This window comes from Pituophis catenifer, unplaced genomic scaffold, assembly GCF_029215685.1.
Source record: "Pituophis catenifer annectens isolate HBS135680 unplaced genomic scaffold, rPitCat1.0.hap2 SCAF_6, whole genome shotgun sequence".
Taxonomy (NCBI): domain Eukaryota; kingdom Metazoa; phylum Chordata; class Lepidosauria; order Squamata; family Colubridae; genus Pituophis; species Pituophis catenifer.
The window spans coordinates 30,750,191-30,872,086 of NW_027256886.1; the positions used below are offsets into that span (position 1 = coordinate 30,750,191).

Sequence of the window (121,896 nt, forward strand, 5' to 3'; positions counted from 1 at the left end):
GTTAATGTTGAAAATCATGTATATGTGGCATTCTATTTACAAACCTTTGCTTAGCTACCAACACTGACACCAAACTGTGTTCAAAAACACAGTTTTAAAATAGTAATATGCTTTCAGAAATAAAGCCTACTGGAGCCAAAATGAAGAATTTCAGAGAGCAAAAAGATAGTTTCCATGAGTTTAATCATATGAATATGCAATCCTCTGTAGCTTTGACTTCAGTGGTAGCAAGACCAAATATATTATGAGTAGAAGAGCATTGACTCACATTTTAATCAAACATCTTGACAAGCAAACCAGGCTCTAGGCTCTAGGCCCGTGATGGCGAACCTATGGCACATGTGCTACAGGTGGCATGCGTAGCCATATCGGTGGGCACGTGTTGGCCAGCTGATTTTCTGGCCTTCTGGGCCCACTAGAAGTAGGGAAACAGGCTTCCTGCCTCCGAAGGTCCTGGGAGGGTGGGCAAGGCCTGTTTTTTGCTCTTCCCAGCCTCCAGAGCCTTTCTAGGAGTTTGGGGAGGGCAAAAACAGCCTTCCCCACCCACGGAGGCCTTCTGGAGACCAAAAATGGCCCATTTGCCAACTTCTGGTGGGACCGGAAGTCCCATTTTTTGCTGTCCCCAGCATCCAGAGCCTTTCTAGGAGTCTGAGAAGGGCAAAAAGGGCCTTCCCCATTCCCTGGAGGCTCTCTAGAGGCCAAAAATGGCCCATTTGCCAACTTTCGGTCCTATGGGGGCATCACATGCGCATGTGCAGGAGCAGGGCACATAGAATTAGGGGTGTGAGCACACACGTGCGCAACAAACTCCCCCCTCACTCCTGGCACACGATGGCAAAAAGGTTAGCCATCACTGTTCTAGGCTGATGCTTTAATTTTATTATCTGGAGACACAAGAAGGCAAGCTTTAGGCTAAAGGCTGGCCTAGGATGCCAAAACCTAGAGGATCAGTGGTGACCCTCCTTCCAAGTCATTCTAAAAATGCAAATCCTTGTATTGGTAGGAAGTTATGTCATAGTTAATATGGCCTTGGGAAGCCATATGGCCTTGGGGTGGCACTGGGAAAGCCCCTTGTTCATTGATCTGTATAGACAGGTCAATGTTAACCTTTATGAGGATTTTTCTCCTGCCATGATGAACATCCTTTCATCTTCTGTCATTGTCATTATCACAATAGTTTGATTATGTTGAATGTTCTGCTTGCTAGGAAGTTTTCATACAGATTCAGTTTTAACTAGATGTTATGTTTTCCAAATTAAAGTACCAAGGGATAATTATAGTTTCTCCATTCCATTTCATAGCCCAATCGATTGTCTTCTCAATTTGAAAATAGAATGGATCATATTCCTAGGCTCCAAGAGAAGGAAGGAAATGGGAAGGAATAACAGATAATAATAACTCTATGTGAAAAGTACTGTGGAGTAGAAACAATGTTATATAGAAGTATATTGAATCTTATGATTAAAATACTCACAAATACATTAGTACACAAAATTAAGCTAGCATTTTTCAAATAGTGTTTTAGTGATTACCAATAATTAGATCCAAAAGCAGTTACAAACTCTAGTTTGTTACAAGTCATAAATTTCAAAATTCAGCAGCAGATATAACAATATACTTTATTGCCCTAGTAATTTCCTGGTTATATTAACCACACCTACTTAAAGAAGCTAAAAGTGATCAATTGGGCAAGTGCAAAATATGCTTGCTCATTACTGAAGACAAGTAGACTGATGGTTTTTTTTAATGGTGTTTTCACAAATCCAGCAGAATTCAGGAATGAGTAACATCCTCTGGACAATTCAATTTTGATAAAAGAGTCTCATTTTCAAAAGAGCACCAAGAGCACTTGTGTATCTTGTTTTGCGGATACCAGGGTTAATGTTTTAATGTTTTTAATTTTAACATGATTAAACTATCTAGCTGACACATCGTTTTGTGTCAGACTTACTGTAATATTGCAAGATTCTTTGCAAAAACAGTAACTTGAACATTTGTGAGAACTGAGTACTTACTGTATTATTGGAGATGGTCTCAGTCTGTTGTTGCTACTGCTGTTGACTACAAGGAAAAAATAAATCAAAATTACTCATCCAAAATATTTTAAACAGATCTATAACTTTGCTATGCGTCCAACCAATGAAATAATGATTCAGTTTCTTTTTTTCTTTACTTCTGAACCAAGAACACTAGCCCACTAGAACAGGGGTCCCCAAGCCCCAGTCTGTGGACCGACACTGGTCCACGGCATGGCAGAAACCGGGCCACGCAAACAAGCAAAGCCCCATCCAAGGAATGCAGGCAGCACACAAAACCACACCCCTTCCAGTCCATGGAAAAACCTCTTTCCATGGAACTGGTCCCTGGGGCCCAAAAGGTTGGAGGCTGCTGCTCTAGAATATCCTTCCCCAAATTGGTAGTTATGAAGGGAAGTACATAAGTTTGCAGATAGATGGGGAGATTGATTTTGTAATAATCAGAATCTATGGAGAACACTTGCGTGTCTTCATGATTTCCCTAATGTTCTCCTTGCAAGCAGTCAGTCTTCCATAGCCTGTATTTAAACAGTACAGAATTGTTGTCAGAGGAATATGCTTGAGCTATAAAACAACCAACTGTCAATAATAAAATAGAGTCAGGATAAAGAAGTAAAAAGGGACCCACAAAAGATACATTCATTTAGGGATGTGTAACATTTGATGATTGGAAACTAAATGTTCTTGAGAACTCCAGAATATTTCTTTTCCCTCTGGACCATGAGGGAATAGCCTCCCAGACACTACCATTCCAAGAGCAATCCTGTGGTTTCCAAAAGTAAATCCTCTGAACTGAAAACATTTTGAGAGGGTCTGGAAAAAATAAACCTATTTCAGACAAGGATCATGAAGCACTTCTATTCAACCTTTATTACAATTGACATTATTTGTCATACATTTAATAACTTTCACTTATATTGCATTAAATTTTTATTCCAGTGAGAAGTTCAGGAAGATTCTTGGAAACACCGCCAAAATTTGGGAACTGTACATTACCTGAGACACAAGTTCAGCCCCTTAATTTAAAGAATCACAAATCTGTTTCTTTCCCATATGGGTGCTGAGGCCACCTCTGACAACTTCTGGGACTCCCAGTTTGGTCTAGTGATTAAGGCACCAGACTAGAAAGCAGAATACTATGAGTTCAAATTCCGCCTTATGAAAGCCAGCTCAACAGAGATTGCTAACCAATTGCAATTCTCTTTTTATTGCACACTCATACAAATTCATATTCTAAGCTTCTCTCTCTCTCTCTCTCTCTCTCTCTCTCTCTCTCTCTCTCTCTCTCTCTCTCTCTCTCTCTCTCTCTCTCTCACACACACACACACACACACACACACACACCTTGCCAAACTGCTTTGGCTCTCTCCATTCACTGCAGATTAACCAATCTTAAAGATACAGTGCTTTTGAAGGACATAGAATTTAATACACAGATTAAATTTCCCCATTTAATTGGCAAGATGCTCCAAAAGTCACATCTGGGTCTGATAATATCTGTAACATTTTTTTCATTCTCAGATTATGAATACCTTGCTTGATCTTCCCATTTCCTCCACCTAGCCTTATCCATCTAGCCTTATCTGATCCTGCCCATTTTCTCCCTTGGTTGATCTCCCCTATGATCAATCAATGGGGCATTTCCTTCACTGGTGAGAGCAATAATCTCTCTCTTTCTCTCTCTCTATTGTTGGCTGGTTGAAACCTTGCCAACGATGTCTCTCAAAGCTGTCCATCCTCTTTGCTTACTGCAGAGAAGAAACCTAAGCTAAACAGTATCTTTGCAACCAAATGTTAAAATTACCACTTATATTTGGCAAACTCTTCTCAGTTTCCATCTCTTTTATTCTTAGCTATGTTGCCCTTCTCCTTCTCTCTCTGCCTCTGCCCTGATTTACAGCCCACTGGACTTTATTCCATTAATTATATCTTTTAAATATAGTGGAATGAAAAGGTAAATATTCTTAAGGTCCATGAATCAAAAGATAATTACTTCTACAGGTGGTATAACCTGAAGTTTGACTACTAGATACTTGTCTAATTAGGAAAAGCAGAATTAAATTCTATAACACTCTCATTTCTAGCAAGAAGCTGCTTTAAACAGTATTACAAAAATTAGAGGAAAAAATCATGAATCATGATAGGTATACCATGATCATAACAGTAATTACAGTATTCACAAATATAAAAAAGATAATATAAATATTCAAGTTTATCAAAAATATCAAGTATTTTGAACTATAACTTTCAAAAATCTTTATTCTATTCTATATTCTATTTATTTATATTATATCTGCTATAAAGCAAGTATGATTGGGTAAAATCCAAAAGCATGTATATGGTTAATATTGCAGCAGAGCAATAGGGATGAGCTGGCCAAGTAAATCTGCACCATTTGTCTGCCAGATCAGATATGGGATAGTGATAGGTCACTAACATTTATGAGATAGCTAAGTAATTCATTTTCTCTCTTTTATCATTTTAAAAGCTTTTAATGTTTCCAGCAGTTTTTGAAGAATACAAGCTTTTCCCCCTGGTGTTTCCTAAAAATAGACCTAGAATCATCCATAATGTTACCAAAAAATAGGACTGCTAATGCAAATGTACCCGTGTAATCTGTATCTCCCAGGGTGTGGCTTGGATGCTAGAATAAGACAAATTAGCCTGGCCCCTAGCTTTCGATCATTTTAGAAATACACTGCCATTTTTAATTGATGTTTTCTCAGTCTTTCTGAATGTTTGCCAAACTATAAGTAATATGACATTTGAATTCAAACTCCACCTTTAGAAAAGAAAAACAGCTCACACAAAGGAAAAGTGATTTAGTGATTTAATATTTAGCCCTGCTAGCAAACCACAGCCAAATGGACACGGTGTGTATCTTCTTAGACGTGATTCAGATTAAAACCTCAATGCCCAGGAGAAGAATGTCCAAAAAAATCTACAAGTGTCATCCCTGTTTCCGGTGTAGGTTGCCATAGTGATGAAAGCAGCAGCAAGAGTCTCCTACCAACAGAACTGGTTTGAACTGGCATGGTGAATGCAAAGGAGGCTTAGCAGTAGGGAAGATTCAGCTCCATCCCTTACCTTTTTTTGTCTCTTACTAATCTTGTCTTTCTTCAGGGTAGGATTCTAAAAAGGGGGAGAGACAGATCAACATTTCTTAATAGATAGGAGCATATTTTGTAGTGTAACAGTGCTTTTAGATTGTAGCTTCAGTCATAATGTTTTTCTATACAGTCAATATTATTGTAGTTGCCATAAATGACAGTAAAACCTTTTATAATTTGGTATCAGCAGCAGAGATTGACAGCTAGAGGCAGTATGAAATAATTTTGTCAATTTTGTAGATTACTACTAAGTGTTCTTTTTTCTTCTTCCTCTCATATTATTTAATCTTACACAAGCACATATAATATCTTTAAAAGGTAAAGGTTCCCCTCGTACATATGTGCTAGTCATTCCTGACTCTAGGGGGTGGTGCTCATCTCTGTTTCAAAGTCAAAGAGCCAGCGCTGTCTGAAGACGGCTCCATGGTCATGTAGCCAGCATGACTAAATGCCAAAGGCACATGGAACACTGTTACCTTCCTACCAAAGGTGGTCTCTATTTTTCTACTTGCATTTTTTTTACTTTCGAACTGCTAGGTTGGCAGAAGCTGGGACAAGTAATGGGACCACACCCCATTACGCAGCACTAGGGATTCGAACCGCTGAACTGCCGACCTTTCGATCGACAAGCTCAGCATCTTAGCCACTGAGCCACCTAATATCTTTAGGACTGCCATATTCTGTTAACATTGTGGTATTTATACTAGCTTTATTTACAATCACATTTGAATCTTTCAAGTTCATCAGTTACCATGAGAAGGGTTATCTCAGGATATCAAGCAAAACTCTTACTTCATTTCTAAATTAAATATATTTAATTTCACATACTGAAAGCAGGAATATGGGATATTATTTTCCTGATGTTTTTTTTCCTACCTTGCAGCAAAATTGCTATGAACGTTGGTGAAATTCTTGCTGCAGTTTAAAACATTTTCAAAACAACTGAAAATATGTGTGAAACAAATTTCATGTTACCAAAATATAGCATTTCTCCTATCTCTATTGTTTATTTCATGAGAATTTCACTACACACATGCAGTATAGTATGTGACATAGGAAGATGCTAGAGGCAAATAATAACTTTAGTGACGATAGCAAAGGTATCAATTCATACTGTCTGGAGGAAGACAATGGTAAATCACTTCTGTAATTTTTTTTATCAAGAAAACCTCATGGATAGGAAATATGAAATGATTGATGATATAGTGCCAGATGGTGATGTCACCCTCAGATTGGGTGGCACATAACGTTACTGAGAAATTGCTGAAAATCTTTTTTTAATACTACATAATTTGATATTCATATTATTATGATTTGACTAGATTAAAGCCTTTGGGCTATCTAGTTGAAGATGCTGTTATACAGGAAATGAAAAGCTACAGGAAATGATAGAATACTTACTGATAAATGGCAAGCAACAGAAGAAGAATTCATCAAGGTTTTACCAGAGCTATGCCAGCAAATCTGGAGAATAACACAGTGGCCAAATGTGGAAGAGGTCAATCTACATTCCAAATGGAGACTTAAGAGAGTGTATAAACTATTGTATACTATCCTTAAATTCATATACTAGCAAAATCATGCTTAGGGTTCTCCAATGTGGATTAAAGCCCTGCATGGGAAAATAAATGCCAGATGTTTGAGATGGCTTTAGAAAAGGCCAAGGAACATAGACATTATTGTTGATGCATGCTGGGTAGTTGAAAAGGCCAAAGAATACCCAAAAGAAGCACTATGTACTTCATCAATTATAGAAAGGTCTTCAATTGTGTCAATCGTGTCAAGCTGTGGTGAATGCTCAGAAAAATGAGAATCCCAGAACAGCTCATTATCCTCATGAGAAACTTACATACAGGTCAGGAAGCCAACTACAGACAGAACCTGATGAAATTGACCAGCTACAGATTGGCAAAGGACTGTGACAAGGCAGTGTACTCTCCCTTTATTTATTCAACCTATATGCAAAACATATATCAAGAGAAGAAGATGACTATGGTTAGAGATAGATTGTCATGGAGGAAATCTGGACATTAGGAGGCCAAAATGACTTGATGGCACATCATCATTCAATGTGTTCTTTTATTCCAGAAACTAAAATCTATTTCTAAAAAAATAGATTAGATTAGCTAGTAATGAGTTTATACAAACCTATATTTAACATATTTATTACCTGGTACTTAATTTAGTGTCTATAGATGCGTATTTCGAGAGCAGCCGCTTTTGTGTATTTTTTTTCATTATTGGTCTATTGTTATTTAAGAAACATATGTTGTTATGTCTTCAGCAAAGAAACTGGAGAAACATATTTATTGTGGGATTCTTGGTGATCACTGAGCTTATTATTTGTTGCAGACATTTCATTACTAAACTAGGTGACATTATTACTGTACATTACAGTGTGGGTTTGCTCCCTATTTATATACAAAAGCTTGCCTTGCCAGTGTTGATGGGGATGCAATTTTCTCCTTTGTATTTCCTTGATTAGAACTTGAGCAGAAAATAATATTCTAATTGTTTTCATAACATGCAAAAAATATAAAAAACTTTACATTAATACTAGTTTAAGAATAGCAGTGTGCTGTGTACATTTTGAAAGCAGGCTTTATAAACTATGCAGAATTGCATGTTTTTGTTCAGAAATTAATATTTCTCAACTAGCTCCACTTTCTTTCCCTTGCAATTGGAAAACAATTTGTTTGCATATTTTAATTTTAATCATTCTAACTGGTTATGTTTATATGAAATTTTACAAAAATTGTTTCAGTAGAGCTATATTTCATTGTACTTGTCTATATATAGTCTATATTAGTAAACATCTCTTTGTAACTTGAAAGTAACATCAGGTATTGAGTCCACTGAGTAATTGAGGCCATAAATTTACATTTCCAATATTGAAAAATTAGTCTTTTAGCAATAAAGGAAGGCAGAGAGTCTCTTTTGTTATCCAGTCATCCCTTTCCATATAATATGTATACCGTTCAAAAGAACATGGACATCTGAAAATATAAAATCTTGGTTTCAAAATCAATATATGTAATTACTTCTTACTAGAAAAAAAGACATTGAAAAACAGTTTTAATACAGTATTGTTCTCTTTGCATTTCCAACAATATGCTGAGTGACTCATTCCTTTTCCATACAAATGCAATGGTGTCCAGTAGATCCAAAATACTTTTTCTTGAGTAAGCCATAATCTAATATCAGTTGAAATTTTGGATATTGACATTTAGACGAAGAGGGGATATCTACTTTCAATTCCGTTTTTAAAATTTACATATCAGATTGATGCATGGATAAATATTTTATAAATAAAGATTAATTGTAAAGTTTTTACCTCACAAATTTTACTGGTGATTTCTAGCATGTGGGTTTGGAAGCTGAAAATGCACCAGTCCAAATGGCAGTAAAAGTTGTTGTTTTAAATACCACCAGTGGGTGGCAATGGACAAATGGTATTTAACATAAAATATGATAAAAACTCTTCATTGTCATCTAGCAGTTAATCTAAAGTAAAAATCCTAATATTGTTGAAATCTTCAATATAAGATGTTTTCTAATCAGATTTTAAATTCTGGATTATCCCATAGCAGCCATTTTTTTATTTTAAAATTCATGTGATAGTACAGGTTGCATATCTATTTGATTACATGTTGAACACAGAACAGGTAAGTTAACTAAAGGTGCTACATTTGAATATTTCAAAAAAAAAAAAAAACAAGAAGGAAAACTTTTACTAAGTGAAGCTATCCAAAATACCATAAATAATTATGAATTATGCCATAATAACATAATTCAAGATTTGGCAATGGGGAAGGGGGAAAGTTATTGGAAATTATCTATGTTTCCTGTGTTTTATGTTTTGGAGTGTATTTTCCTATATGCAGTGGCTAATAAATGCAAATAAATTATTGCAAATAAATGCAGTGCAATTAAAACATAATGATATTATCAGCCTAGTGATCCCTGCTCATTTGATCTATAGATTTCCCACTTTATTCAAAGTTGTAGTGCTATACATTGAAGAATCAAACTAAAGGACCCTAACCCAAATACATCTTCCAAAGGAAAGGAAAGCATTAACTCAGCTAAATGAGGTCAAATTACTGTAGGCAACTACCCCCCCCCCATCACAAATACATTTCCCAGGCGCACTAAACTGTCAGCTCAGTCATAAAACATTAGAACACCAAAGAAAGCTTATAAGCTAGGAAAAGATCCTAGGAGGCAGCAGAGTTCTGGGAAAGCAAAAGAAAGTTGCACCCTTGAAAGAAATTATATTCATGAAATACTGTCCCTCTATTCTTTCAAAATCTAATTGCCTTTGTAGTCCTGACTCATTGTTTCATAGTTACACTCTAATGGCCTCAGTTATCTCATTAGGTACACACAGTGATGGGCTGCAAATTTTTTAACAACTGGTTCTCTGCCCTAATGACTGGGTGGGTGGGCGTGGGTGGGTGGGCAGTCATGTGACTGGGTGGGTGTGGCCATCACTCATAGCAAGGTAGGGCGGTGCAGGCTGGCTGATGCTGCAGAGACAGGAAGATTTCCTATGTACCATTCCGAGCCCCTTTCCCCTCCACATCTTGGGTTGACAAAATAAAATCCCATCTAAAGATCACAACTGCCTGCCTAGCCTGCTGGCACATGCTGGCAAAAGAAGGCTAGGAGGGGGGAAAGAGAAGGGCCCATGGAAACGCCTGGTTTTCCGCCTCCATTCGGCTGACTGCCCCACACTGGATTGCGATGGGGAGGTGGGGGGTGAAAGCAAAAAACCCACTCGGTCCATACGTACTCACCAGCATGACAGAGAATCTCTCTTCCAGCTCACCGGTTTGGGTATTGGGAGCTTGAGGAGTAGATTGTGTGCCAGGACTTGCTGCTGCTCCAATGGCGAGAGCCAGGCCCGAAATACAGCCAAGCCTTGCTGTGTCCACCCTGAGACAGTCCTTTGGCCAAGCACCTTACCTTTGCGGGCAGCCACAGTAAGCAGAACGGGCAAGGCATGGATATCAGCTGGGCTGCGTGGCCAGCATGGTAGGCCGCAGCAAAGGTAGGCAAGTGGGGGAGGTGCGCAGATCATCTGGGCCACATGGTCTGGGCAAGTGAGGGAAGGAGCCAGAGAGTAGCTGGGCATGGGTGTGACTCTAGCCAGCGGCCAAAAGGGACATGGTGAGATAGGGTGGAGCAGGCGGGGCCAGACAGTGGTGGCATTTGTTGGTTTGGCGAACTGTGCATAAACTTAACTACCAGTTCATCTGAACCAGTGTGAACTGGCAGCAGCCCACCTTTGGGTACACAATGTGCTACATCTAATCAAATATTTCCTGTTACCTATAACCATGTAATTACCTTGCTGTTGTAGCTACGCGTGTGTATACTGTATATCCATAGAAGAGAATATTTGTGGCTCAGGGCTGAACTGAGGGGTGCTTGGTGCTCTCTGACCTTGGTTGTTTTCTTGCAAATGTTTCTTTAGCCAATTAGGTAACACCTTCAATGCTAAAAAGGAGTGAGGTAAATTCCTGTCTTCTTTAGTTCTGTCTTAGACTTTAGTGCTGCAAATAAGCCAATTTGTGCTTCAGTGTAATTCTGTGCTGGTCTCTGGTCTGAGAAAGTTCTCCTAAGGTAGCATGGGAACACAATGTTTAAAGGCCTGCGTCATATCCATATTTATGGGTCATACTTCCAAAATATAGGAGCAAGTAAGATAAAGAGGTAGGGAAGGATAAGTCAAAGCAAAGTTCATTTAATTAATTTTAACATACTCAATATTTTACATGCAGTTACATAAATGAATAGTAATGTAACTATTCCCTATGTAATAAACTTCCCATTCTTTGGCTTAGAAACTCTGCAATTTGTTGGTATTGTTTATGGACTTTGAGGACGGGGGTTGGGTTTGGGTAAGAATTGCATGTTGCTTTATGCTTGTTCAAACTATTGATGAGTGCCAAAAATGATATAAAATCTTGAAGTTGCTATATAGGATTATACAGAAGAGAAATTATATTAGAAACAAGACAGCAGAGCAAAGCCTTTCAAACAGAAGATTCAGTGATGGCTCTTCCCAGAAAACCGTATAGGAGACTTGGCAGCAGCTTTCATTTTAATCCAAATATAGTTAAGAAAGTGACATTTCAGCAAAAGCAACCTCAGTATTTTAGGCAACATTGGCAGAAGCTCTATCTCTAGGGAATCTTAGTATTTTACATCTATATAGTGGAAGGATGTACTAGAAATATTATTCACTGTGGAAGCTTTTGCAGACTACAACCCATTTTGTCAGACTGAAAGGTTATCCCATTACAAGTGTGCTAGTTTTTACAGATGTCCTTACAATTATTTTTTAAGAAAGTTGATGAAGCTGCCAGATATACCAAGTATAACATTTGATTTATCACTTTAAAAAGAATAACTCTTTTTAAACTTTTTTTTTTAATCAACTTCTTCAGGTCAAAAATTGTTGACTTGAACCAAGTAATAAGTAAAGCTCATAAAACTGCATCTTTTTGCATCCTGATGGTTAACATAAAACCATTAGCTGTTTAACATCTTTTTTTATTTTTTAATCAAATGGATATGATACACAAGCTAAATAAATTTAGAGAGTACAGGATTGTTGTGGTCCGCCAGCAGCCTGCGGACCTGGCAGTGGAGTCGGACAGTGAGGAGGCTGGGGAGGACAATTGGCCAGTCCTGGAGTCAGGGGAAGGCCCAGATGAGGGCTCTGCGTTGGAGGCAGAGATGGGGCCAGGGCCATCTGGGAGCAATGTGTGGACTCCAGAGCCTCCAGTGGCAGACAGCAGAGAGGCAGAGGAACAGGAGAAGCCTGTTCCTAGTGCATGCATGCGAAGAGCTGCCAGAAGGCAAGAGCAACTGAGGCAAAAAGGATGACTCAGGAGTAAGGCCAGAAGATGATTGGCCATTCCCATAAGGCTTAAAAGAGCAGCAACGAGCCATTGGGTTCTTTGTAGAAAAGCAACGTTGATTCCAGTGCTTCTTGTCAGTTCTTGAACTTTGTGGGTTTTTTCTCAAGAAAAGCCTTTGGCAGGTTGCCAAAGACATCAAAGGTTGGTGATAAGGCTGTAGGACTGGTTATGAAGAATTTGTTTTGGACTAATCTGAAAATGAATTAATTTTCAGCTGTTTTAATAAAATAAGTTTGTTCAGGACTGAATTGTGTTTGGTAATCATTCGATCACAACAAGGATAACATTCAGCCAGAGTAACTTATATGGGACATTGGAAGCTATGTAACTAGGCTTCTTTAAGCAAGATTTTTTTTAAAAAAATAGTGGAGGGCAACTTTACTCAGTTGGCATCAAATCCACCAATATTAGACGGATACATGCAGGGTGAGATTGTTCAAGAGGACTGTATTAGCACAAGCTTTTGGAACATTGGGATCCAAAATTGCTTCCCAATTTTTTAGTTTTGGTGGGTTAATTCTACTTCAACTGTCAATATTATAGAGATCTTTGGCGAGTAGGCTGAAAAATTGCAGGATAAGTAGGATTATGTTCTATGCTCACTTAAATTCTGTTGCAAAGAGAAAGAGATTTAAGACTATATGCCTACAACTTCTTGGTTGAAAATAATTAAATGCTATCGGTTCACAAAATGCTGAATAGGTGCCCCACAAAGCATTGCAATTGTTGAGTGTCAGTCTTTCAAGTAAGACCAGGTAAACAAAAAGGCACACCAAGAACTCCTTAATGAATCACTCTTTCCTTCCATATTCTCAAGATTAGCCCTTCATTCCTTCACACAGAACCACTGAGTTTTCTGTGACCAGGAGCAGACTTATCAATCATTTATTTCTAATTTGTTCTCCTTTTCTGAGGTTTATGAATCTGGACTACAAAGCCCAGGTGATCAATAGAGCACAGGCAAGAGCTTTGTTTTTTTGTTTTTTCTCCTACAACAGCTATTTGGTCAAGGTCATTTCGTATGGAAAAAAAGTATCTTGTGCATCCTCAGAATCAGACTGAGACAATAGCTCAAGGCTATATAGTTCCAATGCCCTTAATCAGGATAACATATAGTGAGGGATTCTGGGAATCAGAATTCAACAAATAACCCTTAGTTTATTACTCCTTGGTTTAAAGCAGCCTGATTTAATTTAGGATTTAAGATTCAGTTTAGGTCAGTCTGGGTCTTTAAAGCAAGGGAGGCAATCAAGGCAAATATTCAGGAGGATGTGATAAAAAAACTGGATTATTTATTTATTTGTTTGTTTGTTTATTTATTTATTTGAAGCTGCTTCTTCCATGCCCCACATGGAAGTATTCCTGTTACGAGCGATGGCTAACTTGCATCTCCCATTGATATAATCTCCTACCAATGGTATTTTCACAAAATATTATACTTGTAATTAGTAGAAGGTTTTGGCCTGAATGAGAAAGATTCACGAGCAAATCATCTGTTTTTCTTTTGCCAATTACTTGCAACTTCTACACAGTAAAGGTATTTTCATATCCTAAGGTAAAGATTTCAATATTTTGACACTGAAAAATTATATGAATTGTTTAATTTCTTCCTCCATTGAAATTCATATTTTTTCCAGCTGAAGGATGATAGAAAACAGAGCCAGGAAAGAAAACATACTCAAGCAGAATGGCAGCCTAACCCTTTTAAATGTTAAAAATGTATATTAAATGCAGATATTCAAACAGACACACATACATATGTATATGTTGCTCAAAGTGTCTATGTCTGTGCTGTTTTTGATTGAGCTAAGAGTGCTGTTCCTTATGAGAGGGAAAACTAAGGCCCTCCAAAATATGGCTAAATAACAGCTCCTGACAACTCCTATCATGGCCAGACTTTCTGGAGCTGTTGCAGAACTGATTAGATTGGGTTTAGTCACCTTAAATTCCCCAAGAAAATTACAGTGATTCCTTCATGATGCCATTCTTTTGTACAAACTGTTTAGTCTGAATGCCTTTAGAAGACTGAAGCTGTTTAATTCATTTTGAAGCATGTTTCTGTTTATGTGCCTATTGATTTTAGCTAAACCAGTTACATTACAAGCTGTTAAGCAATGTAAACTTGTAGCAGTCTTCTGGAAAATGAGCCAGAACAAGTTGACCTTTGCGTGGTATTTTCCCTTTTCTCCCTTCTTCTACACAAATAGTTTTTCTGATAATTATCATGAGTAGATTCTGGAAATTAGGCGTCATTATTTATACAGTAGCAATCCAGCATAGATTCACTTGGTTAAAACTTCCACTGAACTCAGTGGGATTTATTTTTAGTATATATTTAGCATATATTTATCTTTTTAAATAATCATTGATACAATAGTTGAATAACTTTTCTAGGCAGTGATATTTGCACAATGGAAAAGGGTTCTGCTAAGGTTCTACAGAGCAAAATCTGTAGGCTGGTTATTATACTCTACATGAAAATGGTGCTAACAGAAGTGTACTTCAGAACACTCTAGTACTGCACTCCATTTAATCTCCAAAATGGATACTGTTGTGAAATCTTCATTCTCATTTCCACTCATGCTAATTACAGGAAATTACAGAAAAAATGGATCATAGTAAAAAAATTAAAGTCTCCACCAAGATGAACTCAGTATCTAGGAAATACATCTATATATTTTTTCTGGAAACAATATGACAGTGATTCACTATTGTTTTTCTCCACAATATGTTCATATCCTATCTAGCCTAGAGACACAGAACCAGGCTTACTTATCTCTAAAATGAGAGAAGGTCGACTAGATGCCACTGCCTGGTGAGAAATGGCAGAAGAACCAAAGTTTGCTGAATAGTTGAGAAAGTGTCAACTTTACTGTAAATACTACAACTAACCTATATTAAAAAGAACCGAGAAAAGGAGGACAACCTGCATTGTGAAGCTTTGGGAAAATAGGTATTTCCCTCTAAATGCATGTTTAATTTTGTGTTTAAGGTTTAATTATTATTTTTTTCTACTCTTGATTTATTGTTATGTTTCTTATCATTTGCATTCTTTTGCAATATTGTTGTAAAGACTAGATGTATCGGCTAGTTAAGTTGCTCAGATTTTGTTATCCTTATCTGCAGTTTGCACATTTATAATTGTTTTAGACCATTTTCAGTTAATTGCTTTTGGACTTGCTGTAATGTGTATATTCTAAATTATTTTTAAAGAAAGCATGACCCACAAAAGTCAGTGCCTAGTTGCTACCTAGCTGTGATATCCATATGCTCCCAAACTAATTCTCTGAAGGCTTCTGGGAAGTTAGCCTTTGAGATACTGATCTTTTTTAGAAGCTTATGTTTAGAACTTGCTCTCATGCAACTATGAGTACATAAGAATACATAACTTTGCCGGATAGGGCAAAGGCCCACTTTTACATCACTTTTTATTTCTCACAGGGTTTAACCAAATGCTTCTGTGCTACTTGTAATCAGGACATAAAGAAATATTTTTCCTATATCACTGTGCCCCTCATTTCTGCCCAGCGCAAATAATCTATCATAGGTTGTTGTTATGGGAACAGAATTTGTGATATTCATAAATGCTAGTCTGACTTTCCCAAGAAAAAGATAAAAATAAAATATATAAGATTTGCATTTGATCTTGCATTTGTGTTTGTCCACATATTATATGCATACTCGACTTAGGCAGAAAAATATTTTTGAAAATATGGATCATCAAAGTAAATTAGTTGAGTCAATGAACAAGCCACGAAAAGAACTAGAAAGAGAAATTTAAGAAGCTATAAAAATTAAGATGTTAATTAATTTTTTAAAATCCTGTTTTTCTAATAATAACATTGAATTAAGACAGCATATAATGATAATTATATGTCAGTTTAAAAATTATTATTAAAGTCAAGTAAAAATGTGAATAAAAAGAATCAAATTAATAGAAATCATCAGTACAAATAATAACTGATCAGAATTTATGCCAGACAGAATTTGATGTTTTAAGATTTATGGTAAGAGAAACCCAAACTTCAGATAGGGCAGATGTCTGTATAATATATCAATGGCTCCCAAATTAAAGATAGTTTAAATTTATTTTTAAAAGATATTTTTGATATCAGTGCTTTCTCTGTCAGCTTGATCTACCACTCTGTTGATGTAGGAATTGAGTATAATTTCCAATGAGAATCACAACATATCCTAACATCTGTTGTCATGTGTATAAGTGTATTTTGTATAAATAGAAATGTGTTAAAATAAATAAAATCAATATATAAAAGAATTTGGGGTCTACTAAACCTTTTAAATGGGATGTGCATTAATTATATACAGTTGGAGGTCCTTATAGTAATGGCTGGAGAAAAGGAATCCAAACAATAAGATATTTTGCTGTTTTATTTTCAAAGCAAAATATTCTAGAAGGATGTTTTTGTTCAGTCTTTATTTTTCATATTATATTCCTTCCCAAGTGCAGACTGTGTGCTGAAAAGATCATTAGCCCTGCTGAAAAGATCATTAGCTCTACTGCACCATCTTGTGGAAATAAATCAAATGGTTGAAGTACTTCCAGAATCATGCAACAGTTCTAAGCTAACAGAGTTACAAGTATATATTTTCATAACAAAATAATTTGCGGTATCATATCTTAGGAAAATGAAGAAAAAGCATCTCTTTATGCAATCCAAAATTCAAAGCTTACATCTTTCCTTTAGCCACTATGGAATGAGCAGTCTATTCTTGTCAACTATAGCATTCATTAGTTTGAAGACTGCTAGAATTTGTAGTTTAATAATATCAGAGGAAGCTGTGATGGGTTCATCTTCATATCAAAGAAAAATTTTGAATACTGTATTGCCAATATTTGATAGCGAAAGATTTGGTCTATTCATCCAAAAGGGAAACGCCCCCTGCATCCCCATACCACTCCATTTCACCAATGGATTTCTGTGAAAAATGTGTTTTAGTGCATAGATAGGCAATCAAATTCAATGGTTTTAATTCAGATTATCCGTACCTCTTTGGATTCTTCATTTCAGTTATTTCTTCTCATACAATATATGCCTTTACTTCATCTATGTTTTCCCTCCCCAGTGAGACAGAGAGAATTCAGAAGTCAGAAGCTGGTGGATTAATCCAAGTATAAAACAAATCATCTACATATTTGCTCGTGGCTTATTTAGCAGTACAATTTCCCACATTTTGAATACCATGATTCTGAAGAAAGATGTACTTCAGTTCCCTAGTATTTTGCTATGGTTAGATATCGTACCTCATATAAAATAAACATGATTAATTTCTTACTTTGCTAATTTTATATTGCAATTATTATCAATTGAATTTAGTTAAGATATAATCATAACTTTTGCATATTTATTTACAATTTACTTTAAAATCATATTAAATATACTACATGGTACCAAAAGGTTTGCGGGTAGTTATTAGTAGGCACCTGTGCATTAAAACATTTATGGGAAAGACCTGAAAATTAGTCAAAGCAAGGCTATTATTCCTCTATCAATTACTGTTTACATATAGTATACATTCTTTTCTCAAATGCTTTTCCTCTCACCAGCTGCCAAGAACTGGATGAAAAGTCTTTGGGCTGGAGAAAAGTCTCTAGAGAAAGAGGAGGTCAAAGACAGAATGAAACCCCTCATCCCATTTATAATTTACCAACATTGCCCAGGTATTTGTTGGTGACTTGAGCTTACAGTGTTCATGTAAATGAAATATACTAACAAAATGGCTACGATCTTTGCTTTTTATAGAGTGGGAAGAAATGGATTCCAGTCAGGTTACGTGGGCTCTATTTTTTTCTTCTCGTGGTTGGTAAACTCCTAGAAACAAAATAGCACAACCCTTCATAGTTTTAACATTAGCTGTTCTTTCTAAGCTAACTCCTCTACCCTGTTTCTTAAAAAGAAAGTGTGTAGGATTCAAAAATCATTTTCCTCCTCAAAAGAAGCCAGACTGGTTTATTTTCCAGAAAGAAGCATGTACGCATGCAAGGATCCACAGATGGAGTAGATTTTTGTAATCGTGACCCATATTGTGTATTTGTGTTAATTAATCATTCCCTAAGCTGCATTTCACATTTGGTCTTAAGAGCTTCTTTAAAAAAAATGTTCCCAACTGCTGCCAGTATCTCTCCAGTGACGTACAAACCACATGCAGGAGCTCACGTGAAATAGTCCAAGAGTAAGCAAGCAGAAGGAATTTACATCAGATGAAAATCTATCTACTATATTTCCAGTTCGTCTTTAGTGATTCCTGACATTATCCTGTAGATGCAATTGTGCCTTTTTAATAGGAATAAAACAGGCCTGTTTATTCAAGATGCAACTTGACATTCTTTTCTAAAACACAGAAAGGCCATGTTTTGTTTCCAGAATACTTTTATGTATTTGTTTAATGAGAGTCTTGATGACAATCTAAGTTCTAAATGATCTTTCACAAATAATTAATATTCTTGATAAAGTACATGGAAATAATGTACTTTATAATTAAATTATAATAATGTACATTATAATGTAATGTAATAAATTTTCCAGACAAAGCAAAGAAGACAGTAAGTTTTCAATGTATTTAGCCTTTCAATATCCATTAATTATTATATACATGGGTGTGATATCTTGTCAAATGCTGCGACACAAAATACATTCAGCTACAAATAAATATTGACCTATAGAATGAAGCTATTGTGTTTAAAACTATTTTGTGCACAACCAATCCAAGATCTTTTCTGACTTTGCTTCCAACTCACTTCATTGATTGTCAATTAATTGCATACCGAATGAAAAAAGATGATAGCCACTGTTATTAAGTGAAAAGAAACAGCGTATATTGCAGGGTTCTAGGTTCTTTGGCAGAAGCAATGCCTGAGTTTTAAAAACAGAATAGTTATTACATGTGTCTTTGGTGACAAAACATTTCCCCAAGAATCTGCAGATCTGAGATTGAGATTCTGCAGATTTGAGATTTGAACCTTTCCCATATGAATCCTAAATGTATGTAACCCAGAGATCCAATATAATTAGAATCTCGCCATTCCTTACCATATAGACCAAATTTGGTGATCTATTTGGCATGATTCCCATATTAGCCCAAATATCTATATATTAACTGAATGTTTTTTTAAAAAAACACATCACATGTTGTGTTTCTTCTTTCCCAGCCTGAAAAATTCTGATTTAATTAGTTTATAGTTCTTGAGGCTTGAGTAGGCGTGGGGTTCAGGCATGAGAGAAATCCTGGGGGGAACTTATTGTGAGAAACTGGCATGAGGAAGATAAAATCAGTTATTTCAGTTACCAAGAAATCTTTTTCATATTGGATAGCAGTAACAACTATTGAGAAAGGAAAAAGGCTACTTTCAATCTACTTTTGCATAATTTTGTAGATCTGTTGCCGTAATATTATTATGGCTATTAAATTCATGTAGAGAGGGAAAAATGTATCTCTAGTAGATTTAATACTGTTATAAAAATTATAATGGGAAAGTGTATGATTTGGTTCATTTAATTAAAAATTATTGCAACCTAAACATTATCCATAAAAATATTGTTTGCTTAATGTGGGAGAAAAATTAAGATTTACCCATCCAGGCAGAAACTTTGGCAGCTTAACTCTTATAAGTCTTGGCTTGAATTTCTGGTTATCTTACCAATTTTATAGCAGTGAAATTGGCTTTTTACTTCATTCCACTCATTATCTGTAATAACTACAAGACAGTCAGATGTAACAGACTTTCTCCATACTAAGACTAACAAAAGCTTTAGAGTTTTTGCTGCTACAGTTGGTAAGAGAAATGCTACTAACAGATTTATCAATCCTTCTTATAGAGAATTAAAAGGAAGATGGTTCTCTAAGCAGATGCACATTTTTTCTTCCTTTAACATAGTTTCTAAGAATAATTTACCAACCTGTTTGGGTCTATTTTATCATGAAACTGAATATACCCATTTCTGAGCTTCCTTATTTATGCTGAAGACTCAAATTCATAACTACTCAAGTTGGATTATCTGTTGGTACACACCACTAGCCATTTATTGACAGACTTTGTAATGGTTTCTTGCTATGCACAGTTTTGAATTACTATGCATTTGCCATGTGGTAATAAGTACAGTTTATGTTGTAACCACAAATATAGCATGCTTCGGCTAAAGTTCTAAACTATTGTCTGAAATAATGATTTATAAAAATTATTTTCAATTATCAGAGCCAGTTGATTATCTTTCTTTGTCAACAAGTGCATTTAGGAGACTTTGGAGCAGGCCAGTTAGACCAGTGGTGAAATCTGAACCAGTTTGCTACCGGTTTGCTGCCCACACATGCGTGCTGCGTAAAAAGTAAAAAAAAAAAAAAAGTCCAGATGATCGCGCGTCACTCATCTGATCATCGGGACTTTTTTTTTACATTTTTTTTACTATCGGTTCAGTGAACCAGTAGCATTTTTTACTACCAGTTTGGGCGGTTTGCCCGAACTGGTAGCATTTCACCTCGACTTAGACCAAAATGTTATATTGAGGGAAGATCCTCTGAAATCAGTGGGACAAGTGAGTTATTACTATATTAAGCTCAATTAATAGAACATTATATTTTATTGCATTTCAAAACTAAGACAAATGTGAGGTCCCTGTGGATTTCTACATACTTTTGTAAATCATTCTAGGATTAATTCTGTCTAAGAAACTATTCTGTCTGAATAGTATAGCATCTGACGGGTGTACAATTTGTGAAAATTCAAATGTGTGCAGCAGCATGGAATTCCACAAATTCCAGTAAAATACAGTGGTTTTTTCCAACTGAGTATCTCCCAGATGTGTGGGGACAGCAATTCCCAATTGATGTTCCAGTACATACAATATGGAGGCAACAGATTGGAGAAGAAAGAGTGCATAGGACATGGTTTAGAGGAGGAGCTTGTTTATAACTTTTCCAATATGTTCTGAAAATAAAAAGGGGCAGTTTGTTCATTCTACCAGTGGTGGGTTGCTACCAGTTCTCCCCGGATTGGGTGAACTGGTAGTAGCAGTGGCGGGAGGCTTCGCCCACCCACCCAGATGTCTCTGCACAGAAGTGTCACGCATGCGAGCGTATGAGCGCCCACAAGCGAACTGGTAGCGGCCGAAATTGAAACCCACTACTCCATTCTACCCATTACAACCAATGCAAAATAAGAGCAGACTGATTTACGTTTCTTCAGGTTCATTCCTATTCAAAAGACAGCCATCTTGGTGTAATAGTTAAAACATCAGGATAGAAACTGACAGACCATGAGCTCCAGTTCTGCATATGAAGCCCAGTCACTGTCTCTCAGCCCTAGGAAGTAGACAATAACAATCATTACTAAAAACATTGCCAAGAAAACTGCAAGTTGTCCCATTGGTTTCCAGGAATCAACTCTGACTTAAACACACAAATGAAATCCCTTTTCAAAAATGTGTATATTTTCCCACAATGACCAAGAAAATATTATAGGGACAAGAGTAAATGTTCCTTTTCTCTGATTTCATTTTGGGTGGAAAACCACAATTATTTATAACCTTTAAAATAAATATAATTGTACGGTATATTGTGCATTTAAATTAGTTTAATGTTAAAATGTAGAAGTAGTGGTAGAAGTAGTAGCAATATGTTTACAATGATCCATGTGTTTTGGGCATTTCCAATGGTTACATTATCTGCTGTCCAAGTTTTCTGATTTCATAGTTACAATGAAGGGGAACTTGACTGATTAACTTGACTGATGTATTTGTTTGCAGATCTGTAGTGTATTATTGACCAAGAAGCCACAGCCAATCAGAACTGACACAGAAATTATAGTGGCAGGCTCCAAGCTGCTTATATTCTTATATTCAGGTCAGTCTTTATGTCTAACCATTTGGGGAAGCCAAGAACTTAGAAGTAAGCTTAACCAAAAGTCTTCCTACCTCATGGTTACATGGAAGACTCAACACAATCACAACACAACACAATTGGTGCTATTTCTGCACCAATATTTCTTGCTTACCAAAATAATTCCTAATTTGATGGAAACATCAGAACTACAAGAGGAGCCTGAATCTAGTATACTAACAGGCCCCTAGCAATAATATCATATCATTGCTGGGGAAATCAATTCAACACATAATTGTCTCTGAACCACTTTGGATTGTATCATGTCAGACTGTGGATGGGTGCGGCTATTTCTCATGATTTGAGGTTCTTCTTGGCAATAGTATTCTAGCCTGATTTTCTTCCTTATTTAATTTTCAGTACATAGCTTCCTTTTTCTTTTTTTTTCAAATAGAGAAACACTTTATTGTATACATTCTATTTATCAGAAGCTTGCAGATTTGAAAGAGACATTGGCTACTATGGGAAAAGAACTCTGGATTTGAATGCAAGTATTTCATCAGATCCAAACATCTTTTCCATGTTATTATATATAGTCTGATGTGGCAGCACTCCAAAACTTAAATTTACCTCACTATTGAGAACAGATGAAAGCTCAGTCTAAGTCTGTTATTACTCTCACAATTCCTATTATATTTGAAGAAATTACTTTAGCATCCAGGAAATAGCTTTGCTTCTCATCATTGCCAATTAAATATTCAACCGTGTGTTTTGTTTTTATTTTTATTCTGGACAGATGCAAACATTTATGCCAATCTATTCTGCCATTTCCTCCTCCTCTTCCTGTTTCCAGTCAAATAAGATATATGTTATAGAAGCACGTTTTCATTCTGTTCTTTTTTCGTCTTGAAAAATATTGTGGATTTATCAGTATAATATATAAATTTTGGCTAATATCCTTTATTAAATTTCTTTTCAGGAATTGCTGAACGACATTAACTGAATTGCACCATTAGTTTCTTATTATTTTCATTGTTGCAGTATGTGGTTAATTTTCTAATCCCCAAACATCAAAGTTAAGAGAAAACTTCTTCAACAGAAAAAGTGATCGGTTTAATACTACCTTTAAATTCTTTTTACCATTGTTGTTCAAACAGATGACACAGAAATGGCTTTTACATGTTTTGTTTTCTTTCCTCTGGGAGGAAAAATACCATTGCAATTTTTGGGTAATCTATCAAATTCTTACACTTAAATACAGTACAAGGTGATTACCAGCTTTTTTTCATTTGCACCTAACCACTACACAAACATGCTCTGCCAACTTCTTTTCTTCTGTATTCCTATGAGGTTGTCTTCATCTTCATCAACCTATACCTGAGACAGGATCCAAACTGAGTCAGTCACTGGGACCAGAGTTTTAGTCTTCCAAGCTTTTGGATTCATGCTGGAGCACATCAGGGAACTTCTTTCTCTCCAGAAAAATTGAGACAGTTTAAGGCTATCTTTAACTATTCTGGGTGTTATAGTGCTAAAGTCCCCCTTAAGCAACCAGTTTTACTAGGTCTGCATTCTAATATATTTCAATGTCATTTTCCATGCTGCTTTTGGGTAAGAATGAGGTACTGTGGCTTTGAGTGAGCATGTCCTTCTCTCCTGGGCTTTTTATTTTAAGCAGTAGGATAGTGTGTTTATTTCAAAAACACAAGTTTAGCAGGCTTCATGAATAACATTATATCTGTGTTCTTTAACAACCCAACAACACTAGACGGGCATAACAGGAGCACTAAAGCATAATGAACAGACATGAGATGGGAAAGAAAAAGAGAGAGATGATTTATATAGGTTCTATCAGCTGTTTGGGCTGATTTGGGGCTGTGGACCAGACAATGAAGCAGAGATCTAGTGAGGAGAGACCAGTGGTGGAATTCAATTTTTTTTATTACCAGTTCTGCGGGCGTGGCTTGGTGGGTGTGGTGTGGTGTGGCTTGGTGGGCATGGCAAGGGAAGGATACTGTAAAACCTCCATTCCCACCCCACTCCAGATGAGGATACTGCAAAATCCCCATTGCCTCCCCACTCCTGGGGGAAGGATATTGCAAAGTTTCTATTCCCACCCCACTCTGGAGCCAGCCAAAGGAAGTATTTACCGGTTCTCCAAACTACTCAAAATTTCCACTACCGGTTCTCCAGAACCTGCTGAATAGTACCCCTGGGAGAGACTCTCGCACTCTCTCTACTTTTTTCCTCAAGCCAGGATTGGAGAGGTAGGAGGTGAAAGTTAAAGGCAAGTTGTTACAGATGACTAAACTTTTAGGTTTGACTCTCTGACAGGGCTGTCAAACTCCCAGCCCATGGACCAGATGCATCATGCACTGGCCACGCCCATGCCCAGTTTAGCAAAGGGGGGGAAAGTCCTGATACATCACGTGATGCCACCATGACAATGTGATGTTGCTCTATATGAGAATAATCCCAAAGTTACTATAAATTCTGTGGATAGCAGAACTTCACTGGCTAATGATTTTGAGAGGTGGAGAGAAGACATTCATTCTGACATGAATAAGAAGAATATTGGCATCTGACTGCAAGCCAGAACAAAGACAGTTGTGTTGGTAATGGAAATAGCAAATTGTATGCAAGAAAAAAATTGCCCACTTTTGCTTTAAAGCAGGAAGCAGGCAATATATGAGGAGTAAGGCCACAGCTCAGCCTCTTAAATTTATGGAGGATCTCAGGAGGCTGCGCTGAGGTCTTGTGGCATCACAATAAGAACACTTCTATATTTTTAGTATGTTTTAAGGTATAGATTAAGATGTTGCCCCAACCGAAAATATCCTAGATGTTGTTTTACACTCATAAAAACCAGAAACAGGCTGACGTTTTGTCAATAAAATTTGTTTATTTTGTGGATGAATAGTGGTGACAAGCCTGGAAATTTATGCAGCCCACACATGTCTGTTGCCTATTTCTGCCTTAGGGTAGTTCTGCACTCAAAGAAAATGCTACTTCTTACTTTAAAATATCACAGTTGAAGCATCTGGGTGACCAGCCTAAGACTTTCTTGGAGTGGGGGCTTCTTCTAGGGCAGGGGTGGGCAAATGTGGCCCTTTTACAACCTGTGGACTTCCAACTCCCAGAATTCCTGAGACAGCTGTCTCAGGAATTCTGGGAGTTGAAGTCCACAGGTTGTAAAAGGGCCACATTTGCCAACCCTGTTCTAGGGTCATTTAAGCAACTATCAGCCCCATAGCAAATGACATTTTTCCATACCTATCTAAAGAGCAAAAGCAGAATTGTCATATAATTTTAATTAAATGTAAGTAGGCTTGCCAGGTCTGCTTCCCAAAAATAGCAGACGAGCGGGGGGGGTGGTTAAGTAGTAAAAAAATAAAAAAAAATTACAATTAAATTATATATTTTCTTACAAACATTTTAACACGTATTAAAATAATCACTTCAAAACTTTACTTAAAATTCAAAACATCAAATATATTATAATAATATGTAAAATATTAAATTACGTTTTAATTTCATCATAAAGCTTTTGAATAAAAAAAATGCCCACTATTTTGTGAAAAAAAATAGTGAACATGTGAAAAAAGCGGACTGTCGGCTCAAATAGGGGACACCTGGCAACATTAAACGTAAGGTGAACCTTATACCATTAACTTATATTAGTTTATGTAAATTTGGAGTCTTTTAAGTCTGTTCTGTCATTTATAAATTAGTGAAGCATGACAGAAAACTCTGAGAATCTGTGCTATTAAACTACTACATGGTTAACTGTATTCTCCTTCCCCTTTCTCTTGAGGTATAACCTATGGCATTTTATTTATTTCGAGTGCATCTGCAACAACAGGCATTCATGAATAGCTTGAAAAATGCTGTTGATGTGTCTTGCAGGAAGAGAGGTCTGAGACTATGAACACTGCTGCCTATGTTTCCTATAGCAACCATGGAGCATTATTTTAAACAAAGTTAAATATGCAAATTGGCTTCCTGGGAAAATGAACGAAGGCATCTCTTTGCTACCAAACAGTGGATTTTAACTTACAGTGGCTGCTCATCTTGTTATGATTGTTTTGTAAGAGATGTCTTCTCCATTAGTTTTTATGTTCGCATATTCTCTGTGTGATTTTGTATGCATAAAATATACCTACAATTAAAAACTAAAATAATTTTAGATTATCATTTCATCTAAAGTATAAGCTCATTATAAACAAAATTTTAAGATGTAGCAAGCAAAGGACCAAACACTGGTGTAACCAGAGGAGCCTAATTAACGATCTTTGTTGGTATAATCATATTTTCTTCATCAGCTACTCATAGTTGGATAAAGCAATGTGTGCTTTGTATTAAATGCAATTATCCTAAGAAACTAATATGAGTCCAAGAATGCTGAAGTCTCATAACTATTTTTCTATCCCTTAATTATGTTAAAATTATTCACTCTATGGACTGTCCATTCCTATTCATGAAGAACAGAAACTGTCAGAAATCACTGCTCTTTAGGCAACATAGTGGCACGTCACATTTTTTCCTGCTGATTCCCCTCATCCCACTTTCTGCCTCTCCTTGTCCAGGTTTACAGTGTCAGCATTATCGCCACCTTCCCCCACTGCTGGAAGATTTCCAAATTGGGGGTTAACTAGTCATGTCTTTCTTCTCATCCTGAAAAGTCTGCAGATGCCTGGCTGCCAACTGCCTGCTTGTCATCTTTGAGCAAAAGACTTTTAATAAGCACACCAGACTCACCGGCTGTTATAGTTTGCTCTGAGAAAGGGCTGGCCTTGTCAGGCTGCAGTCTCACACCAGCTTGGCCTTTCAAGGTTATCTGAGCCATTCTTGCCTCCATTTCAAAAGTAAGAGCATTACCTCACCATTATTGCATCCTGTCTGCGGGGCTTCAAAAGTGGTTTGAAGACGATTCCTGAGTGTTTTCTCTTCTGCTAACCTCATAGCACTGAGAACAAAGAGCAAAAATCGCTGTCGAGACCTTAGCTGCTACAAGACAGTAATCTTCTCACTGACCTCTCCCTGTGAAAAAGTGGCTGGGGTAAATGCCTTTTGTCTTACCCATATCCATTTACTTGTTTCATACAATGTGCATTGTCTGGCCATTTGCGGAAAAAGATCCCAGGGATTTCTATGAGAGGAAACTGCAAACGGGTCAAACTAACTTTCCCCTGAGAGGCCTGAAAACCAGAAGAAGGAGGGAGGGAGGGAGGGAGGATTGCAAGTGAGAGACACATTCCCCATGAATTCCCCAGAGATAGTATTTCAGAGACAGACAGAGGACTTTATTGCAGTTTCAAATTTATGGCCGCCAGTTGGCTTGGTTTTTGAAAGCTGCTGGCACTAAGGGATCACAGAGGTTCAAAACTACTTTCAAACTGGTAGAGTCTTTCCGTGGAAGTTTTCTAAGGTCCTGCCCTCTAGGTAGAGGTGGAGAAGGAGAACTTTCTATCCAAATTGTACTATTGCCTTCTAACTGCAGGCTTTCCCATCAAGTCTTTGCCACAACCAAAAAACTGAATCAAAGGTATTTTAACAAGTGCACTGACTCAGTCTTTACCAAAAGTCACATGTTTTCTATTTAAGTTTTTTTCTGCCTAAAGCATCTTACCCCAGTCTAGCCCTTCAAATATGTGCACTGGATGTATCCATCCTACATAGATTTAAGCAGAGTTATAATCCAAAACATAGAGAGAGCTCCAGGCAGGGAAACCTGATTTACATACTATATCATGCCCTCTACAAGTGAGCAATGAGTTGATTCTTGTTTCTCCCTTGAGGGTGGAGACAGCAGCCAGACGTGGGTTGTGCTCATTGGTCAGAGGTTGGACTGAGCCTGCAAAATCTTCTTAAATCCTTCCCCTGTTGCTAAGGCACCCAGTTTTTTTGCTCAGTCATCAGACTGGACAGTTGTGTGGAAAGGGTTCTTTTTCTCCTTATCGAGTTAGGGTATATTTCTATCTGACTGATTCTCTGTGTTTTTGACTTTGGCTTCCCTTCTGACTATTCTCTAGACTGTTGAATTTTTTTCAGTGATCCTGAATTCCAGCAGCCTCTTGTGAGCTTCTGATTTATTTCTTTCTCTCAGCTGAGATCAACATCCACTAAGAGGGTTAGTAAAAATTCTGGTGGAGCTTTCAGCTTCCCCTTTTGGGGTGTAGGGGCATCTGCTTGCCCTATTATCATTAATTAACCACATTTATCTAGCCTTTATTGCCTGTGGAGCCTCGCGCCCCCTCCTTCCCATTGGCTTTGACAGTCCTTGGACTGCTTAATTATTGTGGAGAATTTTTCTCGCTGCCCCAATTTAGCCGCTTGTCGGCTCTCACTATCCCTCCTCTCTGTCTGATTTTCGAAGCCCCTGCATACCACGGGGTCTTCTGAGGGCTCTAATCTAGTGGTCGGAGTTGCGGCGGCGGTCTAATTAGCTCAGCTGTTTGGCACTGCTATTTGGAGCGGAGCGGCGTGCTCCCTGCCTTAGCCGCTTGTCGGCTTTAGTTAAAAGGGGCTGTTTTCCTACCTCCTTAGCTTCCCCTCTGCCGTTTTGGCTTGTCCTCGCAGGCGCCTCTTCTAGCAGCTTGGAGCAGGGCAAATTGCCCCGCTGAAGAGCCTCGCGCTCTAACAGTCGTTCTCCGGGCGCCATTTTGTGGCAGGAGAACTTGAGCTCTTACTGTCTTTTTTGCTGGGCCGCCATTTTGAGAGGAGGGTGGAGTTTACAGGCCTACTCAGCCTCTCCCTAGGCAATAGCACCTTCTGGGCTTGGGGCCTTCTTTTGGACATAATAAAGTGGTTCCCTTTGGGCTAGATCTGTGGACATTACTGCCCTCTCTGGTCCTTATTGCTAACCTGGTAATTTGCCTGTGCACAGTGGGATCTTAATTCCCCTAATTGACCTATCTGGTTGTTGGTTAGTTCTTTCTTTAGTCATGCCTAAGGCTCAATCTAAGTCCAGACATGGCCGTAGGGCCACAGTCCGCGAACAATCGGAGGCCTCCTTACGTGAAAGCCAGATTCAGGCACCAGACAACGGGGCGCGAGCCCCGGCTTCCACTAGGCGACCCTCGCTGCCTTCCAAGGGCTTTAAGGCCCATGGAAAACCTCCCATTGAGGTGTCAAAAAAGCAAAGTATTAATGAAGCCCCAATATGTGGGTCAGCCAGAGGGCCTTCTGAGGACTTGAGACGAGAAATCTCGTTGACTCCGGATCAAAGATCCTTGCAGGACTTTCCAATGTCCGTAGATTCAGCAGAAGTTTGGGGATCAGCCCCCTTGGTGGGGGCCCGTTCTGAGGTGGGGTCTAGCGCCCCCTTTTCCCCAATGATCCACCCTCCTGTTACTTCTGCTCCAGTCCGAGCCTCTGCGGAGGCCGGCCCGGCTCCAGGTCCACCTCCGGTGAATTGGCAGCCGGAAGACATCCAACGAATGATTTCCGTGGCTGTACACCAGTCTTTGTCTACCCATTTCAATCCGACTCTGGGACCTGCTCCCACTCGTCCGGTCCCTTTAGAACAGGCGGAATCTATGACTGGGTTTGATATGGAGGATGCCATTTCTCTGGCAGGCTCTGACTCTCCATCTGTTTCCGGGGTCAGTGATCACTCTAAAGATGTGAACATGGATCCCCAGGAGCCAGAACTCTCGGAGAATGAGGGACTGCCCCCTGATCAGCCAGCATTCACGGGCCTTTTTCCCCAGTCTCTTTTTAAATCATTGCTGTTTAAGGCGGTAAATACAGCTCAACTGGGTCCCTCTTCCCTTCCAGACCCTCCTCCACCTCCTGGCTCTTTGAATCCACTGTTTGCCGAGCATCCTAAGGCAGTGACAACCATTCCTACGCCCCCGCTTTTCCTGGAGGTCATCCAGAAGCAGTGGTCTGCGCCCTCCTCGGTCCCAGTGCTAACTTCCACTGACAAAAGGAACTTCATTGTTTCTTCGGACTTGGAGTCGCTGCTTCAGGTTCCCTCAGTTGACGCCCCTGTTGCGGCTTTGCTCTCTTCTTCTGCCATTCCTGGTAATCCAGAGGAAGGCCTTCGCCCTGAGGAGCGTAGAGCAGAACAGGTCCTTCAGAGGGCCCACCTAGGTGCGGCTTGGGCCATTAAATCTGCATCCACCGCATCATTTTTTAATCGGACAACTATCCTGTGGCTTAAACAATTACAGGAAAAGATGTCCTCTGAGGACCCCAGATTGAAACAGGACTTGAATAAAATCATTGCTGCGGTACAGTTTTCTGCAGATGCCACCTTGCATGCCACTCGATTCGCAGCAAAGTCTCTGGCCTCTTCTATTGCGGCCCGTCGTTTAGTGTGGCTTCGCCATTGGCAAGCGGATGCGAGGCATAAATGGCGCCTGACTTCAGTGCCTTTTTCAGGATCAAAACTGTTTGGCGAGCACCTGGACAAGTTTCTCGTAGAGACCAAAGATAAAAGAAAAGTCTTGCCAGCTGTTTTCTGTAGGGGGGAACCTCGGGTTTTTCCTTACCCTCCTCGTCCTCAATTCCGTCCGTCGGAAGGGGGTATGGGTCCCCACAGAAACACGGGTAATTTATATCCTGGGTCTTTAAATTTTAGGCAGAGGAATTTTCCGGAGAGACCAGCTAGGGGGAAGAATTTTGGTCCCCGGCGGCCCTTTCGAGGGGGAGGGGGTCGTTCCATCCGTCGCCGGCGTTAGTAGTACAGGGGATCCTCCCATTGGCGGACGATTGGGCCTTTTCGCCAAGGTTTGGGAGGGTACTACTTCAGATTGCTGGGTCCGGGCCTCCATTTCATCTGGACTGGCCATTGAATTTATTTCCATCCCTCCTATGTCTTTTATCCAATGTCCTCTTTCTCACTTGGTCGATCGTCGAGCCCGAATGGACTCGGCTGTCAATCATTTATTGGCCATTAAGGCTATTCAGCGAGTGCCTCGCGACCAGGTGGGACAAGGGTTCTATTCTAGGGTCTTTCTAGTCCCTAAGTCATCGGGGGGGTGGAGACCTATTCTGGACCTAAAACGTTTGAACCGGTTTGTGGTCTATAGAAGGTTCAAAATGCAATCTTTGTCTTCCATTCTGGCCGGCGTACGGAGGAGCGATCTCCTCTGTTCGATAGATCTCACGGAGGCTTACCTCCATATCCCCATTCGCCCTTCTCATAGGCGATTCCTTCGATTTTACTATGCTGGAGCCCACTACCAATACAGGACATTACCCTTCGGTCTTTCCTCCGCACCCCGTAGTTTCACCAAGATTTTGGCGGCCTTAGCGGCCCATCTCAGGCTTCAAGCCGTTCGTCTCCAGTGCTATCTGGATGATATCCTTATTATGTCATCTTCTCATCAGCAGGCCATGTCGGATCTTTGTCTCACGATTCAGACACTGGCATCACACGGCTTCTCTGTTAACTTAGAGAAGAGCCACCTAACGCCCTGTACTAGGATTCTCCATTTAGGGGCTATTATTGACTCGTCATAAGGTAGAGTTTTCCTTTCCCCTGACAGACAGGTGGCCTTGAAATCCATGGTAGCTAAGCTCATGGGGGAGAGGAGGGTTTCCCCTCTGTTTCTTTCCAGACTACTAGGGAAGATGGTCTCGGCCATCTCCATTGTCCCATGGGCCAGATTACATCTTAGAGACCTTCAATGGTTCCTTTTACCTTTTCAGAAAGCGGGCAAGGGATCCTCCTTGATCAAAGTGACAGTTCCGCGGGGAGTGCGGTCATCCCTTCGCTGGTGGACATCTCCTGCGCTCTCCAAGGGCTGTCTGTTCCTAGAACCCCAGCGGGTAATGGTGACCTCCGACGCCAGCAAATCTGGCTGGGGGGCTCACTGCGGGACTCACTTCGCACAAGGGACCTGGTCTCCTGTGGAAGGAGCCCGCAGCATCAATTGGTTAGAGCTGAGGGCAATTTACCTGGCTCTTCGGGCCTTTCAACATCTGCTGTCCGGCGAACACGTGCTGATTTTGACCGACAACACCTCGGCCAAGGCGCACGTCAATCGCCAGGGCGGTACCAGGTCGATCTTGTTGATGCGGGAAGCAAAGAGACTAGGTCTTTGGGCAGAGAGGCATCTGGCCTCCTTGAAAGCGGACCATATATCAGGTGTCTCCAACGTGACAGCGGACTGGCTGAGTCGCCAGCACTTGGACCACGGAGAATGGAGCCTTCATCCGCTCCTATTCCGGAGGATAGCAGCTCTTTTTGGGAGCCCGCAGGTAGACCTCTTTGCTTCACCTCAGAACAACCAGTTGCCTCGTTTCTTCTCCCGCTTCCCTTCCCATCAAGCGGAAGCTGTGGATGCCTTGCGCTCCCCGTGGCCGCAAGGTCTGCTGTACGCCTTCCCTCCAATTCCCCTCATTCCAAGGGTGATTCGGAAGCTAATGCTGGAGGAGGCGGAGATCATTCTGGTGGCCCCACATTGGCCGAGGAGGCCATGGTTTGCAGACCTTATGCATCTGTCAGTGTCTCCTCCTTGGAAGATTCCGTGTTCCCCGGATTGTCTCAGCCAAGGCACGATTGTACATCCGGAGCCTCAGTGGCTTCAGCTGACCGCTTGGCGGTTGAGTGGGCAGCTATGCAGCGGGACCATATCCCCTCTGACGTGATCCATACCATCCAAGCCTCCAGGCGAGCATCGACAGAACGGATTTATTCAGCTACTTGGAGAGCTTTTTCCTCGTGGTGTTCATCCCAGGGTTTTTCTCCACTTCAAGCTTCCGTCTTGCAAGTTCTTCGATTCCTTCAGTCGGGATTGGACAAAGGTCTGTCTCCTAATACCCTTAGGAGACAGGTAGCGGCAATCTCTTCCATCCTAACGTATAATTCCATACATTCATTGTCTCAGCGACCTCTGATTCGGCGTTTCCTCCGAGGTGCAACTAATCTCTGCCCACCGGTTCTACATCAGTATCCCTCTTGGGATCTTCCTCTCGTGCTGGACTCCCTTATGGGGTCACCATACGAGCCTCTTGATTCAGTCAGCTTACGTTTATTGTCTGGCAAGGTGGCCTTTTTGGTTGCTATTACGTCGGCGCGTCGAATTTCAGAACTAGCAGCATTGTCCATTAGAAATGATTTGTGTGTTTTTCATGAAGATCGAGTGGTCCTTAGATTGGACCCGACATTTGTGACTAAGATTAACTCTCCATTTCATCGTTTGCAGGAACTAGTCTTACCAGATTTCTATCCTTCTCCTTCCGATCCGGTGGAGAGCCGTTTACACATGTTGGATGTCCGCCGGGCTCTGACCCTCTACCTCCGGAGGACAGCTGATATCCGGCGGACAGAGTCACTGTTTGTTTCCTTTCTACCATCTTCCTTAGGTCAAAGAGTAACTTCCTCCACGGTGGGGCGGTGGATCCGTTCGACGATTACAACAGCGTACGAACTCCGGTCATTACCTCCTCCTGCTTCTGTCACAGCCCATTCTACCAGAAGTGCTGCGACCACGGCGGCTTGGACCTCGAAGGCTTCCTTGGATGAGATCTGCAGGGCGGCAACTTGGACGTCTCCTTCGCCCTTTATTAGACATTATAAGTTAGATAAGTTTGCCTCGGCGGAGGCGGATTTTGGGAGGCGTGTGTTTCAAGGTGTGGTCACTTGGGAGGGGTGTTCTGCCCAGACTGTTCCCGCCCATGATTTGGGACAGTGATCTTTGGTATGTCCCACGTCTGGCTGCTGTCTCCACCCTCAAGGGAGAAGGGGCGTTGGTCCTACCTGATACGCCCCTTCTCGTTGAGTGGAGACAGCAGCCAGCCCCACCCTGGTCCTTTCAGTCTGGTCATTCATATTATTGTCTTATTGCATGGTTGTTTACTGTTGTTTATGGTTTTTTTCTTTCCACACACCGAGTCTGTTTCCTTCTCCTTCGACAAAAAAACTGGGTGCCTTAGCAACAGGGGAAGGATTTAAGAAGATTTTGCAGGCTCAGTCCAACCTCTGACCAATGAGCACAACCCACGTCTGGCTGCTGTCTCCACTCAACGAGAAGGGGCGTATCAGGTAGGACCAACGCCCCTTCTCCTCCTTCATATGCAAGAATCCTTGTTTATTTTAAGGATTTACCACTTGATCACAAGGCCCAAAATCAGCCTGTTATATTGTGTTTAATAACAGGTTGATTTGCAAGAAAAGCACGGAAAGGTAATTGCAACTCAGATTCTAATTATTAGGAGATAGGGTTACTCCCATAGAACTGATTCTTAATTTTTTTAAAAAAAAAATCCAAATCTATTGTTCTGGAGAATTGCAGAAAAGGCCATTGGGAATTATGGCAATGCTCATGAAAAACTAACAAAATACATTGAAACACTTCACATTTATAGCATAATAGGACTGCAAAAATCTAAATGACCTTGAGATGACAGCAAAGGATTAAAGTCATCTGTATTCTCTGTTGTCACTTAGTGTTTATTTGGCTTTCTGCAACCTAATATGGTAGGCTTACCATTTACTGCTGATCACAATGGCCAAAGCAAACAAATAAACAACAAATGGTTTAGACACACAAACTCTGTTTTGAACAGCATTCTTGTCATAGACTAAGGAACAAAGTAGTCTGAAATGTTCCTGGATGAATTACATGTGTTAGAAGAATCACAGCTGATATTGCCACTTAAAATGAACCTGATCCCATAACTCCAATGAGGAGTATGGGAAACTACCAGGAAATGGTTTGCTGAAGGTAAAAAAGAAGAAAGAAGTAGTTTTGGTTGCAGAAACCTTAGTCACTGAATAATCATTCCATAAAAATAACAAAACGTTATCATATTTTTATTTAAATAAAATGAGGATTAATGAAAAAATATTTAAATACAGTTCAAATATATACAGTGTGGTATCAAAGTATATACACAATTGACTTTTGAGTCAAGCTGAAAAGAATAGAGAATCACCAATACATTTGTTTCATAATCAATGAAGAAAAAGCAATGGAAAAAATATATCAACTCATTTATTATTTTGAATTGTACAATTTCAGAATTCAAGTGATTCCAGGCAAAATGCCAAACATAGTTTGGCATCTAAGAATATTGAAAACAGTCCTTCTTGAAATATAGAAACCCCAAGATTGTTCTTATAAGATGATCAGCAAAGATAATAGCAATACATCTATTGCATTTAATGAGATTTGTAGCCACTCATCAATGAACGAACAAGCAAACAAGGTTCCTATAACATAATGATCTTGTTGATATCAGACAGACAAAATGGCAATATTCTTTGATCAATGAAGTTGGTTAGCGCTGTCTGAAATTAGAATTAGAACGAATGCCTTAAAATAGAAGTGAAAAGTAGGACTTTTACCTCATTTGTGCCTATTCCCTTTCTGTTTTCACAGACTGTATCCCATGGCAATACATATCTTTCTGCATTATTTAACTTGGAAAACTCAGAGTTTTGGCAGTGTTTCTGTTCTCATACTTATAAGCCCAATGTTGATGTCCAATGCAATGCATGATGGAAGTAATGAATCTTGGGATCACTGTTACATGTAAAACTTTTTAAAACCCATATAATGTTTTAATTAATGTGTTTGTAAAATACTGTAACAAAGGATCATTAAAAAATTCTTGAGCTATGGTTGAATACTTCCTAAAATGATTATTTAAACCAGAAATCCAGAACCAGAAACTCACCATGTTTGTGATCAATGTTTTATACTCATTATGGATTAATGAAGAGCTGCAATGATGACAGCTACAGACCAAGACCATCCGAGTGGTCATACAGGGCCTGCTTTTGGTGCAGTTATATCTTAACGGGGCATTATAGCCCCTGATCTTTTTGTGATTCATGGCTCGCTCAGAATGAACAGGATGTTAGCAGAACTAACTTATCAGTTTTGTACAATGCTTACTGATCTAGAAATTTACATTAATGTAGGATTTACTTCCACATCCATTCTATTTGGGATAAACAAGTAACAATAGCGGTAATTGTTGTTTGTTGCTATATACTTGGAGTCACAAGTGTTGTTGTTTCATGCCATTTCATTATCATGCCCCCTTCCCAGTTGCTGCTCAGATATCTGTATAAACTTACTTCTTCTACATGATTATACATATCTGAAAGTTAGGAATTCATTCAAGTGGACTGCCGCTTAGACACCGAATGAGCAAAGATTGGTTTTTGCTCTGTATTATTGCTGTTTAGTCATTTTGAGACTAGGAATGTCTCATTGAGACGTTTAATAAGGTAAAATATTCATGGCATTAGTTATCAAATCACTGGTTATTCATAAAATAGTCACATACATATCACCACTACTTTCACATTTGTACATTCAGAAATAAGCTGAAGGGAAGCCAGGATATTTCCTTCAGAGGAAAAAAAAATCCTTCTCTGTTTTTAGTAACAAAACCATTCTGTTATATATTATATTTGGGCTTATTACTTTTCTTTCCATCTTCCAACAATATAATGACCCATCCTGATGATGGATGAATCAATGCCAGAAGCAAAACTGATTATAATTTTTCAAAAATGTTGAGTCTTCAGAACCTGGTAATGCTAGGAATCTTGATGGATGCTTTCTGAAGAGCCTTCACTACTGTCCTTGAGGAGGGCTGCTTCCGTCGATTCTCCTGGTTCATCAACAGGCATTTCTTCTTCAATAGTGAGGTGAACATCTGGCAAGGAAGATTCACTGTTTCCCTCCATGGAACACAAGGCGCAGGAAAAAGCTGGTACCATGCTGTCTTGCAGCATACTGATCATCATTGGAAACTGGACAGACCTCAGTCCCGAGACTGTTGGCAGAGGCTTTACAACTTGTCCCCATTTCCTCTGCTCATCTTTATAAAGTAGCAGCAAGTTAGATTTCTTTTCTTTCCTCTTGGAGTTCATATAGCCTAGCATGATTCCCATTAAAAAGATTCCATAGAAGGTCATGACAATCAGGATATAAAAGTATTCATTGCCACTACCTCCATTCTTCTCAGACAGGGAAGCAACAGAGCCAGAGTTTTCAACAGCCGGCAGGGACTGTGTTGTGTTAGGATGATCCATTACAAACATCAAAGCTTTTGGAAGAAGACTGGCTCCTGGAGAAAGTAAGAGGTTAAGGCATGAATATCAAGCAATGATGATAGGAAATTAATCCTAATGCATATGTGAATTTATAGTTATTGGTTGGGTAATTGAGATAGACCAATAGTTTAGTCAGGACAAAACAGTTTGATCATCTAAGAACATTTGATAAGAGTTCATGGGAATTAGCTTCATAATAAACTGTTTTGTACATCACTGAAGTTTATTCTTCCTTTATGTAGCCTAGTGTTATCCACTTGGACAACTTTCAAAATCACAAGTCTTTACCACCAGCTGCCTGATCTTCTAAAACTAAAGACAGCAAAAATTGAACCCAGGAATATTTACATGTAAAATATGAGATCAAAGTAGTAATGAGCCCCACTATAACTTATTATAATACAAATAATCAGTTTTTTGAAAATATGTACAGTACAGCAGCTGACAGACCTACAAGTAGATTGGAAAAATGTTGTTTAATTTTGTTCCCAAAACAATAATTTCACTACCCCCTGAATGAGCAGGTAATAGGCTTGAATTTGGTTCTCTTCAGTTCAAGTCCAAAACTTTAACTATACTACACTGATTCTCTTTTTTTTTTCTTGCCATCCTACTCAGTCTTTCCCACGAAATGTATTAAGACAAGTTGATAACATGGTTACACAGCCTAAGTGCTAATGGAAATTATTATGATTTTTGGATCATTTAGTTCAAAACTACAGAATTTTGCAAATTAAAATTTCCATTCAAGCAGTATTTCCAGTTATATCCAAAGATTCCCTTACATCAGAGTTCCTTACAAAGAGAGTACATGGCAATGAATGACTGAAAAAGCACTTCTAAAATTCAAGAAGGAGAGACAGAGTTGGTTTTCAACCAAACCAGTTAGTGTAGTGAAGCTTCGCATAGCTTACCACTCTAGAACAGTGCCCTAGACTAATAAAAAAAAATGTTCAAAAACTTACGTGAGCCTGCAAATAATGCCGTGCTTCCCAAAGCTCTAAAGAAACAGTACATCTGCTGGATTCCAGAAGCTCTGAAACTTTCTCTGGCTGCTGCCAGTATTAATAGACTAGCTTGGATGAAATGTTATGCCACGTGACCCAGAGTATATAATAGTTTCATGCTAGAGCCAGCCCACAAACTGAAATGGCCTCAGACTTTTAACTGGTTAAATTCCTGACACCTCTGTAAAATGAAGAACAGTGGGATGGCTGAGTCATTCTTTCCTAAACAAAGGCCAGTGCTAGAAAGTTGGACACAAAACTTGGGTTAAGCACAGACACTTTATGGATGAATTATGTGACTTGAGCTAAACACAGCTTTGTATGCACAGGGAATAAGTTCTGCAAAAAGCAGTGAATTGTCATCAGCAGAAAACCCCTTTCATGGTGATGTGTAAGCACTGCTTCCTTCCTAGTACTCTTGCAGATGGCCTTTATAATTTACAGAAAAGTTTGACTGCATTTAAATTAAAGCTATCAAATCTTAAATTAAATCCATCCCTTTAAACAAAGGGCTGGGATTAAACAAAAAGGCCCACCAAGACTTGCAGAGTTAAAGTTAGAATGCTTCAGTTTACAATACGACCATGAAACATTTGATGTTATGGGATTTGCTGGTCTAGTAAAAGTAGTTATAATGGGTTTTATAAAGCAGCATAAAATGGTTTGGAGTTGCAACCTGGACTACATTCCACCCAACTGTGGTTGTAAAATGGGATTGCCTAAGGTGGTTGTGAAAATAATCATCAGCTTCTTTTATTAGACAAAATACAGATGATGTTATCATGGGAACCAAATAATCAGCAGATCCTTTCAATAACCAACACACATTTGTACAGAAAAATGTATTGCAAGCACATGAAGCAGTGGACAGGAGAAAATAGATCACGGTTTGTAAATTTCTGAGTTATTGAAAAGATGAACCAAAAATTTTGATTTTTCAGATGTTTAATGCTATAAAGGATGATGTACTTCCCACAATTCCATTTTGTTTCTGAAATGAAGAATTTAGGAAGGAAGGGCTGTTATCTAGCATAGTTTTTACATTTTCTTACACATTCAAGCTAAGCCAAGATTTCAGTCTTTCTCCTCTGCCTGGAAAAGCTGGCTTATCAGGAAATAAGGGAAAGAAAGTCCAGTGTCTGCCTAACAGGGAGCAGACTTGGCATTCACAAACAAAGCTGGAACCCTGACAAGGCTATGTTGCAGAAAGTCAGCTTGTTCAGGAAAAGTGAGGAAAATGCCACGTTTTGGCTTAGATACATAAAATATTAAAATGTAAGGTCCTAATGAATATTTCAACTTCTGATCATTACTTTTGATATGCACAAAGCTGGTTTATTCATAAAACTCCCCAATTTTTATGTATACATATAACTATTTAGTTCAATAGGAGTCTGAGTACAGAACTGGATTACTTTAACACAGTTCTAAGCAGACTTGAGGCCAGTTATTAGGAGTGTAGCTGATACCCTCAAATTAGTAAAAAGCCTTTAACAAGTACGCACAAATTTATTTATTATTTATTTATTTACTTACTGAATAGCATTTCTATAATATACCATTGGCTTCATACAGGCGGTCAGTGGTTAAAACCATATAAAATCCATACAAGTATAAAATCTATTCCTCCAAAATGCAACCCTGGTATCACAGCATGTTCTACATTCTTTAACAATTGATTATCTAACTATGTGCCATATCAGCAATATTAAAGGGTGGGAGTTAAATGAAGAAATAATAGTTTTCAAACCACTTGTACTTTCAGTAGCTACCCTCAAGAAGGATATAAAACTTAAGTCTTTGGTGGTTTTTTGTTTGTTTTTAAATAAAGCAACCAGGAACACATGCTCTAAATTTTATCATCCTGGAATACCATTCAACTCAAAATGAATTGTTAAATGGAAGAATTTTTCTGTCAATCCTACATTCCAAAGCAACTACATTGCTTAAGGATTTCTATGTCAGTTAAACTATTTTATTCAGAGAAATTCAGGAATTTGTGATTTTAAAAAGTAATGAAAAAGTAGAATTTTTCACTTTAAATTTCACAGAGTTGGGCCACTGAAAATTTAGATAATGCCTAACTTATTTCTGTTACTTATTGGTTCATTAATAAATATATATGATTCACTATGCCTTTTATCTTTGTTGAAATATGTGTGGGGTTGTTTTTCATTATAAAGTCCCCATTATTAAATACATTGATTTTTTTTTTATTTTGAAGTCCTAACTTCACAATTTACTGTATGAATCTTGATGGTTAATGGTTGATTAATTTAGATAATATCTCTAAAGGAAAGGTAATATGAAATGGAATTTGGTATTGCTGAATAACCAAGAATCGAATTCTTGGCTAGTAGGAGGGTGGGTAGGGAGGATAAGATAGGGGAAAAAATCCTGGACTGAAGACTGCTTATACAAACTGTAAAATATTTACACCCTATTTGGATGGAATTTAGAATAAAAGGAAGCACAAATTTAAAACCTGTCATACACTCACCCAGTGGTGAAATCCAAATTTTTTTACTACCGGTTCTGTGGGCATGGCTTGGTGGGCGTGGTGTGGTTTGGTGGGCATGGCAGGGGAAGGATACTGCAAAATCTTCATTCCCTCCCAACTCCTGGGGGAAGGATATTCCAAAATCTCCATTCCCATCCCACCCTGGGGCCAGCCAGAGGTGGTATTTGCTGGTTCTCCGAACTACTCAAAATCTCCGCTACCGGTTCTCCAGAACCTGTCAGAACCTGCTGGATTCCCTTGCCCTCACCCCTTGTGGCAAAGTGGGTGATGAAACTTTTGGTTATAGCTTCAGTTTTGGTTGCTGCTCTTGGCAGTAATCCAATTTATATTGCCCTGGAATAATTACCACACAATAGCCATATTTAACAATACTCTCTTATGTGTCTTAAATACTTAAATAAGGTTTTATTCAATTAATCCAAATTTCTGGATATACCTCCTCACACTGAATCCTAAACTAACCTCACTTTCTGGATTTGTACAACACAATTTGCTGTAAGGATGTTTGGTAGATTGTTCAATGGGTTTGTCAATGATTGTGAACTGAGCATGCAGACTTGTGACATGGACACATTTGTCAACTAGTTAGAAGCCCACTTTAAAATCTCAATATTCTAAAAGAAATCATTTTTTTCATCCCTATTTTAAAAAAAGTCTAAAGAAGATCAGCCAGCAGCACTTTGTTCTTCCTCATCAAATAAGGAAGAGGAGGAAGAAAAACTGAAGAAGCAGTTGAAATACTTTGGGAAGGAAGCCAATAGAGCAAGCAGAAAACTCCCTGAAGAGTTTAAAAGGCCCATTCTACTTATAGAATAGTATTTGTACAAAAGTTCACTTTTTATGGGGAAATGAAAATTCACCAAATTTTTCAATTTACATGACATATTGACCACAGTAACTTATTATTAAGACTGCCCCTTCAGAATAGCCTGTATTATCTTCAATTCTCTACTGATGCTACAATATAATAACAGTGAATTTTTAAGAACTGCAGAAAGAAAACTGCTTATTGGGATAAAAATGTAGGAAAAAGGAGACACATCCCATTTTAAACAGAAATATACCAAAAACAAGCCTCCAAAGGAAACTGAATCATGAATCATTTCAAAAGAATGAGGAAGACCAAATAGAAAGTAGTACAATTAAAAAAGACTTTCTGAAGTCAAGGATTTGAATAAGTTAAACATACTATATTTTACAAAAGGAAGGAAGAAGAAAAGATTAGCAATTTTAGAAAATTAATTAAATAGTCTAAGTGTCTAAAATAAATATTAGAATGAAGATTATAAATAAAGATTTAATCAGCAAGAAAAAGTGATATCATATACAAGACCTCTCAAATACCCTTTCCCATGTAAGCACTACATTAATCTGAATTAAGTGCAATAGCCCTATGCTTTGGCAATGTGCACGAACTCAGAAAACTGAGTCAGTCAACAATCATTTCAGAAGAAATATTGCAAAGATAGTTTTGCAATACTTCTGGGATTGAAGGACAGGTGATTTCCCACTGGTAGGATCTGTGATCTCATCCTGGCTTTCAGAATTTCCAATCCTCACAGAGGTCAAGGTGCCATGATGCCTTGCTATCATTACTTGTCTCACCAGTCTCCCTAAGCATCTGTGTTCCATCGTGATTGAGCTGATTGTCACATTGTGGACAATTCACTGCCTTCTGGTGTCTCAGAGTACAATCCTCATGGAAACTAAGGAACTCCCAAATTCCTGCAAATGACTGATATTGAAGAAATATTTTAATACCTATTAGAGAATAAGCAATTTTTTTTCTTCTCAGTCCATCCAGTATACTTGAAAATTATTGTGAAATATAGTTTCCATTAAAAGAAACAGGAAACAGAAAGACTGAAATACTAAGAAATGAATTGTCTTTAGAAATAATTTAGATTATATTACTGTTATTTTAATACATTTTCTCTCTAGACTTTAAACTTCAGGAATTTGTCCAGCCAGTTTTCAAGAATTGGACATGATTGAATGTAAGAAAAAAAAAGTTCTGAAAAGCTTCCATAATATTTTTTCACTGAACAGACTAATTATGTAAATGCATTTTTGTTTATATTATTTTAATTGTCACAAATAATGCCTTAAAAACAGAATGACACTGCATTAGGACTTTAAAATATGAATGATGACATTTCCAGACTAAATGCCTAGTATGGAAGCTACTCAAGAAACTATCTAGATCACTGGTGTAAAATTTATGGCGTCATGTTGCTGTCACGTGACATTTCGTGACTTTTTTCCATTTGCGGAGCTGGGATGGACATGGCCTGCGCGTGACACATCCGGCCTGTGGGCCACCAGTTTGACACCCCTAATCTAGATGAAAATGAAAAGTTCTCTTTTTTGCATAAGAATTTTGATAAGGGTAAATTCTTTTCTGTTTTTCTTTTCACTTGGCTTGCTTTATATGGTTTTCATTATTTGTACTGTTAACTGCCTTAAAGGAATGAATTAGCTGGAGAGGCAAATATCACTCTTTAGTAAAATATGGATGTAGTTTGGCAGCCTTTTTTGTTCATTGTGTTTTCATTCAGCAAATGTAAGAATTCACTCTCTGCCATAATCCTGTCTGTTTTCTGTTATCGAAACTGCACATCGGACAAACCACCCCAATAGTACAAGCAATGATCTAGATTCAATATATGAAAATAGTTGACAATCAACCATATTTTGGATTTATGATATAGATATTGCCTTTGCTGAATCACTTTTTGAGAAAAGTATATGAGAAAACCTTTTAGATTCTTACCAGATGACGATGCCTTAATGATAGCATCATAATTCCCCTAGGATAAGATTTAAAAAATTCTTGACTGTTCTTTAAATGTTAAACAATGGTGTTTTTACAAAAAAATATTTTTTCAGAACTTTTGCACACACTCTTTTTAATGCAAGATGTACACTTGAATAAGTGTTTTTTTTTTTAAAAAAAAATCTCCTCTATCATGCATTCCTGCACAATAATTCAAAAGTTGTTGACATTGGATTCATTCCACTGAAATCTGATGCAGCATTGTTTTGTCTTTACTTTGCTTTTACTCTACATAACCCCACCATTATAATGATGTTGTTAATATTGACAATTTTTATCATAATTGCCTTTTTATACATATGCTTATAATACACATCAAAATATTGCATAAAAGATGAGCAGGAGGTTAATAAACTAAATATTAATACTAAATGTTTGTGTAACCCAGTGCATTTTCTGTCTTTACAGAATTTTATTGGAGTAAGGAAAGTCAAAATTCATCCAACTATGTTGCCTACGTTTGAATAAACAAAGGAAAAACAAATAAACACAGAAGCTTTTCTCCAGGGTGGTAAGGAGATTGCTACAATAGACAATCTAGCAATCCAGCTGTAACAAAAACAAATGCAATTAGCTATAGTGGGAACATTTTAGCAAAATTCATGGGACTACAGTTTTGCCGGAACTACTCCTTGCTTCCTCCTTTGCTCCCCACACTCCCAAATTCATAAATTTTGTGATAAGACAGGCAGAAAACAAACAATTCCATCTAGAATTTCTGGATCTTTCTTTCTTTCTTTCTTTCTTTCTTTCTTTCTTTCTTTCTTTCTTTCTTTCTTTCTTTCTTTCTTTCTCTCTCTCTCTCTCTCTCTCTCTCTCTCTTTCTTTCTTTCTTTCTTTTTCTTTCTTTCTTTTTTTTGTTAGCTTTGCATCCTGTGTTTGTTCCATGGTTTTCCAACATAATACAAAAGATTGATCTATCATTGCATGCTAGCTAAGAAGTGTGGACAATTTCATTCGAACAAAGCTCCTCATCAGACTGTTTTGAGTCAAAGGTATTATTCTAGTAACTGAGAGGAAACGTGGAATATACTCGGAGCAATGGAATGAAAAAAGACATTCAGCAAACTTCATGGCTCATATGTTTGCGTAATTGCTTGCACTTTTTTTTATAAAGGTTCCCATAATATCTGAATGGATATTTCTCAACAATCTTTGCCTCTGTATTTCTACACATGTTTCATCATGCATTCCAACTGTCTGCATTTGACAGAAGAAAAATTGTTTCTGGAGCCATACTATCACCCTTTCATTCCAGTTTCTATATTTTGGAATAAGGGCCAACAGCAAAGTGAACAGGTTTCAAACTAAATTAAACACATTTGTTTAATTCACAGAAAAGTTGCTTTCTGTGGCTGCTCCCAATGCTGCTTCAGGGGCAGAATACCGTTGAATGCCAGTTCCTGAGAAACATGACCAACATCATGCCATTCCACTGACAATCTTTAAGCTCTTGATTGCCTACTGTGGGAATAGAACATTGCAAAGGAAGATTTCATTCTGAGTCAGCATATATTCCCAGGTTTTTCCAAAGATTTTCTTATAATTTATTTGTTGGCAAACTTTCCATGCATTTATTGGTAAACTTTCCATTTACTAAGCTTTGACATCCATAATATGGTGATGCCCATATTATGGTGATATCCTGCTGACTTTATGGACCATTACCATAATGTAATGATATCCTGATGACTTTATGGGCATTTCCAATTAGCACCCCCAGTGGGCTATGACATTTTGTAGTGCAAACTGCTACGGTATGATTTCTGACTTTTAATTTCTTTCGCTAAAAAAAAAAAAAAGAATGATCCTTTCCACAATTCCCTAATGTTACAAAAAAGGCAAACAAGTCTTACAGCATTACTGTATAAACCAATATTTGCAACTCAATATGAGGGTTGAGGGAGATGGGCAGAAACATGAACTATAAATAAATAAACAAATTAAATAAACAAATAGCATAGATTCACATCATCTACTTTGAACGACCACAACAACTATTTTAAAGAAGTTTTATATCTTACGATAATACTGCTGAAAAATTCCCACCCATCCCCCCACCAAATAACTCTTTTAAGTTTCATCGTATTCTACAGCATTTCCGGTAAAAAAATGCTTCCAAAGGATGCATGATTTCTATAGGATCTAAACTACAGCAAACATTTTCGCCAGGAAACTGAACAGTTATCAACCAGTACATTACAAGCCATCAGCATTAACCCCTTGAAAAAGATCACCCTTTTCCGGCTATGTTTATTTGCTGGATTCTGTCTTGTCATGAGTCAAGGAGGATTAATGGAATCAACTCTCAAGATTTAGTAGATTCTAAGAAGTTAGTCCCCATTCATTTCCCACTGGCTTTTCATTTCTGTACTTGCAGCTGACTCAGTGTTAGCCTTTTCTGGGGCCATCTGTTTATGATCAGCGAAAACGGCAGTGGGAATACAAGAGAATAATATATGTCAGGATTTCTCCACTTTTAAAACCAAAGACATACTGAGAGTGAGACAGGCAGACAACTATGAAGAAAGCCCAAAAGCTCTTCATAGGCAAAAGATTCCCATTTCTGTCTTCCAAACAGGAATACAACCCTTCAAATAGCCTTTTCAAAAGAGAGAAGTCCCTGAATAATTTGGGTTTGGGCTGAGGGGCAGCATTTGGCTCAGTTTGGAGCAATTTTAATTTTTACAGGTTTTGTTGTTTGATTTTGTGCTTGATGTTGTGTCTTTGCTCAATTCATAGATTGTATCCAGACAATATTCTAAGAAAGAAGTCAAAGATTAAAACTATAGTAAAGACAAAAGCACACACACCCCCAGACAGTTCAAGCTGAAAGTACACAGAGCAGAACTGTTTAACTGTCTTTACTAGAAGGCCGAGAAGCCACCTCTGCGAGTAAAGAGTTCCATAATGTGGGGGGCCACAACCAAAAAGGCCAGTCTTTTCATTCATGTTCCCTGATTGAGAACAGCTTGGGAATTCAATCTTCACAAAATCAAATCCATTCTAGTACTATGTAATACTGTGTCTTAATGCCCTCTTTTCTTTATCATTTTCTTCAGAATAAATAGGTCAAACTCTGCTGGGTGGGATTTTCACTTAATTAAGAAGCTACAGAAAGGTGCAGATATTCTGTCTCCCTTTACTCAATTGTCTCATCAACGGTAGCAATCTCCCGGGCTGCCCATGCTTTTATACAATCCCACAGGAAGAAACCTTAGGAGAATTATTTCTATGAGCATTTTTCAGACCAGGGAACATGGTTAGCCTGGGAAGCCATAAAGTAATGAAAACAGGCATAATTGGAAAGATGAAGCAAACTATCACAGTATGGTAATAACATGAAGTCTGAAGTTCCAGAAAAATAGATCCTAAGCACTTGGAAAATGATGTCCAAAAACAAAAGTCTCCTTCACAGGGAGGAAAAATTGGAGAAACAGGGAGACAGACAATGGAGTGTGTGTGCGTGGCCGGCGTGAAGAACAGGGCAGTGGCAATGGGACTTCAGGCTTCTTTTTCAGCCTGTCGTTTTTGGTGCAAGAAGCCTTCAGGCCAGGGGTGAAATGCTCCCGGTTCGGACCAGATCACCCGATCCGGTAGCGATGGCAGTGGATGGTTCGGAGAACTGGTAGCAAAAATCTCTGCGCCCCCCACATGCCCAGCTGAGGTGCGCAATCATCAGAGGCTGTTTTTTTTTAACTTTTAAAAGCATTTTTTCTACAACCTCTTCAGCCAAAAAAAATGTTTTTAAAAGTAAAAAAAAAAAAAAGGCTCTGATGATCGTGCGGCTCAGCTGGAATCGTCAGAGGCTTTTCAAAGCATTTTTTCTGCAACCCCTTTGGTCAAAGAGGTTGTAGGAAAAACAATGCCTTTAAAAGCCTCTGGCGATCCCAGCTGATTGCCTGATCATCAGAGGCTTCTAAAAGCCTTTTTTTCTGCAACCTCTTAAGGTTGTAGAAAAAATGCTTTTAAAAGTAAAAAAAAAAGTTGGCCATGCCCATCCAGTCACATTACCCCCCCACCAAGCCACGCCCACAGAACCGGTAGTAACAAATTTTAGATTTCATCCCTGCTTCAGGGGCTCCTCTTTTTCAGCAAGAGAAGACTCTAGCTGCCGCTGTCGGCTTGGTTCTTTGCAGCTGGAACTGAGGTGGGGCAGAGGTAGGCAGAGTGGGTAGAGCGGACAGGCGGGGCGAGTCAAGCAGGTGGGCGGGGGCAGGGCCAGCCAGAGGTGGTATTTGCTGGTTTGCCAAACCAGTTAAAATTTCCATTATCAATTTGTCCGAATTGGTCAGAACCGGATGAATACCACCTTACTATTCATTCATAGTGGGGCCTTGGATTACAAAAGGCCTGACTTGCTTCCACCTTCACAGAACTGTTCCTACTCTGACCAGTATTACCTTTTCCTTCTCACTTCGTTGAGGCCGTTTCATGGTTGGAGCAAGGTTACAAGTGACACTTTAAGTAAAAGGCAGGGCAGGGATCACCAAAGAGAACATTGTGTCCATGGGAAATACATTCAGCACTGGGCTTTAAGCTAAACAGACATAGATAATGCAAAATGTTATGTAAGTAAAAGAAAATATTAAAACTTGTGAATGCTCACAGAAAGTTTCAGTGGAAACATTGCATGTGAAATTTGCAAGTGGCAGGAAAACCACAGCGGGTGGGAATCCATTTGAACTGCTATACGACAAGGCATTTGCGGGGGGGGGGATGTGAAAATAAAACATCTGGTATGTGTTTAAGGTTAGAATGACCTCGTCTGCTCTTCTGAGATAACTATGAAATATGGTGTGGGGTGGACGTTCTTTCCTTACTGGGCTTCAAACATTCTTGGAAAAGGATAAGACTCTACAGTTTCTGTCCTTTTCTGAGGTTGCAGACTTGGCTTGGGGGGCTTACTGGGGAGGGGGAGGGGAGAAATTGGGATCCAAAGTCCCTGCTTTATGTTACACCATATGTTTCATCTGTATCTGTGTGGTTTATAAATGTGGTTTCTGATGCAGCATGAGATGTGAACCCAATCACTGCAGATTATTCAAAAAGACTATGGTTGAAGAAACCATGATTTAGTACAGAAGTGCACACTCAGATGATCCCAGGGCTGCATGCAGACTTTAAAAGCTTTAAATAAGCTCTATAGATCCCTCATAAAGTTTCTATCAAATCAGATGTTCCAAATTGGATGAAAACAGAGAAAATAATTTAAAAAATTTAAATTATGTCAACTGCAATTTATTTATTTACATTCATTTTAATTACACTTGCATTTAAATTAAATTAAATGAAATTACATCTATATTTTAATACTAAGTCACTTTTTGGAATGAGTCCCTGGCATAAAGCCAAAATACAGCCCTGAGGCTGACGCTAAGGCTGAGAAAAGTTCTGTATCCTTAACTCAATGCAGTGTTGAACCTGGCCAATATGTAAAATATTAATTTATAACTAGCGAGAAGAAGGTGGGAGGATCTTTGGATCTTGCTCAAGCTCTAACCTGTTTATTCAATTTCCTTGATCTTTAATCTATTTCAGAAATTTAGTGACTTCAAACAGGCTGACTAAAAGAGAATTCACATAGATTTTTTTTAAAGATTGTAGCAGCTGAAAATGTGGGTCCCATTCACCAAAATAAGCAGCAGAACCCCCAGATCCTGGCTTGTCTGATTTTGGAATAAGTAAACAAATGTACAATGCCATTTTAGAAAGACCTCCCAGTAATGCAAAATACAACCCTTTTGTGGGTTAATTATAGTGGAGGTGTCTATTCTTCTCTAGAAGATGGCCCTGAAAGTAACAGAATAACAGAGTTGGAAGGGATCTTGGAGATCTTCTAGTCCAACCTCTTGCTCAGGTAGGAAACCCTAGTCCATTACAGACAAATGATAGTCAATTTCTTTAAAAACCTCCAGTGTTGAAGCACCCACAACTTGTGGAAGCAAGTCATTCCACTGATTGTTCTAACTGTAAGGAAATTTGTCCTTATTTGTAGGTTGGTTCTTGATTAGTTTCCATCCATTGCTTTTTTACCTGCCTTCAGGTGCCTTGGAGAATAAGGTTCACCCCCTCTTCTTTGTGGCATCCCTTAGATATTGGAACACTGCTGTCATGTGACCCCTAGTTCTTTTCATTAAACTAGACATAATTGCTGTAACCATTCTTCACATTTTAGTCTCCAGTCCCCTAATCAATTTTTTTGCTCTTCTCTATACTCTTTCTAGTCTCAGCATCTTTTTTATATCGTGGTGACCAACACTGGATGCAGTATTCCAAGTGTGGTCTTACCAAGGCATTATGGTAAGTATTAATACCACGTGATCTTGATTCTATCCTTCTATTAATAAAGCCTAGGACAGTGTTGGCTTTTTTGGCAGTTGCAGCACACTGCTGGCTTATATTTAAGTGATTGTCCTCTAGGACTCCAAGGTCCCTCTTGCAGTTACTACTATTGAACCAGGTACCACCTATACTATACCTGACCCCAGCTGTGTATGACTTTATAGAACAAAACCGGTACTTGGAAATATATAAGGAATCAATACTCCACTCGTACCGGTAGTAAAGATGTTAACAATCTTGAAATAGCTGTCATTCATTAGCAAGCAGGCTACATTCTGAAGGTAAAGTGTTAATGTTGCTGTTGCCAGAACCAGTTGCTCAAAGAAATGCAAAAGATGTTTAACAACATTGGGGCAAGAACAGAGGAACAGGAGGGACCAAAAGCTCAATCACTGAATCCTCAGCCTTGGGGATTAACAGCTGGAACCTGCCTTTTAAGAAGGCATGGAACCCCTGCAGAATGGTACTTATACTCCAATCCTTTCAAGCAGTTCTAAAAGATAGCATGATCAATGGTAGACTGCCCTTGAGCGATACAACAAAAGTCACTACAGTGGCCAATGCTATTTCCATTAAGTCAATTCATTTCATCCAAGATTCTCTTTAACTAATGTAATCTTCCCTAAACAGAACAGTTTGTAGGCCAGGAAGAAGTTGTCAAATCCATCTGGATTAATAGAGCAGTTCTTCAGAATGAATGTATCCCATCTTTAAGACAAAAAGAACATCCCTCTTTCCCCCCCTTAAAAAATAATATTTATGATCTCCTGATTCAGTCATGTGCATCCTCCAGGCTGTTTTGTCTTGTTTGATTCTTTGGTCTTGTTCTTTGGTTTTTCAGCTGAATGATTTAGAATTGTATATTTTTTAAAAAGCTTCTTGTTAATCCTATGCAATGTTCATAGTTTTGTTTGTAGTTTTTAAATTGTAGTCAGCTATTTTCCAGGGGCATACAATTAGATGCTCAATATAAACAATGAACAGCTGGAGTACAGAAATGTGTGTGGTCCTTACTGCTGAATATAATTGGTTTTTAAATATAAAATAATCCAGGACAGGGAATATTTAGATATGGGGTAGACCGTATTTGATGGCTGAGAACTACCTCCTTGGAACAAACAGGATATAAATGATGTAACATAGCTGACGCCATGCCATATGTGAGGGATTTTATTGTTTAGTTTGGGGTTTTTTGGTTGTGTATGTTGAGTGCCCTACCCAAAGAAGTATTCTTGGACAGCCATTCACTTTTTTTTTCTTAAGGTGGCCTAATTTCAAAGCCAAATAATGGTTCCTTAATTCAGATGAGCAACAATCCTAAGATGCCATGCCCTCACAAGAGCTGTTCTCAAAGGGAAATTATGGAGTACCCTATTTGAACAATTTTTTTGCCCCTATGTGATGGAATTTCTGAAATCTAATGTTTTGCTATATTTCCAAGGGACTCAGATCCTTCTTATTTAGGATTGTTACTATCAATGTAATTTCATTTCTTTTAATGTGTCTGAATTTTGTTTTGCTACTTGCAAAATGCATCCTATTTTGATTGCCACCAGTTTTATAATTATTGGGTTTTACTGGGTTTTTTTTTTACTTCTATTTGATTTTTTGAGGGGTAATGGGGGAATAGTTAGTCACCTTGATAATGTATGATTACAACACTGGAAGTACTTTGCAGCTGTTTAGGGGGGGTTGCTTATGATTTGCAAAGTGCTGATTCTCTGCCTTACCCTAAAATCTATAATCTACCTCTCATATTGTGCTTCTTTGCAAGGCAGAGTTCATTTAAAAATGTGGTTTTTACAAGTTTGATTTCAATTCTGCAATGAAAATAATCATAGGTAGAGAATGCAATGTCACAACGATTTATAGGCAACCTCATCTCTGTACTTATTATTTTTCATTATATATTCATGAGGTTGCATGTTTTCTGCAAGCAGGTATATTTAGAAGGGTAAAAGACCAATAAAGTGGCAAAAAAATCTTACTCCAGGAAAAACTGACTGAACATGGCTTTGACTAAGAAGAGGATTACCGCAGGATGGCTTCAACATTGTAGCCTTAACTGCAGTGCTTCTGACAGGCTTGACAGACCAATTAAATTTACAGATTCCATCATGCTGACGTTATGCTTATGGCTTGCCTTCAGATAAGGAAGAAAATTTAATCTCTCTCCCCTCCCCTTCTCCCAAAATACTCTTTTTAATACATACTTGCCTGAAATGTCTCAAAAATGAGGATATCACTACATGTAACAGCTGCCTGCAAGGAGACAGAAAAATGGTTTATTTCTCTATAAAATCTTTCACAATATTTTAGTGTTTCTTCATTCGATCACTTCCTGTAAGGAAACACTTCTTTCTGGGAGATCTGATTTTGGTTTAATTATAATTTAAAAAAAATATTTTCTGACTTACTCAACTTCACAAGTTACTGGGAAGAATCTTTCTTATGACAGCTAACTTTTACTTTGGAGAAACAGCTGGCCAGATGCTGAGAACTGAAGAATGTTCTGATTTTATCAGTAACATATTACAGAAAACACTTGGAAATCCTAGTGCCATTGGTAAAACTAGGGGTTTTTCCATATAGTTCAACTGATAAGCATGCAAGTTGGAACTTGTAATTAAGTACAAAAGTTAAAGTACAAACTTTAACTGTATTAAATACATTTTCAGTTTCACTTCTTTAACTGTTAAACAAATGACAGCATTTCAAATATGAGTTTTGATAGAAGAAAATATTTGTAGCTCAGGATTGAACTGTGAAATCCTTAGTGCTCTCTGGTCTTGTTTTTCTTTTAGACATTTCATTACCGAAACTGAGAAAGCACCAAGGATTCCCAAAGGTATAAATTTCCTGCTCCTCCACCATGCTGAATGTAGATTACATTGTGGCGTAGACCCTGTTATAATAATGCATTTAAAAATTGGTGCACTTTATAGTTGACAGAGGTTTTATAATATAAATATGGACAATGTATTAGACATACAGGTAGTCTTCAACTTACGACCACAACTGGGATGAGAAATTCTGTTCCTAAGTAGTTGTTAAGTGAGTCACACCCAATTTTATGACTTTTGGCCACAATTGTTAAGCAAATCACTGCAGTAGTTAAGTGAATGATGTTGGCTGTTAAACCAAACTGGCTTTCCCCGTTGACTCTGCTTTTCAGAAGCTGTCTGGAAGGTTGCAAATGGCAATCACATGACCCTGGGCACTGCAACCATTATTAATTTCTGCTGGTTGCCAAGCACTCCAATTTTGATCATATGAGCGTGGGCATGCTGTGATGGGCATAAGTGTGAGACCACTTACAAGTCACTTTTTTTTTCAGTGCCATTGCAACTTCAAAGGCTGCTAAATGAATGGTTGTAAATTGAGGACTATCTTGTGAAAATGACAACATCCTTTTGCATAACTTTAACATCCTAAACAGAGTTAAATGGAATCAGATAAAAATTGTTATCTATTTTTACAAAGCAAATCAGATACGTTTACAAGTAGGATTTGAACTGAGTCACATAGGAATTAAATGCTGGATTAAACAATCCTCTTATGAAATTATTAAATTAATATTTTTCTTTCCTTAGCTTCCCATGTACCCGTTTCACTGGAAGACCAGGAGAAAAGTCCTCCCAATTTCCCAGTTTCTGTATAATTTGACACAACAAATTATGCTTCTTTTTTATATAAATAGCAATAGCACTTAGACTTACATACCACATCGTAGGGCTTTTACAGCCCTCTCTAAGCGGGTTTACAGAATCAGCATATTGCCCCCAACAATCTGGGTCCTCATTTTACCCACCTCAGAAGGATGGAAGGTTGAGTCAACCTTGAGCCGGTGAGATTTGAATTGCTGAGCTGCAGCCAGCAGTCAGCTGAAGTAGCCTGGAGTACTGCACTCTTAACCACTGCACCACCTCAGCTTCCCAACAAGAAGAGACTTCCAGTCTACGTATCTGATTACATTTCAGTGTGATTTTTATCTTCTATATGGTATGTTATTTTTTTAATTCTCTTAGAACCAAATTTACTGAATCCCATGCTTAAGATTCCTGATACACATGAATGTGAATAATTCTCCATACACATAGGACAGATAGTAATGATCCTATACTTCTAGAAATAAAGTGGTACAGATAACAGAAACACCAGGGTTGGGGTTTGGTTTAGGGTTTGGCTTTTTTTTTTTTTTTCCATTTTCCATTTTGCATTTTGCGCTTAAATATGCTTGCTCATTCACTATTTCAAAAAATATTAATTCTATTTCTGTGGTGGAAATAATTTTTAAAAGAAATATAAAAGAGCCAGTAACAGATGAAAATAATTAAATTGTTAACCTCTTGGCATGCTCTGGGAGTAAGCACATCAGATTATGTCAAGGTTAAGTCAGGAACTTTGCACATAGATGATTATTTAAGGCAAAAGGGCAAGAGGACAAGTTCTCTTAATATTGCTTGCAGGAATGTAGGAAAATGTAGAAAATATTTTGATTCCTACAGTCACTAGAATCAGTTGATATGATCTGAGAATTAGAACAAACTTGAAGTAGAATCCTTCAGAGAAACCAGAATTGCTGTTTAAGACATTCTTAGCAACCATTACATTTAAATGCTGTTACCTGTAATGAAATAAATTTTGTTTTAAAAGCTGCAGCTTCCTGATAAATTTATAGGATGCGGTACTAGCAAGTGTGAATAAGTTTTGTGTGTTGCAAGGTCTCTTACAAAAGACATACTATAGCACTCAATATTAAACTGTGATATGATCTTATTTGTTCATTCTCTGATAAATTGGACCACGGTTGCCAATTACAAGTTTGAGGACAGATTGAGAAGGGCTAAAACTCTTTTTGTGAAAATCAATGTCATTATACAAAAACGCTGCTGCCAATTGCACCATAGAGAATATTTATAGCTCAGGTTTGAACTATGGGGCCCTTGGCTGTTCTGATCCAGCCTTCACAAGCAATGAGAAACTGCTTACTCCAAGTAGCACAAACCCTTTTTTATTTAAGACAGGGCAGGAGCAATCTTTGTTCACGTTGGATAAAAAAACCAAAAGTAATTGGTCACAAATGAAAGTCCCCGAGAGCTGGCTTATTGCTTTCCATTGCTCTCCTCTCCTTTCCTCTCTACACATACACACATCTGTTCCTCCCCCTCACTCAGCTCAGGCCCCTAAGACAGTTGCCTCTCAACCTGGGGGAGAACAGAAGGCCCCGGCTCTGCCTCTGCTTCCTTATCAGAGCCTTTCAAAGGCTCTGAAGCCAGCCCAGGCTCTCCCTCAACCGCCTCCTCATCTGACTCTGCTGCTAGCTCTGCTGACAGCCGACAGGCAACAACATTGGTGCTCTCTTAACTTCTTGTCTTGCAGACATTTCATTTTCCAACTAGGTAACATCTTCAGTGCTAGAAGGGAGTGGGTTTGCTCTCTGCACAATCTCCATCAGCATCAAGATTTACAGAATAAAATAAATAAAGTTCATATAAAATAATGCACATCTTCTCTTTTTCTTGCCAGTTTTTTTGAGAGAAAAAACTAAGGTAAAAAATTTTTTTTATAGACCTGACCATGTAACTTGACACAAAATAAAATACTGTACCATTCGTATACATAACTATAGCTATAGAATTCACATTTTTTTAACCTAGCTTGCTTTCAAGGCAAGTTCATATACTGTATAAGCAATAAAGCAGTTTACTTAATTTTGGCTTAGCATATTGTATGAATCCAGCCATTGTGATTTGTCATTATCATTAAGCTATTAATTAATCCTTAATGCCATAATTATCATTAACCTATTCAAAAAAGAAAGCATTTTTATAGTGTCATGCTGGCAAAAAAAAAAAATCTCTAATTATCTAAGTCACTGATAAGATTTCTACCTGGTCTGCAGTGATACCTCCGTACTCATTGTTAATCGATTCTGGGAGGTGCAATGAGTATTAAAAATAATGAGTATCAAACAATTTTCCCCATAAGGAATAATGTAGTGTGTCATAAGGCAGCCGACACCAAATTCTAGCTTGTGCATCAAGTACCAAGCAAACAATGAGTACCGGGACAAAATTCTTGCATCAAAATGCACTGAGTACCAAATTCAATGATTTTCAAAGCAGTAGAGTACCAAGATACCGCTGCAGTAAGTCCAAAGACTTTTCTCATTTATTGTCTCCATTATACCATACTGTAAAAGACTATCTCTCTGTAGTCCTCACTACACTAAATCTGGTATTGGTTCATAGTAACATTTTTTACAGCAACTTGCTAATTTAAAACAAAATGCTCAACTTACAAAAATTAGATTACTTTTTAAAATATTTTTTTGATCTGACCAATAGGCATTTGTTTGAGCTAAGAAGTATTTCAAGCCACTTTTTTTCTTCTTTAATGCTTGCACCAGCAAGATGGGTCATGGGAAAAGAGAATGTGAACTAATATAATGATTGTGATAAACTGGGCATTAAAACAACAAAATTCATTCTTTGTGCAAGCTGAAGGTATCTGGAAGGCCACATATTGCTCACCCCATTCTGGGATGTTGGGATTAGAATTAATGCCCCTAAAGTGAAAACTCAGACACAAGAAAGAAGTAAACTTGTGAAACTCAATTTTATTTTGTCCAATGAAATGTCCAATGAAAAATAAATAATCATACAATAAAACTCTGTAGTAATAGACACATTTTAGGCAGTTCAGAATAATAACGAAGTCCATGAATTTACATTAAATAACCAGTTGCTAGAACAACTGGTCATCCAGTTCCATTTTAGTTTGATGTAATATGGGTACAGCCTTAAATTTCCCTCTTTTTACCTGGTTAGAAGATATCCGTTGCAAATAATTTTTTACAATATAAAAGAACATTAACAATGAATGTACTTGAAAAATAAAAATAAGTGGAAATGAAAAGCAGAAAAACAAGCTTGTTTATTTTTATGTTATTTTCAAAGGATTTCAATTTTGTTGAGTTATTGCACAAAATCTCAAGCTTTAATGGACGAAACTCATCTGTGTTTCAACTCAGTATGTCCTTCTTAACTTTATTTAAAGCAAATGAGAATATATAACACAGGTATAGGGCTTCATTAAGGTTTTAACTGCACACTGCATTTAGCAATTATGGCAAAATAACTTTCAAATCCAGCAAAATATTTTACTGCTAAAGGACAGTTTCCCCTGAGGTAAACAGAAGTAGCCTATCTTTAAACTGCACCCACTGAAAACTGTTTTCTGACACTAAGGATATAATAACTGCTGCTATAGTTATTTTTAACAGAATTTCCATGGGATTCCATCTAAGTGAAATGAACTAAAATTGGATGGAAGTAGTGCTTTGACTCTTTCATGCAGCACACCGACATCCAGAGAGACTGAAATTCTATTGACGAAGAGACAACCCTTTCAGTTCTTATCTAGTTTTCAAAGGGAAGACAACAAGGCAAAAAACATGCATGTGATTGCCCCCCCCCCCCTTATTGTATTTTTGTCCACATATTCTGGAGATGAAACATGAAGTAAATATACCCTGGCAATAAGTCAATGGGAAGAAGACCATAGTCACTTTTATTGCTGTAATTAGTTTTTGAAAACCAATTCTTTCCAATGAGAAAAAGTCAATGATCCCACACATCTGTAAAATCTAAGGGTTTAACATAAATACAGCAAATCTGCTTATTACCCGAATCAAAAAAAAAAAAGGCATAAAAACATTACATAGTAATAATGAGATATTTCCTATTGTAATTCTATGTGAAGAACTTCAACAGAAGAAATTACATCATGAGCATTTTTAAAGTGTAAACCTATTTGTAAGTGAATAATGGCTCAAAGTTTTGTAGGGGGAGAGAAAGGTGTATATTGCACCCCATTCTATGTAGCCCATACATTGCCTACACCCCCTTTGTTGTAAACCTCAACACAAGGAAGTCTGGGATTGAAAACATGTGGAAGAGCACAGTGTGCAGTTTCTCCCATTATGTGTTTCAGGTCCTCACATAATCCTTCGAATGGAGGAATAAATTTAAACAATTCTAGAAATATCAGTGAGAGATTAACCCTATAGAATCCAAATATTAAAACAGATGATTAGTTTGTATCCAAATGTCACACCCAGTTATTATACAATAGAACTAGAAATATGTGAAACCCAGACAATATCCATTAGTTTTTTTACAACACACACCTAGTTTTCTTTTTTCTTTTACAAAATATACTTAAAGTGAATTTTAACAGAAAAATACACATTGTTGATTTAATTATTGGACATTTAAATTTGTATTTTTCCACTGACCAATTTCATTCCATGTGGTAAGTAGAATAACATTTTCATGAACTGGAACCCAATACAGATCACTCTTAGTACTGATTACTTTTCCAAAAAATAAAGCATTAACCATTATAAATAACCTCCTATTCTAATCTCTGCATATTAGAAGAAAATGTTCCACTGTACACATTTTTTGTCTTTCTAATTAGAATGCAACCAAATTGTATTGTTTCTCAGATAAAAGCTATTGTGGCAAGCATAGAATAGCACAGTCTATGCAAAATTAAAGAGTTGGAAATCCACCATTTCAGACAGAAAAAGAAGAAACAACAAGCACTAAATTGTCAACTGAAGCCAATGGCTTCAAAAGTACTTAATGTTGGCTGGACAGTATTCAAAACGATTTGATAATCATTGCCACATTACTCAGATACAAATTAAAAATCAAAAGGTGCTAGTTTGTTGCATCACAGAAAGGAAATAAAAGCATTTTGCTATTTGCAAATAACATTTGATAACATATGTTTAATGTTCTAAAGTTGCCTATATAATTGGATAAACAAAACTCATATTTAGACCTTATATATGTGGAATTTAAATAATCATGAAATAAAGATACTCATGCAGAAGAGAACAATCACCATTTCTTGAATGACAAGAAAAACACACTTCCATTGTCCACCTGGGTTTTTCCCAGTTTGGGCTCAGGTCTGCTCTGCTCTGCTTTTGCAAAAACTTCTATATGAACAACAGCAGATGGTCAAAAGCCAAATGTTTTACAGTACTATTTCAAAGGGACCATAGTGCATAAAACAATGTTTAGAAATCCAAAGAAAATTGACATGAATTATGTCCACAAGCGTAGTTAACTAGTAAGAATTGTTTACAAACATTCTTTCCAAATAATACAACCAAGATTCCTATAACCAGGTAATTAAAAATGTCACTTTTATCATCATCATGACAGTTAAAACAAAAAGAATATAAAAACAAACAATGGTTCAGTGGAAATAGACTCCAAGTACACAATCCATTATAAACTGATACAAGGGAACTTTCCCACCCCACCATACCCTCTTCCCCATTGAAATGTATGCAAGAATGCTAATCCATTTTAGGTGACTCATGCAGGAAATGGCCATAATGGACTTTAAATTTATTTAATTGAACTGTTGATTTATACACACAAGTAAAAGGAATAGGTCTGAACTGTAAAACAATACAATCAATACAATAAAAGACCCATTGAGTAAAGCACATTACCAATCAAAATGTAATTCAATTAAAACTGAGTTCTCACTAGTTTCGATAATTCAATTTTTTTTTGTTAAATGGTCTAAATGCATTTTGAAAAGTGAATTACCTATGTTAGGCAGGTGATTCACAGATGTAACATTTTCTATGTGACAGCATATTCTGCACGAGTAAAATATTGATATACTTTATTTTGCAAGTGTTCTCATACATACAGCATTTGCCATGACCATTTTCCTTATTTGAGATTAAAAATAAAATATATAAGGAGGAGGAAATTGTCAGGCATATATTTCAGTTGTTCTCTATTAGTCAGAATCTCAGGTGATTTCTCTTTATAATTTGATCCAAAATAATTGCACAGCAACAAATAACCTCCATCTTCAGGCTAACAATGATTTTCAACTATAAATGATTTCATTGTACATAATTCCACATTGATAGCTCTTGAATATTTAAATATGCATGTAAAAAAGGCTTAGAATAATAATTTGTTTTATAGCCAAGTTCTTCCTCTATTTAGCCAAACTTCAAAAAAGTTACAAATAAACAGAACATTATACAGGATCTATAAATCCGGTTTAAAAATTTGAGGCTTCAAAATCATGGTAGTCCAAATGGACTTATAGGAAAATCCGCACATTAACAAGATAGCTCAAGAGACTGAAACAAATGAAGACAGACAAAAAATTGCTGTCTTAGAATTTTACTAATCCTGCCAGTTTAAAGATGGTGATATTATCAGAAGTAACAGCATATGCTGAAAGGAAGGAGAGATGTTTTAAGGTTGGTCCCAAGTGGTAGGACTTAGAGTTCAAGTATTTCCTATTTGATCTGAGCTCACCATAGCAAAGTGATATAAAATGAGGGGGGAAAAAAAGACAAACAGAGAAAAAGAGAGGGATGAGTTATTTTACTTTTGTTCCATACATTTGATTAATATCTTCTTGATAATGTGCAGTAAGCTCTTTACGTTTTAGTTTGAAGGCATCTGTCACCAAACCCGTTTCAGGGGTCCAAGGTTCAGGGGACAACCGAATTTTGAGGGGAATTTCAAATTTCTCCAGATTAGCTGTAACAGAAAGATAAAATTTTAGCTTACAAATTATATATTTAAAAGGTTATTATAATCCTGGAACAAATGCTAATAAACTTGGAATAGATGCAGAAAAAGATAAAAGCTACATTTTAACACTTTGGTTTCTGAGAGGTATATAAAACCTCTGGATTATTTCACCTGGAGTCAGGGACGTGGCAATTACAAATATTAAAAAAATGTATAGTGTGGGAAAGAACATTTTCTCTTTTTTTGAAATATTAAAATTTAGGATCATAAAGAGGGCAGCAAGATTTAAGAAATACAGTATAGTATTTACTATTGAAGTGTCTGGACCCAAGTCTTTAAAAAGCTCTTACACAAACTCGGCAAGAAAAGTCAAATAATAAAAGTTAGAATGCAGTATGGTATTTGCACAATCAAGTCCAGTACCAAGTTCAGTGGATGAATTTAAAATATCCCTATTTAAAGTATTACTGATGGAAGGCTAGCCAGCCTCTCTTTGAACATATCTAGCAAAGTAGTGGGGTAACAGTTTCCATCGTTTTAATTTTAGAAAAAAATATTTTGAACTATTCAATTAGAATCTACCTTTTACAACTTAAAATGCATTATTTGGTAGACCACATCCTAGGACAATGAAGTAGAGCAGGGGTCCCCAACCTCTAGGCATGGTCTGGCACCATTTTGCGGCCTCCCAGGAACTGGGCCACGCAAGTGAGTGATGCCCCATCTGTACACACATAGGATCCAGGCAGCATGAGAAACCATCCCCTCCTAGTTTGTGGAAAAAGTGCCCTCCATGGAATCGGTCCCTGGCGCCCAAAAGGTTGGGGGAGCTGGAGTAGAGGATTTAAGCTTCATCCAGGCAATATCGTTTCTTCGCTTCCCATGATTAAAATCCCCACTACTTTCAATATCTCTTCACAGAACCTGATTTTTAGTCCTCTGATAATTTTCATTCCATTTTTCTGAATTATTTTGAATTTACCTAAATTATTTTTATCTATGGTACCCATATCCAACCATAAAGTCTAGATATAACTTGATCAATTCAAAATAAAATGGACATTTCCATAATTTAAAATTATATTATAAAATATTCTTTTGTTTAGCCACATCTACTGGCATATGTTTAGTCTGTAACAGAATTATTGCCAAGGCTTTTTTGGGATGGGGAGAAGGATACCTTCAAGACATTCTTGACTTCTGGATTAGTCCCTGAAGTTTTCTTGGTGATATTTTTGGAAGTAATTTACCACTGCTTTCTTCTTAAGGATGTGAGAGAGAGACTGACCAAAGTCATCCAGCTGGCTCTCTGTTTAAGGCAGAACTGAAATTCTAAACTATCTCAAAGTATCAGTATGAGATCTGTGGTTCCCTAGATTTTTTTTCCATTTTAAAAACAGAGGCATTGTCTGACTATTTACTATTTTTCCAGGATTTCCTAAAGATAATACGATATAGGTAGTTCTTGACGTATAACCATTCATTTAGTGAACAAAGTTACAATGGCACTGAAAAAAGTGACTTACAACCAGTCCTCACACTTACTATCACTGCAGCATCCTTGGGGTCTCATGATCAAAATTTGGGAGCTTGGCAATGGCATATATTTATAATAGTTACAGTGTTCTGGGGTCATGTGATTAATATTTGCAATTTTCCCAGTAGCTTCTAAACAAGCAAAGTATATGGGAAGATCCAGATTCAAGTAACAACTGCAATGATTTGCTTAATAGGTCTGACAAAAAAAAGGTCACAAAATCAGGCACAACTCACTTTACAATTGCCTTGCTTAACAATGAAAATTCTGGTCCCAACTGTGGTCATAAGTCAAGGACTACCGGTATTTTAAACTTCCTTCAATAACCTGGAATGCATTCATCTGGCCCTGTGATCAGTTCTCATAGTGACTATTTCTTATTTCAAAGAAAATCTGCATCTGAGTAAGTAATAGTAGCAGGAGTATGGCACTGAAAAATATTTTGTATGTGCGCTATCTTGTGCACAGAAATATTTTCATATTGTTTATATATCAATTGAAAAGGCTGTTTTGATGTCTTATTCTAAAAACTTGACTGTTCCAGATTGAAGTATTTTCAGCGTTCTGTTTTAATTTCTCAGATTGGAAGTTATTTAATATTTTTTAAGCACTGGGTGTTATCTTTTGCATTCTTCTGTGTACAGCAAGAAGAAATAATTACATCCTGACTGCTCCTGACATAGGTTGAAGTGGGGGCCGAGGTATCTGGGTAAAATTATGAAGTGAAGCATCAGGCATTTAAATAGCATGTGCTACAAAGCAGTTGTTCTGAACCTGTGTTGATAAAAGACTTATTAGAGAACTAGCCCCAAAGGAAGAAACAACCTCCAGGGTCTATTGGACTAAATGCTGAATAGATACTTCAGCTGGAATAATGAGGACTGGTATTAAGGTTTCTGGTTACCTCTTTGACTTTGAGGCAACCTTCATAGGTACTTTAGATCCCTGTGAGTAGAAATTTATAGGCAAGGCAATTTCTGCACTTCAGGTTTCTTTATGAAGAACTTTTACAATGCATAGACAGCCACAATAAGCTGTGTTTTGTCATTGTTTTTTTCTTCTTCTTAGAAATACCCTTGGGTGAACTCCAGGAGAAATTGGCAGGCCGGACTGTAAAATCATGCAGTGGCTGAACCTTTGGGTTTGAGAAGCATTTTCTAGCTTATGTGACCAAGAGTGAGAGACAAGTCCACACTGGACATTTCCCTGGGTTATGTGTAGGGAGAGATCAAAATTCAGAGTTCAGAATTCATTCCCACTCATTTCTTTCAATATGAAACCTATCTACCCAGGACAAGTGACTGTACTTAAAATGTAAGTAAAATTAGGAATAAGGCTACCAATCTGCATTGAAAAAAATATGGATGACTGACAGCAAAATATAACAGCTTCTACATTGCTTTCTTATTGTCCAGTGGGCACTCAGATTATATAAACATGACTGAGTGATAAATAAATAAATTTGAAGCCAAAGAGCTTACTTCTTAATCTTGCTCTTTCCCCTGATTCACACATAAAAAAGGGTTACAATTTTTGTGTCTGCTGAATCATAGCTGATCCAATATTTGGTAGAACTCCCAAGATTCAATATTCTGAGTTAAAAATAAAATACTTTTTCTATTTTGGGCACATGGATGCTTCTTTCATATTCTGATTATGGGCTTCTTGAAATCATCTGGTTTTGTCATAATCAGAAACAAGGTGTTGAAATACAAGTTTGGACAGTCTTATGGGATTTGTTTGTCCCTATCTTGTTGTAATAATAATAAATATAAATCTTAAGAATATATTTCAGAATATCTCTAGAACCATGATGGCGAACCTATGGCATGCGTACCACAGGTGGCACGCGGAGCCATATCTGTAGGCACACGAGTGTTGCCCTAGCTCAGCTCCAGCATGGATCTGCGAGCCGGTCAGCTGATTTTCGGGCCTTCCAGGCCCACTGGAAGTCAGGAAACGAGCCATTTCCGGCCTCCGAAGGGCCTCTGGGGGGTGGGGAAGGCCGTTTTCACCCTACCCAGGCTCCAAGAAAGCCTCTGGAGCCTGGGGAGGGCAAAAAACGAGCCTATCGGTAACCTTTTTGCCATTGCGTGCCAAAAGCAGGGGAAGTGCATTGAATTATGGGTGTGGTCACACGCACGCACGACCCGCCCGCCCCCCCTGCTTTTGGCATGTGACAGCAAAAAGGTTAGCCATCACTGCTCTAGGGGATACTAGTGAATCCTCATGAATTCTTAATCATTTTGTTTTACATGGTAACTTGAACAATATTGGTAACTTACCTGTTGTAGCAGCCTCAACTAAAAGCTTCTGTACTTCTTTCTCCACTTCAGAATAATTACATATCTCTTCCAAAGTTCCTCTGAATCCTTTCTTTCTTGCTAACTCTTTAAGTTCTTTATGATTTGGCACAATAAATCCAATGGTATAAGAATGGAAACTAATACAAAGAGATATGTACAATTTCATAATTAAGTTGCTCATCTGTTTTATAAAATGTTAATCTTTTTACATATTCATTATATATTTTTCTAAAAACTCCCTCCCCCCCCAAATATAATGAAGAAATATTACTTTAGTCACAAAAGTTTCAATTGTGACAGCATCCCTATTTTTTCACAGTTCTTAATCCATTATTTTTTATGTTCCTCAAAAATGCAGGAAATCATCACACTGGTTATAAATCAGATATACAGTCAGGTCCAGAAATATTGGGACATCAACACAATTCTAACATCTTTGGCTCTATACACCACCACAATGGAGTTGGAATGAAACAAACACAATGTGCGTTAACTGCAGACTGTCAGCTTTAATTTGAGGGTATGTACATCCAACTCAGGTGAACGGTGTAGGACTTACAGCAGTTTGCATATGTGCCTCCCACTTGTTAAGGGACCAAAAGTAATGGGACAGAATAATAATCATAAATCAAACTTTCCCTTCTTAATACTTGGTTGCAAATCCTTTGCAGTCAATCACAGCCTGAAGTCTGGAACGCATAGACATCACCAGACGCTGGGTTTCATCCCTGGTGATGCTCTGCCAGGCCACTACTGCAACTGTCTTCAGTTCCTGCTTGTTCTTGGGGCATTTTCCCTTCAGTTTTGTCTTCAGCAAGTGAAATGCATGCTCAATGGGATTCAGGTCAGGTGACTGACTTGGCCATTGCATAACATTCCACTTCTGTCCCTTCCAAAACTCTTTGGTTGCTTTTGCAGTATGCTTTGGGTCATTGTCCATCTTCACTGTGAAGCGCCGTCCAATGAGTTCTGCAGCATTTGGCTGAATGTGAGCAGATAATATTGCCCGAAACACTTCAGAATTCATCCTGCTGCTTTTGTCAGCAGTCACATCATCAATAAATACAAGAGAACCAGTTCCATTGGCAGCCATACATGCCCACGCCATGACACTACCACCACCATGCTTCACTGATGAGGTGGTATGCTTAGGATCATGAGCAATTCCTTTCCTTCTCCATACTCTTCTCTTCCCATCATTCTGGTACAAGTTGATCTTGGTCTCATCTGTCCATAGGATCTTGTTCCAGAACTGTGAAGGCTTTGTTAGATGTTGTTTGGCACACTCTAATTTTTTGAGGCTCACCAATGGTTTACATCTTTTGGTGAACCCTCTGTATTCACTCTGGTGAAGTCTTCTCTTGATTGTTGACTTCGACACACATACACCTACCTCCTGGAGAGTGTTCTTGATCTGGCCAACTGTTGTGAAGGGTGTTTTCTTCACCAGGGAAAGAATTCTTCGGTCATCCACCACACTTGTTTTCCGTGGTCTCCCAGGTCTTTTGGTGTTGCTGAGCTCACCGGTGCATTCCTTCTTTTTGAGAATGTTTCAAACAGTTGTTTTGGCCATGCCTACTGTTCTTGCTAATCTCTCTAATGGGTTTGTTTTGTTTCTTCAGCCTAATGATGGCTTGCTTCACTGATAGTGACAGCTCTTTGGATCTCATCTTGAGAGTTGACAGCAACAGATTCCAAATGCAAATAGCACACTTGAAATGAACTCTGGGCCTTTTATCTGCACATTGTAATTGGGGTATTGAGGGAATATCACACACCTGGCCATGGAACAACTGAGAAGCCAATTGTCCCATTACTTTTGGTCCCTTAACAAGTGGGAGGCACATATACAAACTGCTGTAAGTCCTACACCGTTCACCTGAGTTGGATGTACATACCCTCAAATGAAAGCTGACAGTCTGCAGTTAATGCACATTGTGTTTGTTTCATTCCAACTCCATTGTGGTGGTGTATAGAACCAAAGACGTTAGAATTGTGTCGATGTCCCAATATTTCTGGACCTGACTGTATTTAGCAACAGAATGGCATTATAGAAGATTCCTTTAACTGCCAAGGTTGGAAGCGACTTTAGAGGCCTTCTCATCCAACATATGCTCAGTACAGAAATCCTCATACCATCCTGGAGAAATATATATGTAATATTTTCTTGAAAACGTTCAGTGATATAGCATTCACAACTTCAGAAAGCAGGCTGAATTGCAGTCAGGATATTATTCCTTATTTTGAATTTGGATTTCTGACTAAAAAGCTTTCACTCATTGGTTCTTGGGTGCTCCAGAGAATAAGTGGTCTGACCTAGGCTTCCTTAGAAATTAAACAGCACAAACGTAGTACCAACAAACCTCTTTAAGTCATACGGCTGTGAATTATTGTCATTCCCAGTCCTAATGGCTTCTCAAACAGTCTTGCAGGGGAGTGTTTACACTCACTCACCTTATCTCCCTTGGAATGCTGTCAGAGAACTAATTGCCACACGCAGGCTAAGGCCAAACTTAGCACAGAATCAAACATATTTTTTCTACAGCTTTTACCAACCAGATGAACTAATTGCTTCCTGCAAAAGCTCATGTCTGCTCACTTCTCTTTTATGTCTTATGGGCCCCTCCCAATCATCTCCAAGCCTTACTCCCAAGTCAACCCTGTTTTCTTAATTGTTCCCGTCTCCTGGCAGCTCTGCGCATGTGCACACTGGGAACAAGCTTGTGCTGTTCTTCTGCCTCGCTGATGTCAGACTCCGGAGACAGCAAAGAACTACCAGATGGCCTTGGCCCCCTATCTGCCTCCAACTCAGAGCCCTCGTCCGGGCCTTCCCCAGACTCCAGGACTGGCCCACATTCCTTCCCAGCCTCCTCACTGTCCGATTCCGCTGTCAAGTCCGCAGGCTGCTGGCAGACCACAACACTATGAGTACTATACCTTTATTTTAAAAACCCAAACTGTACTGGCTTTTCTGGCAGCTGCAGGACATTACTGGCTTACACTTATATGATCCACCAAGTTATCCAGGTCTTTCTTAAAAGTACTATTGCTAAGGCAGGTATCATTTCTCTTGTACTTGTACAACTGATTTTTCGTAAGTGTAGAACCTTGTATTTCGTATCACTGAAAAACATTTTTTTGATAGGCTAAGGTGAAGTCTTTCAAGATTCTTTTGAACCATAAGCCTGTCTTCCACGGCAATTCTTCAAGTTTTGTGGCATCCCCAAATTTTATGAGCATGTAATGCTATCAAACATCCACATCTGCCTATCCTAGGTCCTTAGAAAGGACTCGATAGGTAGACAAAAATGCCATATCCAGCCTGAACATTTGGTATATTTTAAATAATAATTTTATACTGCTACATAATTTCTCTCTAGTCACTTTGCAGTATAAAATTAAGAATATAAAATAAAAAACACAATACAAAATTGAAATAATATAAATAAAAATTAATGTAACTTCAGTATTATCCTAAGCATTATCATAAGTTTTATTATTATTATTATTATCATCATAAGATACCTTATCTACAAGAAACTTAACTGCAAGGTCTCATAAAACCAAAATGACAAAACAGAATTTGGACATCAAAATAATGAAAATATGTTAAATTGGGAGATTAGAGAAGTCTTAGACTATTAATGATAAAATAATAGGAAAGGTAAAAAAAAGTTAGAGATATTTTTTTATCTAATGACTAGTGGATTTTAATTTGTTAAAGCTCTGTAATTATTAAGATAGAGACAAAGGAGATTTGCGAATTTGAGAGTTAAATGCTCTATCAACTAAAAACACAAAATGAAAAATAAACAATAAACTCAGCCAGGCAGAAACATGATCTTTTTCCTCAGGCAAAAATCTATTCTCTACTTCTCTTATTTGGAGCTCTTTATTTTTTCTAAAAGGGCAGAGAAAGGTGATGGGTGAGTCAGGGCTTCAAGACACTCTAGGGAACCTGCCCGGTGAGATAGTTGTGGGAGGGAGAACTTCAGGATTTTAAAAAGTCTCCTTCTAGTATACACAGCTGTAAAAAGTAAACAGGCTCTAAGTTGAGGGATCATTTGAAAATTCTGATTCTGGGGGCATTGGGAGAAAAAACTTATCAACAACTATCTTTCAGAAACAGCTAAATATGGGCATTTCTGGACAGTAATTCAACATTAACCGAAGTAACCTAACAGTGCCTAATGTTGAGTACAGCCAAAAGGAATATATTTTTTCTACAAAATGTGAACAGGTTTAAAAGGCAATTACTGTTTTTTTTTTTCATAAAAGCACACAATACCAAGAAAAACATTTCTAGAAAATATTTGTTGCTCATGCAAAAATGAACACAAAGTTATACTGCTTTACCTGCTTGCATATACACAAATATTATCTACCAGGGGAAGATTCTTCAAAGCTGCTTCAACTTTACCAAGAGAAACATATTCACCTGCTTGAAGCTTTACAAGATCCTTTTTACGATCTATTGAATGGGAAATTAAAATGAATGTTATAATGAATAAACAACATGAAAATTATATGTAAAAGGTTAGATTTATGATGGTCCTACTATTCATTTCTGCTTTTAGCATTTAACAAATCTGGATAGGTTAACTTTTATTAACTTACAGCAATATGCATTTAACAAGTCCAAAATGTCTTAGCTTTTATGCTGAGTTGAGTTTTCTAAATAAATTTACACATAATGGTAAAACACAACTAAAACATAAACTACTCTGTCAAATAAATACTGACTTGGAAATTAACCCAATATATTAAAATAATGAAGTGAATGCAATGTCTTGCCCACTGTGTATCTTCCCAGAACTCCAATCATCTCAGATTTAGTCTAATAACTACATCAAAAACACTATCTGGTAAATAGAGAGGGTTGTCCAAAAAGAAATATCCAAAAAGATATTGTCCAAATATCCAAAATGATACTATATTGTCCAAAAAGGCAAAAAGAAAACAAAGATATAGACTTTTACTCTAAATAAGCATACACAAGATTGTTCTGCAACTGAGTAGTCACCCTGATTGTAAGAATGAATAAATTTAATAAATTGTGTTTTACACTCTTCAGGGAACTTAAATCTATATATTTGGAAGGTGCTTCAGCTAGAAAAAACAATCTAATGTTAAAGGCCTATTCCAGGGACACCCTTCCTCTGTTCAATCCTGTCCTTGGAGACTGCCTGGACAAATCCCTGCATTTTTCTTGGCAAAGTTTTTCAGAAGTGGTTTGCCATCATTTCCTTCCTAGGACTGAGAGAAAGTGACTGGCCCAAGGTCACCAACTGGCTTTATGCCTAAAACAGGTTTAGAACTTTTGGTCTACTAGTTTCTAGCCTGATGTCTTAATCACTATACCAAACTGATTCTCCAACAAATTGAAAGTAAATGCAATTTTAAACAAGAAATGAACTCTCAATAGAACATACATATACTTAGCATTAAATATATTCAAATAAATAATAGAGAACCAAATGAACCATTTGTTCATGGTAACCAAATTACCATAGTGATATGATTTTGCAGCAAAAAGTATTACAATTATGTTAAGTTCTGCACACTACACTCACCAATAATTTTCAGACATCCATCTGATTGGAATTCCCCAATATCTCCAGTATAGAGCCATCTCTCTCCATTCTCATCAACCATAAAATCAGTTTTGGTTCGTTCTTCATTTTTGTAGTATCCCATAGATATGTTTGGACCACCAATAACAATCTCACCTCTAGGGTATGGTTTATCTGTATTAAAGTATCCACCTATAGAACAGATATATTTCAAATTCAACATAAGTGAATTTGTATATACAGACACATTTTTTTAAAAAGATGCACACATATATATGCACTACCATACATAGACAAAGCAATAAGACAGGATCTCCATAAAATTGTTCCTGTTCCAGCCAATGATGTAGCTAGCTACTCCAATTTGCAATGTGCTAGTTTTGGTTTATTATTATATATAAACAGGAATGTTGTGTTGCTATGAAAGAAAACAAGAAAGGAAAAGAAAGCATGGTATATTGTTAAATGTTGACTTCTATGGAAAGAAACAACCAGTTCATACAGGTAAGTAATAAACACATGGGTTCTGCAGCTGTTCCTAGTGGGAAAAAGAACCAAGCAGGTTGCTTATTAATGTTGCATGGAAATGCTAGCATTAAACTACAATACACTAAGGATACACTGAGAATATGGACTGGAAGAGCTCTACAATGAAACACTTTGATGGACTAGAAAGATCCCACAGAGTTGGTCTCCTCTGGGTCCTGTCAGCTAAACAATGCTGGCTGGCGGGCCCGTGAGGGAGGGACTTCTCTGTGGCTGCCCCAGCTCTCTGGAACCAGTTACCTCCTAAGGTCCGGACCATCCCCACCCTATTGGCCTTCCGAAAAGCGGTGAAGACCTGGCTTTTCTGGCAGGCCTGGGGCCGTTAATCTCGCTCTTGCGATCCGGCGAGATCCGGCCATGAATGGTATGAATGAGTTTTAATGTTTTTAATGTTTTTAATTTTTAAATGTTTTTTACAATGATTTTAAATGCATTGTGAACCACCCTGTCTTCGGAGAGGGGCAGCATACAAATTGAATTAATAAATAATAAATAATAAATAAATTCAACACTGGTCATATGCTTGGTTGGCTAAAAACTGAAATGAAGTTCTATCAATCTATAAATTCTGTTCAAGAAAAATAAATCCAAAAAGGGCTGACTTCGTTTGGTATCAAAATGCAATGTTCGGTTTTCTTTCTACCATTCCCAAAACATTCAAGATAAACTCAGGTTTGCTTAGTAAAAACAAAGGTTAACTTTTTCAGTAATGATGTAATTACAAACAAATTATGAAAACCAGGTGAGTGTAATAGGCCCCAAAATAGCACCTATAAATATTCGAATTCAAGGCTTCTTTAGTTAAATCCAGTATAAGCCACTGTTATCACAGTTTTTAGAGTGCCAGCTCCACAGTACTAGCCTTTTATATTTATCTTATTAACAATGACTAAATTTTTCCATTGTGTGATCCAAGTATAAACAGCAAAAATAATTTATTAGAATTTGATAAAGTCATTGCAAATATTGTGGAAATAAGATTTTGAGGCCAGCAAATTCTTCTATGTATTCTTTTCACTTAATATTTATCGATCATGTTTAAAGTATATAATTTTAAAATGCAATATTTAGTGAAAGAACCCTAACTACTTGAAATAGAATAAACATGCAAAAAGTATTGGTAATCTCTCGTCTTGCATTTTTTAAAAAAAAAATTGTTCAAATTTATGTGCAGAATATATATATTACAAAAGCATGTGTCAGCGAAGCTTTCCCGATCTGTTCCCAAGTTGCCAGCATGTATCATGCATGTACTTCACTTCTATATTACATACTAGCTGGATGCCCGTGCTTCGCTACAAAACTATGTGCTCGGGCTTGATAAATTGACACCTACAGCCTGAAACTTAATGTAGAATGTGTAATTCCTCAGCATCAGATTGTATTAATATAATGCAACTGGTAGTTGGAACAGAGGGGGAGGGGGAGTAGAATGTCCCAGCCCGCAGCATCCATCGGTATTCATCTGGCTAGCATCCTGTCAATGTGTGAGAGTTGAGGGGTGTTTGGAAACTCAAACAGTATTTGCTGTGTGAGCAAGAAGAAGACAGGAAGGAGGCTGGGCGTGGCTTAACTCTACTGTTTTGTAGTAAAGCTGCTTGCTGCTGTGAAAGTAAAACTGAAAGTGAAACTCCTCTTCTCTGCTTGTGTTTTGCATTTGGAATTTTGAGGTGGGGAGGGGGAGTAGAACTCCTTAGCATCAGAGCATGGAACTGATTTCTTTTCAGGTGAGGAGGGGGAGTAGAACTCCTTAGTATCAGAGGGCTGTTTGGAAAGTGAAACAGTATTTGCTGTGTGAGCAAGGAGACAGAAAGGAGCCTGGCCATGGCTTTGCTCAAGTGTTCTGTATTAAAGCTGCTTCCTGTTGTGAAAGTAAAACTGAAAGTGAAACTCCTCTCCTCTGCTTGTGTTTTGCATTTGGAACAGATTTCTTTTCAGGTGGGGAGGGGGAGCAGAACTCCTTAGCATCAGAGCGGGTTAATAATAATATAGGAAATATCAATGCTCTGATGGTCATTTCGAAAAATCCTTTCTTAGTGAGCACTTAGAAGCCAAGAGGAACATATGTGGCAAATTTCAAGTTTGTAGACTTTACAGTTCTGGAGATTTAGTGATTAATGTGTGAGTGGTTTTGGCTTTTATATATTTATATATCTGTATACCAGTACTTATGCAAATGTTTATGGTTTCTTGATAATACTTATAAAGTTGTCGACATACACACATTGGTTGCTAATTCTCTGTCTTTCAAAAAGCCCTCAAAACGCCTCTCCTGACAGCAGGAGAACCTGTATAGTAGCTACAACACATATAACATGTGTTGTAAATAATGTGTAAATTGTTGGTTTTATTGTATGCCCCCCAAATTCACTTTGTGTCAGATAGGCAACCATATAAATTTGATAAATAAATTAGAACTAGACAACCCATGACCTGTTTGGTCATCCTACTTTCCATGTATAATACAGGGTGGCACTGTTTTCCCTCCCCTCATGACCCTAAGCAGAGCCCTGGTGAAGCCTCGTCCTCCTCCTTGGCTGACCTGTGAAATTGCCTGCCATTTTGCTGGGAGGAAAGTAGTATAGAAGTATAGATGAAAATTAGAATCATTCGATTGCTGCTAACCACAGACATTATAGCTATCACAACTTTGCAAATAGAACTGATAAGAAATCATTGATATTTTAATTACAAGCAATGGTCCCAGATTTGTATGCATTCTTTATGTTATGGAATTTGATACCTTGACTCAAAAATATACTATGAGGCACCATTTGGGCTAATTTAAGGTTGCAAACAGACAAACTGACAGGACAGTTTTAGTAATATATAAATAAAATATTCTCCTGAGATGACAAGATCAATGTCTGTGCCTGAGGACAGTCACATAATATCAACAACAATATGAATGTTTTTATATTGAAATAAAAAATCCACTTACAATGGAAGGAACTGTATGGGCATGCAACATGTTACTTATTCAACCAACTGACAGTCAGAGGAACTTGTTTACTGCTATTAATACATGAAAACTCAGGACTCCTAAATCTATGTGGCCTGTATCCCATCTATGATATATCATAGGGCATGTTCCCTAGATATAAAACTAATCAGGATTCAAAAAACAAGGATTAGTCTATACGCAATCTTTCTTGGAAAAATGGAGTTCATAGGATTCCCTCTTACCAAGGGGAATTATATTTTCTCTTGGCTTATGACCACTGGTGATCTACGTGCTACATTTAAGCTTTATTTTTATAAGATATATATATATATATACTGCCTTTCATTGGATAGCTACCTCCTCCTCCTTTTTTTCTTTACAGCAACTCTGTGAAGTTGACAGAGCTGGGGGCGTGTGATTGGCTGGCGAAGCAGAGAGCTTCCATACCTGACAGACTAGAACCTCGGTGCCCCTGCTCCTATTCAAACACCTCACTACACCACAAGGGCTCCCATACCTTAGCTGAAAGAAAACATCTATTTTCTCATTTTGTGCCAAATAAATATTTTAAATACCAAATTTCCTAATGGCTTCATGTAATGATCACAATTACCCATACGTAGAACATAAGATAGCATAGAAGATGCATTACTTTTTAAAATAAAAATAGCAAAAGTAAAAAGTGTTTTGAAATCAAGTTGGCCTCTTATACCCACCAATCCATCTGTTATTTTTCTCATTAGATGAAACTGCAACACTAACAGCACCAAGAGGCTACAAATAAAAACCTGTAAGATCAGATGGACCAAACTGCAAGAGGCCAGCAGCAACAAGGGCTGGATGAATAAGTCTTCATAGCTCCTCTAAACAATAGCAGAATGGGGGCTATCCAAATCTTGGGGGAATCTTGTTTCAGAGGGAAGACACTGCTAAAGGGAAGCTGTGCTTCTGAGTCTTTCTAAATGACTTTGTCATAGGTAACAATCAGCACATTCTCAAATGCTGAGAACGGTGATAGGACTCTTTTGTTAAACACCTTATTAACAAAATAAGATTCCTAATTGCTAGTATTTTATAATTGTATACACTACTTTTTATGGTGACTTTTTATGGTATATTCTGATTTTATTGCTTTTATGATTTTATGTGCTGTTTAATTTTTGTTAATTTGGTGGATGGCACATAATCGATAAAACTTTTGTTTATTTATATGTCTAAGAAAGTTTATTGTTCTATTATCTTACTTATCTTATTCTGATAACAACTGTTTTCATTTCTTCTTTTTTATTATCATAAGCCATCTAGAGCAGTGGTCACCAACCGGTGGCCCGGGGACCACTGGTGGTCTGCGAGAAAATTTTGGTGGTCCGCAGAGAACTTTTCGTATTTTTGCAGGTGGTGCAATATGGAAAAATATGGCACAGCCCTCGCCGTCCGGAATGAATGGTGCTGTTGTGGCGGTGGGGGAGGGGGCGGCACAAGCAGGAAGAAGCGGCGTTTGCAATGGCTGGAAGCTGCGGGAGCAAAGCACTACTTTCATTTGCACAGCAACAGCATTCCACCTCGGTATATTTGCGCCAGCCAGTGGCGCAAAGGCAGCCCTCATCTCCTGCTGCTTGGGACTTGGAGTGGTAAATGGCATCTGGTCTGGGAAGCAGCCGGATTTTGCTCTCCATTGCAGACGCCAGATTAGCTCCCTGTAAGCTCTCTTCTCTTGAGGAGCGCTTCCTGAAGCGGCACTGGAAACTTTGGTCGGGCTCCTTGAGAGACGAGAGCTTGCAGGGGGCCTATCTGGTGTCTGCAATGGAGAGCAAAATCCGGCTTCTTCTCTCCGCTGTGAGTGTGGGATCGCAATTCCGCCTTGGTATATTTGCAGTACAAGGCAGCCCTCATCTCCTGCTGCTTGGGACTTGGAGCGGTAAATGGTGACTGGTCCGGGGAGCAGTCGAATTTTGCTCTCCATTGCAGATGCCAGATCGGCCCCCTGCAAGCTCTCGTCTCTCAAGGAGCGCTCACTGAAGTGGTGCAGGAAACTTTGGTTGAGCTCGAGACACGAGAGCTTGCAGGGGCCCGATCTTATATGATTATATGATGTGAAAAATTCAAAATCTCTAATTTCCTATGAAGCAACAGTGAGAACTGGACACGGAACCACTGATTGGTTCAAAATTGGGAAAGGAGTCCGAGAAGGCTGCATACTGTCACCCTGACTATTTAATTTATATGCAGAGCACATCATGAGAAAGGCGGGGCTAGATGAATCAAAAATTGGAATTAAGATTGCTGGGAGAAATATCAACCACCTCAGATATGCAGATGATACCACTCTAATGGCAGAAAGCGAAGAGGAACTAAAGAGCCTCTTGATGCGGGTAAAGAAGGAGAGTGCAAAAGTTGGCTTGAAACTCAATATTAAGAAAACTAAGATCATGGCATCCGGCCCTCTCAATTCCTGGCAAATAGATGGGGAAGAAATAGAGGTAGTAAAAGATTTTATTTTCCTGGGCTCCAAGATCACTGCAGATGGGGACTGCAGCCAAGAAATTAAGAGACACTTGCTCCTGGGGAGGAAAGCTATGGCAAATCTAGACAGCATTCTAAAAAGCAGAGACATCACCCTGGCAACAAAAGTGTGTATAGTCAAGGCTATGGTTTTCCCAGTTGCAATGTATGGCTGTGAAAGTTGGATCATAAGAAAGGCTGAGTGCCAAAGAATTGAGGCCTTTGAACTATGGTGCTGGAGAAGACTCCTGCGAGTCCTTTGGACTGCAAGGCGATCAAACCGGTCAGTCCTAGAGGAGATCAACCCTGACTGCTCTTTAGAAGGCCAGATCCTGAAGATGAAACTGAAATACTTTGACCACCTAATGAGAAGGAATGTTGTCCATGGGGTCGCGATGGGTCGGACATGACTTCACAACTAACAACAATAATTTCCTATGTTGGAGAAAAAGAGATAATTACTGATTTTTCAGTCATTGCAATTTAGTAAGAGATTCAGGATCTCAGCTCCCCCTTTACTTTGATGAGATAGGATTTAAGAGGCATTTCACAACATGCTGGTGGGAACTATACAAACCTAGAACAAGATAGTTTGAGGTGCAAGTCTTAAACTTAGGAGGACTGAAACAGAATCTAAAACAGGGACAGGAACAGGGCTATGGCCTTACAGAATCCTCTGGAGCTGGAACCTAACAGCTCAGAACCATGTCCAATCAAATGTTGATAGCAAAATTATTGAAAATGTGCTTTATTTCCCAACAAAACTTGTATTATATGTTCTTTAAAAAAATTAAAACCTCTCAAAATTACTGAGGAAAAACACATACAAAAAAACATCCCAGGAAGTCATCAACATAATGCCTACATGTCCTCCAAATGTTAGTTATTGATTCCAACCATAAAGGTTCCAACCATTAAGAAATGTTTTATCTGTGCTAAACAAAAGCAAGAACGCTGTGTCTCACTCTGGGACAATGTTGATGATGTGCCACATACAGATGGAAAAGAATATGACATCTAAGTCATATTACCATAAAGATTATCCCCCGCTGCCCCGTTGGTGACTATGGACAGTTTCAGCAAGGTGGATTTGAAGTCAAGGAAGAATCACTGAGGGAAAAGGTGACTACACAAAATGCCACTGCTTTTAAGACACAGACATATGTATGGAAGGTGAAGGGACTGGTAGATCTAATGAGCTTCAGAGAGGCTTTAGCTTAGAACTCAGAGAAACTAAATAGAGAACCTGCCCTCATTTCTGCTACTAACAATCAAGCCTTTCTGATATGTTAATGTATTCAACCTTTTCCAAAAGAACCATCACACAATCATTAAAGTTTCTTCTTACCTTCTTCCCAATTCATCAGCTTGATTTCGCAACAAATTAAGGGTGCTCCCACTCTGCCTGTTGTATAGTCCCAAACTGAAATTTAGGAAAATAAAATATAATCAAAAAATTCAGAAATAGTTTCAGTAGCAATTTATCACGTCTCTGAATAACTAACAATATGCAATGTCAGTGTTTTGAAATAATATCAACCAGTATGCTGATAACACCCAATTATATTGTTACAATCTACTGCCATGTTGATCTACAAATACTACTCACCTTCTGTTATTGTTCCAGCCCCAGAGGATTCTGTCAGGCCATAGCCCTGTCCCACAGGACAACAAAAACAGATGTTCATAAATCTCTGAGTTGCTGCAGAAAGTGGAGCTCCTCCACACAGTAAGACCCGTATCTTCCCACCTAGCAGCATCCGGACTTTCCGGAAAACAAAGCTAAAAGAGAGAGAGGAGTGAGGGTGGGGAGGAAGAAGAATATGAAGAAGTTGTTTCTTTTACTTAACAACATCAGTTTAACTGGCATTGCATATAAAACTACTCAGATTTAACTAACTTTGCAAAATTATGTTTCAGAAAAAATGCAATTACATCCTATACATGGCTACTAAGAAATAAATTATCCTCTTCTCAGTAGAACACACCCTAATAAGAATATAAGTTAAAGCAAAAGACAGATAAACAGATTTATACAATAAGTTATTATTTTCTTTTAAACAGTGTAGCTGGAAGTAACTTTCCAAAATAACATTACTGTTTTATAAGCTTACTTCTACCATTTCCCAAATGGGCTCTTTTTCGGAGCCTAGCAGCCCTTCATAAAAATGTTGCTCTTTAGAGAAAAACAAATCAACCTCTCTTACCAACCTGTCACATATTGGAGTACTGTAGCCTTTTGAAATCTGTTCCATCTTGTAATTATAAGCTAAAGTAAACAAATTGCGCTGAAAACTGGACATTTCATTAACTCGATTCATAACATTTTTGTAGATTCGATCCATGATTTCCTAGTTATAGAAATAAATTACATCAAGCAGAGATAGATTGTAGTGGGTTATACATTTACTCCATTACACTAATCTGGAGGAGTACTATATGGTTTAACATTAGATAAAAACTTAAGATTTCCCCAATAATTTGAATGTTCAAACATATAACAATACAATTTCAGATAAAAGGCAAAGCTTTGAAACTATTACTGCAAAAGAATGTAATAAAAAATTATTACAATGGTCCCAATTTTTTTCCCATTCTCACTTTCCCATTACTTTACTTTAACATAAGGCTATAATGATTATTTATACATTTTGTATGATTGGGAGCCTTTGAAAGCCTGGAAGACAGAGGAAAGATGAATGCATACTATCACAGAGTACAGAAAACTGCTTTTTGCGTCTGTTTTTTTTTTTCAAGCAAGGAATTACATGATTGTCAGGTACAAAAACTATTCTAAAGATTCCGATTTACTTATAAAGCTTTTTTACAATGTTGATTGAATTAAAATTTACATTTCCTCTTTCCCTCACTCATCTCCTCCCTGAGGTATGCTTACCTAGAAAGGAATGGAATAATGTATCGCTATATATACAGGTATCCTAAATGCAACTCAAATGTTTAAAAGACATAAATGCCTAAATAATTTCCATACATCAATATCATTAACAGAACTTCTTTTACTAAAGCTGTAGTTTTTCACCTTTTTAATTAATTACTTCTTTAACCTGTTAATGCATTAATTAATTTGTATGCCTCATACAAATATGAGGCATAAAGTATAATTAGAAAATAAATTGCATTTTTAGTTATTCTGTAGCACCTTAAATTAATCATATTTATTTTCATGGGAAAAGGCGCAAACAGCTGAAATGGGAATGAAAAGCAAAAAATAAAATAAAATTTTATAAACTTCTTTTGATTTATAGTTATCAAATTCTAACTAATATTACATGTTTAAAATGATGTAGTATTCATATGTGGTAGATGTCCATATCATACCGCTATTATGAAGGTTGCATAGATTTCAAGTTTCTTTCTTTCTGGGTGCAATTCTAGGTACTGGTTATCTCCTCTAAAGCCTTACATGGCACAAAGTCAAATTATTTGCAGGATGGTTTTGCCATTGGCAGAAATTGCAAAAGTGACTACTCTGATTAAAGAAAAGAACGTAAATACTTTTGTTTCCACATGGAAACTGCTTCTGAATTTCATGCTTGATGTGGAAAAACATGTAACTTTGGGTTTTATAGATTAGATTGATAGATCTTTATAGAAATGACTTGTTCATATTATTATGGAAAAACAAAAAGCTGTGATTTGATGCTAATACCTTATTTTACTGCAACAGAGAAAGTTGGAAGTCAATGCTTCTTTTTCTTTTCTTTTCCCTACCTTTCCTCACTTCTCTTTTCCCTCTCCCTTCCCTCCTCATTGCTCTTTTATTTACTTTTGTATTTTATAATACTTAATAACTTAATAAAAAATGTTTGGAGGAAAAAAGTATTTGCAGGATGGTATCCCCATCAGTTGGATAAACTGGGCACAATCCAGATTCCTTTCCTTAAATATTGCATCTAGTGGGACATAGGAAATATGCCTTTTTCCGTAGAAGCCCCTATCCTGATGAATACCCTTCATCCTTCCATATTCTGTCGTGGGGAATAAAAACATCAATCTTTTCTGTAAGACCCTTCATGTATTTGAAGGTATTATACATACCCTTATGCTTTCTCTTCTCAAAAATCAACATTCTCAATTCCCTTCAATGTTTCTTCACAAAGCTTAATTTCTAGTCCCCAATTATTCTCACTATCATTCTCTGACCCCATTCTAATTTGTCCAAATTCTTCTTAAAATATATTCCCTAGAACTAGATACAGTAGCCGAGTTAGATTTTGACCAATGCAAAATTTAGTGGAATAGTTAAAACCCTTGATTAGTTAGAGCCCACTCAATTCATGACATTTTTTTGAATATTCAATCCATTATTTCCTAATTGTAGAAATAAATTACATCAAGCAGTGATAAACTGCAATGTATTTATACATTTACTCTATCACAACAACATGTAAGAGTATTGTATGGTAATAATGTACCTAAAATTCCATTTATCTTTTTGGAGGTTCATTCCAAATTGAATGTGTTCAACCATTTTTTCAAATAAGTATTCTAAGCAAGATATGCTCAATCAGATGAATCTCCATTTTACCTGCATTTCCTAGGTTATTTCCTAGGTTATAACTAGGCTATTTCTTGTTCCTATCTCATGATTTTGTCCATTTAGAAGGAAAAGTTGTTAAAGACTATGTTGCCTATTAGCTCTTTTTGTTCATTTGGTCAGTGAACTTGGTCCCTGGAAATTGGCTCCCTTATATTCCAGGTTCTGTTTACTCAGCCTGAAGCAATCAATCACTCTTTTATTCATGCATTTTTAAGAAGGTTCTAAGCATACAATACATAAATATGAATTTTTTTCTTTAAAAACACACTTTCCATAATCACAAAACTCACACACTGCTCACAAATATTTTCCACATATATCAAACAATATTTTAAAGTTGCAGAGATCAACTTACTGGAACAGCTGCCATTAAAGTTGGCTTCAATGTAGACACATCACCTTTACTCCCTTTCTTTATTTTAGATGACTGAAAGAAAAATAGACAAAGTAATGTGTTGCCCTTATCCAATCTGTTTTTATTTGTTCACAATGCAGCCTATACTAAAGAAAAAAAGTTTTACTGTAACTTCAGAAAATAGGCTAAGAATATTTTGTCAGAAATACAAAAGAGCACTGATTTTTAAAAAAAATAAAAGAAACACTTCCATTTTGAATTTAGGAAATACTGTGAAATGTATGATGTTGTATTTGGAGATGTTTATGTGTTGAAAAAGCTTACCTGATCACTTAGAGTTTGAGGTGATGAATAACCAATTCTGCAACCATGGGTCAAACAAACAAGTTCAGCACTTAACTCTAAAACATGAGCAAGAGGCAAGTAGCCGATGTAGGTATCTTTCTCTCTGAAAACAAATTAAGGTATTTGTCAAATTATGCCAACTCATTGCTAAGACGATAATAATATATTCTAAAACACATCTTAGCATACTGTTGCATCCAGAAAACAAACAGAAGAAAGCTTAACAATATGGATAAAAGATGCAGATTCTTTTACATATAAAGAAAAGCACATATGTCCCTAAAGATGAAGCCCAAATGTATTTAACAATATAAACTGTTTACAGTTCTGTTAAGTAGCTTTTCTCCTTGCACTGTTCCTTGTTAACAGTAGTTAAGCACAACTGAAAAGAAACCATTCTTTCCAGTCAGATCTTCTATTATTTAGCTTTCTATTATAACCCTGATTTAATGAAAGCATTATCATTTATTATAGTATTGTAAAGGAATATAAAAGCTATTTAAACCCCTAAAACCAATTTAATACATACCCCAAATTTGGAATCCTTTCAGCCATCCCCGTTATGCTAGAAATAAGATTACAATGAGAGATCATGACACCTTTTGGGACTCCTGTAGAACCACTTGTATACATAATAACTGCAATGTCTGATGATACTGGTTTCAACTTCTGTTTGGAAGATGCTTTACAAAAAGAAAAGGTACAACATAAATATTCATTAGATAAAAATATTTTTAAATTGTCCCCAAACATACACATTCTAATAGATATAACCAATTTCCTTTTCTTGACAAAGCAACAGCCAATACATCCATAGTCTTGTAAGCTTTCAGCAGTCATACTAGAATAAAAAAATGTCTATGGAGATTCTCAATCATCTAGATCATGGTTGTCCCAAAGATGCTTTTTCAAAAGGCAACCGGACTTTCTTGCTTTTTTCTCTTGAAGACCTTTCAGTCAGAACTGAAGAAGCTTCTTAGATGAGAAGTGAATTATCCTCGGGGGGGAGGGTCCAGTTGCCTTTTGAAATAGCGCACTAAAACTAGAATAAAAACTGTTTCCATGATATATTTTTTTTAAAAAAAATTAAATATACTTTATTAAATTTCTGAAAAAATATAAAAAAAAATTTAAAAGAAAAGAATTAAAAAGGAAAAAATAGGGAAGGGGCAGGTGCAAAAGTGGAAAGGAAAAAAGAAAAAAGAAAAATGATTACTTCCAACTTTTTTTATATAGTTAAAATATAAAATACATTTAGATCAATTAACCTTTTGATCTAACAGCTTGGCCTTATTGCCATGCGCTCAAAAGCCTGATTGGGCTTATTATCAGGGGATGTCTTATTTTGGGGGGGAAAGGGTATAATTAGAAAGAATTTTTTATAAGTTGATATTTAATAACTGATAAATTTTCAAATATATATAATGGTGTGTCAAAGACATGCTGGAAATATAAGAACTCTGAAGACACCTTTTATCACCTTTGCAAGAGTAAGTAAGAAGTAAGAAGGCTAAGAATTATTGGGATCATGTATGTAGTTTAATTCAGAGAATTTTTAAAATAAATATACAATAAAAACTGTAGGTATTTTTTTTAGGTGTGATGGATGTGATTGAGGAAAAAACATGAGATTTTATTTTTATATATGATAACTGCAGCAAGACTTTTGTATGCACAAAGATGGAAATATTTATAGATTCCCACAATGAATGGATAGTAAAGTTAATGGAACTGGTTGAGATGGTGAAATCAACTATCTTTATTGAAGAAAAGATTTTGTCTAGTTTTGTTTCTACGTGGATGCTACTTTGATTTTTTTTTTTTTTTTTTGCTAAAACCCAAAATAAATACTATGTTGTTTATTTCTTTCTTGTGCTTTTCTTTTAAGTTTTCCTCTCTGATATCAACAAAAAGAATTACCGTATTTTCCGGCGTATAAGACGACTTTTTAACACATGAAAATCTTCTCAAAAGTCGGGGGTCGTCTTATACGCCGGGTGTCGTTCTCCTGTAACCAGGCAGACCAGCCCGAAAGGCTCTGACGAGCCTTAAATGGCTCTGGCGATCCCAGCTCTGACGATCCCAGCTTTGCCTGCTAATCAGGCAACTCAGCTGGGATCGCCAGAAACCACGTAAAAGGAAAAAAGTTTTTTCCCTTTTACTCTGACGATCCCAGCTCTGACGATCCCAGCTGAGTTCCCTGCAGCTCAGCTGGGATCGCCAGAAACCACGTAAAAGGAAAAAAGTTTTTTCCCTTTTACTCTGACCATCCCAGCTCTGACGATCCCAGCTGAGTTCCCTGCAACTCAGCTGGGATCGCCAGAAACCGCGTAAAAGGAAAAAAGTTTTTTCCCTTTTACTCTGACCATCCCAGCTCTGACGATCCCAGCTGAGTTCCCTGCAACTCAGCTGGGATCGCCAGAAACCACGTAAAAGGAAAAAAGTTTTTTACCTTTTACTCTGAGGATCCCAGCTCTGACGATCCCAGCTGAGTTCCCTGCAACTCAGCTGGGATCGCCAGAAACCACGTAAAAGGAAAAAAGTTTTTTACCTTTTACTCTGAGGATCCCAGCTCTGACGACCCCAGCTGAGTTCCCTGCAGCTCAGCTGGGATCGCCAGAAACCACGTAAAAGGAAAAAAGTTTTTTCCCTTTTACTCTGACCATCCCAGCTCTGACATCCCAGCTGAGTTCCCTGCAACTCAGCTGGGATCGCCAGAAACCGCGTAAAAGGAAAAAAGTTTTTTACCTTTTACTCTGAGGATCCCAGCTCTGACGATCCCAGCTGAGTTCCCTGCAACTCAGCTGGGATCGCCAGAAACCACGTAAAAGGAAAAAAGTTTTTTACCTTTTACTCTGACGATCCCAGCTCTGACGATCCCAGCTGAGTTCCCTGCAGCTCAGCTGGGATCGCCAGAAACCACGTAAAAGGAAAAAAGTTTTTTCCCTTTTACTCTGACCATCCCAGCTCTGACGATCCCAGCTGAGTTCCCTGCAACTCAGCTGGGATCGCCAGAAACCGCGTAAAAGGAAAAAAGTTTTTTCCCTTTTACTCTGACCATCCCAGCTCTGACGATCCCAGCTGAGTTCCCTGCAACTCAGCTGGGATCGCCAGAAACCACGTAAAAGGAAAAAAGTTTTTTACCTTTTACTCTGAGGATCCCAGCTCTGACGATCCCAGCTGAGTTCCCTGCAGCTCAGCTGGGATCGCCAGAAACCACGTAAAAGGAAAAAAGTTTTTTCCCTTTTACTCTGACCATCCCAGCTCTGACGATCCCAGCTGAGTTCCCTGCAACTCAGCTGGGATCGCCAGAAACCACGTAAAAGGAAAAAAGTTTTTTCCCTTTTACTCTGACGATCCCAGCTCTGACGATCCCAGCTGAGTTCCCTGCAACTCAGCTGGGATCGCCAGAAACCACGTAAAAGGAAAAAAGTTTTTTACCTTTTACTCTGAGGATCCCAGCTCTGACGATCCCAGCTGAGTTCCCTGCAACTCAGCTGGGATCGCCAGAAACCACGTAAAAGGAAAAAAGTTTTTTACCTTTTACTCTGAGGATCCCAGCTCTGACGATCCCAGCTGAGTTCCCTGCAACTCAGCTGGGATCGCCAGAAACCACGTAAAAGGAAAAAAGTTTTTTACCTTTTACTCTGAGGATCCCAGCTCTGACGATCCCAGCTGAGTTCCCTGCAACTCAGCTGGGATCGCCAGAACCATGGCTCTGACGGTCCCAGTTCTGACGGTCGATCCCATCCCAGCTGAGTTCCCTGCAACTCAGCTGGGATGGCCAGAGCCATGTAAAAGGGAAAAAGTTTTCCCCCTCCAGCTTGCTTACCTCAGCTGCTAGTCCCAACGCTTGCCTTGCTTTGCTTGCCTGAATCTATTCAGGCAAGCAAGCAACTCCCTGCCTGCAATCAAGCAAGGAGTTAGTTGTGGACTTCAACTCCCAGAATTCCTCAGCCAGCAAAGCAAAGCTGGCTGAGGAATTCTGGGAGTTGAAGTCTACAAATCTTAAAGTTGCCAAGGTTGGAGACCCCTGTTCTATTGGGTAAGTTTTTTTCCCCTTTGGGAGCTTTAAAAAAAATAGTCAATTGAGGTTTTTTTAGTTGTTCTTTTTTAGACCTAGGAAGTTTAGGAAGTTTTAAATTTAGCTTTCATATAAAAGTTGGTTTTTTGGACTTTTTGTGGCTGTGTGAGGTTCCTGCTTGTTGCAGGGGCCATTTTGGGTCTAGCACAGCTGCTTTTACATTGTGGGTGAGCCAGTTGTGTTGTGTTGTGTGTGTTTAGAGTGTGAAAGTTTTTTGGGGGGGCTTTTTGTGGCTGTGTGAGGTTCCTGCTTGTTACAGGGGCCATTTTGGGTCTAGCACAGCTGCTTTTACATTGTAGGTGAGCCAGTTGATGTTTTTTAATTTTTATTTGGTGTGCATTGGAAGAGGGGCAGTCTTATATGGCGAGTATAGCCCAAACCCTATATTTTAACAGGAAAAGTTGGGGGTCGTCTTATACGCCCAGTCGTCTTATACGCCGGAAAATACGGTAAGTACATTTGTTTTAGGTTTACTGCACTTTTGTAGAGGAGCTTGATAAATAAGTGTTAGCCACATGTTCTTAGGAAAAGATGTAGACACTTTAAGGAGCTGCTAACAGAAGCTACATGTATGCCCAAGCATGTTTTGTTAGTGCATTGTTTTCCTTCAGATCAAACTTATCATATATCTTGGCCTCCACTAGTAGGCATCTGTGGACCTATTTCTGAAGGGAGCCTCAAGAAATCTGATATCAACACTCCTATTGCTGAGCTGAATTCATGCTCCCTGTTCAAGGAACTGAATTCAACTGATAGCTTCTTTTAAAGAATCGGCAGGATATAACAATTTTTAAAAATATATAATGATTGTTTGGATACACTCTACAATGAAGCTTTAACCCAAAACATATTCATTTTAATTATTATTCTCTCTTGGTTCCTCCCTCTCCCAAGGAACACACACAGCTGTTTTACATTTTAGTCAGAACATAAGTCCTACTAGTCCAATATTGACAGCATTCAACAGCAATAGTTTTCCAGGATTCAAATAGCTTTATTTGGAAATACACCAAAGACTTTTTGTTCAATCTCTGTTTGTCTTTTCTATTCCATCACCATAAGAAAAAAAAATCAATTGATTGAACAGTACATACTATTTTCTGTTTTTTCTCCAATAGCTTGAACAGATGACATAGTTTGAACAATAATACGTTTTGGAAAATCAGACCATGATGTTGGCTTGCCATCCACAGTAATAATGTGACGTAGTAGAGGAATCTGAGAAACAATATACTATAGAGAAGAAACATATATAGTGCTTAGAATCTTCACAGTGCATAGACTTTTAAAAATCTGCTATATTAAGCTATAATCAGTTTAAGAGTAAGTAAACTATAATCAGCTTAAGATCAAGTAACATACATTAAAATATATAATCACATCTACTTCAGTGCATTCTACTGCTGACACCTTCTTTGATAGACATCTTTAAAAACATTTGGCAGCATATTATCTGTTTTGATATATAGCAGATTATTCAAAGATACATACTGGGTATCAGATTTTTGGCCCATGAAGCTAATATTCAAAAAAGATGTTAACAGTCCTTTTATGGGAAAATCCTCAGATATGACATGATTTTTCCATGCTTTGTTCCACTGGGTACAAACAGATAATAACCCATTTTGTCATTTTTAAAATTTACCAGCCTTTCCCTCCTTTCCATTTTAAGTTGCTTACACTGTAGGAATGATTAATGGACATAACACAGCATTATAAGATAGCTGCTCAAAGTTGCCTGCACTCTTCCTTTGCATGTAAGTTATACAGTATATATTATGAACATCAGGTCTATGCGGCACTTATGACGCAAAGGCAAAAAGATGCTTTGGACTACACAGGGTTGTTCATGTATAATCTCTTTGCCACTCCTTCAAGTAGCTGAATCTTTTCCAGGGATCACACAGCTGCCTTCTATAATTGCAGCACAACCCTGGAAAAATGGAATTAGATTTCAGGAGTTGCAGAGAGGTCCTAACAATAGCAGAGCACCTTTCTGCCTTCAACTCTGAAATGCTGTGCAGCCCTAGTTAATATGAAATGGCTATCAAGAACAATAGATAGGTACAGCATGCTGTGTCATTCATATAAACTGCACTGTACCAAGTAGAAATAACCCTTTTTAAAGAGGTAAATATACTTAAGTCATCTAGGAATGCAAAAGATTATGCTGACACATTTCAGTAGGCCCTTGTTTGCTCTAGGATACATATTTTTTTAAAAAAACACAATGGACTGGATTCATATAAACTGTTAAGCCATAAAATATAGTTTACAGAGTGTTGTTGGGTTTCTATATCATGCTAAATTAAAACAAAATAATTACATTATTCTTTAGCATGATACATAAACACATCTAAATATCAGAATTATTTAAGCATTAATTTAGGGACCACAGAAATTATTAATCAACTTTTCCTGCATATGAGCCATCCATGTTTTTGTATTTGTGTTATTTTATAAGAAAACAAAATCTCTAGAAAGCAGAAAAGAAGAAAGATGTTATATTATTATTTATTTAAGTTTTATGGCTTCCCACTCCAGAAGACTCTGGATGTTTTACAACAAATTTAAAATGTTCAAAAAGTTTAGTAAGAATACATAACAACCTGGAGTACAAAGCAATATAACAATAAAAAACACAAAACAACAGAATCCACAAACACTCTGACCCGACACCTAATAAGCCATAAGTAACATTTTCCTCCACAATATTAAAGGGATAAAAGAATTTGATATACCTGAGGACTATATTTACCTTCAATTTTGTTTCTATCAGTTCCTTGCTTGTAATAATGGTTGTCACCTCAGTTTCATTTAATCCATGCACTATTGCAGGACCTCCCAGAGTAGCATAAAGTGTGACAACTAGTGATAAAGGGGAAAGAAACAATACATTTCCTATTGCCAATATTCAGAATATATTAAACATGTATGACATAGTATAAATACGAACACAGTGTAACAGTGATTTAAATTCAATATTTTCAACTGCAAAAACTTTAGAAATTAGGAATTGAGTCCAAAATTTCCATTACTAAGGACGATAGTTAAGTGAATTCTGCCCCATATTATGACTTTTTTTTGCCACAGTTGTTAAATGAATCACTGCAGATACACTTAGTAAGAAGGTTGTTAAGTGTTTCTGGCTTCTGGCTTCATTACAGACATAAATCAAATACTATCTATAATGATGGAAACTATTATCTTTCTTATTGCACTATCAATTGCTTTGCCAATAGCACTACCAATGCAGGTCATCTCCAGACAACCATTCATTTATTTCCAAGAACATGGGTATAAAGAATGTTAGAAGAACAGTAGTTTTCAAAAGTCACTTGTTCTAGGGTAATGATAAAACTATTTACTTTGGAAACAAGGAGCTGGGGCAAAAAGTATATTCTCCAGCATATCGGGAAAGATCATCCAGGAGTGGGTAGTGCTCAGCTTCTCTTCTTGGAGACCGAGTCAAACTTTCTTGGCCACGCCTACTCCTGCCCGGGCGCTCCCCAGTTCGACTCGGTCTTCCACGAGTTGAGACTGAGAATAGAGACTCACCTATTTTTTGATTATTTTCTCGACGTTTTGGATCCTTTGTTTTTTCCGAGCGAGGCTCTGTGATCGTTCATGAGCGTTCTGGGGGATCTCCAGTCAACTGGATCCCAGCCGAGGTCCCTGCCGTTCCCGGGATTAGTGGAGGGGGCCTTGCCTGCTAACAGGCAGCCCCTGGCATTAGTCTGCTTCTGCAGAGAGGGACTCAGTCCCTACCTAGATTCGTCTAGGCACACTGTTTGAGGCCAGCGCTTTGGGCGCCTCTCGGGCCTTGGCAGGCGTGCTCATGAAGAGCCAGACTGCCCTACCCGCAGTACGCGGCTGGTGCGCTAGGCACCTTTTCGGCCGTGGCAGGAGTGCTCGCTAGGAGCCAGGCTGCATGACTTGCACTGAAACGGCAGACGCTTTTCGCGCCTTCCTAGCCGCGGCAGGAGAGCTCCAAGCCGGGCTTCCTATCATGCAATAATGTGGCCGGCGTGTCAGGTGCCCTCATCGCCGCAGCGGGAACGCTCCATAAGAGCTTGGTTGCCCGCTTCTCGGTTAGCGGCCAGCGCATTCAGGGTTGTCAATGGCCACGGCAGGAGTGCTCATGGCGAGCCGGGCTGCCCGAACTGCGGAGGAAGCGGCTAGCATGTTAGCGCCTTGTAGCCGCGGCAGAAGCGCTCATGAGGAACCAGGCTGCCCTATCTCACGATGGAATGGCAGAGGCACTACGCGCCTTTACAGCCGCAACGAATGTGCTCATGAAGAGCCAGGGGGCACGATCTCCGGATGCTGGCTGGAATGCTAAGCCTCATTACAGCTACAGCATGAGCTCACATACGAGGCGGACAGCCCAAACTCAGTATGGATTGGATGAAGGTAAGCCGCATTTCAGCTGCAACAGGCACGCTCCCGTAGCACAGGCGGCCCAAATAGCGGATTGAGGATTGCCGTTCCAGGCACCATTTCAGCCGGGGCAGGCTCGCCCTTATCGATCCAGGCGGCCCAACCTGTGGAGGAAAGGGCTGGCTTGATTGGCTCCTTTAGGGCTGAGGCAGGAGAGCCTTTAACGAGCCGGGCTGCACGATCCGCATGTAGAGGCTCGCGCGCTAGGCGCCACTTTTGCCGTGGCTTCAACTGTGAGCGGCTGGGGAGATAGGACTCCTCATAGCCATGGCAGGAGAGCCCTTCCGCAACGATGCCTATTGCTGGGGCCACTTAGTACTTTCTCTCAATGTCATCTCCCTTCGGCTTGGAGCAGGGAGCATTGGAGCTCTCACGGCTGTGACAGTAGTGCCCTTGGGGGCAGTCTGTCAGTTTCATTCCAACAGAAAGGGTCGCCTCGGTCTCTCTCCCCCGTCGGAAAGTTAACGGGGCTACGGCCTTAGACGGCGACGGGATTCTCCCTCAGCGCCCAATTGCCTCCAATAAATTGGCGGGAAGTGGAACGTCAGCCACACTAAAAGCCCTAGGCCGGTCTGCTTTATGTGTACCAGTTGCCAGTTACTCCAGCAGGACTTCTGTCAGCTTATCTAGCTCCCGATTGGCCGCAGTGACAGTGTTCGGGCAGTCCCGCCTTCCGACTGCTCCAAATGGCGGATAAATTGCTGCCTCAGACATAGTTTGGTGGCATTGGAGCCGTTTTCCTTTTCCAGTTCCAGGCGAGAGGGGGCAGCATTGCTTCTACATGGCCACTTACGACTGTTGCCTTCAGCATAAGAAGCAAGACTGCTTATCCAAGCAGGTTCAGGCAGTTATCCATCCTCCTCTGGCCCCATATTTATATATACTTTAACGCGATTTCTATTGTTTTGTAACACAGGCTATCCTGCGGTCCCCTGGTATCATTATGCTTGTTTCAGGAGAAGGTACACAAAACCTTCACGTGAGACCTTGGTTTTCTGCTCATGAAGGTTCAGGGCAACGTCATGGTTCCAGTTACCTCTTCAGAGGTCTCTTCTCCTGCTGTTCCAATGGGATTATACAGCACTGGAGTGCAGTGGTTTAGGGCCCTCAGATCCCTGGCTGTCCCATTTTCCCCTCTTAAATTGAGACCTGACTTCGCAGACTTCTATGCCTTCGGCTACGAAGACTATGCCTGGGGGTGGGGATCCTGATCCTGAGGGTCTGAAATTCTCTCCACCTCTAGAGGCATATGTTTACCCGGTTCCCGGGGAACTTTCTTGGAATCACATAAGATTATGCAGACCTCCAGTTTCCCTAGGGACCTCTCTCCTCTTGAGAGGGGCATAATGGTTCACTAGATAAGACATTGACTTCAGATGCTTGCTGACCGGGGGTTGGCATTTCGGGTCCCTAGTGCCCGGGTTACCTGCCGTTAAGTGAGACATTCATTAAATGACATTTTGCCCCATTTTACAACCTTTGTTGCCACGTTTTGTTAAGTGAAATCTGCAGTGGCTGAATATTAACCTGGTTGTTAAGTGATTCTGGCTTCCCTATTGACTTTGCTTGTCGGAAGGTCGCAGAAGGGGGATTCATGTGACTCCCGGGATGTTGCAATTGTCATATTTTGATCACCTGATCATGGGGATGCTGCAGCAGTCGTACGTGTGAAAATTGGTCATAATTGATATTTTTTTCCTTTCTTTTCTTTCAGTGCAGTTGTAAATTGAACGGTCACTAAACAAGGGCATGTGGATGGTTGCAGACAGGAAGTTAGGGACCTCCCTTGGTGGAAAGGTGTCTCCGTTCCATGCATCTTTGGCGTTGGTCGTGCTGGCCACATGGCTGTGGCGATGTCTTCGGTCACCGCTGGTGATTGGACTTGCCAACGGTGCTAACGCTACCACCTAGAGTTTGGGGGTGTTTCACACTTAGGTACGAGGAGGACCTTTACACCGGTTCAGGATCAAGATTCTGTGATCTGCTCTTATGTGGAATCTGTCAACCCAGATTTAAGATGTGGCCTCAAGGCCATTCGCCAGACAACCAGTACCGGGGTTGGTTTCCACGGAGGGTGAAGCTAGCCTCGGCTCTTACTCCACCGCTGGGGCCAAGAGTTCTTCCTCGGCCTGAGTTGGACGTTTTCTAGGTTGTGCCTGTCCTCGGTTTTTCTCTGGTAATACACAGCGCCCGATTGGTTTCTTCTGCAAGTCATAGGCAGCTCAGATATGGATAGTAACACTCTTAGGAATGATCTCAGTGAACACCAAGTGTCCATTTGGCGCTGGTCACACGGACACACCCATTGGTTGCTGCCCATTCACGCCTTGAGTTGGGGGACCATCTTATGGCCAGTGCAGACGGCCTTTTGAATTCTCCTCAGTGCCGGCCTGTTTTTCCTGGATTCTGGGCATGTGTCGGTGCAGTCGTTCGTTGTTCGGGTAAGGTCACGTCTGTCATTGGTCTCCTCCTTCGCCTAGTTGACGGTTCTCCCCTTGGATTGTAGTCGTCTAGGTGTCTTCCTTCCTCAGCCGATCTGGTCACGGCAGGTGGCCTGGACTCTGGCCGACAGCAGCTTCAACATAGGCTTCGGTGGCATGCCTGCCTCGGTGGCTCAGTAGTTGAGACACCTAGCTTGTTCTTAGGACATGTTGGTGGTTTGTCTTCTTCACCCCCCTGGTACAGATTTCCTGCTCTGGCAGGGGATTAGGCTGGATGAAGTCCAGGCGCTTCCCACCTCATTGACGGCCAATCTCTCTCAACATGACGAGGTGGGGATGTTGGTCCATTGCCTTCTGGTCCTTCCTCTCCTCCTCTTTTCCAGGCTGGTGACCTCTCGGGCGCGGCTTTGACCTCCTCGCTGGATAGGGGTACTTGGGAACCTGTCGAGGCCAGTTGTTTCCGTTTCCTGTCGAGAGTGCATTCAGGTGCGGATCTCCAGCATATCTGGGACAAACGCCTTCATCTTTTTATGGGAATAAAGTGGTTCCCTTTGCTTGCCTCACTATGTATGTGGTTACCGTATATTTGACGGTTGGTAGTTGATACCTGATTAGCTCCCGTCGGACTGCCGATTGACACCAGTCTTCGTCTTCGGTTTCTTCTTCACGTTGAGTCTTCCCTCGTTATCTCAGTCAGTCAGTAACCATTCTGGTGCCATGTGAATTGAGTAGACTGCTTTTCTTCGTCGCCATTTTGGTTGTGGCACGAGTTCGGCGGTACGGAATGTCAGTCCTTCCTGGGTACAGGCCTCGTTGGTCTCCTGCCAACATCGCTGTCAGTTCCCTTTGCCCTTGTTGGTCTACGGGTCCACGTTCCAACCTTCTGTGGCTATCCTCTATTCTTTGTCGACAGGGGTCCCTTTGGGCTCCTTCAGGGACCGCGCCTTGGGGTCCATGCGTTACCATCTCCCTGGCAGGGGAACAGCCGCCCATAGTATCCTTTCTGAAAGCGACCGCCAGGTTCATTTGGATCCTCGAGCTGGACACGGGGGCGGTGTTCCTTCTCTGAGTTGGTTCTGTTACCTCTCTGACTGTCCAGGAGGGCTTCTGATTGTTGTTGTTGTCCACCATGTTAGCTAGACTGTTCATCCCGATGGCCTGCCATTGGTATTTATTGTACTCCTTGGACCGGGAAGCGACTACAGCTAGCGTTCAGCCCAATGATCCCTACTGGGGCTCAAGGGCTGGTCACTTACAAATTGGCGGACGGCATATCCTGTGGCCTTTCAGGGATGTATCCATGTTCCTCAGCCTACCGGGAATGGGTCCCGGTTCATCACCTCTCCCGTCTGGAGTATCTTCATCATCCCATACCCTTGGGGGATTTCGGTCATGTTGTGTCCTTGTTCCTTCCAACCCTTTCTCTGGGCCGGCTGGTCTTGCCAGCTGGAACTGTGGCCACAATGGGTTGGGGGTTCTTTCCCCGTGGGGGATGGTGTTCCTCTCATTTCAGGTCTCCTCGGAAGCACCATGGAGAGTCAGTGGCCAGGGATGGTTGGTCCTCGAGGGAAGGGGCCTTGGCTTGTCAACAGAATTCCTGTTTCCTGTGCCCCCGGCCTTCCAGATTTCCTTTGGGACATAAAGTGGCTAGTGGCCCTGCTGTGCCGACTGCTTCTCCGCTGCTGCTGTAGGTCCCGAAGATTGGTACGGCGGTTTGGTCTCACTCCTTCCGACATTCCACTGTTATTGCGGATGTGGGCGGCCTCTCGCTGGCCCAACGTCGGTAGCGAGTAGTAGAGTTCGGACCAGACTGCTTCCCTCCCGTATGACTGACCGGCTTTGGTAAGTCCCACTCCTGGATGATCTTTCCCGATATGCTGGAGAATGGGCGTTGGTCCTACCTGATACGGCACTTCTCAGCATGAGGGGAAGATCATCCAGCCCCACCCTGATTGACCGTCTGGTCCTTAGTCCGGGGGAGGGGCTTCTGTTTTTCTGCAGGTGTGAGTCTCAACCTTGCTACGCCTTCGTCGAACTGAGGAGCGCCCGGGCAGGAGTAGGCGTGGCCAAAAAAGTTTGACTCGGTCTCCAAGAAGAGAAGCTGAGCACTACCCACTCCTGGATGATCTTCCCCTCATGCTGAGAAGTGGCGTATCAGGTAGGACCAACGCCCATTTTGTACAGAATACAATTCCAAATTGTTTCAAAGCACATTCACATTTCTTTAATTTGGTAAGAAAAAGTACAAAAATGTTAGTTTCCATGTGCTGCTTGTGCTTATTCCAGTGACCCCTATTATGAAACATAAGACTTTCCTAGCCAGCTCTCAGCAAGCTATAGCAAAAAAAAAAAAAAAAAAAAAAAAAAAACAACCAATCTCCTAAGTAACTGTATAAACACTGAAAAATGGTGATGAATGGACTAAAAATAATCAGTGGATAACAAAATCAAGTCCATGGCCCAGTGAAGTTATGGAACAAGAGGCAAGATAAGTTATATCAGTTGCAATCCAAATTTTTGAAGAGTCTGGTCTACTGAGTTGCTACTGCCCATAAGCCTTTTTATGCACACGTCACAAATAAAAGTAACAAGGAATTATACCTGTAAAAGCCATTAGGTTAATATTTGTTGCTTTCTAGCAGTGATTCAGGTTAAAAAGAAAACTAATGGAAAAGCTATGCATAGCATCAGAAGAGAGGTATTTAAGATTGCTTCCCAGTTGCGACAGCAAAATTTATTTTGCTCAATGTTGCTCTAAAGTTGTCTGCAGAAATATATAGTCAGGTTGGCCGTCAACAACTAAATGGATATCAATCTTGAAATTATAAGAATAAATGCAATTCTCAACTTTCTAGCACAACAGCGACCAAAAAAAATCATTGTTAAATCTTTTTTACCATGGTCATAAAGAAAGCCACCTATGATTATTAAATAAGATATTACGTGACTGCAACGTCAATGGGGAAGCCGACAGGTAGTAGTTGCAACCTTCTGTCGGCATCCCCGTTAACTTTACTTGTCAGAAGCCAACTTGGAATGTTACAAATAGTAATCATGTCACTGTAGGACATTGCAGCTGCATAAGTGCAAACCAGCTGCCGTATGCCTAGATGATGAGTACATGGGAACGCTGCAACAACTGTAAGAATAAGGGCCAGCTGTCAGTCACTTTTTTCAGTACCATCGTAACTTTGAATGGCCACTAAATGATGGTCACAAGTGAAGGACAACCTGTACATGTTTAAAAAGGAAATGGAGAGTGTGAATGCTATATTTCCATTTATTATAAGGTTTGACAATTTGCCTATCTTCAAAGAATAAAACAAATATTTTGTACAGTAACACAATTCTCAAACAAAATTCAGTACCAGGATCCAATCAGGCTTGAACCCCAGGACCAGAGCTTTTTCAATACCAATGCGTACATAATTCTCTCAAAATATCAAGGTAGGTTTAAAAATATGATACTATTTTTGTGTTATTTTATGCTAAAAATAAGCTAGGATTTAAAAAATTAGCAACTAAAAACATTGTAATAAGTAAATTTATTGTGCAAATTTAAATAAATTTTAATTCATTGTATTTCACTGGTCAACTCTGACTTTAAAAAGATGTCTACGTGAAAAGTGTACGGAAATGCTTCCATCTGCCAGCAAGTAAGTCAGCCAAGTTCATTAATTTGGGATCACCAAATGCTGCGTCATGCTGTGAGCTGAAGCACGTCTCAGGAACTTCAAATGTCCAGTTAAATACTATCTCTTTTGTTATCCTATTCAAATCATAATTGCAAACATTTCTATACCAGATGTTTCATTGTTTCAGTACATTATCACACTGTAAATAACCCTCTTTTTGAAAAGCTACATTTACTGAAGACAGAGAAACTTACCAAATTTTCTCTTAAGAAATATATAACATTATTAAAATACTTTGATTTCTTTCTTAGCTGTCATTTCCTTATTAACTCTCTTGAGGATTTTCTTTATAGCTGACACTGAGTCAACACAGTAACTTCCAATGTAACTCACTATACGGTCTGCAATGTCCCTGAACAAATATACTAGGCTAGTTCAAACACAATATTAATTTCCAAATAAAGGGAATAATTATGTTTCAATTCCTAACTTGTAATGAAATGTGTGGATGACCTTGGGGATAAGATCAAAGTTATGCTGCCTAGGAAACAATTTAATGGTCAGAGAAAGAAATTAAGGAAGGACTTACCCTGACAGTTCAAGCAGTTATAGATGGAGGTGGGAAATTTATACTTTCAGACTTGCAAGATTTTGTTAATGTAGCCTTACAATAAAGTGGAATTAGTTCATCTAGTTGTATTTCTTGTCTGATTTACCCGGGAGGACTGGCATAACTTCAGTTGTCTCTCCTGAGTCAAAATCCTAAGCAAACTAAGTATTTTTTTTATTCACATACTAGCTGGATGCCCATGCTTCGCTACAAAACTATTCTGTCTGGAACAGGTCAGAGTAAACAAGTCTTTTTCTTGTCTGTTTGAGATTACAAATTTACTGTAATCTCTGTCCATACTTCACAACTGACCTATTTAGATGGAGTTCTACTACAAAAATATTACTGTGGGTGAGAATGTTATTCTGTACTAAGATACATTACAATCAAACTACCTTATTCCTCTTTAATTCAACATGTGAAAAGTCCAATTTTTTGCTATTCAAACACAGATTAAATCAGTTTACTTAGTTAAACCACAGTTGCAACTACAAGCTTCTAAATTATAAGAACCTTCATAAACAAATTAAAAATACCATGTCCAGAGCTGAAAATTATGTGTTTATGTGTGTCTTTTACTCAAGCTTGACTCCAGGTGACTAACAGACAAATCCACACAGTTGTGTTGGAAATTCTTTTGGCTGAGAGAAAAACTAGCCCAAAATCACTCAGCTGGCTCCTGGGCTCCTGGGAGATCAGCATGTAGTTCAGTATCTTTCACCATTACACCAAACTATTCTCACAGTCAAATTACTATATTGTATCCTTATTCCAAATTAATCAGGATTTAGTAAATATTATTACCACAGAAGTGGGCAGAAGACTGCAGTCTTAAACCCTGTAGGACCCTGACAAAGAGAACAGCATTCCAGAAATGTATGGGAATAAGGGGGAAGTGGTATCTGTTTCTTCATAAATAAGGGGGAAGTGATATCTGTTTCTTGAGTTTCTTTTCAACTCAAAGACTCCTTTAAAGGCTTACTCTACTTTCCAGAATTCTTGATGCCATATAACCCAGTGCTGCTCCAAGGTTGCCTATCTCTTAATTAGATAATTGGAATGGAATGGAATGGAATGGAACTGGGATATTTCAATGATTATCATTCAACCAACCTCATTTTTCTCCTCATTATTATATTTTTTTTCTGCTTTCTTTATATAGTGCCAGATTCTGGAAGAACAGTAGATTAAAAACAAAAAGCTCTTTATTTTTCTTTTTGCTAAAAAATAATAATAATCAGAATTCAGAAAATAAATTGCAAAAAGGCTAACTAGATTTCCTTTATTTCCCTAAAAACTTATCTTCCTAAATAATAATAACTATGACTATTTGCCAGCAATGTTACAGATGCAGGCCAATCCTTCGATGGTATTCTAGGTAGGTTCAAACTATGACTCCCAGAATTCCCAGATGAGTATTTCTCCAAATTGTAGATTCTCTTTGAATGGCGGGATAATTAAGTTAAACAAGCATACACACAGAGGCACAGAAGAAAAACATCAAAGACTACTATACACATACTTACGTTGGAAGTTGTTCATGAAGCAAGCTTGTGCTACAATCATCCATTCTGCTCTAGTTTCACAGAAGATGGCAATGTTGGTCTTTGGTTTTTGGCCCAGCATTATTAATCCATCACCAAATGCTTTAGCTTTTTTAAAAACGTCATCATATGACAGCCAGTTATATTCTCCAAGTACCACCTGAAAAAAAATATCAACATTTTAAATGTAGAAACTACACACAGAGACACATACAAATATGTTCTGTAATTATGTATCCTGTGCCCCGTGCTCTTCTTCTTGCCTTTTAGTCATCCTCCTTTGTTTTTTCTTCTTTATCAATATTTAAATCTAGGGGGTAAAATTTACCTTTGTTGAAAATGCACCAGAAAGCAACTTATACAATTAAAACTGTTCATATAATTTATATTTATATATTTATATATATATATGAGCTAATCAATTGGACATCTCCTTATTTATCTTTTGAGTAAGATATTTTTGCCTTCCAACTATGAAATATGAAAATGATATATATTATCTATATGGACTGCTTAAAAACAGCAAATATTTAGTAACACTGCCAGTCCATTTCTAAAAGTGTAGCACGCTCTTCACTGACACAATCCAGCATACTATAGCTATATGATCCATAAGTTCTATTTGAGTTACATAATACAATTTTTATATATTTTAAATCTATTACACAGCCAGTTCTCTGTGCAGTTTTCTTCAGAAGATATATTGTACCTAACTGCAGTAAATAAAAGATAGAGAAAATCTCTAATTTTACTATTTGTTCAGATTTTTCTAATCTAGAAACGGTATGACCCTCGCCATTTCAATGTTGCCGTTTCAAAGAAATCAAAAAGGATGCATTATTAATAAAGGTAATTTAGATATAAAATTAAAAAGATTGTTCAATATTTAAGATTTAAACAGGTTATTTCAAATGTAAAAACTGATTACAAATTTGATTTTTAAACCACTTCTCGTTTTGGCATCTGTTTTTCAGCTAAGGAAACTAAGGCTACTGGACCGATTGCACAAGATAATTGCATTGCTGGTTTATATCCAGGCACAGCCCTTGTTATCTACCCTTTAAATTTGTTCTTCTTCTTTTAGTATCACAATACCAACTGAGAGAGAGGCAGCTAAGCATAACAGAGACAATCAGCTTTTAAATGTGGTATTTAGTATGTTGGTCTAATACATGCACGCACATGTATATACATATATAAAACAGCAATCCATTCTATACTCTTAAGGTTTTGAAAAGGATAAAGAGATAAACTGCGCCCTCTAGTGTGTGCTACTTGATATATCATTTAGATTTATAGTAATTGAATTAAATATCATTTAAGCAGTATTATTCATTTGCAAACAATAAACTTATTCACAGTAACATTTAAATTTACTGTCAGATCAATATATTGGCACAAAGTCCAATTTTATTCAGATAGCTTTGTTTTTAATCCATATCAGAAGCACATTGTTTTAAAATTCCTCAACACAATTTTAAAACCATTGAATCATAAAACTGGACATAATATATAAACATACAGTATGTTTATATGGAGCATTCTTCCTAATGAGGCACATCTGAAGCCTACTTTATTATCTTCCTTAAAGCAGAAAAATATGTTTTTATTCCTTCATAGACTTTCTCATGTATTGTTAACTTCTTAATTTTACATCTATTCTAACATATTAATTTTAATTTTAAAATTTATCTTAAAATTAGTTATAAAACATAAGTTAAACATAAAGCAAGCACAAGTTAGCTATAAAACGTTTTTTAATTAGTTACAAATGATAAGTTATAACTAACTTATTTTATAACTAACTTGTAAATAACTATAAAACATAAGTTATTTAACTAACTTGCTCACTAGGCTTTTTAATACTTTAGGCATGAAACCTGGCTTGGTGACTTTGCACCAGTTACTCTGTCTCAGCCCAGGCCACCTCACAGAGTTGTTGTTGTGGGGAAAATAGGCGGAAAGAGTATTAAGCATGTTTTCCACCTTGTTTTGTAAAAAATAAATGTAGTATAATAAATAATTAAACAAAACAAATAAAATGTACCCTTGTTTATATGGCTGTCTTAAATACTACCATTCAAAAGGAGACTCATCCTATTTCCAGAGCTTGTAAGATCTTTCTTGCTAAGGTTATTTCTCAGTTTATTTATGGTGTCCACATTTGCACATTTTAATACCTTAAAAGCTGCTGGCCAGTCCATGTTTATGAGTTATCATTGAAGCTTCAAATTGCATCAAAAAGGTACCTCACAATTTAGCACAGGTCCTGGTTTTATGGCGGCCAGAGCCTCTTTCATGAAATTCTATTTACTCTTTTTTCCTTGTGGGTCTGGTTCCACTAGTTTTCAGACTTCACCTTAAATCAGACTGGTTAATAAGAGCTAATAGCAAACTCACTGGGATGAATACACTATCCCCCACAGTTCCGCAGGGGCATTTTAAAACATATTCAGCAGCAATCCCCAGTGAGGGGATAGCTCTGTGGACTCTCTAAGACACATGCACCTATGCTGCTCTCTATAAAGGGCATCTCAGAAGAAATTCATCTATCCCATTTCCAGTCTTGAGAGTCCACACAAAAGGTAACAAAATATCAAATCCAAATCATACGAACCCAGGAATTCTTCAAGAACACAAAAGTTAAATTGTTGATACATATTTCTTTCTCAAATTGGTCTTAGTGCCAACAAACTGGAGCTAAGAAATGTGACATCAGTTTTTAAAAAAGGATTCACTGGGAATTCAGGGAGTTGCAGGTTGCTCAATTTAAAATCTGTTTCAGAAATTGGTAGAAAGGTAATCAAAGAAAAAAGGAAAATCAGCATTGATTTGGCAAAGGTAAATCCTGCCTCACTAACCTTCTATAGTTGTTTTAGAGTTTCAACAGGCCCATGGATAAAGTTGAACTGCAGAATAATGAGTTCCCAGGTCATAGAGAATAAAACTATAAATATTTCCCCCCTTCTCATAAAAAAAATAGACACTGTGTACCTTTTTAAAAACTTTTCCAGATGGCTGGATTTCATCTTCTTCTTGTAATATTTCCCTTGTCCCCAAGAGATTCTTGTCCTTAAATTTACTTCGAGCATATCTGAAAGCTTTATCAAGGGTATCGCATCCAGGATATAATACAGATGCTAAGCAATGCAAACTATTAACAGATCTATATGCACTTCCAGGTGTGCTGTTCACTGGTTTTGCTTTAATTTGCTTTGATTTGGTTATGATATATTTTGATCCAGAAAATAAATACCATGGAATAAAAGTTAAAAATGTGTATACCAAAACTCCAAAGTTTATAATATGAAGAAGAAGAGGATTAATATCATGCTTTAACTTCATTGTATCCATCTTTGAAGACTGTAACTTATTCAGAAGAACTTGACAAGTCCTATGTATCACATAAAAACCAATGAAGACCTGAAATAGGAACAAAGTATACTGTCACATAATAATAGCCCTAAGGGTTTAATAAAACAAATATATATATTATGAAGTGCAATTAAAAGGAAGACAAGGCAAAGCTGTTGTATTTTGTTCCATATTTACTTAATTAAGCTAACATGTCTGATACCCAATATCTCAACCTTTATTAGATATGAGAATTGACAGTATTTACTAAGCCTCAGGAGTTTCGTACTAGTTGTAAACTAGTTGACAATTCATGAATGAATTGGATAATTGGGATTAGGCAGTATCCTTACCTGCTTCCATCACATTAATATTCCTTCTCACTTGTTACTAGAAACCATTAATTGACAAACTATGATGAGCACAAAGGCTCCAAATAAGACCAATTCTGTTTGGAAGGAAAGATTAAATGATCTTATATTATGATCTGGTTTATTATTTTTGAAATCAACCTATATTGCTACTTTTTTTTTACAGTCCTCTAATGAAGATAAGAATATGTAGACCTTACGCATTATTTATATATAGAGAGAAAGTGAATATATAATTTTTTCTTCATCAATTAAATTTATATAAATTTTCTTAATGTAAATAATGAGAAAAGTTTCTAATCCTCAGATACAAAGCAACTGTATTTTTTACTGAATGGATTTTTTTCCTCAACTCTCCCCCCCCCCTTTGGCATTTTCTTAAGTTTCTTAGTTTTTTCTCCATTCATGTTACCAGAAATACAAGAACTGTATTTCAGATTCAGCAGCTTGGAATACAAAAAGTATTTCAGTGACTTAATTCATATATTGTTTAACCAATAATCATTGTTTTATTGAATGAATCACAGAAGTTGGGCTCATGCAAAATGTGTGAAATCACCTAATGTTATTCATCCAATAGTTAGCAAACCTCAGCTTAGCTTAATGTACAAATTACCGTATTTTTCTGAGTATTAAGACACACCTTTCCCCACCCCTAAAAGGGGGTGAAAATTTAGGTGCCTCTTATACACCGAATGTAGCCCCGCCCACCCACTGGCCCCCAACTTTGGCCTCTGCCTCGCAGCAGTTACCTTCTTACAAGCAAACAGCAAGAAAAAACAGTTCCTTTTAGCTTCAGCACAGTCTAAGTAGCACAAGTTGATTGGATCGGCCTCCCGACTCTCAGCTGATTTTCTCTCAGCTGTTTTGCGCAGGGCTCTGCTGCTTGGTGCAAAGAGGTAAATTGCTGGAGCAGATTTTTTTTCCCTTGTGCTAATCAAGCTATGTTAAAAACGAAAATGAAAGTAAAGCAGGCTGTTTGCTGTTTGCTGTTTGCTGCAAGGAGACAAAATTGCTCAAAGGCAGAGGCAGAGGCAGATTTCTTTTTCTTCTTTTCCTCACCAAAAAAGGTAGGTGCATCTTATACTCCGGTGCATCTTATACTCCGAAAAATACAGTAAATTGTTACATTCACCTGAAATCTTAATAAATTACTGCCTGGATCTATCCTGATTAAATTGTTCAACTTGCTTTTTTCTTTTTATACCTAGTTATGAGTCCATAATATATGCTACACAAAATTCCATGTCTTTTTTAAAAAGTCAAAAGAAACAAATGCTCAAATTTGTGACAGATTCAGTATATTTTCAAACATGACAGTGATCTCTATTTTAGAGAAATTACTAGGCTATATCATTATAAACGTCAGAATATATGTTGTAATTATAATTGTCTTAAAATGTGTTAGGATGTTATAGGCACATATACACAAACATTTTTAACAACTGAACAGATGGCGACCATAAATTTAAGGAAAATTTAAAAATATGAATAAAATAAATATGCCTTCTCAGGACCATGGATCCACATACAACTTCTTGTCTTAAGCCAGGAAAACTTTTCATTTTTGAGAAATTATATTAATCACAAAAAACACCACATCTTACTTGTTCACCATGCTTATTAAGCCATACTGTTATATCATTTATCCTTTAAACCTTGGTTAATTTCATTAGAACTTGCATTAATGTTTACTGTGATATCTGCAAGAGAGTGAAAAAAATAGTGCATTAGTAATTGACAATGAATATATAAAAATACATTCAGCTGATGAAAAGTGAATACTCGCTCTTCATAAATAACTGATAGCATAAAAGTAGGTTAAGAAACAGTCTTAAATCCATTATAAAAATTGTAGTTATTTGGGAATGGGTTTTCTTATTAGTAGCATATTCTCACATAGATACCCAGCCTCCAAGTAGCAGATCGCCATTTTTAGAAAGACATGCTAAGCACTTACTATATTGTCTTTGGAGAGCTAGGCAAAGGGTCTTTTTTTCCCCCGTCTCAGGTTTTTAAATTAAAAGTAATTTAAATTAAGTCTTTCTGGTTTTCCTAAATATTGGCAAGGAGGCAACCATTCTAATGAGGGAAGAGAACTGCTCTGGAGAATGAGCAGTTGAGAAGACTTTTAAATGTGCACAGCTTCCTATTTGGGGAGGGAATCTGGAAGAGAATTCTGGATATTCTCTGCTATAAAGTAAAATGTGATACCATACTGGATTATCTACCTGCATTCTCAAATGTTTCCCACCTTGATTTATTGCCATTTCCATACAGTATTAAACAGCAGAAATGACCTCTAATATGTATTTGTTAACTAAGAAATAGAAAAAATAACAATCCCAATCTTGCTGCCTTTTGCAAAGCTGTGAAGACTAGCTTGTGTGCCCAGGCCTGGGATCTCAAGTGTGTTAAGAGTGCCATTTCCTTGCTGTATCACCATCCATAGTAATAGTTTTGCTTGGTGCCACATATATTTTATTTTGTATTGTTGTAACTGTTTTTATATTTTATTATGTACCATGTAATCACTTGTCGAGATGGACAACTACATAAATCAAATAAATAAATGTGTTCATTTTTTCACTGGATAACCTGATGAAGATAAATTAACCTCAAAGAAAGCACAAAGCGTCAACACAAACCTTAAATGACTTGTCATTGTTACGATTGGTATCAATAGGGAAACAATTTCCAGACACTTCAGCCTCACTTGGTTTGTTCACAAATACTGACTGAGCAAACCTAAAAATAAAAAATGAAAATGAAATAAACAATCAATAAATAACAGAAATAAAAATTTTACCTAAATTGATACAAAATAATATTTACAAAGTTTCCTTAACACTCTAATTACTTTGGATTCCTTTACCTGATTATAACTAACAAGCATAGCAGAGAACTTCATATTAAGATTTTAAAATTAACCTTAATAATTAAGCAAGTTATGAAACTAATTGTAAGTTAATGAATTCTTGGAACAAACACTAAAATCAGGGGATACATTGATTTTCAGTCCACAGATAAAGGGTTGCAATTACCACATGTAAAATGATATTAGTGGATAACCCATATAACTGAAAGAGTTTACAAGGAGGAAAAAATGTCCTATTCACAGTAAAATGGTACATAATAATTGCTTGCAGTTTGGGAGGTGGCAGGTATAAAGTTTTAAGCATTTTAAACCTACATAATGAGAATGAGAATGTTCAGAAACCTAAAGCTGCAAGGTCCCATTTGATGGAAGGAGCAGCTAGAGTTCTAGTAAAATCTTTCCCTCTCCCTCAATCTATAATCTAGTTCTCAGTTTAGCTCAAAATAAAAACTAATACAAATAAAATATAAAATATAAAATATAAAATATAAAATATAAAATATAAAATATAAAAAGAAAAACAAAAGTTCAGAACTTGCAGAAAAAGGAAAACAAAAGAAAAAGAAAATAGTAGAAAAGGCAACAAAACACTAATACAATGACTTCGAACCTTCATCATCCCAACCATAAACTAATATAATCAGTTTTCAACCATTTTAAAGTTATTAAAGGCTCCAGCAACTGCTGAGAGCAAAGATGCTGTCTTGCTTCAGTTCTGGCACTCAAACGTGTGAAAGACTGCTGTTTTATGGTTTCCTCATGAGGAGCTGCCATTAGCGCACTTCTGGGCTATCTCCAATTCTCTCCAGATAAACTAGAGAGATTCAATGGACCAGTCTACTCATTGGTCTTTCATTTTTCACAGTGGTTTCCTCCTCTCATTTTCAGAGATGTCTTCAGTCAGCCATGATTCATATCAGAGCTTTACAAACACCGATTGTAATAATATTACAAGGTATAAAATTTTGGTGCTTCTCATATCTGAAGAAGTTGGCTTTATTATATGCTTTTCTGTGTCCCTTTAACTCTTGTTTCAGCTACCCATATCATTTCAAGTCCAATAAGAATATACAAACTTCTAGATAAGATCTACATTCACATTTAGAAAGGCATGTGAACTCTAATATTCCAAAAAATGAGGAGAAACCCCTCTTGAAAAAATATTTAGTGCTAAAAGGGATTAATAGTTGATTATTCTAACTTTGTGCTCACTTCCATAAGATGATCAAGTGAATGCTTCCTGCTGCAGAAGCTACTGCAGAGACTACAGAAGGAACAAGTGGCAGCAATTTCCTGAATGCAAGCTCACACAATAAATAAATAGGGAGAACTGACAGGAATTTCACTGGGGATTTTTTAAAAAGTTCCTTACAAATGAGTATTGGGAAACAGTACTAAATTGAAGATATCTTTATTTCTTGGAACACTTTTAAAATAATGGATTACTGGCCCAAAGTGGGTTGTTCTCATAAGAATTGATATGACTTAATGAAGCACAGGGACTTTGATCAGGAAGGCTTCAAACTGAATTCTGTGGGAACTGAAATGAAAAGGCTGAACCAAGGACCTAAGATAAAGATTTAGGAAGAAGACTGTTAAAACATTCAGTAAAAATAAACAAACATAATATTTGCTTATTAAGTCCCTGAACTTCATTGTCTAATGTTCCCAGTATGGAAAATAAGAAAGATGAGCTTAACATCTTAGTACAGAAAGGCAAACGTGACCTAAGAGAAATCCACAGTAGGATGACTCACATGACTGTATCTTTTAATTATTGTATTCAAATTTATTAAAAGAGAGAGACTAAAGCAATAGAAAAAGAAGAGTTCCAGTTCATGTTAAAAATAGACATACTTGCACAAAAATGCATTTGAATGAACAATACATCAGGAGCAGATGAAAAATAAAAGCAATACTGTTGGCTATATGGGTGGTACTTTCCAGTCTTCAAGTAGTAACAGTGATTTATGTTTTTGATTATCTCAATATAGGTAGTCCTCAACTTACAACTCACAAATGAGCCCAAAATTTTAGTCATAAGTCTTTGCAGTGATTAAATAAGACACTTGTGTGATCTATTAGCTCAAAGAATGTAATTCCTGTTGGCTTCATAAACCATGCAAGAACCCGCCTGGTTTTTGTGGCTTTGGAGGCAGACATAAGGATCGACACAATGCCAAATGCCTGGATTTTCATCACAATTGTAAGGTTGCTGCAATGATTATACATTCAAGAAGGGTTCCTAACTTTTTTCATTTAGTGCTATCGTAATTCTGAATAGTTGCTAAACAAACATAAATTGAGGATTACCTATATTGATGTGTCACAAATTCTGCCAAGCAAAACAATCAGGAATTGACAAATTTTATTAAAAGAGAAACGCTTCCATGAGCTGTTTCATCGCATTCTCAACTGACAAAAGTGTATACCTTTTAATAAAATTCTTAGTTGGAAAAAATACTATAATATTCTTCTGCTTTTTGCTGCCATAAACCAACAACAGCTGTCTTCCTACAAACTATGCTATCCATAACTTTATAGTAACCATACAATACTTGAATACACTTGAATGAAAACAGGACATCTATAGTTTAATTTGTATACTGGATTTCAGGAAGACATATTTTAATAAATCCAGAGCAAAAGTAATTCTATGGCAGGAGAAGCTTATGGGAAAGGAGTTTGAGATTCAGGGGAGTTCCTTTAAAAAGGGATATTAAAAACACAATAACAAAAAGAGTACCAAAGAATGGAAAAAGGGTAACAAACAATCCAGAATGAAAAAAGATCTAAAAACAACATACATATACAAGGTGAGAAATAAGATAGGTCAGCAAAGAATAGTACTCATAATCCTAAATTATAGAGATGTTAGAACAGCTAGAGTTCAGAAAATGACAAAGGATAAAAAGGGAAACAAAAACTTTTTTCAGATGTCTCCAAAATAAACTGATTAGTGTTTATTGACATTTTCATGGAACAGTTAATAATCTGTTATTTTTCAGATTATTTTGAAGATAATCTGAAAAATAGTAAATCTGTAGTGGTTGAATAACTCTAATTTTCTTTATAGGATCGATTTGTTTTTTAAAAAAGATACAATTCTAACAATTCTGAAAAACTGAAGAAGCAGAACTGAAACTTTAGACTGAAAGAATTACAGCCATGGAATTTCTATTTACTTTGAATTGGTTTAATTTTTTGAAGCCAGAAAATTAAATTATGGAGTATTACAGGAAGTTGCTCATGGTTTGGCCAAATAATTGTTATCTATTATGTTTGAGAAATCCCAGAGAGGAAATGTAGTATCAAATGATTGAAGGAAGGCATATGTTATTCCAGTTTTTTTTTAAAAAAGAAGTCCTGTATTATTATACGTTTGTTGTTAAAAAAAGAATGAGGAGTATCTTAAATTCTAATCTATCAAATTTGCAGATGACATAAACTTCGTGAAATAATATCCTCGTGAAATAATATCAGAAAACAATCTTGATAGATTAGACATGGGGAAACAACAACAGAATGAAATGTAAAAAAGATACTGTAATTATGAAGTCTTTTACTGAGGAAAAAAATAAATTCAGTTATAAGATGGAGAATATCTTCCTTGACAGCAATACTTGTGAAAGAGAGTTTGGAACAGTTATTTATCACTAATTAAATATGAACCAGCATCAGGTTGATTTTACAAGAAAGGAAAAGAAAAAGCAACTGTTTTCAAATCAGAGAAGGTAACTATTTTATCTGATAATGCATCCAACCCATGAGCATTCCGTTTTGGGCAGCAATCCATAGAAAGATTTTTTAAAATGGAATAGGTATAGAAAACAGCAACAATCAATAATCAAATTTAGGAAAGCAATAGTGAAGATACAAAGAATATGCAATTTTGAGAAGAAAGACCAAAGGCGTCATAGAGAAAGCTAAAACCTGTTTTCTATCATCTCAGAGTACAGGACATGAATAATGGATTTAAGTAACAGGGAGCAGATTTGGACTGTTGGAAAAACAGTAAGACCAGTTTTACAAATGGAACCAAATACCAAGAGAGTGGTGGACTTCTTAGCAGGCCCTGGATAAAACATGCCATGGATGCTTTGGGTGATTTTCAACACTAAGCAGATAACTGTATTTGACAGCTTAAATGCCCCCTTTTAACTCTGATTCTATGATCTAGTATGTATAACTGATGTAATTCTTTGATGCTGTATTATTTAAAATAAGGAAACACTTAAGTGGTAGATTATTAGGCAAAATATACTGAACATGTAGTTAACTATATATCCCCAGATGGAAAACCAAAAGAAGATGAAATGGCCTGGGACTGAAAAATAGCTGACAAAAGACAGAAAATAAAATGAGACAGAAAAAATTGCTCAACTAAACACTGGGTTCCAGAAAACAGCAGGAAAAGGCAGAGTCATACTTATATAAATAATGCAAAGACACTGAGGGAGAAATGTGATATACACTGGAGAAAGAAAATACAGGTAGTACTCATTTAGTGACTGCCTCATTTAGTAACTATTCATAATTAGGACAGCGATGAAAAACAGTAACTCTATGACCAATCATTACATTTACACAGGTCTGTAAAGCAAAGCAAAGCTGAAATAAGATAAGCAAAGTGACAGTTTCACTTAGTGACTGCTTTGCTTAACAACCCAATTGTTGATCCCAGCTATGGTCACTAAATGATTATCTATACAAAGAAGAGATAATGCAAATAACAGAATTGTACAAAAAAAAATGCCAAAAATCAATGAGATATGAAAGTTTAATCACTGAATTAGAGCCAACCATCCTTGAAAATTAAGTTAATTGGGTTTCCAAAATATAGCTAACAATAAAGCTGCAGAAGCTGATAAAACTCTGGCAGAACCCTTTAAAATCTTACCAATGACCTAGGTCAGGGCTGTCAAAATCGCAGCCCACGGCCCAGATGCGTCACACACTGGCCATGCCCACACCCGGTTTAGCAAAGGGTTATCGGTGTTGTGATACATCATGTGATGATGTTGTGACAACACGAGTTTGACACCCCTGATCTAGTTAAAAGTGCAATTTGTAAAATAAAGCCCTCAAAAAGGGCTCAGAAAGAACAGTTTACATTCCAATACCAAACAAACTACTGAACAAGTGTATTTTTCTCAGACTTCCAACAATGCATAGTAAAAAGCTACCAATGAACAAGCTGCACTCAAGAGGAGTTTGAATTCTGAAATCACACTAGGAAACAATTACTGGTTACTGGCTGGTTTGTAGTTAGTCTGCCCTCTTTGAAAGGCTTGGAACTGTTAGTCTCTGCTGCTTCTTACTCCATTTATGCCAGTTTCAGAGTCTCATTCTACCAAACCTTTCCATCTTTTCCACACATCCAAGTGTCTTTTCCTTCAGTTTTGACTTGACTACCTTTCCCTCTTCCACTACTCCTTGTACTATCAGATATTTTCTTGTATCACTCTGTAGTACAGGTGTGGTCCTCTAATTCTTTAAAGTCCATGGACTCAAAACCATAAGGAAGAAAAAACCTACATTAGCAGCTGTAAGTTTTTCCTCCCACGTGGATTTGTTTTGCTTTATATACAGTATTTTTTAAAAAATATTTCTATCTTTAGGCAGACTGTATTTTGTTTGTATAATCTTATAAAATGCCATAACCAGAGACTATCACTGAGTATAAATGTAATAAATGAACCAGCTTCTTCACAGGGAGCAGAGACACTGAAGCTAAAGCCTAACTATTTTATAAATGTTAACACAAAGACAACAGTCCTTAAAATATATCTCTACATATTCTCATTCATCCAAGTCATAGTTGTCCCAAAGGTACTTTTCAAAAGATTCATTTCAGTTCTCAAAACTGAAGAATCTTCTTGGGTAAGAAAGGAAATGTTTTCAAGACAAACCAAAAAAGTCCAGTTGACTTTTGAAAAGCACTTTTGGAACAGTCTTTAAATAAAGCAAAATCAAAGATAAAGGGGTTGACTTTATAAGGACTGAAAGAAGCAGTTACTGACAATGTTGACAAAATCATTTTATTGGATTACAAAGAAATGGAAATGGAAACAACCAAATGATTGTTTATGATTATATAGTTTAAACTATATATTCATTTTAAAAATAATGCAACTATTTCAACTATTATGAAATCTTTAACTCTTCGTCTTATTAACTTATTTACCAAATTGACTTGTGCCTGAGCTATGAATTTTAGATCTCAAAATGCAGCTCAAAATTGGATTTAGTTATCCGCAGATGGGTTTATCAGCAAGTATATTTGGTGTACAGGTACTTTAAAAAAAAATTTTAAGTTGTTAACTTTTTTAAACTACCTGTATATGCTCACAAAGAAGCCCATCTATAGAAAATCCAACCCTCAAATTAACCAAACTACCATGAAAAATGTGTCACCCCAGATAATTATGAAAATTATGCAAAAATGTTGAGGGTCAGGATACCAAATTTTTATGCTTTGGTTAAAAGATAACTGCAGATTGCCTTATTCACAAGCATATACAGTAATAGTTTTAGTTCTTACAGCATAATATATTAAGATTTTTTTTTAATGACAGCCACTTCATCAATTCACTTGATTTAGTACCAAGAGTTCACTAACACAATACCGTTAAATCAGTGGATCCCAACATGGGGCCCACGCCCCACAGGGGGGCAATTTGATTAATGGGGGCAATCTGAATCTTGTTTAAACCAGGTTAATAGCTTTTTAGGCTTCGTCCAAGTGAGTAGAATTCACTTTTTGACTAAAGTAAGAATTATATGTGGGGGGGGCATCAGGATTTTAGAGATGCTTAGGTGGGGCATGGCCAAAGAAAGGTTGGGAACCACTGGGTTAAATGAATGGTTAAGGGGGTTTAGAACTGCTCAAATCTGCTTGATTGTAAAATGGCCTTACATGCTCTGTATAAATTAATATATAACATGCATGTCACTAAGATAGCTAATTATGTTACTTATAATAATCTATGTATTAATATATCTATACTAGAAATAGACTTCCACTTTTTGGGCTATTTTGTAAATTTCCAAGGGCATCTTGTAGAACAGTGCTGGAAAACTGCTGGCCTTGCTATCCCAGAACATTATGGTAGAAACATGTTGGATCAGGTTGCACATTTCTGGAAGGTGTTCAAAATGCTAAAACAATTCCCCATCTTCTTAAAAACCATATGTTTAAAATGATATTTTTGAAAAAAAGTTGTAGTTATGGTTTCTAATGATTAAATGCAGACCAAACATTAATGCATGTAAAGATCAAAGGGAAACACATTATGATATACTTTAAGAGTTCTATATATATATTACTAGTCATTATTTAGCATATTATATGGAAGTGCACATTTTCTTATTTGGAATGTGGTTAAAAAAAAAAACCTTGTAATTATATCTTAATTAGTAAATTGAAAAAAAAATCTAGGGTTAGTTTGAGAATAAGATTACATCAAGGTTTTCTGGCTATTTGTATTTAATCTTCCATATAAACAGTATTAAATGCACTTTAAAGGAATCCAATTCAGCTCTATTATGTCAAATATGTCTTACAAAAATGTATTAAATATAGCTTAATGTAGTAATATATTGAGAGCTGACTTGGGTAGTGCTTAAGGTATCAGGCTAGAAACTTAAGAGACTAATTCCAGTCCCATCTTCAGCACAAAGCCAGCTGGATGACTTTGGGCCAACTGCTTGTCTGAGCCCTAAGAAAAAGTAAATAGCAAAGCACTTCTGAAATTTTGTAAGAAAAGTGCAGGGACTAATCCAAGCAATCAGTAGGAGTTAACATTGACTTGAAGGCACAAAATGTTATCTATTGACTACATCTGATCACTATTCAGTGGCAGTATAGAACTTAAAAAATAAAATTACTGTTGCTACAACTTAAATAAGCAAACATGTCTGTTATCCAAAAATTAAACATATCTGATTTAACAGATGTAATATAAAAAAACCAAGTTTAATAACATCCAACTCTACTGTTCATTGTGATACTCCACAATATTAAATCTCATTGCAGTCATGGTAGGCTGCTATCAAGAACAAGCAACTAAAAATGTGAATTTTTGAACCCAAATGGGTTTAAACATAAAAATGGTTAGTCTTCACTGGATAATAAAAGGGAAACATGTCCAGGGACAGCATGCTAGTAAGTTATCAAAAACAAAAAATAAGGGATCAGAGGAGGGATGCTTTTCTGTAAATGTTTTAAAATCTTCCCTATATTTATTCTTTAAATTTCCAGGATTAACACGAGTCAATGGTTAATAGGGAAAGTTTATACTGTGAATTAAAGTACATTCAGAGAAAACAACCGCCCTCTAGTGCTCTTTTTTTAATAGCACAATTCAAACTAGTCAGCTTTCTTGCAATCTATTGTTTATATATATCTATTGTGTTTCCTCGGAGCCAATGTGGTGCAAGCGGGTGAGAAGTGGCTACTATCCAGCACCTTTCAGATTCATATCGGGTTTTTTTTTAACTCCAGCTCTCTGCTTATGGGTAAACTTTACCTGAGAGCCCCCGGTGGGCAGGAGGGAGGCAAGTTTTTCCCGCTTTCCTCCCATCCACCGGGTAGCCCTTCCCACCCTCCGTTTTCTCAGGCAGGCTCCCAGCCATCTATTTCCTCTACCTTGGGGTTAAACGCAGCCTCCGAAGAGGGGTTGCCGTGGAAACGGAAAATCCGCCTTGTGACGCGATTCCATACTAGTAACTTTTCTCCCCGGCCCCCACTTCTGACTCACGCAAAGGCGGCCAAGTAGCAGCCCGTTCCTCGCGCGGCTCCAAGCCAAGACATATCGGCCGGTTGCTCGGCCCAAGCACTAGAAGCGCCCCCGGCGGAAGATTCAGGTACTGATAACAAACCCAGCTTTCAAGCGCGGCTACAGCACTTCTCTATTAAAGATAAGTAAGGCAGCTTTAGTGTTGAAAAGGGATTTGTGCTGGAGTCTTTTTTTGGGCGGAGGGAATATTTCTCCTTTGAAGAATTACAAATTTGGCGAAGTGTTCTGTTTTGTTTTTTGAACAGAAATGCAGTGTTGCAAGTATCAGCAGTTTGGAAAACCTGACCTAGTATATTTAATCAACCTAGTGCCTTTCAGGTTTTTTTGTACTGCAGCTCCCATTCTCCAAACTTTTATTTATGCTGACTAATACGGTACAGACTTTTAATGTTTGTTTTAAAACCTGTTTTTTCATAATTTTCTGAATTAAGCTTTGTAGTGATATTGGAAGGTTTTTAAATCTTTTTATTAGGCAGCTACAAAGAGCTATTATATAGCCTATTAAGAATTTCAATAAACAACTTTCAACTAAACAGATTAAACCCTTAGTTATAACATTAAACATACATTAATTATATGTTCAAGTTGTTATGTTGAAACTTTCTTAAATCATTTTCAAATGTTCTCACTAATCATATTGTGCCATACAAAAAGGTTAAATTGCAATCCTGTGCACTGTCTCATTGAAATCCATTATTCAACTACATAGTAGCTAATAATCAGCAATCTTAAGGCAGTCTGTAAACTTCAGAACTGAAGATGAAAATATGCATTCTACTTTGAAATTGAATAATGGTATTGAATAAATGCTGCCCACATAAACTGGAAGACACGAAATTACCAGTGACACTTTTAATTTTATTACACTATTATAAAATCCACTTCTTCATGGAAAGCTCCTATGGCTTTCAGTTGCGTTTTAACTTTTTTATCAGGTAAAATCTATATAATACAAAAAAATAGCAGTATGTTCCAGCTTTTGCATAATCATTTAATTTCTCAGTAAAATGAATATATAAAATATTACTGTGTATTTGCTTTACTGGCAATCATATTGTCACACTTAAGCAAAATATAAAATTGTGCTGCTGGGGTCAGGATGTTAGCAGAGCACAATATCTGAACTGTGTATCTTCTAGAATTTTTATATGGTGCCTCACTTCTTACATTTTCCTTGGACTGCATTATTGTAATGGGACATAGATGTTCATATTGTCTTTGTATGATTCCTGCACAGAATTATGTACTAAAAATAGGCAGCTGTATAAATTTTCTGAATAAAATCATTTTAAGTTTTTGCAAATGTTAAACATCCATTATTGATTACAAGTAAACTACAAAGTATATTTGCCTATCTTTTCCAAACTGCTGCAGTTCTCCCAAGGATTACAACTCAAAGATTGCAAAGGTTCATTCAGTGCAATTGTTCTTGAAATGTTGTTTCAGACAAGTGGAGTTTTTTTAGCTCAGCATTCTGCCAGCAACCAGCCGGCTAACCAGCTGCAGGCCTTAATATTAGCTCTTTTTAAAACAGAATTGCAGGGAATTGGAAAGATGAAATATCATTGCCATTAAATCTGAATGTCTAGATTAAGCAGCATATATGAGCACTTGGAACACTATCATAAGGATCCAGCATAATTTAGACTATTTTTTTTTATGATGGACTAGTTCTACTATATCTTTATAGTGAGAGAACACAACACTTCAATTTCTCACACAATATCCTACCTCAAAATGAAATAAAGTCATTACTTAAAATCACAGGTGTCAATCTTACGGGGAAGAGGGATATATGCAACCATTGAGGGAATGTAAATACGAATTTCAATTTGTTTACACTAGCCCCATGGCTCAAGACCAGATTAGGAACACATCATGGGACTTGGAATATGGTCCTTAAGAATTTAGATTGCACATTCTGAAAGGGGCAATTCTTAGACTGAATTAGGCTAAAAACTTATTCGAGTAAGCACTGAATTAATGTGATTATCATTCTTCCTATTAACCAAATGAAATGACAGCTTTTGGAGAGGTATCATGAGATGCGAATAAAATGAAAAATAATTCAAGTCTGCAACATTTAACATTTGGAGTACCTATCAATATAAGGTGATAATTCCATCTAAGTAGAAAATACTTCAAACCAATTTTCTTACTGCTAGTGAAGGGAAGCAGCTTGTCTTCAGCTTGTCTATGAATACCAGGCCCAAGTAGTCTAAGTTCCAAATAAACATTCCAACATTTTAATTATTTTTAATGACACATCCAAGTAACACATAAATCTAACTAGAACAAAATCTTATTTTATTTTGTCTCTAAATCTTTCATAGGCTCCTCCAATCCCAAAGCCCAAAAAACATCTGCTGAATAATTCAATCATTTTATCTCAGTATACCAAATTGAGGCTAGTGATTCTTTTGCCTCTAATGGACTTCTTTCTGTTTGGGGAAGGTATGCCTCAAACAGTCATTTGTAATTATTATTTTGGCCACTGACTAGCAAAGTGTGCTTCACATACACTATTTCTGCATGTCTTAAATATAAGTACCTTATTGAGGATCACCAATAGAGTTCTTCAGAGAATCCACTGAGCTACACAGATATTCCTGCATGGACAAATTGATGTTTAGTGTTTTCATAGACATAAAGTTGAAAACATTGTTATAAACAATTAATCCAATTCAGAAAGCATTTGGAAGAAATTCCAATGCACTCATTGAGTTCCTCCAACAGTAAGTATTTCCATGCTAAACCCAACTGAAGGACAAATGCAGTAGAAAAAGGGCACACAGAGGACTACCGTCTGGGGCAAAGAATAATTTCTTAGAGGCATGCATGTTTTCAAAACAGAAAGTCCCTACATGCTTTTACTAGTAGAAATATACCGTGTTTTCCCCAAAATAAGACCGTCTTATATTTTTTTTTGAACCCTGAAATAAGCATTTGGCCTTATTGCCATGCGCTCAAAAGCTTGATTGGGCTTAATATCAGGGGATGTCTTATTTGGGGGGAAACAGGGTATATATAGAGGTGTGTGTGTGTGTGTGTTTGTATACATACATACATACACCAGTATATCAAAGTTATACACCACAGGAGTATCAAATTAGGTTTATATGTACCCCTAATGCATCATGGGCTTTGTTTTATGTTATATGTTACACAAGTCCAACCACTGCTAATTTGTTATATAATGTTTGGGCCCAGTGTTTGCCTCTCTGAAAAAGATAACATTGAAATGCATTTAACTACCATTGCTGACAACTAGCATGTCCACAACTTCTGGCTTGAGTAGAATGGATTTTGTAATTTAAAGCTAGAGGATAAACCTACCATACTGTATATACTTGTAAATAAAACAAGAATTTTAGGTGCCAAAATTAGGTTTGACCTGTTAAATTTATTTCCTTATACATAGATAGGGTTATCCAGGAGTACATACTTTAATACTTTTTAAAACTACCTATATAACTTGTATATACTTGTGAATATGCCCAACTGAGGATAAGCTGACAGTCAAATTTTTAACCAAAATACGTGAAAAATGGAAACCCATGGATTACCCAATAGTGAATACTAAAGGATATAAAAATCTTAAGAACCAGTTTATCCATGGGTGATACGTTTTTTACAATATCATGGTCAAAAATTCAAGGGTTGGTTTATACACTGATGGGCTTATAAACATGTATGTATGGTAGTTTACCTAGTCTATTATTTCTGATATGAATAGAAAAGACCTGTTTGCAATGTGTCTCTCTTTCAACTAGGATAATTATCAATTTTCTCATAATATTGTTTAATTTCTTGCTTTAGAAAATTCAAAATATATAGTGTAGTACTATAATTATACTATTAGGATTAAATGTGTAGTTTGAAAGAGCTGCTATATTTATTACCTACGCTTATATCTTATTTACTTAAATGGGTACCTGTAGAAAAGTCCTAGTGATAACCTGAGTATTTATTAAATATGACCATTCTTATTCTGTATAATTATCCAGGATGGGGCAGAAACCATCAGAGAAATGGTTCTTCAGATAGTCAGGCCTATGCCATGAAAGTCTTTATGGGTGGTAACCAACACTTTGAATTGTACCTGGATGCTAGAAGGCAACTACTACAAGTCATGGAGCAGAGGCATCATATGGGCATAACATGGTATGCCCCATCATGGCCCACACATTCTGGACCAACAAATTTCTAAATCGTCTTCCTCCACAGCCCCATGTAGAACATATTACAGCAGCCCATATGGAAAGTGATAGGGTGATTGTCTGCAAGACCCCCAGTCTAGGAATATGTTCTTTTTGCATATAGAGCAGCTGGATGAGGTAGATTTACATCATTCCTTTTCTGCTTTTTACATCATTCCTTTTCTGCTTTTATTATGGCCATCCAATAAAAGAATCCTTTTGGAAGGTTTTCTTTTTTAAAAAATTTTTTTTGAATCTTGTTGGTTCTCTTAAAAATAAGCATTTTTTAAAAATAAATTCCTTAACATGAATAGCATTTCTAAAAGTGAATAGTTAGATCAGTGGCATTCAATCTTTTAAGCACCAGGGACCGGTTCCGTGGAGAAAGATTTTTCTGCGGATCAGAAGGAGGCATGGTTTTCTGTGCTACCTGTATACCGGGAATGGGGCTTCAGTTGTTTGTGCAACCCTGTTCTTGATATGCCAGTCCACAGACTAGGGGTTGGGGACCCCTGAGTTAGATAATACATCAAGAATAAAAAATCAGAAAGGAAAATCCTAATCAAATGAAGAATTAAGAGAATTAGGCTGTAAAAACCATGCCTTCAAAAGCTCTATGATGAATGGATATTAAAAGACTCATTTGAGATCAGAAACAGCAATCACTTATTTGTATGTAGATTCACCAGAATTATTTCTTGAGCATAAGATACATGCTAATATAAAAGAGATGCAATTAAATTCTAAGCAAATATTGGTGCATACTTTCTGATTCCAGTATCTCAATTATAGCAAAGTGATCCAAGTTTCATTTTGAATTCAGATGACATGAATCTGAAACTCTGAAAATAATGCAGCAATTCAGGAACAGAGCCTCAGGTTTTATATATATCTTAATGCTGAAGATTTCTTCTTCATCAGAATGTTAACATGACCATGAAGAACTCAGATGAAGCTAAACACCATGCTGGAAATGCAACATATCTATAGATTGACACTGATGATACAGATCAAATGTATATGTTGTTGTACAATTCTGAAAAAAGTAAGGCTCTGTTGGCCATATGTTGCATATTCCTGATGTTTACAAGAATCTACAGATCAATGATCCAAAATTGATGGCAAACTTTTTAAAGAAACTTGTCGGACAAGTATCGCAAGATGGTTAGAATCATCTAGCCAAGGGGATATTCAGAAAATTCTTTATACCTTAGAAGCCACTGCTGAAAGTTATAAGTGATTTCCTAATTAAATATTTCCAAAAATAGTTTACTATCAGTATTTTCAGCTACATAATATTGGCTTTGTTATACTGACAGAGAAAATTATTCACTATTATTTTTTTTCCTAGAAGCCTCTGTGTAAAATCAAACAGAGGCACTAAAACACCAATGAAATGACCACAGTTCCCCAGTCATAAGTTAATATTGGTTTTATGAATAGGTTTACAACTAGCCACAGCAAAAAATAATTAATATGACCCTCTACTTTTATTTTTTGGCTGTAAAAATGTATTGGAGTCTCAAAGTGGAATTTGAGAAAATTCCAAAAAAAAAATTCTTATTCTTCTAAAATACTTTATATACCTACTGCAGTGATACCATTTACTATCATATTGTATCTTAAATTGATTTAACTGTTTCTCCTAACTACTCTAAAGCAGTTCTGGATTCTGGCCATGTAATCCCATGTGTGCTCATATCAGTGATGCTAGTTTGCAGTAGTGGTAGTAAGAATAGAACTGGCACAAGTGCATAAAAGCTCATATGCTATTTGGATGAAGAGAGCAAGTCCTACTTTTCTATATTCACAATTGATTATATAAATAGGAACGAACAATCACATATGAATGCAGTGTTAAAAATTACAGAATTCTTTAATTAACTTATGCATAAAAAATTGTGAAATCGTATTAGGTAATTGGCAATCTGACCTTAAGCCTACTTTCTACTACTACCAAGGAAAGTAGCTGATATTAATGGAGCTTACTTTGAATCAATATGCACAGGATGACACTTCAAGGATCAACTCAAGAAAGCATCATCTGAGTGAATAATGCTTAAAATTTGCACATGTGGCAAGAAAGTACCATTTATCATATGGAACTATGAACATTCTTGAGGCAGGTTAGGACAAGGTAAGAAGTGGATACACAAGACAGCCAGAAACATTTATTCAAAAACGAGCTCGCCACTTCACCGCGTACGCGACTTACTCGCCGGTAAGCTTACACCGAGTTGCAGCCTTTACCGGCCTAACCCGGGTTTCTGTGGAAGCGGGAAGACGAATTGCATACGAGTATTTTGGTAAAAAATCGTGCAGGATTAACCCTCTTAATAAATTCTGGAACTATGCAGCAGGCCTCTCGGGTCTGATGCTGAGCTCCAAAGCCTTTCGGCTGCTTCCCACAGGCAGCTCCGGGTGTCTTCCTCAAGCCCGTGCTGGGTCGGCCCTGATCCCGCTCCTCTTTAAGAAAGGACTGTCTTGCTTCCTTCCTTCCTCGCTTGCTCTGCCACAGCCTGGGAGACTCCCCAACGCGATCCTAAAAGGGGCCCTCGTCTTCCAAACCCACCCGCTCTTCCCTCCACAAACACTCCGTCCCCTTTCCCGGCTCCCGCCGGCTCTGCCGAACTCACCGCTGCGGCCAGAGGGGAAGCTGGTAAAGCGACGCTCCTCGTGTGTGCCGGGAGCCCCCTCTGCGGGCGACGCGTTAACTCCAGCCTTGGGCGGACCAGCCCCGCCGAGCCAATGAACAAGGCCCAAGTCTCCGTGATGAGCCTCCCCCTCCCCCTCCTTCCGCCTCGAGCTGGCGCACCTCACAATCGCCGCCGCCGACCATCCTCATTCCGTATGCCGCGGCAGCGAATCCTCATTGGTTCGCGCAGGGTGGCGCGCGAGGGGCTGGCTCTATTACGTTCTAAAAACGGTTGTGTTGGTGAGAGGTGGGGGAAGCACGCGCGCGGGAGAGAACAGCGCAAGGGTTACTCTCGGTCACTTTTTGCGTAGGGTCACGGGCGCTGGAGGAAAGCAGCAGCGGAGGCTGATGGTGGTGACACAATAGACCCGTTGAAGTAGCTCCAGCGGCAGAGGCTGAAGGAAAGCAAAAGGAGGAAGCTGCCTGGAAATACCATATATGCTTTGCAAATGAAACGCCAGCGTGTCCACTGCTCAGGCACTGCCCAACTGATAGAATTACAGCATTGTTGCCACCGTTATTAGCCTCGCCAACGTTTCACGGTCTTGTTCTCAGGCCACCTGATAATGTCAAGGCAATTTATTATGCAGATCCATATTGGTTACTTGGTTTTAGTAATTTAACTTCCGAGGCTAAACAAAGATTTAAAAATATAGGTAGTGGGGCTTCCTGGCCTCTCATGTTCGTGCTGCCGCTGAAGGACGAAATCATGAATGACGTCGGGAGAACTCAAACGTTTGTATTTAGCCGATTTAAAAGGAGGATATAAAATACACTGTAGTGTTAAATCGGAAAACATTTGTCTCCCGCCTTTGACTGCTTGTTGCACATTTGATTTAAATAAACCCTGTAAAACGTATACAGTATAGCAAATGGAAGATTTAAAATGGAACTTTCTAAGGCAGTATGACTGGAAGTTCACCTGTGCTCTTGATCCCTGCTCTTCTTGTCTCCTTTAGGGCATAGAAGGAAGGTATAATTAGTCGGGTTCAGGAAATTATCAGTGACTCTTTATGACAAGAGCTTGCAATCTTGAAAGAGACAGTGTTGTGTGTCCAATCTAGCCATATTTGATAACTATTGTACAGCTTTCCCTTTTTGGAAATGATTGTGGAGACGGGAGTAGGCATTTAAGGACTTGGTGTTAAGGAAAATGAATTTTGGGAACCATTTCAGGTACTGGTGAATATTAGATTATTCCTGTGTTTCAATCCCTCCCCATTTCCAACTCAATTTAAAATGCTGGTATTAACGTATACAGCCCCAGGTCCATCTTCTACTAACTCATCTGGCCCATGTCTTGTTCTTGGAAGGAGAAGCTTTTAACCATATTAGAGTCTTGTGAAGTAAGGGCAAGTGAGGCCATGTGTACTGTTTCTTAGCTGCTGAGAAATACTTTCCATTAGAATTAATATTTGCAACAATCCTTTTGAGGTTCCATAAGCTGCTTATGCAGAACTTGTCCAAAAAGATATCTGAAATAATTTGTCATTGCCACTTTTAATTTATTTTTCTGTTACTTATATTTTATTTGGTTTTGTTACGTTTTATTTATGTTTATTATGATTATATTATTATGGTTGGTCATACATTTAGCCAGATGCTTAGACTGGATTTGGTATTTTTATCTACCTACTGAGCCTTTCTCAAGGACCTGAGATAGGTAGGTGTTGTTTGATGGCATTAAAATTATCACAGGATGTAAATTGTATAAATTGATTTATACAATTAATTGATGGTGATTTTGTCATAGCACTTTCCTGAAGTCATGTGATCTCCATTCGTAACTTTCCCAGTCAATCACAAAGTCAGTGGGGGAAGCCCCATCCCTTTAATGACCAAATGATTCATGTAATAACTGCAGTAATTTGCTTAACTGTAGAGAAAAAAAAGGTTTAAAATGAGGCAAAACTCACTTAACTGCCTTGTTT

General features: G+C 37.8%; 2 protein-coding genes and 1 long non-coding RNA gene across 4 annotated transcripts; all 3 read right to left on the bottom strand.

Annotated features, from left to right (window-relative positions):
• Nucleotides 1-36,301: 36,301 nt before the first annotated feature.
• KCNE4 (potassium voltage-gated channel subfamily E regulatory subunit 4) lies at nt 36,302-37,954 on the bottom strand. Its single transcript, XM_070945709.1, has 2 exons — nt 37,903-37,954; nt 36,302-36,951 (listed from the first exon to the last, which is right to left on the bottom strand). The coding sequence occupies exons 1-2, from the start codon at nt 37,952-37,954 to the stop codon at nt 36,419-36,421; spliced, it is 585 nt and encodes a 194-aa protein (XP_070801810.1). The 3' UTR covers nt 36,302-36,418.
• Nucleotides 37,955-59,047: 21,093 nt separating this feature from the next.
• On the bottom strand, nt 59,048-103,021 carry ACSL3 (acyl-CoA synthetase long chain family member 3). 2 transcript variants are annotated; one of them, XM_070945211.1, is made up of 15 exons: nt 103,000-103,021; nt 100,662-101,090; nt 97,650-97,827; nt 87,756-87,865; nt 86,092-86,230; nt 81,443-81,596; nt 80,893-81,016; nt 80,569-80,640; nt 77,864-78,003; nt 77,262-77,434; nt 77,001-77,075; nt 69,661-69,852; nt 68,444-68,558; nt 64,067-64,224; nt 59,048-60,250 (listed from the first exon to the last, which is right to left on the bottom strand). In XM_070945211.1, exons 2-15 carry the CDS (start codon nt 101,019-101,021, stop codon nt 60,087-60,089), a joined length of 2,154 nt encoding a protein of 717 aa, XP_070801312.1. In that variant the 5' UTR covers nt 101,022-101,090; nt 103,000-103,021; the 3' UTR covers nt 59,048-60,086. The 2 variants fall into 2 exon arrangements, with proteins under 2 accessions (XP_070801312.1, XP_070801311.1); XM_070945210.1 differs by lacking the exon at nt 103,000-103,021 and having other exon boundaries at nt 100,953-101,008.
• On the bottom strand, nt 103,021-120,048 carry LOC139317985 (uncharacterized). The gene is made up of 4 exons (XR_011600486.1): nt 119,907-120,048; nt 115,623-115,680; nt 104,041-104,140; nt 103,021-103,095 (listed from the first exon to the last, which is right to left on the bottom strand). It is a non-coding gene; the product is annotated as an uncharacterized lncRNA (long non-coding RNA).
• Nucleotides 120,049-121,896: the final 1,848 nt, after the last annotated feature.

Bases quoted from the DNA above. Each gene is read 5' to 3' on its own strand.
- KCNE4 (XM_070945709.1), bottom strand. From the start codon at position 37,954: ATGTACTGTTTCTTTAGAGCTTTGGGAAGCACGGCATTATTTGCAGGC. The intron at 36,952-37,902 runs GTAAGTTTTTGA...TACTTTCTCCAG, and splicing joins GGCATTATTTGCAGGCTCAC to GAGCCAGTCTTCTTCCAAAA.
- ACSL3 (XM_070945211.1), bottom strand. From the start codon at position 101,021: ATGGATACAATGAAGTTAAAGCATGATATTAATCCTCTTCTTCTTCAT. The intron at 87,866-97,649 runs GTAAGTATGTGT...CTTTATCACTAG, and splicing joins CTTCATGAACAACTTCCAAC to TTGTCACACTTTATGCTACT. The intron at 77,435-77,863 runs GTTGGTAAGAGA...TCTCTCTTTTAG, and splicing joins AGTACTCCAATATGTGACAG to CTTTGTTTTCCGGAAAGTCC.